This window comes from Amblyomma americanum, chromosome 11, assembly GCF_052857255.1.
Source record: "Amblyomma americanum isolate KBUSLIRL-KWMA chromosome 11, ASM5285725v1, whole genome shotgun sequence".
Taxonomy (NCBI): Eukaryota; Metazoa; Arthropoda; class Arachnida; order Ixodida; family Ixodidae; genus Amblyomma; species Amblyomma americanum.
In genome coordinates, this window is record NC_135507.1 from 121,092,637 (window position 1) to 121,236,815 (window position 144,179).

The 144,179-nt window shown below is 46.6% G+C and overlaps 1 long non-coding RNA gene across 1 annotated transcript; it reads left to right on the forward strand.

Moving 5' to 3' along the window:
* Positions 1 to 15,896: 15,896 nt before the first annotated feature.
* Positions 15,897 to 115,425, forward strand: LOC144110309 (uncharacterized). The gene is made up of 3 exons (XR_013309798.1): positions 15,897 to 15,984; positions 112,090 to 112,358; positions 114,975 to 115,425. It is a non-coding gene; the product is annotated as an uncharacterized LOC144110309 (long non-coding RNA).
* The last annotated feature ends 28,754 nt before the right edge of the window (positions 115,426 to 144,179 follow it).

Here is a 144,179-nt window from a genome sequence, read left to right on the forward strand (position 1 = left end):
TTCCTGGTCCGGTGGTTGCAAGTTCTGGGCTTCGGTTCGCCGACAAATTCAGCCTTTTACCCGGCCAGGATTTTCTGCTCATAGAATCCCTCGTCCACACCCGTCCAGCGTCATCGACGATGGCATCGCCACCCACACCGGATTTAAAGCGACAACACGCTGGCTTTCCCTTCCGTGGGCACGGGAACAGCAATATCGAGATGCCTCCAATGCTTCGTTTCTTCACTGTGCAGGCTGTGCTGGCGCTCGGCATATCAACTTCGCCGGCTGCAGGCACTGACTCGACGTCTTTCCTTGGTCCAGTGGTTGCAAGTTCTGGGCTTTGGTTCGCCGACATATTTAGCCTTTTACCCGGCCAGGATTTTCTACTCATCGAATCCCTCGTCCAAACCCGTTCAGCGTCATCGACGATGACATCGCCACCCACATCGGATTTAAAGCAACACGCTGGCTTTCCCTTCAGTGGGCACGGGAACAGTAACATCGGGATGCCTCCAATGCTTCGTTTCTTCACTGTGCAGGTTTGTGCGCACAATTCTTTGCACGCTAGGAAATGCGACGATCGCTGTTTACATCTGTTCCCGTGGCCACGGGTGTGCTTTGATGTTGCTTGTGAATGTTTTTCAATGATTTTCCTGCTTTTGCGCTCTGCCGACATTGAATCTAACCCGGGGCCTACAACTCGCTCTCTTGACATAGACAATCTGCCAGACAATCCGTCTGAACAAATGGAAGTTCTGTTTAAGCTGCTCAAGGATGTACATTCTCGTACGTTGCAAAGCTGAAAAGATCAGGTCGAATTAGCAGCTGATATAAAAGACATTAGGAGTAGTGAGAAGAACATTGATCAAAATTAGCTGGCATGTGCAAGAGGCTTGATGAAGTCAAGGAAAAGGTAAACAAATTCAACGACATGGGTCAAGAGTTTACATCTTTAGGAAAATCTGTAGAAGACCAACGTATTCAAAATGATTTGCTGCAGTCTCGCCTTGATGAAGCAGCAGATAGATCGCGACGTGGAAATTTAATATTTAGGGGTATACCCGATGCGGAAGAGACCTGGGCAGATACTGAATCTAAACTCCTGGGAGCCTTGACTAAGGTTGTCGATGTATGCTCCTCGAGTTCAATTCAACGTGCACATCGCCTCGGCGTCTTTTTAGAAAAGAAGTGTTGACCAATCATAGGTAAATTTTCGGACACTAAAATGAGAGACAAGATATTAACCCTTCGTAACCAATTTAAAACATATAACATCACTATCAGTGAAGATTTCTCACTGCTACGCGCCAGGATCAAAAACCTTTTTGAATTCGGATGTAATCATGCTGGCCCTCACTCTTATAAGATACGATACAACAAGCTGCACATCAATAAAAAATGCTTCATGTATAACCCTAGTACAGACACTGCTGAAGAAATCGTGGCACGTGGCGAATCCTCTGCATTAGAATCGCCTGCATTGTATTCCGTAGCTGGATCTTCCGCTGCACCGTAGGGAATCGCGAGGGGAAGTGAACAGTTGTCATCGTCGATATCAGTTCTTAATACTAACGTCCGGAGCCTACTTAACAAGCATACTTCTTTATCATCTGCCATAGACACATGCTCAGCTGACATTTTAGCGCTAACGGAAACCCTGCTCCTAACGCGTGTGTCAGATTCTGAAATATTCCATAACGCTCATTGCTATTCGGTATATCGTTGCGATAGAACAGCTAAGCGTGGCGGCGGTGCTTTACTTGCCATTTCCAAAGACATTCCATCTTCATGTATCCAAGTCTTCAGCGAACTAGAACTGATTTTTGCGTCAATAGTGATGGGTCATCTCAAATTGGTTATTGGCGTCTGTTACCGTTCTCCTTCTTATTCGTCTACATTCACTAACGAACTTCACGACGCTATAAATCTTGTTCGCGCACGATTTCCTTCATCACCGCTTCTTCTGCTTGGGGACTTTAATTTCCCAACTATTTTATGGACAGCTCAGCCGCCTTCTTCATCTCCCCCTTCGCATCAAGCTAAAGAATTCTTAAAACTATGCGCCATGTTTTCGCTAACTCAATTAGTTACAAAAGCCACTATGACGGTAAATAACGCTTCGAACACTCTCGATCTAATTCTAGCAACTAGTCCAGAGTTAGCTACTGACATTACATATCTTCCAGGCATAACCGATCACGTTCTGCTCAATTTTTGCATTAGTATACCACGTCCAAAAGTGAATAAAATAAAAAAAAATCATTCTAGATTACAAACGCGCCAACTTTACCGCTATCAACAATGAACTGGGCGCATTTGTGGATTACTTTATTGCAAACTCAGACTACTAGTCTGTCGAGGATACCTGGATATCATTCAAAATGACGGTTCACGAACTGATAAGTATATCTGAAAGCGCATCGTCACCTCTAATCCACAAGCACCATGGCACAACTCTCACATCAGACGATTATCTAACAAAAAGAAACGTCTATACCGCCGCGCAAAGCTTTCACCATCTAATGCGCGATGGGCGAAGTACAAGTCTGCTTACGACGCTTACGTCAACGCGATTAAACTTACAAAGAATAACTTTTTCTGCCACATTACCAACTATTGTGAAAACGAGCGTTAAAAACTTTTGGCGCGTTATACACCCTGCGAACGGCCCATTAATTAGACTACAAGACGCCTCCGGTAAACTTATCCCCAATGATCTTTGTGCTTCCGTGCTGAATCACACATTCGTTGAAAGCTTTTTCTCCATTTCAAGCGTTAATCTTCCATTCATACCGCAGCACAGGTTCCCAACAATGCCACCCATAACTGTCGATCCACCTGGTGTAGCCAAATTAATTGAATCTTTTAAATATAATTCTTCACCTGGTTCCGATGCGATTAGCGCTAAATTCCTAAAAATACTTGTGCTTATAGTTCAGTTATAATAACCAAACTTTTTCAACGGTCACTCGACACAGTAAGCCTTCCTAACGACTGGAAAATTGGGAAGAGGGTTCCACTTCACAAGTCCGGTGGTAAGCACTACCCTCAAAACTTTCGTCCCATTTTGCTCACCAGCACAGGCTGCAAATTAATAGAACATATCATTTTCAAGGATGTTATTTTCTCGATGAGAATTCATTTTTCACGCCTTCGCAACATGGTTTTCGTCAAACATCCTCCTGTGAAACTCAATTACTTTCCTTTACTGATAAGCTATACCACATACCTGACAACTCATCTTGTGCTGACTGCATTTTATTGGACTTTACCAAAGACTGTGATAAAGTATGCCATAAATTGCTACTAAATAAACTGAACCATCGTAATCTCAATCCTGACGTCTTCCAATGGATTAAACCTTTCCTTCTAAACCGTTGCCAGTTTGTGCATCCTAATAACACTAATTCACCGATTGCTAACGTGCTATCTGGTGTTCCACAGGGATCGGCCCTTGGACCACTCCTATTCTTAATCTATATTAATGACCTTCCTTCTGCCATATCTTCTAACATTCACCTTTTTGCTGACGATTGTGTAATATTTCTGAAAATATATAACGTCAACGATACTGATACTCTCCAGTCAGACCTTAATTTGGCGTCATACTGGTGCACTACATGGAATATGAAATTAAACACTAATAAATGTAAAGCTTTGAGTGTTTCCCGGACATCTTACGCTCTTCCTTCATATTATCTTGATGGAATTCCTCTTGATTGGGTAAAAACATATAAGTACTTAGGAATTCATATCACTCAAAACTTAACATGGTCTTTTCATATTGACTACGTGATTAATAACGCTAACCGCATGTTAGGATACTTACGTCGCAATTTCTCTGCCGCTCCCTCATCCCTTAAACTTCTACTCTATAAAACATTCACACGTCCTAAACTAGAATACGCAGCATCAATATAGAACCCTACGCATAAAAACCTAACATATTCCTTGGAATTAGTCCAAAATAATTCCGTTCGCTTCATTCTTTCAAATTACAACCGTACGGCAAGCATCACAGCCATGAAATCTAACGTCTCACTCCCACCGTTACAATCTCGCCGCAAAATTGGTCGCCTAACTCTATTTCACAAGTTATATCATCACTTTGCGCTTCATAACTATTTCATGTCACCCCCCGAATACATTTCACGCCGCATCGATCACCACTACAAGGTTGGCATCCCAACATGCCACACCAAATCTTCTTTTCAGTCATATCTTCCCCGCACATCTGTGGAACGGAACCGCCTTCCCCCTATATTGCAGCCATTGCTGATAATAAAATATTTCATGACGCTGTAGCTAATATTGTTTATTCTGAAGAAAGTTGAATGTGCTTTATATCTGCTTCCACTGTATTGTATACATTTTTACTATACTATTTGCGTTTTCTGGATGTTGTTATTTGTTTCATTCTGGAGGAAATTTATTTTGTAATATCTATTTTCACTGTATTCTATTTCATTGTTGTTTATCCTAATTAACCCACTCCTCTCTCTAATGCCTTTGGCCCTAAGGGTACAATAAATAAACAAATAAATAAATAAATTACATGTTTTAGGTGTTTTCCCCTTGCCCCTCCTCTCCAGACAGCACTGGACAGACGGTCTGACAGGAAACCAAGAAAAATATTCCAAGCGAACGCACCTCGCTTCGTAACAAAGAGAGCCCCGCGGGGTTTGGATGGTTCCTGTTTTTGCAGCTCGACAAGCTCTCCGCAAATGATCAGGCTAAACGCATGCTGTTACATTAGGCGGGGCCCCGTCTGCTCGTTCTGGTTTTATCGCTTCATACATGTCACTCGATGTTCCGTTGACCATTGCTCCATATGCTAAGCAGGTTAGAATAAATGGGCCCCCTTCTCCTTCTGTCCGAGGTGAGGCCCTGCGCTGCAGCCCCTTAGCCCCTCCCACCTACTCCCCCTTCCCAGTTAATCCAGCGCTGACGCGTACTCATGGTGCTTTCAAGCATTAGTTGCTAACATGGTGTTGTGCTTAACGTCCATCAGTGACCTCCTTTTGTCGCATGATCTTTACAGTTTGACTGCCTACATATGTTACAAGTTTACACGTTTTCACAAGCTCCTGTGCAACTTTTTCAGGACCCAACTCGCCTTACTTCACTAGAACAAGAGCAGTGGACGTGGTCAGGCACGCACAAAGGGTGGCACAATTCGATGGTGTGTGCGTTACCCAAAGCAGGTGGTGACTCAATAGCTTGTCCAGTAAAGGAGCCGCCCACTAATGGTATGCTTGCACCACCTAGATTATTTCATCACGAAGAAAGTGCATATTGCACAAGCTACAAGATGAAATGCTCACACACACTACGTCAAACGCCTCCTCGACAAGGTTGTGGCCATAGTTGAGAGCGTGCATCGTCAGGAGAGGAAAGCTGCTCCAGAATCTCGTCGACTACTCAGCAGCAGTTTTCCAAAGGTGCCAAAGGAGAAGCTTGTCGAGAAAAGAAAGTCAAGGTTCAATAGACAGTAGTCAGCTTCTAACCATCTGCAGAGAAAATATTGGTAAGTAGCATGGTGTTTACCGCATGTCCCAAATCGGAGTGTGGGCTGAGCAGCCAAACCCCATGATAGCCATTGTGACAGGTAAAAATGTACAGCATAGGATCTGATGACATGCAGCGTATACTTTAGTTAGGGAGAGTTAGTTACTAATATGTTTGGTTCGTCAAAAAGTGAAAAACAGATATCACTTAACATAAGAAGGCAGAGTAGGCAATATCATGCAGCCACTAGAAAGTATGTAGACCACTGTGCAGTACATGCTGGGGATTGCGTAGGTTATAAGGGAAAAGAATGCAACCTTGATAACCACTTTACCGCCTCTATTCTTTCCTCCATAGCATTTTTTGTTCATTTACTTTTTTTACGTTTACTGCTTTATTGAAATTGTTCATTTTGACTATGTTGCATTTTTTTGGAAAAAGGAGGGGCCTCTTTTTGCATTCCTTTCAGGTCAGTATGGCTATTAACCTGCTTCTCTCCTATCTGTAGGCAACAGCCTCCATGGCCTGACAAAAGCAGTTTGAACACCAAGCGCGCCACCTTCCCACATTCCCAGCCCCCACACCCCTCCATAACCCCGCTCCATCCTCCTTAGAGTGAAGAGCCTATATGACCCCTGCCACTGATTACCGCACCTGACCTGACAAAGACAAGTCCTCTTGTTGGAACGTTGGTCGCTGGACTGACGCTGTACCTTTATTTTATTTTTTTAAGATTTAAATCTCCCGTACTTTTTATCTGCCATTACGAAAGAAGAACCAATGCACTGCTGCCAGATATTTAGGAGCCATTTTTGTCTACCAGAAAATATTACTAGCGACAGACTGTGGCGAACACACTATAAATTATTCGACAGTATCAGCATGACCTTAAAAGCTTTACGCTTCAGCATTTCTCGACAATTTCCAGGTTGGTACAAACGAAGGCAATCATTTTGCATATTGTGCTTCATGGAATAGTCATTTGGTAAGCAGAAAAAAAATCTTTCTTGGCACCTTTTTGCTCTGCATTTCTGCGGTAAACATGTAGTCAATTTTTTTGGACTTATTAATTTGAAGGGCAATGATGGTGAAGCAATTAGCGCAATGCACATTCCTAGGTTGGAGTTCAGTGTGTTGGCCCTCGACTACGGCACTTTCCACCAGACTGTAGACGTAGCTCAATTTTTCAAAACTTTTCTTTGAACGATATTGTATTCTTCATTGTACCCAGTGTTGGATATTCATGTCCAACCATTTAACTACGCATGAACTGCAAACAGACTGACTACCTCAAACCAAAGCCGTACAAGGGAGACAGCTAGATGCCAGGGCCGACTACAAAAGGAAGGTTTCACCCCAAATACAGATCTCCAGAAGGTGCATTTTTGTCCTTGGCACAAGTAGGTTTTGCATTGCCAACATGCTTGCAACATGCTTTTTATTTTTCCTCTGACAGTGTTTATTTTATGATTCGCAGCAGCAATTCTGACATGATTAGAGTTTTGTTGTTTTAGCTTGCCCTTCTAAGCATTTGAAAATCCAACAGACCTTCTCTCTTTTTTTAGCTCCCTGAACAAGTGCCTACTGTGCATGCATCCATGTGCTGCTAGCATATAATTACTGCATGGAGCCTTCATGTTTGTATTTATGCCCAAGGTTTAAACAAAAAAGAATTTAGCTGATGGAAATTCTTATTTGAAGTGGATTTGCGAACTTACTCAGCTGTAGAAGCAACAACTTGTTTAATCCCTGCAGCTGCATCTTGCAAGTTGGTTTTTGTTCAGCCTAACTGCCTTATTTTTTCTGTCATACCGGAGAGCTACATGTGGTCCAGAATTTCAGGGCAGCGTCATCAACTCCCCGTAAAGGAATGAAGTTTTGCTAACTCGGACGTATTTTCTTGACACCGGAGGCAATAAATGCTACAATACAACTATTCAGTGTAGTAAAACGCAACTTGATATTGGTTCAACATGTGCCCAACTGCTTTGTTGCTGCTGGCTTAGGGGATCATTACAAGCAGTCACTGAAATGCTGAATGCCGGGAGGCTGTCACCGACTACCTATAGCAGAACAAACCTCGGCCAGCCTCGACATGACTGGTCAATGGCAATGGCCACTGACAGAAGTTACAACCCGTGTAATCCCTACTGTGTTATCTTGCAGGTTGGTATCAAGACACAATTATCTTGTACGAGCTCGCTAATTGGTAAGAGATGTTCTGCCAATCTTCAAAAATTAATGCACCTCATTAACATTTTCAGAAGACGAAAAATACTTATTCCTGACTTCAATGTGGAATAAAATTCTGCTTTTTTTCCATGTGGTTACTTCATATCAATCACATTAGTGCCAGAATCCTGCACAGTGATTGCAAGAAATCCTGCCAGAACTCAGCAGACCCAGCTAATTTAAATTAGCCTTCTCTGCAAACAGCCCTTTTTCTTGCTCTCACTTTGAAAAAACCTCAGGCACTGATAACAACACACACCTCTCTAGAAGCATCTCTCTGTACTAACACTTCAATAAGGTGCATTTCTCAGACTGTATCCAGGATGCAACTGGATAGAAAACGTCGACTGTTTCTCATTTCTTTTCACATAAGCCAAACAGCAACTACGCTGCATTTCGCTATAGCCTGTAAATTAAAAGTGCTAAAATTTACTTCAAAGTTGGTTCAAATTTCTCACTCATTAGGGGAGCATTTGCTGTTTTTTTCAGGAATTGTTGTGTTAAACCACAGACTATTATTAATTTCGCAGTAGCCGCACAGAGCAGGTCTCTCCTAGCGATTTCTGGCACTTGATAATAAGTGCAGCAGAAGTACTCATCTTCCATTCTGTGCATGCATACAAAAACCTGCTACGAACGAGTAATATCAGAGCCACAGCGAAAATACGGTTATGCACAACAGGGTGCCACTCCACATGCGAAATAAATCGCGTACCGTCATCGGGCACGTACCAAAAAGTTTTTCAGGATTGGTGCCGGCCGGCGCATGCTCAACGAGAGCACTGTGGACGGCTCCTTTCAAAAGGGAGGTCTCTACCGATGGCAGCGAGTCTTGGCGCAGTACATGTGAGCAAGCGAACTCGCCTTTCCGTTGCATCAAGCTTCGGGTACAACTGCTGCTCTCCAGCGTAACCAAAGCAATATTGCGAATCACATCGCAGCAGACGGACGCGCTTGAATCACGCACAGGCAATTAATTGTGCAGCAACATAATACTTTGTACTTCATGCAACGCTTTGTACGGGGTGCTATTGCAAGGCGAGAAAAATGTGGCCGCGTGTCTTTTCACACACCATGCCACGACACGATCGAGAACACATCGTAGGGCAAGCGAAAGCAAACATTCGGGTTTATTCGTTTATGCGCACTATAGGCACGCCGTCACGATCTTCAGAATCTTCCTCGAACTCCGCAAGGCATTGTGAGAAGTGGCTGATAGCGGGAAAGTTATCGGACAGTCGTCAAGTTTCTGAAAACAACGACATGCAACTTCGAAAAATGATGTATACTACGTATCAGAGCAAGTTTCCAACGCCGGTAGACGTTCCCGTCTGGTCTTCGCTCTCCGCAACGGAGATACTGCGTCGTTTGTGTGCGCAACTGATAGGAACACATACAGTGAAACACCGATGTTCACGTGAGTGTCAAAAGTGTCCTATAATCGCTTTTACAACGCCGCGATAAGCTTCAATCAGCACGCAACGCCGCCTACGCAGCACCGGAGCCATATCGGCAGCTTCGCCGGTCCTCGGAATGTTGTCACGTCTTCTTGGCCAATCAGAGGCGGCGGCGTGACTCATGATGGGCCCCGAGGCGCCGGCTGCGTATTTCTGCTAAAAACAGCAATTAGCGCTTGTTTTTACACACCTTCAGTTCGATATTTTAGTTTGCAGCATCAAAAACTTTAAGGTCCGATTTTTGCAACAAGTGCTTCAGTCTCCTTTTAAATCTAGTGGGAAGTGATGCATTACGGTATACTCTCTGTCCCGCGGTGCCGGTTCGAATGGACCTTTAAAATGAATTAAAAAAATTTCCTCCCGCATAAAAAGTACGTATATCACAATTGCAATTCAAGATTACCATACAATAGAGCTACTGGCTTCTTGAATGAAAGGAACGTGAGATTGAGAGTTGGATTGAGTAGACAACATTTCAGGGTGAGGAAGGGCATCTGTGTGATGCCCTGATGGCTGTGTAAAAGCAGGAAAGAATCAGTGAGGCACTTACACTGTGGATTTAGCAGAGAACGGAGGGGATTCCAGTGGCGTGTTACGACATGCATATCGAGAAATCTAGCAGCCCTGCTCAAACGGAGGAAAACCTATGGGAATATTTCTTTTTATTCTATAGTCTCAAGTTTGTGAAAGGTTAATTTCAGATGTTGCCATTGTTTACAAGTTAGAATATTGACTGAAAAATAGAAGAAAAGGCAACCACAAGCAGCCATGGGATCTCAACCAACAAACCCAACACTGCATGCAGCGCTCTACTAGCCGTCGTACTTAAGTTGCGGACATCGCTCAGACATACGGTGGTCGTGGATTCGGAGTACAGCTGTGGCATGAGGTTGTTTTTGTTCTAATTCCAACGATATACCTTTCAGGTAAAAAATATTGCAGTACAAATATCTCATTCATCGACGTTAAGTATTATTGCAAAGCATTAATCTGCTATGCTTTTTTCTGAGTCATTTCGTCCTGGATTTCTTCGTGACCGCGGAAGTGTGGACAGTGTCCAGCTATTGGTAAGCACTTAGTAATTCTTTATTTCCTTGAGCAAAACCGGGCCCTCGAAGAAGGCACGCCATGAAAATAAGCACCAGAGGAATTATTTATTGGTAAACATCATTTTTGTCGCCGCACAAAGATTGGTAGTAATGTAATTATGTATTAGCTTTTAGAATACACCACTTTTTGGCGAGTGAGTATTCCATAGAATTTAATTTGGGCGGGTCAAAATTTTTTAGTGTGCTAATCATTTCGAAGTAATTTGGACTAGTTATTATTTATTGACTTCAATATACTTCTAACTGAGTGCGAAATACATAACAGCTCATCGAGCAACAGTGAGAAATCTCCTTAACGGCATGATGCTATAGGCTGCTTTGAAAAACGAATTCAAACTGTCCTCAACACTTGCATAGACTCAACCGCTCGAGGATCCAAATGTTTATGCGCATGCTAATTATAGCGCCTGTAGTCAACTCTCAAGATCAAACCTATTTCTCGATGAAATCTGTTTTGTTTTTTTAAGGCACACATAGCGCCAGTTGTACAACTATCGCAAGTGCCGAAATTACTCATCATAACTATTCTTACGCCTTTGTTGGTCGCTAGAATGATTCAAAGAATACGGCTTTTTCGATTTTCATCAGAAATGATTTCTTTAGGCTGATGTGGAAGAAAGGACGGTGTTGTGCATAACCTGTGTGCATAACCCCAACGGTGGCCCAGTTATTTCAGCATCCGCCTCGCATGCGGGAAGCGCGGGGTTCGATTCCCAGTGCCACCGGGGACCCACCGGTGATACAATAGGTACAAGCTTTCCCCTGGCCTGTTGCCCTGTTTCTTTAGGATAAAATGCTTGGAAATTGGGTATTTGATCTTGCTTTTAGAACACAAAAACACAACCGCTGCTACCAATTTGGAAAACATATTTATTACACAGAAAAATTTTGATCCGTTCCCTAGATGCTTTACCCTACAGCGAAAGCGCGCATGCTTTTCGATGCAATTATGGAGTACTGAGGGTTGATCAGCTTTATAAAAACAAACATGCGACTTATATGTACAACGAAATGAGGAAAAACCCGGACAATTTTGGACATATACGAGCCCAAATCAAAATTTTGGCGTCATGAAAAAGCAATACAGGCTACCAAAGGTGAGAAAAAATTACGGTGGGAAAAGCCTATAAAATCTCAAATACCTCTGCTTTTGAACAAAAATAAAGATCTTGTTACCGCAATTGAACGGCACATATCACTTGGTGTATTAAAATGTTCGGACCGAAATGTAGCACTGACTGAAATGCAGAATTAAGTGCTTTTAATTAAAACTGTCGTGAATGTCAGAAATTATTTTCAGCATTTTTGAGTGCCTGTTACTTTCGTTACTGATTTTTTCTTCCATTTTTAATTTGTTTGGCTTTTTGAGTGCTTACTACTGTTGTATTTTCTAATCCTTATTTGTATCTTTGGGTGGCGAAAGCAATTTCATCTGTCCCGCGCTCTTTCCCCTGTGTACAGGTAATATGGGGCCGTGAACCTAGTCAGGTGCAAGGAAGCACCTTTCGTTCGAGGTGCTTTAGTTTCAGCACGAGGAATCTCAGGTTCAAATTCAAATTCAACTTTGTGCCATGGAGCTTTTTGGCCTCAGATGCATTGCACCATAAAAAATCACGATCATCCTCATCACCTTGTTTAGGCAGTCAAAAACCCGGTAAGAGTGCATTATAAAGCTCGCAAAAACCGTGTGAGAAAGCCCTAAGAGACGAGAGATCGAAACTCAGCGCAGTTTCATTCACCAGAAAGGGTAAAGCTCTGCTGGTCATCTGAAGACGTTTTCATTGAAAATTCTTCAACTAGTGCACAACAGCGCACAGGAAGGCATAGAGACCTGCATGACAAAGTCTGGCATATACAGCTCGTTTCAACCCGCCCGTCATCAAGACACTTATTCCCAGCACTGATACAGACGGCAGAAGATTTACGGCCGTGTAACCAGGCGGTTGAAAGCGATCAGCGCCCCGAACAATTTGTTAGGGAGGATTAGAGGGACCATGTTTGCCATGAGATTCTTCCGCACTACGAAGAACGAGCAGCTGGCTTCCAATGATAAAGGACCTTGGCATAGATTCGGGCGCAGCGGCTTAGAGTCAGGTTCCGCACGTAGCGAACCTATCGTAAAGTGCGGATAGCAAACACCGGACACATGGGCAAGAATACGCAGATGATAACCAAAAGATAAATCAACACACAGGTTTACACGAAAACGAACCAAACCAGTAAAGCAGCTCGCTCTTGGCAAAGGCTCGATCCATCGGTAAAATAGCAGGCGAAATTCATAACGTACCAGCAATTCATTCTGGTAAGCCACGTTCTTTGCGGGGGCTGCATGAAATATGAGTTTAAGGAAACAAGATTTATAGCAACTAGACCTCGTGAAAAATGAACTTTTTCTTTGTGGACTAGATTTATTTCTTAGCAGAACAACTCTGCGATGATATCACAAAGAAAGGAAAAAGGTCACAAGAAAGAAAATTTTAATCGTGTTTTCCCGGCAACATTTCCAGCATTTACGTCATCGCTTTATCCCCAAAAAGAACTGTTTAACACAATCTAATCCAACCAATAATCTTCTGCTTGGCATGATCTTGAGGACTTTTTGAAACCTGCTGATATAAAGTAAAGATTCTCTGGACTGAGTTTAGAATCCGCGGCAGGTCGAACACATCAGCTTGGCTGGCCACTGCGCGTGAGCACTATGCACGCGAGCACAATGCCCTATGCTGTATCATGCCTCTTGTTAAAATGTGGCACACTGTTGCGCTGTGCATTGCACGTCGTCGTCTGCATCAACTTTCATCTGTGCACTCTCGCACTTCCTGTTAGGTTTAACTAAGACAAAACTTTGCAATTCCTTAGTGTCATCACTGTTTCCTCTAGCTGATCTCTGCTGTCAAGCTGAGTCGGCGAACAATTTGAGAAACAGGAACAATGCGCAGTGCGTTATGGAACAAAGCCTGTTAATGACATCCTAGTCGAAATCGAGAGGAAGTAATCGGCCTGGGAGGGGTTGCAATGCAAAGGCACGATAATTAACCGCTGCTCCGTAAGGGTAACGGAGTAGATTTCAAGAGAAGCAAAAATGTACCTGGGCGGATGAGATTAAGAAGTTCGCGAGGATAAGGTCGCGTACAGGTCAATGAACAGATTTAACTGCAGAGATATGGGAGCAGCCTTTGTCATGCAGTGTGCGTAGTCAAAGTGATAATGATGATGACTATGATTATGGATGCCTTGATGCGCTGAGACGCAAAAAACAACAAAAGCAAGTTAATGAAGTCCAAGTAGAAATCATGGCATGCAAATGGGCGTGGCAAGTAATGCAGTGGCAAGATAACCGATCCTCCTTAAGGGTAAAGGAGTGGATTCTAAGAGAAGGTAAGTGTACCAGGGGACGGGAGAGAGTAAGGTGGAGGATGAGAAGTTTGCTGGGATGCGGTGGCCACAACTGGCAAGGACAGGGTTATTTGGACAGATATGAGAAAGGCCTTTGCCCTACAGGGAGGAGGGGAGAGGGTGCAGTCGGGTTGATGATGGCGATAATGATAGCATAACAGTACCAGTATGAGAACACTGCATGTCATAACATGAATACACCAACAAAGAGACAAAGAAGAACCATCTAAATGAAACTACGGACAGCCAAACACAGCTAATTTTAAGCAAAGCAATGAACAACAGATGTAACACAAATTAGCAGAAAACGTAGAAGAAGCAGCTGATAACCGGCAATCCAATTTTATATATTCTTCGACAACGCCGGAAGCGCACATAAAGCTCCAATGGACCCTGCAAGAAAACCACTATTGAAACCGAGACAAAGCCCTATGTTAAGACTAGCAATATCAGACAAATTCTTTTCGTCTTTTTTTACTCTTGTTTCAGGTTTTATTTCAGATCTCGCGGTCACGCTGCCACGAATTACCTTGGCGGATACCTTCAATCTTAATAGCAGCTTTTCGGAGTATTGCTTTTTTGTTCACCTTTGGAAAGAGTAATGTATTTACATTTTACGGTTTTGGAATATATTTCTGGAGGGGTGCTTAATAATGGTTGTAGCTATAAATCAGTTGACTGCTCTACGTACGTTCTTCAAGCCGCTTAATTAATGCATTTTTCTTCTCTTAACTCATGACCACAATCTGGTCGTTTGCATGTAGTAAATAAGCTTGTGCTATGGGTTTTTATACTCCGGAGGCGGTAATTCGCCAAGCACTGCTGAATTATGCTCTAAATGAGCAAGATTTTATTAGTTAAAAAGAGCCGTAATGAAAGTGCATATCGCGAATTCTTTCCCATGATTCGAATACATTTCTTTTTTCAGGACATTTTTTCTAGATTACCTTTACTTGTGCTGCCCGAGACTAGAAATCAGAAATATAAGATGGAGAAAATAATCGAGTATTAAGTCTTCGATGCAGCTTTGAGAACCACCTGCAGAGACAACGTCGGCAGCCGCAGTATGTCATGCACTTCACGTGATCTTTAAAATGACTTACCGCTACCCATAACCTTTTCCCCGTGGTAGTAACGCCAAAGTCGTGTCCGAGCTGTAGCTGTTACCGCACCATTTTTTTCGTTCTCAGTCTTAAAATAGCCCTCGATCGCTTTTTTCTGAGAATTGGTCTAGCAGCTACTGATCTAATATTTAAGGGGACGATATCAAAGCCAAGCGGGATGAACTGACCTCGGCAGTAGGCACGAAAAAAAAGGAAAATACACAGCCGCACACGCACACGAAATCTAAGTGCCTTGCGTGCGCTTGAGTTTGTCTGCGAGATCGCTTAATAAGAATGGTTTCTGGCTTCTTTGTATTTCACGTCCCAAAGCAACTCATGCTATGAGGGGCACCGTAGTGAAGGGTTCTGGAAATTTCGACCACCTGTGGTAATTAAACGTGCACTGACATCGCACAGTACACGGGCCTCTACAGAATTGCCTCCATTAAAAATCGCCCGCGTCTTAAGGGTCAGCAGCTGAGCGCCATAACCACTGGGCCACTCCAGCGGCTAATATGTGCACTGTTCTATCTCGCTTATACATTCCGCGTGTAGCGTCGCGAGAGCAAGCAGAAAAATATTTCGTTCCAGGCAGTCTGTCTGTGCTAAAGGAATTGAACTGGGCCGATGGCGAAAAGATCTATAGGGCTACCTTTAGTGCTGCTGAAAGAGTTTTGTTTCGTACCCTGAACGATGTAGCAAAAAAATAAGAAGCACTCAGGCAAGACAAGCTCAGCAAGCGGGGGTGGTGGAGGAGCACCTTTTCTTCCCAGTGTGAGGCAATTTTTCCAGGGCATGTTTGTCGGGAGTGACGAGATAAGACACGCGTACGAAGAATATCAATGCCGCGAACTGGAAAAGCTACGCTCGAGAGGGGCAGGCCTGGGCGAAGCTCTCCTCCGGGTGGATACTTGATAAGGGATGTCCACATCCTGCCTTCCTCTTCACCTGGACGCCACGCAACAAGGAACGACTCACTCTCAGTCACGCTGCCGGCATCCTTGAAAAATAGATGCCGCTACACATGGTGCTAGCAAGAGGCTCTTGGTCCAATCCAATCTTGGGGACCGATAACGCCACGCCGATTCGTGGAAGCAGAGAGCCGCGTTCTCTTTCCTGCGTGCTGTCATCACATGTGAACGTGCACCCTGCAAGTTGATTTAGGGTTACATTGTGGCCTGGGTCTTAGGCTGTGCAGTGAGTGAAAATTTTGTATTTCATATAAAACACTGAACAAAAAAGTTATCTTAAATTTTTGCATAATTTCAAACTATTACTGATGCAAACGATCTATTTGCTATTTCTGAGTAGATTATGTGCAATAATGTCCTCTTGAGCAAAACAAGTTTTTGGGCTAGTTGGTAACTTTTTTGATTCATAACAGCAGCGAAAGAGCACAAACACAAGAGAAGAAAGCGTTCGTCCATGTGTTAGCGTGTTTCTTCTGTTGTGTTTGTGCTCCTTCGCTGCCGTTATGAATAAAAAAATGTCCTCTTCTTCCGTAAGGATTTATTGGAGGCCTGTTTGCCTTCAGTTCGTTTTAATTTTGTTCTTTTCGTAGATGCTCTCCACTGCGGTCATTTTTCATCTGCTCTAAATGATTATTTAGTTGCTGCCACTTTCAGGCGACGCATTCTGCAGTTGCATGTATTACTGCATATTTTTATAGGCATTGGGTGGAGTGCCAGGTTAACATATCGCCATCAAGTTGATCACATGACAGTTATCCGCGCCCTCAGCTTTGGGATGAAACATCACCTGCTTTGAATAGATTTGAGAGTATCTTGTCCAGGCCTTCACATGTTTTAAAGGTGTATATTTTCTGAGGAGGTATTATTTTCCATACTCGCAGGATACACGCCGTAATGGCCCAGTTGTCGACGATGACAATGATCGTGCGAGCTTAAAGCACTGCATAGACTGACTGTTATCAACATCTGCGAATGTTTTGCGCTCCTATCAGGTTTTTCGGTTACTGCATGGACTGTAGACGTCAGATGCAATGTTCTGAGCTAAACGAGAGTAGCCTAGCTCAAATCCACCATATCAGTGGAAACAATTGTGCTTTCGGGTTAATTTTGGTAAAAGAACACTTGGTGTGGGTTGGTCACGAATGGAAAATGGTAATTTTAATTGATAAATCGAGATTGTAGTGCGAGAATGATGGCATTGATCATATACTCCCCCTCAGACGCAAGGTATATGCATCTAGTTATTAGCTCCAGTTCCAAGGCGACCCAGATTGGAACATTTTGTGTCGATAGATGTCAGCTCTTAAGTACCACAAAATGGAAGTAGCCTCTATTTGCCTTCAGTTGTGTAAATTGCACTACGACACGAAAGTAATAGTTCTTCCGCGTACAAAAAGTAGAGCCGTGAACTTTCTGCGGATATTCAGGCAAAGTCGAGAGAGCGAAGCAAAAATGAAGTAACCGCTCTCAAGCCATTAAGCAAAGAAAGGTGGTGGAGCTTTTTCCAAAAGTGCTTCGTTAAAGCTGCTCCCAGGGAAGGTACGTTTTCCGGTTTGAGTTGCCTAAGCTCCCTCTCACATTTTATGCTTAAATACGTTTACAGTGGTAGGCTGGGGTTACTTTGCAGGCAGCAGCCAGGAGCACTATTGCTTTCGACTAGCGAGGGCAGATAGCTGTGGGTCGACTGTTGATAACTTGGGCACACATCCCCTATGGCACTTCGTATGTTCAGTCCGTGACGAACCGAACGGCATTTTTCGCTTGAGGCCAGTGGGTGTTCCGCCGGCGATTCAACGCCGGGGACTAGGGAAAAGCTTTAGCGCTGCTGCTTATACCCATACAAGATTTTTCGTCTAACTCAAGACCCTGACTATGAACTTCGTAGTGATAGAACGACAGAAACCCAGTGGCCCCGTTTCCGCCCAGAGCATGTACACGTAGTGCGCCTGAATTCTTATCAAGCGCTAGTCGACGTTGTGTGTTTTAAGTCTCAGTGTTTATTTGCATTGTCCTGTTTTTTGTTTACTTTTTGGTAAATCGTACGGCCGATGCTTCTTTGAGCAGGAAGCAATGCAGCGTAACTCTTGCAATGCTTGTTTGTTTGTTTTTGATGAAAACTGTTGGCATGCGGGCATATAACTTCGTTACGAGAGTTGGCACCAGCGTTATCTTGAATGATTGCAACCACGCGCACATACTTCGATGTTGTTCCCTATTGTTGGAGTAACTTTTAGCGCCTTATCTCGAATGTTCCTCTTTTTCGATGACCGCCGAGCGCGTTTGTTTTGTCACCGCAGCCGAGTTGTTTAATTTAGTTTCATTATGGACCAAGTAATACCAATGAAGGCTTTGTTTCAGAGCCGCGTTATTCATCCATCTTTCATTTCACGGCATTGTCACCACCTTTTAGAGTTTTTAAATAAATTGCAGCACAAATACTTCCTTTCATGTCTCCTTCGATGCTTACAATTTCTCGATAAAACAAAACAAAGGTACTTAAATAGAGAGATGCCGTTTGCTAAAGCAATGAGAGAGTCCTGTTGCTACGCATGGTGACTATGAATGAAATTTCACGTTTGCATTATAAGCGAGTTATTTCTCTTTCGGAACAAAGCTGCCATTACTGGTAATTTTTTTGTTTATAATGATAACTATAATAAAACGAGAAGAAAAGATAGGTGCGGACCGTGCGACCCGCGTGTGCTCTTTGTACAGCAGGCAAAAATCACATGTCTAGAACGACCGAACTGCGTGCTCCACAGGTCCCAAAGCCGCTGGATCAGGAAGGCAAAAAATGAACAGCACTAATGAGTTAAACTGCACATGCTCACATGCAGACCGTTCTTAACCATATCGCCACAGTCCCAATCAATCCAGTGGCGCGATGCGCGGCGGAACTGTTTTAGATGGGACTTGCCATGCCTTCCGCTCTCGAGAGGCTAGAGGTTTTTCGTCTTCCTCGCACGAGCGCCCTGCTGTATTGGACGCATAGCACGTCTAATTAAACCTGGCTTTGAGTGCTTTGGCCGTTTGTCGGTGACATTTGGTGGAGGGGTGGTGTAACGATCCATGTACGCTGACCTCGAGGACACTCTTGACGTTAGTTCTCAACGCGTGGCTACAACACTTGTCCACAAGGCGAGCCGCCGCCTGCGAGGCCTACAACCAGAGTTCGGCCAACTCGCAAGACCAGCAAAGGCCATGACGTCCGCTACGGCTAGCCAGACAAGTCAGCATTCCGGAAATGCCCCGCCGTTTGTCCTTCACACACCTCGGTCGCCCCCATAATTCCACGGTGAGAGGTTTGAGGACGTCGAAGACTGGTTGGCCAGCTTTGGCCATGTGGCGGGCTTCAACGAGTGGGACGGCGAGCGCAAATTGCGGAACGTGTACTTCGCACTACAGGACTCGGCCAAGACGTGGTATGAGAACCACGAAGCTTCCTTCACTAACTGGGAGATCTTTCGCCGAGGGCTCTTAGCCACGTTCAACACCAGCGAACGAAAGGAGAAGGCTGAAATCGCCTTGCAATCGAGGTCGCAGCAGCCGAACGAGAGCGTCGCCATGTTCATCGAGGATATGACGCGACTCTTCAATCGCGCCGACCCTGCTATGCCCGAGGACAAGAAGGCACGCCACCTAACGCGCGGCGTCAAAGAGCAATTGTTTGCCGGACTGGTACGTGACCTGCCAAGAACGCTGGCCGACTTTGCCAAGGAGGCAACAAGCATGGAGCGTTCTCTGCATGAACGGGGCGCGCACTACGGCCGTCAGGCTAGTGTAGCAGCCGCTCACCACTGCACGCGCACGTCGTTACCCACTGAGGAGCTTCGAGAGCTTGTGAGGAGCCTGGTGCGCGAAGAACTCGAGAAACTTCGCTTCGAAGCTCCACAGGCAAGCGTCGTTGCCATACCGGACGTGGTCCGAGATGAAGTCCGGCGAGCTGTTCAGTCGCCACCAGCTCCGCAGCCAGCGCCCTATGTGATGACGTACAGTCAAGCACTACAAAGTCGTCCTGGGCCAGTGAGTCAAGCATTTTCTCCCGTCACTCCTGTGCCTTCACTACGGTACCCAACTGCAGCTGTACCCGTCGTACCACAGGAGCCCCTGTCCACCATGAGCAAAGCGCACGTTTGGCGTACGCCAAACAATAGGCCGCTCTGCTACCACTGTGGGGAGCCCGGCCACATCCTCCGCCACTGCCCCTATCGCAGAATGGGCTTAAGGGGGTTTTCACCTGACGCACCTCGACCACGCTACGGAGAACGGCCGCGGGACATCGAGCAGTATCTGTCCGATAACGTGCAGCCAACGACCTCGCGGCGACACCAGTCCCGTTCGCCATCCCCAAGGCGGTTTTCTTCGCCAAGCCGCCCGTCTTTTTCTAGCCAGTTCAGAGGCGCGTCCCCACATCGGGAAAACTGAAGACGGCGTCCCCCGGGGGTAGGGCCGCCGCTATTGTATCAAGTCAAGAGCCTCCACCCGACGATTTGCGGCTACGATCCGACCGACGACGACCTGACCCGACGACCTCAACGACAACGACGTGCTGCGACCGACTGGTGTCTGCCGAAATCCCAGTAATCGCTGATAATCGTGATGTGACCGCACTTGTGTACACCGGCGCTGACTTTTCTGTAATGAGCAGTCGGCTAGCTACGGCCCTCAGAAAGGTGCTGACCCCTTGGTATGGACCCCAGATCCGCACCGCCGGCGGTCATGTGGTTACGCCAATATGCGTCTGCACGTCACGAATCCAGATCCGCGGTGCTATTTTCCCTGGTTGCTTTGCCGTGCTACCGGAGTGCTCCAAAGACCTGATACTTGGTTTGGATTTCCTTCGGGAGTACGGTGCTGTCATCAACCTTCCGGAGCTGGTCGTGTCATTTTCCAATCAACCCCCTGTTGACGGCGATCCTGAGCCACGCGGGAGTAAGTTACGCATCTTTGACGACCACGTATTAATCCCGTCAAGAGCTAGCATGTTTGTTACCGTAGATTGCGACAACATCACTGGTACTCGTGGCATCGCTGAAACCAACATGTTGCTGCTCCTTGTTCGGCAAGTCTGTGTTGCTCGCGGAATTGTCGAGCTGAACAACAGCCGAACTGAGCTCTTGGTAACCAATTTTGGCTGTGAACCTCAGTGTTTGCCTGGCAGAACAGGTATTGCGTATTTCGAAGAACTCGGCGAATTCGCGGGACAGCACGCTTTGTGCGAAGCCTCGGCATCCGTGGAGGCACCGACCACTCCCATAAAAACTGACGTGAACCCGAACCTCCCGTCTAATCAGAAACGCTGCCTCGAAAGCATTATCCAGTCTTTCTGTGACTGCTTCGCCTCGACCTCTAAGGTTAGGCATGCACCGCTCACTAAGCACCGAATTACAGTCGACGCCAGCCAGCGGCCGTTATGTCAGCCGCCTTACCGGATCTCTTCAAAGGAGCGTGATGCCATTCGCCGCCAAGTTCAAGAAATGCTCCAGGACGACGTGATACAGCCGTCGACGAGCCCGTGAGCGTCGCCTGTTGTTCTAGTAGCAAAGAAAGATGGAACCCTGCGGTTCTGCGTTGATTACCGACGTTTAAACAAAGTCACAAAAAATATCTTTATCCTCTGCAGCGCATTGATGACTCCCTGGATCGGCTGCGCCAAGCCAAGTACTTCTCATCGCTAGATTTACGCAGTGGCTATTGGCAAATCGAGGTGGACGAACGCGACCGGGAGAAGACCGCCTTTATTACACCGGACGATCTGTACGAATTCCGGGTGCTCCCTTTCGACCTGTGCTCGGCTCCTGCAACCTTCCAGCGGATGATGGATACCGTTCTTGCCGATCTGAAATGGCAGTCCTGTCTCGTGTACTTGGATGACGTTGTCATCTTCTCTGATACGTTTGATGAGCACCTGAGACGCCTGCGCGCTGTGTTCGAAGCAATTCGGTCGGCCGGGCTTTCCCTGAAGCCCGACAAGTGCCACTTCGCTTTCGAAGAGTTAAAGTTTTTCGGCCACATCGTGAGTGCTAAAGGGGTTAGCCCTGACTCCGATAAGACAACCGCCGTGGCTGCTTTTCCTGTGACCACCGATAAGCAAAGCGTGCGCCGCTTTCTGGGTCTCTGCGCCTATTATCGGCGTTTTGTGCAGAACTTCTCCCAGATCGCTGAGCCCCTCACCCGCCTCACGAAAGATTCCGAACCGTTCTTCTGGGGCCTGAAACAACAGAAGGCTTTTGAAGACCTCCGAACTCGTCTCCAAAGTACGCCCATCCTTAGACACTTCGACGAGTCAGCCGCCACTGAACTGCACACAGACGCCAGCAACATCGGCCTCGGTGCGGTCCTTGTGCAGTGGCAGGATGGTCTCGAACGCGTAATCACATACGCGAGCCGCACCTTGTCACGATCTGAGGCAAACTATTCCACCACCGAAAAAGAATGCCTGGCCGTTTTGTGGGCGGTGACCAAATTTCGTCCGTACTTATATGGCCGTCCTTTCAGGGTCGTCAGTGACCACCACTCACTGTGTTGGCTGGCGAACCTCAAAGATTCCTCCGGACGGCTTGCACGCTGGAGCCTTCGCCTACAAGAGTTCGATGTCACCATCGTTTATAAGTCCGGTAGGAAGCACAGTGATGCCGACTGTCGGTCTCGTGCTCCTATCGAGGACAACCGAGCTGATCCCGACGACGATTCTCTTTTTCTCGGCGCCATCTCCACGTCCGTCCTCACTCAACACCAATGGGACGACAGTGAACTACGGCCTCTCATTGTGTATCTTGAAGGAAGCGCTGCGTCACCCCCGCGAATCTTCTCACGTGGACTGTCGTCATTTTGTTTGCGAGATGGCGTTCTGTATAAGAAACACTACAACCCGAAGGAAGCTGCCTATCTGCTCGTCGTACCTGCTCGTCGTCCCGCCGAGGCCGCCCGCCAACTCGCCCGCCAGCGCATCCGGAACCAGCAAGCCCTCGACACTCGCCGCTATAACCTCCGCCACCGAGCTGTTAGTTACCAGCCCGGCGAACAAGTCTGGGTTTCGAGCCCAATACGCATGCTTGGGCGCTCCGAAAAGCTTCTGCGCCAATATTTTGGCCCCTACGAGGTACTCCGCCAAGTCAGTGAGGTTAACTATGAAGTTCTTCCCCAGGGTACAGTTCGCTCCTCTCGACGGCCGACCCCCGAAGTCGTCCATGTCGCACGGATGAAGCCGTACCACGCCCGCTAGCCCTTCAGGCCTGTCCACATCAGCCGTCGGACACATGCGCCGTCCTTTGTCTTCGTGCTCCTTATTACTGCGGCACCGAGTCGTTGCCCTTCAGAGAGGGGGAGTAATGCCACAGTCCCAATCAATCCAGTGGCGCCATGCCGCGGCCGAACTGTTTTAGATGGGACTTGCCATGCCTTGCACTCTCGAGGGGCTAGAGGTTTTTCGTCTTCCTCGCACGAGCGCCCTGCTGTCTTGGACGCATAGCACGTCTAATTAAACCTGGCTTTGAGTGCTTTGACCGTTTATCGGTGACATTATGTTATCTCTAGACATGGCTTGCTCAGCCCCAAACTAGCGAAGAACGCGTTAAAGATAAGTATTTTGCCCTCTGTGCCCAAAAACACGGCGGTGGCACTGAAAGGAGACACTCCAACGGGACCAATCGTCGCGGGTTGGCAAGCGAAAATTATGTACCCTCTCTGTTTCCGAGAAAGTGCAAGTATACGTCCTTCTTCGCCGTGTGCATCTGTGTGTATTTTTTGTACCGCTCTGCTTTTATAGCGCCATTTTGAGCGCTTTTGGCAATCGAAATATGCAGCTCTTTTCATCGTGGTATAGGGGGTACTACTAGAGGTGCGATGCACACCGAGGCGGCTCTAAGTCGGAGAATAAAGGCGGTGGGGGACCGCTTGACGCACGTGAAACCGGTTCAGAAGCTAAACTGAATAATTTTGCCAGCCAGTGCATGCCCCTTTAAAAACGGATTGTTTACAGCACAGATAGCAGTATTCCAGACTATGAGGGCTCAGAAACCCGCGAGCTGCTTTCTGCGGAGATGGTGCACCCACGCCTTGCCCGCGTACAGTCGACAGCACCTGCACTGTCTACAAAGTGAACATTCGGCAAAGATCTGCCATTATACACTCGACCAAAAATTAATCACAGAAGCGACGTCTCGATGCTGATCTGATACCTTCGGATTGACTGGTTAGGGGCCAGAGGCACAGTTATTAACTTCTTTGCGGGCCATTTTTTTGGGGATCGTCGCCATCTACAGTGTGACGTTCCTTGTGTATGCTACGAGGGTCCGCGTTCGACGGCGCGGCGTAGACGGAGCCCCAGTGGCGGCAAAAGCACTCAAGGGAAAACAATTCAGCACGGAAGAGAGAACGCTCAGGACGACATCGTTCGCCAAGGGGGCCTTTAGCGCCGAAGCCCGACGGCGTGCAGCTTCTGCCAGCAACCGTTCGAGCTCAACTCGGGAGCCCCTCCGTCGTCCCCATGAATTCGTCGGCACGTAAGCTCGTACATTCCAGCCTCTGATGTATAATCAATAATCATGTATAATTATTGAATATATCTGTTTGTTTAAACTGAGCCATACGGTGTCTCTTTGCCTCTCCGTCCCGTGTGGACCTGCGCATTAGGGGGGGTCGTCACACTGGTGTCAGAAGTGGGGTCTCAAAAGCAAATGTCCTCCAAATGCTGCGCCATTCATGACTTCAAAATTGTAATCAAAAGGGAATCACGGGACTGATTGTGGGACTTTTACCACCATTTGAGAGGCTTGAGGCACCAGAGGGCTTGAGCGAAAAAAAAAAATGTCTGTATTTGAGGGAGCTCCCACTCCCCAGCCGTCGCTCGGAGCAAGCATGCTGGCATTAGGAAGCGTCATTCCGACGTTTACGGGAGATAAGACAGGGGTTCCAATCTGCGATTTCTTTTCCATGCTAGAAGAGATTGGGAAAATGGGGGGATGGTCCGATGCTCAAATGCTGGGAATGGCGAGGTGTAAGATGGCAGGAGCTGCTCATGATTTTGCATGGCGAGACGAAAAAGTAAAATCCACAAAATTATTTGCGGAATTTAAGAAGCTCGCGTTTGAGCATTTCGACACTGAACCACGTCACGTGCGGTACAGAGGTTCCGTGACGCCGTACAGATGGTAGGGGAGGACGTGCGAACGTTTGCGTCGCGGCTTCAGCGCCTAGCACGCGATACGTTAAGCAGGGAGGAGGAAGGAGACCAGCTAAAGAAGAAATACGCGGAGGATCTACTTAAAGAGGAAATGACCGCTTTGTTCGTGGCTGGTCTGCAAGACCCCGTGCGCCGGTTTGTGCTCTCGCGCAAGCCGAGCAATTTCGACCAAGCCGTGGCGGCCGCATTGGATGAGGAACGAAATGAGGCGTTAACGACAGCCGCAGCGAGAGTACGCGTCATAGAGAGAGCGGTGCTCAACCCTGAGGTTGCTCTCTTGACAGAGCAGTTAGATCGCTTAGAACAGCTGCTATCTCAGTAGGTGGAACACCAGGTTGAAGCGCGCGCTCAACAGCGCCCATTCGTTGGAAACCGGAGACCGCCACAAAGCTACAGGCGCGGTATGCGAGATTTTGAAGAAATCGTATGCTTCGCTTGCCAGGGTCGCGGACACATCGCCAGGTTCTGCCAAAACGTGCGCCGTGGGGCGCCACAAAGAGAAGCAGGCGAGACACGCCCTAAGCAAGCCTACAGCGGGGCTCCACATACCGAGACAAAAAACGAGATAGTCCTCCCCATCCTGAGGAGCGTGGGGAGGGAGCAGTGGATGGTGAGGTGGTGGTGGTTTGTGTGGCCGACGAGGTATGCCCTGTTGTGCGTTGCATGTTAAATGGTTGTTGCATGGAATTGTTGATAGATACGGGGTCAAAGGTGACATTGCTTAAGGAGAGCAGTTTTCACACGCTTCGAAGGAAGGGGGACCGCGAGGTGTTGGAAGCGTCTGGTGGTATGGAAACCAAATTTGTAGGCATAACGGGGGATCCTCTTGGCATAAGTGGACTCTACCGGTTACACTTCTCTCTCGGCGGAACTGCATTGGAGCACCCCTGCTACGTATGCCCGGACACGGTGTCTCTGCCAAACGGAGTGTCAGGTATATTAGGGTAGGAGTGTTTGAGAAAAGGGAAGGTAGTAGTCTCATTCTCCGAGGAAGAGGTTAATGCGGGCGGCTCAAAAGTTCCGTTTTTGAACAGGAGAGGGGCTGAGATTTGCATTACCGATACTGACACCCGTCAAACAGTGGGATCATTGGAGAAGGTATATTCGCGGGTTGCCGTCAGGCTTTTCGATGAGGCGGTCGTCCTTCCTTGGTCGGAGCACATTTTGTACGCGTGTGTGCCTTAAGATGTAGAGAGCGGCGCCGCGGGAGTGCTTGAGTCGGTCGACTCTCTCAGCAATGGCCTGAAGGCAGCCGCGTGCCTCATGACAGTTAATGACACCCACAGAGTGCCCTTACGGGTGGTTAACTGTAGCCAGCAGCCACTGAGCCTTCCTAAGAACAAAACATTGGCTTTCCTCACCTCTGCGATAGAGAAACGTGAGCCCACCGATACGGTACTCGCAACTGTAGAGCATGCTAGTCCTTCGGCTGCTCCAAAGGGGTCGTTCGATCTTTCTCACGTAAAATCCAGGGAGAGGGAGGCTCTGGCTGGTTTGCTGAACGACTACTCGGAGGGATTCGCCGCGTCCAACCTGGATTTGTGCTGCTGTGGCGTTATAAAGCACAGAATAGAAACCGGCACTTCATCGCCCGTTTACCAGCGTGCGTACAGGATTTCTTACTCCCAACGTGAGGAGATGGGGCGACAGGTGCAGGACCTGATTGATCGCGGCATTGTCGAACACTCAAAGTCACCCTGGGGAGCACCAGCACTATTGATGGAAAAGCCAGATGGCTCGTATTGATCGGTAGTGGACTACCGCAAACTAAATGCCGTAACTCGATCGCATCGATCCATACCCCACCCCCAAAATACAGGAGATGCTTTATCAGCTGGGCTCCGCCAGGTATTTCACGGTAGTGGACATGGCGGCGGGACTCTGGCAGATAGCAATGGATCCGGCAGATGCCGAGAAAACGGCATTCAACACGCCCTCAGGGCACTATGAATGGAAAAGAATGCCGATGGGTCTGGCCAACAGCCCTGCTGTCTGGCAGAGAACCGCTGATGTTATCCTGGCAGGTCTTCTGGGGAGGCTGTGCTTTGTGTATATGGATGACATAATCACATACAGTGACAGTATTGAGACCCATTTGCGCGATATTGAGCAGGTTTTGGTGCGACTAAGAGGAGCGGGTCTCAAGCTGAAGCCCTCTAAGTGCCAATTCCTCAAAAACGAGGTGAAATACCTCGGGCACGTTGTTTCAGCTGACGGCGTGCGACCGGATCCTGAGGAACTAAGGTGTGTCTCGGATTTTCCATCCCCGACTAGCGTCCGCCAGGTTCGGCAGATTCTCGGCCTGATCGGTTACTACCGAAGGCACATAGAGGAGTTCGCCAAGCTCGCTAAGCCGCTCACCGCCTTAACAGCCAACAATGTCGCCTTTCGCTGGGACGAAAACGCGGAGGATGCTTTTGGGGCCCTGAAAAGGAAACTAATGAGTGCACCACTGTTGCGCCACCCGGATTTTAATTTGCCCTTCGTTATGGCCACAGATGCGCCAAAGTTCGCAGTTGGTGCCGTGCTATTTCAGGTTATCGAGGGCAAAGAACATCCCGTTGCTTTTGCTAGCCGACAGCTGAGCCCCACAGAGCAAAAGTACGGAGCTACGGAAAGGGAGTGCTTCGCCGTTGTCTGGGCAGTAAAGCACTTCAGATGCTACCTTTACGGCCGCAAATTCAAGCTAGTCACAGACTGCCATCCTCTGAAATGGGTGATGAGTGTCAGGGACCCTAGCTCGCGACTCGCTAGATGGAATCTACACCTGCAGGAATACTGCTTTGAAGTGGAGCACAAGTCAGGAATGACACATCTGAATGCTGATGCACTCAGCCGCACAGCTGCCGTGGCAGCTATAGATGGGTTTGTCCCCGTAGTCGACCCCGCCGAATTACGCACAGAGCAGTGCAAAGATCCTGACCTGAAGCGAATAATCGAAAGCTTAGAGGGCGCACCGTCTCACCCCGAATAGCTAGGTTATTTCATTGGCAAAGACGGCACCCTGTGTCGGCGCACGAGGCCAACCAGGAAAGGGAGACCAGAGAAAACCGCTTGGGAGGGAGTCGTCGTACCTCGGTCGTGGACAGAAAGGGTTCTTCGCGCGTTTCACGATGCGCCATGCGCCGGTCATTTTTGCGTAGCGAAGACACGCAGGCGTGTGGAGCGTTTGTACTTTTGGAGTGGCATGCGACAGGATGTTAGAGACTACTGTGCGAAGTGTCATTCCTGTCTCGAAAGAAAAACACCCAAGGGACGAAGACCAGCTCCAATCAGCCGTTCCCTGAGGTTTCGGCTCCGTTCGAGCGGACAGGTATGGACATAATGGGCCCATTGCCCACGACCACTTCCGAAAACAGGTACATTTTAGTATTTGTCGATCACCTTTCAAAATACGCGGAAGCGGTAGCACTCCCAGATCAGAAGGCAGCCACGGTTGCAAGAGCATATGTCGAACAGATCGTGCTACGACATGGACCCAGAGGCAACTCTTGACAGATCGGGGAACGAACTTCGTGTCGCAGCTAATGAGGAGAGTTTGTGAGCTGCTTAAGATCGCAAAGAAGCAGACCACACCGTACCATCCGGCTTGCAACGGCGCGGTAGAGCGACTGAACCAAACCGTGGCCGGGTTCCTGTCGCATTTTGTTTCGCGCGACCAGCGGGACTGGGACTTGTGGCTCCCGTATGCAATGTTTGCCTACAATTCCGCAGCACACGAGAGCACGGGCGAATCGCCATTCTTTCTTCTCTACGGCCGAGACCCGGACCAGCCTAGTGAAGTGCCAGAGGGCCCCGTCGTGTCCCATACGCTTCACTGGACGACTATAAGGTTGAGCTAGAATCGCGCTTGCAAGTGGCGAGGGACATCGCAAAGGAGGCCTTAAAGAAAGCGGCGAAGCGCAGGAAGGAGGTGCACGATCGCAGTGCTAGAGGCGCGCCGTTTGATGTGGGGGACAGCGTGTACATTGAAAACTGCCAAAGGCAGATTGGGCTAGCTCGTAAGTTCCAGACGAAGTGGAGAGGACCGTGCGAGGTTGTCGAGAAGCTTTCTCCGGTAAACTTCAGAGTCCGAGACGTGAACCGGCGCTTGATAAGGATACACGCAAATCGCCTCAAGTCGGCACCGGTTCAGTGTTCACGAAATGAGGAAAGGGAAAGCGCGGATTTTGATGGGGACAGAAGTGAAGTGGAGCGCGCAGATAGTTCGCAAGAAACGCCCTCTCCTGCATTTGTTCGGCAGGCGCCAGAGGTGACGGCCGGAATGCCACCGAATTTACTTCATGCATTGCTAGAAGAAGAAGCGCGCGAGGTTGCCGCGCAGATAACGCCAGGAGAGGCTCCTGCCACGAGCCCTCGCGAGTCTCAAAGCAGACAAAGGGTCACAGACTTACTTGGTATGACTCATGAAGGCCGATATCCGCTGCGAAATCGGAAAGCTAATTCGCACTAATGGCGTAAACAGAGCGGAGTTGTGAACTGGTTAGAATTGTGTAATGCCGCAGCTCATAACATTGCTATGTGCTTATGTGTTACGATATAGGAGTTGGTAGTTAAACCTTTCTGTCTTTAAGTAACACCTTCACAGGAGAGCATGCGGAGCGCAAGCAGAACCTGCCCTACTTCCTTTCGTTATCTATATGTTTGTCTGTGCGAGTGATCGTGCTAGAAGTAGGAGCTCCTTTGTAACTGTGGTAAATTTATTTCGTCCAGTTTGGACCAGAAAGGAGAGGCTTGGGTGTTGAGTTTCATGTTTATCTGTAAAAGAGGATCAGTGCTGCCCCTGGAGACGCCAGTTATGACAGCTGAGGCATATGGTGTTGTGCAGTGGTGTTGAGTGAAGCGAAAAGTGTTTTGTCGGACGCACTGTGCGAGGCGATTCAGAAAGCGAAGGGGAGCTGCATGGACTCTAATGTTCGGAGAACATTCTTCTGGAGGGTGAGCGAGTGTGACGTTCCTTGTGTGTGCTACGAGGGTCCGCGTTCGACGGCGCGGCGTAGACGGAGCCCCAGTGGCGGCAAAAGCACTCAAGGGAAAACAATTCAGCACGGAAGAGAGAACGCTCAGGACGACATCGTTCGCCAAGGGAGCCTTCAGCGCCGAAGCCCGACGGCGTGCAGCTTCTGCCAGCAACCGTTCGAGCTCAACACCGGAGCCCCTCCATCGTCCCCATGAAGTTGTCGGCACGTAAGCTCGGACACCCCAGCCTCTGATGTATAATCAATAATCATTTATAATTATTGAATATATCTGTTTGTTTGAACTGAGCCATACGGTGTCTCTTTGCCTCTCCGTCCCGTGTGGACCTGCGCATTATGGGGGGTCGTCACAACAGTCGAATACATATCACGAAAGCAGTGGCGAATGCCACAGTTGACTTCGACCGGTTCTCATGACGTCGCACTTCAAGTGCAGCTGAGGCTAGGCAGCAAAAGGAAAGAGACGGTCATTGTGGGAGACGTCACTGCCTTAGGTAGTCGTCTTCTAGTATAGCGTGCAATCGCAGGTGACTGGCAAACGCGTCTGCGAAATGGGGTTAACCGCGACGTCATGACAGTCGGTCTACGACGTGGCTGCAGGCCCTCCTGTGAAGTCTATTTGACGCCATCCCCTTGACTGGTATCATAACCTCAGTCATTGCACACTTGCCTTGCGGTGGGAAAACTGCAGTTCACCCACATCGTGCTGAATGGGGCCACCGTTCGGTTAGTCAGGTGCACTGTGTTTTGGATCGAATATATGCCTTATCGTGAGGGACGCAAGGGGAGGGCCTCGAACCCAGCTTTCTTTTGTGCGCTTAGGAGACGCTTCACAACCATTTGAAATTGCACCCGGTCGAGCATAAAAAAAGCAGAAATACTTTAGAAATAAAGCAAACCTCGTCGAAGTTATCTGAAAAACCTGCGCGAGCGACACACACAAGCAAGAAATCGTAAGGAGCAAAACCGTAAAACAGGACGGGACTGAAGCAGGCGACTACACAGGGCGGTACTGACAACTGAACATTTATTGAAAAAACAGAGCTTATATGGATCAGTCACGGGTGTAATGTAGCAAGCAATCGTAAAATGGAGATGAAGCATGAGAAAACAGTTCAATGGCAGCCATGACGAGAACAATCGGTACGACGAAGGGAAGGAAACCGAGCAAGCATGACACAACTAACCTGTGAAAAATAAACAAAAACAACCTAGTTAAACGCTGGCAGAAAAGCTAATTCTTTCTGAAAAATAGACACAGAACGCTTGCTGACCCAGTTGTCTGATTCAGATCCCACGTTGGCAACAACCTCGACAATTTTCCTGTCCAGCTGCCCCTTTCTTCTTCCTATGAGATCTGTGCAATTCAGCTTAGGATGGCAGCCTTTACAACTGCGGCAGTGAATTGGCAGGGCATGTCCTTTGGGCCGACTCAAGGAACGCGCATGCTCTTGCAAACGAATGTTTGAACATCTACCAGTATGTCCGATATAAAATCGACCACAGCTGTGTGAAATCTTATAAACCACCCCTGTTGCGCATGAGACATACTTCTTCGAATGCCTCATGCCGCAAACTACATGCGTTGAAGTCTGCTTCCTCACCAAATTGAAGAATTTTGAAATCTTGCAGGGCCCACACATGACCGCGTAAACGCCATATCTGCCTGAAATCTTAAGATTGTGGGAAATCTCATGAAGATATGGTATGACTACATACCTATTTCGACTAGGCGGCTCATAGGAACAGGCGTCTCTTTTCACCGTCTGGCGAAGCTTTTTGAGCAGCGGTACGGCCACAGAGTTTAACAAAGAGCTCGGAAAGCCCGCCTTTTTGAGTCGCTCAAGTTGGATATGAAAAGTGAGCTGCACTTTGTGATAGCATATTTTCAAATTGAAAAATTGGACGAAAAAGATGGCGGTGCATTTAATGGAGTTGTCAAGCGAGCCTATCGAGAATATTTCAATTAAGCATATCTAGATGACCATCGCGCATCCTCCGATAGACAAAAACGCCAGCAACGTCGAACAGAAAGCAGAGAAGCTGCGGCAAAATTGTGGAAGCAAGGACTAGACGTTCAGTCACAGCTTGTTGGACACAGCGCTTCGGCGGAGTCAAGCAATGATCGCTGGAAAAAGGTTCCGTCTGAAGTACTGACGCTTTAAGTTGGTGTAAAATGCATTCATGACATTGCTGCACCATTTTAAAATAAAATACGCCTATAATCGTCGATACTTTCAAAAAGCGAAAAAATTACTTTTTAGAAATATGCTTGCTGTTGGAACAGGGTAAGCGAAAAAGTAATAAAAGATCAATTTCTACTTTTGTTTAATATCTGATAGGACATTCTTTTCTGCATGTTTTCCAGTATCGGGCTTTTTCCTGCGATACATATTTATCTTTAAAGAATCTCTTTCAAGAGGAGGCAGCGAACGACTAGGCTACCTTTCTTGCAGAGGGAAACTCTTGCCAGCCATTTCAAATACGATTCCTGAGTGGAACTGCGTGTTTTTTAGTTAAGTTGGAGTAAAAAGGTCATTATGAGCGCCTTTACAGATCTTAGGCTTTCTGACACTATTTTAGTGACTCATTTGCTTCATACCGGAGCTAAGTCCAAAAAATGCGTTTCTAGTTAATTTTTATTTATTTATTTTACCGTCAGGGCAAAGCATTACAGAAAAGAGTGGGTAATACATAATAACACTGAAAATACAAACAAGAGCAGAGAACGATAAATTATCACAACATAGATACGTTAGAATAAGTGATCAATACAATATATCATTAAATAGAAGCGGTAACAGCAGACCTAAACAATACAGGCTCAGGAATTGTGGCAACTGAGGAAGGAAGGTGGTTCCAGTCATATGACGTGCGAGGAATAAAAGAATCCGAGAATGTTTTAGTTATGCGTATAGAAATGCCTACCTTATGTATGTGATCTGTGCGGCGTGAAATATATGAAGGGGGAAGAAGTAACGCGTATCGAATAGACTCATGATGATATATTTTGTGAAAAAGGCACAGGCATGCAATTTTGCGTCGTGATGCAAGTGAAGATAGACCTAGGGTAGTTTTCATAGCAGTTACGCTTGATGTACGCCGAAAGTCAGAGAGAATAAACCGCGCTGATTTGGGTTGTACCATCTCCAGTACGTCGCTCAAACTCTTAACACCAGGGTCCCAGATTGATGAAGCATATTCTAGTTGTGAACGTACGAGTGTCGTATAGAGTAGAAGTTTGATGTTAGTTGGGGCTGCGTGAAAGTTACTTCTCAGATATCCGAGCATGCGATTAGCTTTGTTTGTGATGTGCTCAATGTGCGCATGCCAGCTAAGGTCAGACGTAATATGAATCCGAGGTACTTATATTTTGTAACTGGATCAAGCAACACATTAAGAGTATATACGGGCAATTCACTATTAATGCGAGAAATGCGCATTAGTTTGCACTTTTCAGCATTTAAAGTCATATTCCAAGTTTTACACCATGTTCAGATAGCGTTAAGGTCAGACTGAATCATGTGCTTGTCACTATCATTTGTTATTTCCTGAAAAAGGACGCAGTCATCGGCAAAAAGATGTACAGAAGAAGAAAGGTTAGTGGGTAAGTCGTTGATAAATATAAGAAAAAGCAGGGGCCCCAAGACGGTGCCTTGGGGCACACCGGAAAGGACAGGGTGAACGGTGGAATTAACGTTGTTAACGGCAATGTATTGCTGATGTGGGGTAAGAAAAACTTCGAGCCATTTTAGAATGTTGGTGTCTAATCCCACCATGCGCCGTTTTAGTAACAAAAGATGATGGGAAACCTTATCAAATGCCTTCGTGAAATCTAGGAATTTCGTTTGAAACAGGTCAGCGCTAAAAAAGACAAACACGGCGAGAGAACGACGACACAAGGGATGAGCGCTACTAACAACTGGTTTTATTTTTCGCTTCAGGGAAAGTATTTAAAGCCTTGTCACATCATATCATGCACACAGCCAGGGGAGTCAACAATTTTTTTTTATCAAAAAATTTAAGATACATATCTTAACATAGCAAGCCACAAAGAGCCAGTAATCGACAGCGTGAATAACCGAAAAGGAAAAAGGAAGAAACAAACAGGACTAATAAAAAAAAAATCAGTTATTTTTTAAACGCGTCTCAAGAAATGCCCGCTCCGCAGAGAACAACGTTATTGAGGCATCGCTCACACACTGGTCTCGTTTTTTGTTTATGTGGAAAGCTTCCAACAAGACTCTGGAAGTTCTGCTTGCGCTTCTGCCTAGAACCTTAGCCTCGTTAAATCGTTGCACGCATTTGCACTCCAGAACATGCGAAACTAAGTTCGCCAGCTTGTCTTTTACCCTCAAGTTTTTAGCATGTTCCCTTAAACGATCGTTAAGGCAACGCCCCGTCTGCCCGACATAGCACCTTCCGCAGGAAAGGGGGATCATATACACCACTCCTAGACCACATCCGACATAGGCTACTTCATGTTTAGTTTTGCATCCACGCTCACGTTCGCCGCAAATGCGCGGGCACAGCTTCGCCAGCTTATTTGGCGCCGAGAACACAAGTGGCACGTGGTGCCTGCTGGCCACTTTTTTGAGGTTATGCGACACCTTATGTACATAAGGTATCACCTCAGGCATTGTCTTCGCGCGTTCCGCGACATCCATTTTTTGTCGGGCACCAGACTTCTTTAGGAGGGTTTCAGCCATGGCCACTATGATCGAGCAAGGGAAGCCTGCAGCCAACAGGCGGTTGACCTGATTATTAAAGCTAGCATGCATTTGGTGTGGACACGACCTGCGAAGCGCAGATTCCAGACAAAGCGAAGCAATAGCTCTTTTCACAGTCTTAGAATGATTTGAGTCGTAGGGCAATAGCTCTTTGTTAGCACGCGGGAAATAGGCCCAGCAGGTATGTCCTTTGCACAACCTCAGCCTCAGATCCAAGAAACGTAATTCGTTGTTGTCAGGAATTTCATGAGTAAAATTCAGGCCTTTACCATGCTTCTTAAAAGTTCTTAGGACCTGTTGGATGGAGTCTGCGAATGTGGAGTCATTAGTGGCTTTTAAGAGAATTAAAAAATCGTCTACATATCTGAAGACGTTAAAAACTGGGCCACCAATAAAATCTTGATCCAAAAGGCGATCAATGCATGCTAAAAAAATGTGACACAAAATTGGCGCCACACATGAACCTATACAAACACCATTACGCTGAAGAAAAGGTTGCTTGTTAAAAGAGATAAAAGAGACGCTGAGATAAAATTCTAAAAGCTTTAAAAAATTGTCAAGGGACATACCAGCTGAAGACTGAAAGGAAATTTCGCCAGTAACTTCAACAGATTCTTTCACAGCAACTAAAAGTTCGGCTTGAGGAACTGAATAAAACAAATCTTCGACATCAACAGAAAATGCGTAACCGACCTGGCTATTGTCCTCAATGTAATCTGACACATTTTGGGACTTCTTTGTCTCGAAGGGATCATCCACCTTGATCACCGAGAGCTTCTTTAAAAGGAACCGGCTAGCACATTGCTGCCATGAGCCATTTTCGCTGATGATAGTTCTGAAGGGTATTTCAGGCTTGTGAGTCTTAGCCGTGAAGAAGGCGTTCAAGCAGTTGCCTCTGCATGTACTAATATCATTAGCTAAAGAAAACAGATTGAGGTCCTTGCAAAAATCCATGAACTTAGTTTTAACGCGTACATCGCTTTTCCTCACAGGTGCAAAGTTCTTTTTCACAGCTTGCAGTGCTTTTTCTTTGTAGGCTTGTTGTTTCATGACGACGAATCCCCCATCTTTGTCAGCTTGTAGCAAGACGACTTGTTTATCTTTGAAATATTTAACAATTTCATCTAAAACACGGCACGAACGACGGTTAGCACACCCTGAGGCACACCTCGCGAGGCAGTCAACACCCTCAAGCAGACACCTCTCGCTGTCTTCACGGTTCACTTTTTGGGCAATGTTCCTATTAGTGGTGAGCAGGGCGTGCGGCGGCACATGAGCCTCAAGGGCATATTTTGGCCCTTTTCTAAGAACTTCTTCAAAATAATGAGGGATGAAGACTTCCCCAATCGTTAGCACTGGTTTCCTGGAAATGCTCTGGCGCTTTTCACCATTTCTGAGAAGGTGTTTAAGAATAACGGACCAGTTCACCTCGATCATTTGGCCGGATTGAGACTTGAGGGAGCGGCACATCCGTGTAGCAAGATACTCCGGGAATTGGCTACAGCATGTCACACGCAGCCAGTCCTGGAAAACTCTGACTTGACGCCAGACCTCAGAATCTTGCACAGCCTTTTAACGTGGCCCCAGGAAGGCTTAACTGCTCCGAAGAGCGCGACGATCTCTTCTGGAACCCAGTTTTTCCGCAAGCAAAAGGCAAGGCGCCTGGCCCGGCATGTAGCACTCACGATGTGACACAGAAGAACGTTGATGAAAGATGGTGAATTGACGTAAGACGCCGAAGGAGAGAACACACACAACAAAGACGACGGGCCCACTGAACTAGAAATATAGTTTAGCAAAACTTGGTGCTGGGCTAGTTGGTTAAGCATTTCGTTTGAAACAGGTCAGCGCTAAAAAAGACAAACACGGCGAGAGAACGACGACACAAGGGATGAGCGCTACTAACAACTGGTTTTATTTTTCGCTTCAGGGAAAGTATTTAAAGCCTTGTCACATCATATCATGCACACAGCCAGGGGAGTCAACAATTTTTTTTTATCAAAAAAGTTAAGTTATATATCTTAACACAGCAAGCCACAAAGAGCCAGTAATCGACAGCGTGAATAACAGAAAAGGAAAAAGGAAGAAACAAACAGGAATAATAAAAAAAATAATCAGTTATTTTTTAAACGCGTCTCAAGAAATGCCCGCTCCGCAGAGAACAACGTTATTGAGGAATCGTTCACACACTGATCTCGTTTTTTGTCTATGTGGAAAGCTTCCAGCAAGACTCTGGAAGTTCTTCCAGCAGAACTTATATCTTAACTTTATATCTTAACTTTTTATATATCTTAACTTTTTTGATAAAAAAAAATTGTTGACACCCCTGGCTGTGTGCATGATATGATGTGACAAGGCTTTAAATACTTTCCCTGAAGCGAAAAATAAAACCAGTTGTTAGTAGCGCTCATCCCTTGTGTCGTCGTTCTCTCGCCGTGTTTGTCTTCTTTAGCGCTGACCTGTTTCAAACGAAATGCTTAACCAACTAGCCCAGCACCAAGTTTTGCTAAATCTAGGAAGATGCAGTCGGCGATGGAGCGGCAATCTAAAATTGCGTGGAGTTTGTGCGTGAATAATAGTAACTGTGTTTCGCATGAATTGGATTTCCTAGAACCGTGCTGAGAAGGATGGAAAAACGAGTTTGATTCAAGGAAAGTGACAATATGTGAAAAGAGTATGTGCTCTAAGATTTTGCATGGTATGCTGGTAATAAATATAGGCCGGTAGTTAAAAGGCGAATGTTTATTACCAGATTTATGCACAGGAACCACCTTACCTATCTTCCAATCGGCCGGTAGTTCACCGTTTTCCAAAGATTTCTGTAATATTTTAGTTAAGGCAAGCGATGAATACATTTTAGTACTTTTCAGGAATTCTGTAGTAATGCAATCAACACCAGCACTGGAGGATATCTTTAAGATTATCAATTATTTTAACTATACCATCCGGATGGATGACGACAGGGTACATTGGGAGGAAGTTAATATGAGACAGTTGAGGGAAATCCGTAGTTTCACCACGTGAAAAAAAGCTCGAAAATACATCATTCAGTACAGTTGCACAGGCAGTATAAGATATAGGTTCGTCACTTGAATTCGTTAGTATTATTCTAGACGTTTCAGAGGGGTTAATGACGCTCCAAAATTTTCTTGGGTTGTTGAGCAACATACCCGGTAGAGTGCTATTTTGGTAATTGGCTTTAGCGTTCTTGACCGAAAAAAGGCCCGACTGACCAATGAGGATATTGGGATCAGTAATCCCACCCCAGTATATATAAATGAGCACCTCTGCCCGGCCCTAAAGAGACTCCTGGGTATGACTGTAAAGCGGAAGTATGAGCACAAATGGAAGTCGGTGTGGACTCTGAATGGCAAAATTTTTGCTAAGCAAACAGAATCTTCTGATGTTGTTCAGATCACTTGTGAGGCTGACCTTGTGAAAATCGAGTGAGTCCTAGACAGCTTTAGCGCTTTAGTGCGTTATTGTTGCTTGTTAAATCGGTCAAGATGGATTGTCACAGCTTCGTCTTACCTGGGTGCATTCGTCCTCAACCACCCTCTCTTCAAACAGTCTTGCACATCAATGCTCGTTCTGTACATGGGAAACAAGATGACATCACACATTTGTTAAGTCAGTTTCCTTTTAAATATACCACAATAATGATCTCTGAGACCTGGTACTATGGTGGCTGTGACATGCTCCATCTTGATGGGTATGAAAGATTCTTTAGCAATCGCAAAGATAGACGAGGTGGTGGTGTAGCGCTCCATGTCCAAAGATGTAAAGATTGTGAATTACTGCCTGAATTTTGTGAAATTACCAATGATTATGAATGTTTGACTGTGAAGGCTGGGCTGGAGGTTATCACGGTCATATATCGTCCACCGAAGGGAAACATGAAATCCTTTATGAAATATTTTGACCTCCTCCTTGAATATGTTCGAAGCAATAATTTTCAGCTAACATGCATAGGTGACTTCGATATAAATACCCTCGATAATACTTCAACTGTCATTGATTTCACTATTCAACTTCAGTCTTTGGGATTCATAAGTGTCATCAATACACCGACTCGTGTTACTGTGTCTACTTCGTCTGCTTTAGATTTGTTTATAACAAACTCAGAGACTTCTGTTTTTAGTGCTGGCACTATAGCATCAGATGTTAGGGATCACTGTCCCATATTTATGTTCTATGACTCATTACCAAAACCTAAAAAACGTTCTGAACAAATAACCGTCCAATATATGCCTCAGTGTGCTTTAGAGGCTTTCGAAATAGACATTAGCTTCCAAGACTGGTCTTCTGTGTATGACAAGTTAAATGTAAATAATGCATATGTACAATTTCTTGAGATATTTTCCACAATCTATTCCAAACACTTTCCTATCAAGACTTTTACTCCATCAAAGAAGATAAGAAAGCCGTGGGTAACAACCGACCACTTAAAGACTATAAAGAGAAAAAATACACTTTTTCACACTTTTCTAACAACGCGAAATCCTGATGATTTGAAAAATTTCAACGTGGTCAGAAACAAGCTGAATTCTGAGCTTCGGCGGGCAAAGGTTGCTTACTTTGAAAATCTCTTTGCAAGTATAGGTAAACAACAGCCGGCCGCAGCCTGGAATGTAATCAATAATGTTCTGGGTAGGGACAGGAAGGATTTATTACCTGATCAAATAACTCACGAAGACCAGATAATTACTTGTCGAGGTCTTGCAGACTTCTTCAATAAGTACTTCATTGGAACTGCACTACAACACAAAAATTCCCAAGTAAACGAAGATTTAAGTTGTTCATGCGCCGAAAGTATATTTCTTTCACCAACAGATGAAGCAGAAGTTTATAGAACATTTATGTCACTAAAAAACAGCAAAGCCCTTGATATTGATAACCTCCAAATTAAGCCTATCAAGTATGTTATGGAATACCTAACACCAGTACTCACGTATATAGTCAACCTTTCTCTTGAATCCGGGGAATTTCCAAATGCGATGAAAAAGTCCCGTGTGTCTGTTTATACAAAGGAGGGGATAAAAACGTGCCAAAAAATTACCGCCCAATATCTATAATACCTACATTTGGAAAAGGATTTGAAACGATATTATATGACCGCTTTAACAAATTCTTTGAAAAGTTCCACCTAAATCTAATGCACAGTTTGGCTTCAGGAAAGGACGCTCTACTGAATTAGCATTATTAGAACTTAAGGAATACATAGTGAAAAATTTTGAAAAGAAACTAATAACTGTCAGCCTTTTCATCGATTTCAGTAAAGCTTTCGATTCTCTGGACCATGATATTCTAACCCATAAGCTTTCAGTTTACGGCATCAGGGGTAAGCCTCTATCCTTATTACAGTCCTACTTAGCAAACAGGCAGCAATGCGTATATCTTGCCAACCATCAATCGTCCTTTTTACCAGTCATCAGAGATGTACCGCAGGGTAGCGTGCTGGGCCCTTTATTATTCAATGTGTATATCAACAGTATTGTAAACATTGATAAGACCTTAAAATTCATTATATATGCTGATGATTGCAGAGTACTATTCTCTGGTGTAGATGTACCTAAACTAATGATCAAATGTAACCAATTGCTTGATACCCTTCAGAAGTGGTGTGGTGCTAATATACTCAAAATCAATCCTACAAAATCAAAAGTGATGATATTTCGACCAAAAAACAAGGCTATCAGGTTTGAAGGTGTTATTACCTGTGCTGGTGAGAAAATTGAAATCGTTCATGAACACACCATACTTTGGGTAACATTTTCTTCTAACCTTACTTGGGATTCACACGTTCAAAAGTTGACTAATAGTCTCTCGTCAGTGACAGGCGCAATCTGTCGCTGCCGCACTTTTCTTCCTTGTAAAATAAAACTTCAGATATATAATGCGCTATTTGCCTCACGCATCAATTACTGTTCCTTAGTTTGGCTCACAACTACTAAAACAAACATAGAGAAAATTTCACTGCTCCAAAAGAAAGCCATTCGTCATATTGTGAATCTTGATTACTTAGGTCATACTCGACAAGCTCTTCAGGCGCATAATGTTGTAAGGATTCAAAATATGTACGAATTGCGAATTTTGTTGTCATACTATTTCGCTTCCAGCTTCAGATCAATGGTAGAAGGTAACACACTGCTAAAAGAAAATAGCCATCCAGTAAACACACGCAACACCAAAAAATGGCTAGTACCGTTTTTTCGAATAGACTGCAGGCTGCAGACACTTGAATACAATCTTCCCACAATTCTCAACAAATACAAAGACACGAATAAATCTACCAAAGCTACACTACGTCATTATTTTGTAATGATGTAACCTGATGTTCTTTCTCTTAGCTGAAAATTTCTCTCCAGTTATCCTTAGTTTTTTTTTTAACAGACTTCTCGTTTAAAGTGTTAATAAAGTGTGTAAGATTTGCTGTCATTTATTGAGCTGATTGTATGCATATTTCCTTGCAGTTAGTGTTACTTGCCGAACTGATATTTTTGGTGTCCTCTTAATATAACTATATGTTCACTGCATTTACTTGAATCCATGATACCCTTTTGTTTCATTGTTGTATCAACTATTTTCTTCTCGATGTATATGAATATTCTTTTAATGTGTGCTGTTATGCCTTGTAACGGCTGGCTGGGGCCTCGTCAAGCTGTTTACGCACAGCTTTTAGCCCAGTCAGCCGACCAGAACCTTCTGGGAAATAAATTGAAATTGAAATTGAAATTGAATTGTAAATGTAAGCTGCAGAGCGATAACGGGACCAATGATGTTCAGTGCGTGATTCTTTACCTGAACGGAAGAGGCCTTTCTTACGGTTAGACAACCGCTTAAGACACGCGTTATACTATGGCGCATGCTGCTGATAAGATATTACGCGAGTGGATATGAAACGGCTGGTGAGATCCAAGATTTTGTTCTTGAATAAGAGCCAGTTTGCGTTCTCCGACCGCGAGTCAAATTCGTCGAAAAAGTGGCCAGGAAAGAACGTAGTTCATTATTAACTTTGTTGAAATCAGCGCGATGATGCATGCGTATTATTTTAGTGTGACTAGCCGACTTTTGTATGGGAATGTTGACAGAAAAATTGAGCAAAGAATGGTCGCTTAACTTGGGCATGTTGGTTATTTCTGAGCGCAGTTCTGGGCATGTTGTTAGTACGAGGTCTAATGTACTTGTTGTAAATTCAGTAATTCTTGTAGGCTGAGCAAAAATTTGGGTAAGATTAAACAGTGAGCATAAATTAGTGAATTCCTTGCATAGTGTCGAAGAGGAGGATGGTTGCACCGAGGACCAATCGATGCCCGGAAAGTTAAAATGACCCAATAGAAAGATCTATGATGAAGGGTAACGCGTTACTATAACATTAATGGTATCATGAAGCTCTGCAACAAATTTAGGAGATGCATTAGGCGGTCGATAGCATGCGCCTAGGATTATTCTCTGGTATCCTAGTTGAAGAGATACCCGTAAAATTTCGCTGCTTGATGTTATGTGAAGAGAATCTTACCAGTTTTTTACTGACTGCTATTAGTACGCCACCACCTTGCCGATCTTTCCTGCCACAACGATAGAAGTAGAAATGATTTGGTGAATTGAATATTTCAGAATCACGTATGTATTCATGCAGCCAAGTTTCAGTTAGGACGACGATGTCAGCGGAGCAAGCACTTATGGCAGAGGAGAGTTCTGTACGTCTTTTGATGACACTTCGGGTATTAGTAGATAAAACTGATGTTTGAACTGCGCTTAGACAATGATCACTGCCCCTCGGTAACCGTTAGGAAGATTCACAAGTGCTAGATGCAGCGGAGAGAGACGAAGGCGCGTGCTGGGTTGTCGGCTTGGCACGTTCTGCGGTTATCTGAAATGATTTTTCGTTTACAGGGTCATACATGTAGGATCTGTCATTCACGACCAAGTTATTGTATTTTAGCTTAAAAGATGGGGAGCCGGGCAGTGATTTGAAAAAGCCAATCAGTTTTTTGCGTGCTTGGCGTGTAGCATTCGAGTAATCTTCTGTCACTTGAACGTTTTCTTCTTTTAAGTCTTTTTTTACACTTCAGAATATTTTCTCTGTTTTTGAAGTTGTTGAACTTCACAATCACCGGACGGCATCCAGAATCAGAGTACCGCCCTAATCGATGGGCCCTATCTATGTTATTTGGCGAGAGTTTGGGGTCAACATATTTTGATAGGACATTTAGAGGTTTTTTGTCCGTTTCATTCTATATTTATGGTCATTCTCATCAGTGGTACCATGAAAAACTAAATTATTTCTAAGACTCTGGTCTTCTAATTCATGAATTCGTGCCTGCAGCAGTTGATTTTGTTTGCGAATATCAAGAGCAGTGCATTCGAAATTCTGTTTTACTTCGTCAATTGCTTTAAGTGAGTGTTCAACTGTCGTAAGCCTGGAATTCAAACTGGCGATGGTTGAATTAATAATTTGCTCTCCGCTCCGTAGTTCTTACATGGTTTTCTTTATATCTTCGTTACTGGCTGAAAGCGCGATTGACTTTCCCTGCAATTCCTTCAAGGTACGAAGTATTTCCATGTTTTGCTCCGATTGTGTTAATACAACATTAGTGGCAGGGTTACTCACATCGATCGATGTGGCTGCGCTCGAATCACCGCTGATTATTTTAGTGCGCATGTGAAAAGGTCCTGGATTTACTTCCACATCTCCCGACAATAGCAAAAGAAGACAGCTGTTGAAGCACTCAGTAAACACGCTCAAAAACACCCGTGGGCACGGGAGCAGCAGTAAGCATCGACTGTCACTTTTCTAAGCATACAAAGGAATGTAGTTACGCACCTGCATGGCAAGCAAAGGCGGCCGTTTAACCAATGTCGCTACAACGCTGCTCTCGTGCCCACTGAAGCGGTCCCACGGACACCAGCGCTTAAATACTGGCGTTGAACTTGCTGTCGATGACCATGCCGCAGCCTTGGAGTGATAAGGACTGTTCACAAATCTTGATGGCGCCGCCTGATGAACGAACGAAGGCACATGACAGGAAGCAAACTGCGTCACTTGGTGAAGAGAAGCACTATCACGGGCAGGATGCCAGATGTAGATGCTGTGCGCCACAAGTGGAAGCAGCACCTGCATGGCAAGCAAAGGCGGCCTTTTAGCCATTGTCGCTCCAACGCTGCTCTCATGCCCACTAAAGCGGTCCACGGACACCACCGCCTAAATACTGGCGTTGAACTTGCTGTCGATGACCATGCCGCAGCCTTGGAGTGATAAGGACTGTTCACAAATCTTGAGGGCGCTGCCTGATGAATGAACTGAGGCACATGACAGGAAGCAAACTGCGTCACTTGGTGCAGAGAAGCACTGTCACGGGCAGGATGGCAGATGTAGATGCAGTGCGCCACAAGTGGAAGCAGCACGTGCATGGCAAACAAAGGCGGCCTTTTAGCCATTGTCGCTGCAACGCTGCTCTCGTGCCCACTGAAGCGGTCCCACGGACACCAGCGAGCGCTTAAATACTGGCGATGAACTTGCTGTCGATTACCATGCCGCCGGCTTGGAGTGATAAGGACTGTTCATAATTCTTGAGGGCGCTGCCTGATGAACGAATGGAGGCACATGACAGGAAGCAAACTGCGTCACTTGGTGCAGAGAAGCACTGTCACGGGCAGGATGGCAGATGTCGATGCTGTGCGCCACAAGGGGAAGCAGCACCTGCATGGCAAGCAAAGGCGGCCTTTTAGCCATTGTCGCTGCAACGCTGCTCTCGTGCCCACTGAAGCGGTCCCACGGACACCAGCGCTTAAATACTGGCGTTGAACTTGCTGTCGATGACCATGCCGCATGCTTGGAGTGATAAGTACTGTTCGCAAATCTTGAGGGCGCTGCCTGATGAACGAACTGAGGCACATGACAGGAAGCAAACTGCGTCACTTGGTGCAGAGAAGCACTGTCACGGGCAGGATGGCAGATGAAGGTGCTGTGCGCCACAAGTGGAAGCAGCACTTGCATGGCAAGCAAAGGCGGCCTTTTAGCCATTGTCGCTGCAACGCTGCTCTCGTGCCCACTGAAGCGGTCCCACTGACATCAGCGCTTAAATACTGGCGTTGAACTTGCTGTAGATGACCATGCCGCAGGCTTGGAGTGATAAGGACTGTTCGCAAATCTTGAGGGCGCTGCCTGATGAACGAACTGAGGCACATGACAGGAAGCAAACTGCGTCACTTGGTGCACAGAAGCACTGTCACGGGCAGGATGGCAGATGTAGATGCTGTGCGCCACAAGTGGAAGCAGCACCTGCATGGCAAACAAAGGCGGCCTTTTAGCCATAGTCGCTGCAACGCTGCTCTCGTGCCCACTCTACCAGAGGGTATAAGGATACAAACAGTAGATGCTGTCATAGCATTCAATGGCGATTACATACAAAGAGCAAAGGTTCCAGAGCACTTTGGGTAAACTTAAATGAGTAACTTTTCCTGCCGGCTTAGTGAAGGTAACCGGCGACAAGTTTCCACTGTTGGCCGAGCAGCATACCGGTTAAAAAGAAAAGCCGAGGAAACTAAACGTTCCGCAAAGAACACAAAGATGAGTTTGATAATGGCTGTGGAGGTCGTGCCTATGTAATTAATTGGTCATGAAATAATGGCGCATCCAGAACTTCGTGTTCAAATTTCTTTCTACTTTTTCTCATTTATCTCAAAATTATTTCTTACGACGTTATTGTCGCAGTAATCACTATGAGGCCGGCGCGTTGAAGGTAATAGTTGATTTATTGGCTGAAGTGCTAAAGCATATGATGACTTAACCCAGAAATAATCGAGCGGTGCGTGACACCGGCACGAGGAGGGAGCTCAAAGCGGCTGCACTTCGGCGGCTGGCGCCGCTCGTGCTGCGTAAAGCCGCTGCTGCTGCTACAGCAGCCCCCCTCCCCCCTCTCCCCACTAGCGAAAGAGGCCGGCGAAGCTGGGAGCCGGATCGACACTTTATGCTTCTGAGGAGTGGAGAAACATGGCGGAGATGGGCAGGCGGCCGGTTGTGGCAGAGAAAGCACGCAAGAAGGTCAAGTGGGCGGGGCGTCCTCCGTGAAAGCTGCCTTCAAGAGATCGATTGAACTGGTGTCAGTGCGCCCATGAATGTCAACGATGAAGGCCTTCGATGTTCTTTCCAGTACACGGAACGGGCCGTCGAAGGGGTGCTGATGTTGTTTGCGGACAGTCTCGGCGAACAAGGAAGTGCGTGCGAGCCGCTAGTCTGGATGGAAAGCGTGAAGATGGCCGATACTGGCATAGATGTGGCGCTCGGAGACGGCTACAAAAATGGCCGAGGTGGGTCATGTAATCGGTAGGGTGAGGACTTGTAGACGAATTGGTGAGTCTGAAAAATTCACCAGGGAGACGCAGGGGCGAGCAGAAAACAAGTCCAGCCAAAGTGCAACTAAGATCTTCTTTGAGACTAGCCCGGAGGCTGAGCAGAACCAATGGTGGGAGGCAGTCCCGTAGGTACCGTCGAGTTGGGCTTTAAGGGATGTCTTAAGTGAACAATGAAAGAGTTCAATCATGCCGTTGGCGACGGAATGGTGGGCAGTAGTTCTAATTCGAGAAGTTCCAAGTAAAGTCATAAGGTTATTAAAAAGCCAAGGTTCAAACTGGACGCTATGGTCAGTGGTGATGGTTGAGGGAACCCCGTACCATGAGACCCAGAACCGTGATGCGTACCAAGAGACGAAGGTTCTGGCGATGCTTTCACTGGTGGCGTCCGAGGAGGGAACGCTTCGGACCAGCGAGTAAATCGATCGATGCAGGTAATGAGATATGAATGTCCAGCCGAAGGTGGCCAGGGATGCAAGGTATCAATGTGGACTTTGTCAAAACGTGCTGATGGCGAAGGGAACAGGGAACGAGCAGAAGGAAGATCTCGTGTCTCACTGAGTTTAACTGCTGGCAAGCCAGGCGGGCACAGTCTCAAGCGCGCACGTCTTTGTTGATGCTGGGCCAGACGTATCGTTCGGTGAGGAGGTGCTGCGTATCGCGAATTCCGGGATGGGCCAGGCCGTGCAGGGCGTTAAAGACAAGATCATGATAGGCAGAGGGGACTAAAGAGTGTGGAGTGCCTGCCGATGTGTCGCAGAGGATGGGGACGGGGCACTATGGCAGGAGAATTTCATGGAGAACCAGCAAACCAGTGTCCCTGCGAAAGTTCAGAACTTCCGCGTCATGTCGGTGCGCTTTCGCGGAGGCAGCAAGGTCGAGGTTCGCTGACAGAGCAGCAGAGGCGAGGGAAGCAGTAACACGTGACAGTGCATCAGCCGGAGTGTTGTAGAGGCCTTGCACATACCTGATGCCAGTCGTGAATTCCCTCACGTGCGAAAGGTAACGAACTTCACGGCGACAATGTGGATCTGCCGACCTTGCTAGAGATGCTTGAAATGCCGCACGGACACGTACATAGCGAGATGTTCACGACAGAAGGTACTGTAGCGGCTTTCAGCAGCGGAAAACTTGCGCAAGAAAAAAGATATAGGGCTCCAAGCACCATCCACAAGCTGGTGTAGCACAGTTCCAACGCCGGATTAAAAGGCATCGGTCAGGAGGCGTAGGGGTGCATCAGACGCCGATGGGCAAAGAGATCGAGGTCGAATACTTTTGCTCTGGCGGCCTGGAAATAATCTAGAGCAGCTGAAGACCATGTCAGTTGTGCGGAGTTTGTTTGCTTGCCCTGAAGAATGTCTGTCAGTGGTTTGAAGAGTGCCGCACAGTGGGGGTGAAACGGCAACAAAAATTTATAATGCTGAGAAATTCATAGAGTTTGCGCGTTGAGAGAGGCAGCGGAAAGTCTTGAATGGCCTTGAATTTTGATGGGAGAGGCCGAACGCCAGAGCGGATAACATCGTGAATCAGGAAGTGGAGCTCCTACTTCCCGAATTCACTTTTTGCTCTGTTGCTTATCAGGCCGTAATCAGAGAGACGTTGGAAAAGCTGCCGGAGGTGTTGAAAGTGCTGCTCCGTGTCGCGGCTGAAGACGAGGAGGTCATCGCATCCTGCAGAAGGGTGGACCGTATGTCACTGTGTCCGCGAAGCGTTGAAATGTGTGGCCAGTGTTACGGAGGCCAAATGGCATGCAGGTGCATTCGAAGAGGCCGAACGGTGTAATGATTACAGTTTTCGTTATATCAGATGTATCCAAGGGAATGCGGTGGCAGGCTTTAACGACATCTATGTTAGAGAAAATTTTGGTGCCAAGCAGTGCTGCGGTAAAATCCACGATGTAAGTTACGAGGTAACGGTCCGGGACGGTGGCGTTGTTGAGGACGTGGTAGTCACCAGAGGGCCGCTTGATATTTTCGGTACCATGTGTAGATGGGACGCCCATGGGCTAGATGAAGCTCGGATAATGCCCAGATGCAGCATGCGTTCGAACTAGTTGTGTGCGATCTATAAACGACGTGGAGCCAGGCGACGGATTCGAGCGTGTGTGGCCGTGTGTGACGCGTGACCTGGTGCTTTGACAGGCAGTGAGAAGTTGAAGGGACGAAGCAGAGAAGGTTATTCATCCAGGAGGACCTCGAAGGCTGACTGGTGTGGGCTGGATACACTGGCAAGCGGTTCTCGAAGACAGAGGGCCTGAACAGACAAGTTAATCGCGGCGTCCACCTGACATTTGCTGTGCATGTTGGCCAGCAGGTTGAAGTGGCGCAGGAAATCAGATCCGAGGTTTGTATAGCCTACGTCTGCGACGAGAAAAACCCATCTAAACACACAACGGAGAACCAAGTTTAGTGTGAGAGCATGTTCTTCGCACGTAGCGATGAGGGCAAAGTTTGCGGCTTGTATAAATGCGACGAGAAATTGATGATGTGGTGATGGTGATGCAGGGGAGGACACTCACCTCTTCTGCGGTGTCGACGAGAAAACGGACGCCCGAGATGTGGTCGCGAATTAAGAATAAGCGGCTGGTCTCAGAGGTGAGACCACTCGCCGTTTCTAGTGGTGTCGCGTTTGTAGTGGTGTCCCTCCGTGGAAGCGAGAGGGAGGGGTGCACCGACGTGCTACGTCGACGAAGGTGCGGTGATACCAGCACTCGGTGGCCTAAAAAGGTTGTGTACCACTACGTCGGGGAGGCGATGGTTGACGATGCGAAGGCGAGCTAGCGCGGGATATCGACAGTGCGGCGACCTGGTCTGAGACGTGTGATCTGGGCGCGGAATTCTTGGCCGAGGCTCTGAAGGTCCATGCGAGAGGGTAGAGATGATAGCGTGGTGAGAGGCTGCGATGACTGCGCCAAGAGAAATTGTGGGGTAGGAAAGGCTCATGACAGAGACCACCAGCTCAGCGACCTTCTCCAAAGACAACCGCTTTCCGCGAGTCCAACGGTCTAAGTAGCGTTGCGTAAATAATATATAGTTCGGCCCCTTGAGTCATGGTTCTAGTCACTCGTGTGCCAAGAAATATACTGTGTGGAAGACGCGAGGCAAGGCCCAGGATGGCGGAGGCGAAAATGAACCATTAATGGTTTATTAACGCATTGTGAGTGTGCACGGCAGGTATGGCAGCACTCAAAAGACTGCAGTAGGGTGACTCCTGGTGGCCTTCCTTGGGGAAAGAATGAGCAACTTGTCCAGTGCGTAATCTATTTAAACAGTACATTACGGTGGGCTCGGTGGCTGTGCTCCCGCACAAGTCACTAATCCTCTGGTATTAGTCATGCAGGTGTTTGCCATCGCTGCCAACGCGTTCTTCGCTGCTCTTCTCGCCCTTCCCACCGCCACTGTGTCGACTGCAGCACCCAGCTGCTGTGATAACGGCATCCTATTCCCGCTTCCGCCCGATATCAACACTTCATCTTTTCCGACAGCGCCACAAACCGGTATTCTATTCCTGGACGATTAATGGAAAGCCGCATCACCACAGTCATTACCCACCGTTTTAAAAGTGCTGCAACCACCTTCGCCGCTATGTGGGCTCGGTGGCTTTGCTCCCGCACAAGTCACTAATCCTCCGGTATTCGTCATTCAGGTTGGTAACAAGTATGCTCTGTTTTTCCCCCTAAAAAATCTCACAACTATGTATTAGTGCAGCAGCTGAGCCTGCAAACCTGCGTTTTTTTTTTGTAGCTGATTGCGTCAATGTTTGGCGTGCCTTGTTGCTCTTCGCAGGTGATGCCGAGTCTAGCCCAGGCCCTAACACTATCGAGAATGTGCTCGCTGAACAAGAAATATATCCGCCGGTCAAACCAAGCTCATTTTCGGAATACAAGACCTCAAAACTCAGGCCAATTCCACTGAAGTTGCCATAGACTAAGAGAATGACCCGTCTATAGGCCCATTTTCAAGCTTCTCAGATCTTCAGACCGATTTCGAACCAATGAAATCTGAGAGTGCTGAGATTGCTGGACATTTAGACATCCTAGATGCGCGAATTGAATATGTAGAAAGCCGCTCGCGTCGCACTACTCTTATATTCTATGGCATTCCCGATACTAACCCATCCGAAAATTTTGCAGGCTTTGAGGAAACAGTCATCAGCGCTAGCTGTCAGAACTTGAGTATAACAATTAACACTTAAAATATTGAACGCGCACGTCGCCTTGGGCGTCACAAATTTAATCACACTAGTCCAATTATCGTCGCGTTTACTTCATCTAAAATTAAAGTGCCCTTATTATCGAATGGTCATAAGTTTCAGGAAGCTAACTTCAGCGTCGACGAAGACTCTTCTCTCAAAGTACGAAATGCGCGGAACATCTTGTCGCGTTCGCTAAAGAAAATACAACCAAATTTCCTCTGAATTTTAACAGATTACATATCGGTCCCAAGCGCTACGTGTTCGATGAAACCACTAAAACAGTCAAGGAAATAGTCACTCGTCCCTCACAATCAGATTAGCAATCACCTCATCGTGTACCAACTGGAAACAATACCAACAATGCTTCTTTATCTATCCTCTCGCTCTACGCTATGTACACTAACATTTGTTGTTTTATTCCCAAGCGTGAACTTATTTCCTGCCTTGTTTCGTCATCAAGCACCAACCTACTTAAACTAACTGAGACTTGGCTGAGCAGTGACGTAAGAGACAACGAAGTGGTGACTGATCTACAAAACTTTCAAGTTTTTCGGAAAGACCGTAAGGATTCACGAGGAGGGGTGTACTCATTGCTGTCAGCCAAGATTTATCATGTTCCCTAATACAAGATTCATCCAACCTCGAAATGTTGTGTCTAACCTTTCTCGCAGCACCTAACACAGTTTTACTATGCGTTTGTTATAGGCCCCCACATAGTATCCAGGATTTTTGCCGTCAGCTTTATAACGTACTAAGTCCACTGTCCACAAAGCATCCTAATTCACACATCTTCTTCTTCGCGGACTTTAATTTTCCGAAGATTGACTGGCATAACAATCCCTCACCAATAGCTAACAATGGAGAAACAAGGAAATTCCTAGATTTTTGCAACAACTTCAACCTTACTCAGATAATACTTGAACCTACCCGGGTAATAGAAAACTGAGCAAATATTTTAGATCCCGTATTAACCAATCAACCAGACAGCGTTCAGGCCATTACATATTTACCTGAAATAAGCGACCGCAAAATAATTCACGCTAACCTTCTCCTTACGCCAAACCGGCGCCGCAAATACAATACCATAGAACCATCCGTCTTTATTATAAAGATAATTATAACGCCATAGATAATGAACAAAATGCGTTTTTTCAAGTATTCTCGTCACGGTTTCGTTCCCGCACTGTTCAAAAAAATTTGGTACTGTTCCAAGAAAAAACTACAAAGTCTACATAATAGATTCATCCCCCAAATTAGTTTTCGCATAATTCACAGAAGGCATGGTTTAATAACGCACTGAAACTTTTGAAAAGAAAAAGAAGCGCCTTTACCGTTCAGCCAAGTCTGAAGCGACGCATAGCGCATCGGTAAAATATCGCGAAGCCGAAAGACCCTATCTCGCCGCTATTTGTAACGCCAAGCATACCTTTTTATTTTCAATCGGACCTGCCGACTACGCTAACTAGTAACCCCAGAATGTTCTGGAAAGTTATCAATCCACATCACGCTCCAGAAATAACCCTCACGGATGAGTCAGCACAGTTTTCACTGCTGCTGAGTGCGCTGCTATGCTTAACTCTGCCTTCTCATTCGTATTTACGAGAGAAACTGATATACCGCCATCATTTTCAGCACCACTGTCAATGACAAATCATACTATGCCACCAGTTGCCTTTACGTCATCTGGCATTTCGTGCCTAATTGAAACCATAAAAATTTCTTCTTCATCCGGTATTGACAATATTAACTCAAACCGTTTGAAAAATAACAATGATATTTGTGCGCAATTTTGACGCTTACTTTTTTCGCAGTCACTGTTATCAGGTCAACTATCACGCGACGGGAAGAGCGGTAAGGTCGTTCCAGTCTTGAAATTGGGTAAAACAAATTCGCCGCTTAACTACCGTCCCATTTCCCGTACCACCGTACCCTGCAAACTCATGAAACACGTCATCTACTCCAATGTCATGAGTTTCCTCGACTGTCAAAACTTTTTTCACCCTGCGTAACACGGTTTTCGAAAACATTTCTAATGCGAAACACAGCTTGCCATTTTTATTCATGACTTGCATGCTAATCTTGACTCTGCCCTACAGACCGATGCCATTTTCTGAACTATGCAAAAGCGTTTGACAAGGTTCCTCATAAACGCTTACTATTATAACTTTCATGTTTTAACCTCCCCTCTAATATTTTTAAATAGATAGAAGAATTCTTGACTAGCCGCTCACCGCGCACCAGCGTTAACAACCACAAATCCAATCCTATTCCAGTAACATCCGGTGTCCCTGAAGGGTCTGTCCTGGGTCCGCTTCTGTTTTCAGCTTATATTAAGGATTTACCAATGCATGTATGTAGTAATATTTGCATGTTCGTTGATGATTGTAATTGTTCGTTGATGAGTGTAATTTATTTCAAGGTTAATATTGCTTCTGACCAAACATCTCTTCAAGACGACCTTAACCGCATTCAGGAATGGTGTGCTAATCGATTAATGGAACTTAACCCTCAAAAATTTTAAATCTTGTCCTTGACGCGTCGCCGCAACCCACTTCGTTTCCCATACGTCATAGATAACGTCCCTGTACACCCGGTTCTATCGCACAAGTTCTCAGGCACTACCTTGTGTAGCGACTTGTCGTAGAGCTCACACGTTTCGAACATCATTTCATCCGCTAATAAAACACTTGGATTCTAAGACGTCACCTCTGCCAAGCCCCTAAATATTTAATTTTATTACATTTTGTTACCTTAAAGAGACCCACGAAGAGTATTACATAAGGGGTGGGTACAAATATTTTGGTAAGCAAGTGTTAACGCAACGAAACATGATTGGTAACATTATTGGTAAAGTTGGATGAGCACGTGATGACTGCGATATCGTTGGGTAGTTGGTTCCAGTCTGCTGCAGTACGGGAAAAAATGTTGCGGCAAAGGTGGTAGTTTGGGCACGAGCTCGGGAAAGTTGAAAAGGATGACGATTGAACTATGGAAAAATTTATGAAGCAAGCAAAGGCTGGCAATGCGGCGACGAGATGATAAGCGCACTAGGTGGTTTCCAGCTTTCAACGCTGGCACATTGATGTAAGAATATGATCATTGAATGATTCTGGCGGCTCTGTTTTCAACTGATTCGAGTGTATTTATAAGTTGAGTTTGGTGCGGGTTCCAAATGGGTGAGGAATATTCTAATTTTGGTCTGACAAGAGATTTGCAGGCTAATAACTTCACATGTTTAGGGGCTTGGCGGGGATTATGTCTTAAAAATCTAATTATTTTATTAGACGATGAAATGATGTTCGTAGCGTGTGTGCTCCAGGACAAGTCGCTACACAAGGTAATGCCTAAGTACTTGTATGATAGAACCGGGTGTACAGGGGCGTTAGCTATGACGTGTGGGAAATGAAGTGGGTTGCGGCGACCCGTGAAGGACAAGATTTTATATTTTTGAAGGTTAAGTTCCATTAACCAATTGGCACACCATTCCTGGATGCGAATAAGGTCGTGTTGAAGAGATGTTTAGTCAGAAGCGTTAATAACATTGCGGTAAGTTACACAATCATCAGCGAACGTTCGAATATTACTACATACATGCATTGGTAAATACTAAATATAAACTAAAAACAGAAGCGGACCCAGGACAGACCATTCAGGGACACCGGATGTTATTGGAATAGGATTGGAGTTTTGGTTGTTAACGGTGGTGCACTGTGAGCGGCTAGTCAAGAATTGTTCTATGTATTTACAGATATTAGAGGGGAGGTTCAAACATGAAAGTTATAGTAGTAAGCGTTTGTGAGGAACCTTGTCGAACGCTTTTGCATAGTTCAGAAAATGGCATCGGTCTGTAGGGTAGAGTCAAGATTAGCATGCAAGTCATGAATAAAAATGGCAAGCTGTGTTTCGCATCAGAAATGTTTTCGAAAACCGTGTTACGCAGGGTGAAAAATGTTTTGACAGTCGAGGAAACTCATGAAATTGGAGTAGATGACGCGTTTAATGAGTTTGCAGGGCACAGTGGTACGGGAAATGGGACGGTAGTTAAGCGGCGAATTTTTGTTACCCAATTTGAAGACTGGAACGACCTTACCGCTCTTCCCGTCGCGTGGTAGTTGACCTGATAACAATGACTGGGAAAAAAGTAAGCGTCAAAATTGCGCACAAATATCATTGTTATTTTTCAAACGCTTTGAGGTAATTTTGTCAATACCGGATGAAGAAGAAATTTTCATGGTTTCAATTAGGGACGAAATGCCAGATGACGTGGAGGCAACTGGTGGCATAGTATGATTTATTATTGCGGGTGGTGCTGAAAATGATGACGGTATATCAGTTTCTTCCGTAAATACAGATGAGAAGGCACAGTTAAACATAGCGGCGCACTCGGCAGCAGGGAAAACTGTGGTGACTCATCCGTGAGGGTTATTTCTGGAGCGTGATGTGGATTGACAACTGGCCAGAACTTTCTGGGGTTACTAGTTAGCGTAGTCGGCAGGTCCGATTGAAAAAAAAGGTATGCTTGGCGTTATAAATCGCGGCGAGATATTATCTTTCAGCTTCGCGATATCTTACCCATGCGTTATGCGTCCCCTGAGACTTGGCTGAACGGTAAAGGCGCTTTTCAGTGTTTTAATAAACCATGGCTTCTGTGAATTAGAGCGAAAACTAATTTTGGAGATGAATCTATTAGTTAGATTTTGTAGTTTGTCTTTGAACGGCAACCAATCTTTTTGAACACTGCGGAAATGAAAACGTGACGAGACGACATGAAAAACGCATTAAGTTCATTATTTATGGCGTTATGATTACCTTCGTCAAAACGACGGATGGTTTTACGGTATTTGCGGCGCCGGTTTGGCGTAAGAGGAAGGTTAGGGTTAATTACTTGGCGGTCGTTTATTTCAGGCAGGTATGTAATGGGCTGTACGCTGACTGGGTAATTGATTAATAAGAGATTTAAGATATTTGCACAGTGCTGTGTTATGTGGGTAGGTTCAAGAATTTCCTCAGTGAGGTTGAGGTTGTTGCAAAAATCTAGGAATTCCCTTGTTCCTCCATTGTTAGCTATAGGTGCGGGCTGGTTATGCCAGTCAATCTGCGGAAAATTAGGATCGCCGAAGAGCAAGATATGCGAATTAGGATGCTTTGTGGACAGTTGACGTAGTACGTTATTAAGCTAACGGTAAAAACCCTTTATACTGGGAACATGTGAAGGAATTAGCGTACAAATTGTTTGTCAGACAAAAATTAGAATATGCCTAACCCAATTGGAACCCGCACCAAGCTTACCTTATAAATGCAGCTTGCAAGATTGGCAGATCGGGCTAGTTGGTAATTAATTATGCGATACAGCGCAAACAGAGACAAGGACGAAAAAAGACAAGACACCACAGCGGTGACTTCAACTGATTTTTTTTTTTGCAGAAAGGGGCGCTATTTATACGTAAAGTGGCCGGGAAAGCATGCTGACACCACTGCTGAAATTGCTACGCGGGATAAGATAACAATGACGAGAAGAAAAGTCTGCACCGGCGCACAAAGGAAACTGCTGGGAACCGAACAAGGCAGTACATGGCGTAGGATGAAACATGGGAACGATAAGACAATGCACAAGCATTTTGCAACAAGAATAACAACGCCAAAATGGGCATTAAAACTCAATACATAGCGATGAGAATTATAAGACAAAGCATAGGCATTTTGCAGAAAGAATAACACGACAAAAAGGAGAAATAAAAGATCTAAAACAGCGCGAGGGAGAATTAAAAATGTAGGGCCAAAAGGGCGAATAAGAGGCTGCTCATAACACTGCGGCAAACAAGTCTGAAAACCACTAGTTCTCGTTTCGTCAGGGCGATCGAGGGAGAGCTGACACAATCTTCTAGGTTCAAGATGTGCACTGCCTCCATAATTTCGCGGGTGGTTTGATAGGTATTTTGATCTAGAACAGTGCATTCGTGAAACAACGGCTTACAAGGGGCCAGACGGACACTTCAAGGAGTGCACCCCCAGGTTCCTTTTTGCGGTGTTGCTGACATCATTAGAGTGCTCCATGAGTCTCTCATTGAGGCACTGACCGGTTTGACCTATGTAGGCCTTGCCACAGCTCAAGGGAATTTTGTAAACGACACCAACTTTGCAGGAGACAAACGGTGAACGATGTTTAACTGGGCAAACTGGCTTACGCTCTGCAGGGGCAATTACTTTTTATCAAAGCTTAGAGAGCTTGTTAGGAGCCGAAAACACTACTCGGATGCCAGCCCGCTTACCTATTCTCTTCAAGCGGTGAGAAACAGTGTGCAAATAATGTACCACAATAACCATGTTGTTTTTTCGGAGCAGCACCGTCGCGTTTTCCTCCCTTGAGCTTCTTCAAGAGTCCCTTGGCTACCGAAATGAGAAGTGTCTTAGGAAAGCCTGCTCGAGCCAACCGAGAGGATTGTTCATTAATGCTGTCACCCATAGAGTGCAGACAAGATTTCTTTAAAGCATTAGTGAAACACAGGCTCGCGATGCCGCGCTTAAGAATCTTAGAATGGGCGCAACAATAAGGAAGCAGGGACTTGCCCCCTCTCGGCTCATACCGCCAACTTGTGGCTATCTGCTAGAGATAGCCTTAAATCAAGGAAGCGTAGTGACCCGCACTCAGGTATCTCATGTGTCAACATGAGATGTGAGAGGCACTGCTCAAAGGAGGGAAGAACATGAGAAACTGTACTTGGAAAGGAGCATACATTATCAGCAAGTAGGACTAAGTAATCATCTACAAATCTGAAAACCTTTGTGACAGCTGTAGGGAGTCGTTCAGCGAGCAGTCGGCCATGATGGGCAAGGTAGATGTCACTGAGGTTGGGAGCAATGCACGGGCCGATGCACACACAAGGTTTCTGAATGAAAGTGCTCTCGCCCCACTTAACATAAGTGGAATTAAAATAAACAGTCCACAAATCTACGAAGCCACCCACCGACATACCGGACGAATTCTTAAACGCGGTGGACCCGAACGCATCAATGCAGCTTTCAACACAAAACAGAACCTTGTCGTGTGGCAAAGAGGAGTAGAGATTTTTAATGTCAACCGAGAATGGCATGAGAGCACTACAGTTAGATTTCAGGAGGTCAATAACCTGATTCGAATCCTTCAAAAGGAAGGGATCATCTATTGTCAGAACCTTGAGTCTAGTTTGAAGAAATAGCCCCAAAGCTTTCTGCCAAGTGCCCTTCTCAGTGACAATCACCCTCCGTGGGCAGTCGACTTTATGCGTCTTCGCCGTGAAGAATATGTCCAGACTGATCTTATCAGCTGCATTTATGCTTGTAACAAGTTTGTCTAGATTTAAGTGAGTGCAGATTTGCTTAGCTTTTGATTTTATCCTGGACAGAGGAACCCTGTCACGCCGTACGAAGACTGATCCCAAGGCACCAGCAGCTTTTTTGCCAAACAGGTCTTTGGGCAAGACAAGAAAGCCATCCTCTTTGTCTGCTGCTAATAACGAAAGATCATGACTTCTTAAATACGAAACGACAGATTTGAAGGGCCCAGTTTTGTCCTTCAACTTGTACCGTGATAACACCTCAACTCCTTCAGACAAGCAGCTAGCAAAATTAGAGTCCTGAGCCCGATGAGCCACTTGCCTTGCCAAGCCTATTAGATCCAGTGGCGATTTCTTGGGTTCCACGGCGAATTTCGGGCCCAGACTGAGAAGGCGAACCACTTCGTCCGGCAGCAGCACATCTCCGAGCGTGTGCACTCGGTTACTTTGGCTGGAGCGCTGTTTCAGTACGATGGCACGTAGGCAGCAGAGGTCATGTTGCCATAAGGCTTCCGCAGTTCTGTCAGCAAGCGCGGAAAGCTCACGCCACTTCATCCTGGCCCTTGGGAAACTGTCGAGGCGGTGAAGCTGCAAGTAAAGCTCTTTACGGAAGAAGCGTGCTTGGCGCTGCCACTCTGACCGTAGGATCTTCCTGATTCTGGTGCCATGGTGGAGCGAGGGCTGAAAACCTCCCAAGAGGATCTTTATCCCGTCAGGAAGCAATTTGACACGGATGCAAAAGCCGAGAGAGCGGGCGCGGCAAACAGCAGTAGCGAGGAGGGCAATGAGGCAAGGTTCAGCAGAGAAACACATGAAAGCGCCCGAGGAACGAGAAATGTAGCTTGCAAGAGTGGAAGATCGGGCTAGTTGGTAATTCATTATGCGATACAGCGCAGACATCGACAAGGATGAAGCAAGACGGACACGACAGCGCTGACTTCAACTGGTTTATTTTTTATTGCAGAAAGGGGCGCTATTTATACGTAAAGTGGGCGGGAAAGCATGGTGACGCCACTGCTGAAATTGCTAGGCGGGATAAAATAACAATGACGAGAAGAAAAGTCTGCACCGGCGCACAAAGGAAACTGCTAGGAACAGAACAACAAGGCAGTAGAGGGCGAAGGATGAAACATGGGAACGATAAGACAAAGCACCAGCATTTTGCAACAAGAATAACAACGCCAAAAGGGGCATTAAAACTCAGTACATGGTGATGGAAGAAACATGAGAATGATAAGACACAGCACCAGCATTTTGCAACATTTTGCATATTGCAACAATGGAGGCAGTGCACATCTTGAAGCTAGATGTGTCAGCTCTCCCTCGATCGCCCTGACGAAATGAGAACTAGATTATTTGAGCCAGATGACATCTGAGTAATTAGTACGTCCTGTTTTGACTTTTAGCGATTTTAGAACCTTTTGGGTCGTAGTAGTTTTCAGGCTTGCTTGCCGCCATGTTATGAGCAGGCTCTTATTCGCCCTTTTGGCCCAACATTTTTAATTCTCCCTCGCACTGTTTTACATCTTTTAATTCCCCTTTTTGCCGTGTTATTCTTTCTGCAAAATGTCCATGCTTTGTCTTATCGTTCCCATGTTTCTTCCATCACCATGTACTGAGTTTTTAATGCCCCTTTTGGCGTTGTTTTTCTTGTTGCAAAATGCTGGTGCTTTGTCTAATCGTTCCCATGTTTCATCCTTCGCCCTGTACTGCCTTGTTGTTCTGTTCCCAGAAGTTTCCTTTCTGCGCCGGTGCAGAGTTTTCTTCTCGTCATTGTTATCTTATCCCGCGTAGCAATTTCAGCAGTGGCGTCGCCATGCATTCCCGCCCACTTTACGTATAAATAGCGCCCCTTTCTGCAATAAAAAAAAACAGTTGAAATCAGCGCTGTGGTGTCTTGTCTTTCTTCATCCTTGTCTCTGTTTGCGCTGTATCGCATAATTTATAAATGCTCTGGAATGAGTCGAGAAAAGAGCAGCCAGATTCATCCATTCATCATATTCTAACGAAATTAGTGTGTCAGCGTCGAAAGCTGAATTCGACTTATTGCCCTTATAACATCGTCCCCGCAATGCCAGCGTTTGCTTGTTTCATAAATGTTTCCATAGTTCACTAGGCCGCGCGCCCTACATCGTCCCTCCAGTCCACATATCTCATTGCACTCGTCATCTTTTTCAAGTATCCCGACCTCGTGCCCGAACTACCACCTTTGCCGCATCATTTTTTTCCGTACTGCAGCAGACTGGAACGACCTACCTAACGACATAGCAGCCATCACGTGCTCATCCGAATTTGCCAATAATTTTACCAGTCATGTTTCGTTGTGTTAAGACTTGCTCACCAATATATATGTACCCACCCCTTATGTAATACCCCTCGTGGGTATTTAAGATAATAAAATGAAATAAAGTGAAATTAAATAAATGCGATGCGGAGATTCGGCAGCGCCGGCTTTCTTAACGTACTGCATGTCAGTCTCCGGGGGCTCGCGGACGCAGGCGTTCACACGACATGCACTCGTACAGCAAATGGCATGGGCCAAGTTAAGCAGTTTACAGTAAACCACACAAAATATACAAAACAGTGACCAAACACAACGCGGAAGTTCATTAACATCATCATTCCCATCTCTGTGACGCAGTATAAGGCAGTTATAGTGCACTTTACATAGTATACCGCGTCAGGGGGTCTCCACGTGACTATGGCGGCGTCGCCTGCAGCTGTCCACTTTCTGAAGTTTTTAATCTCAGCGCCGGCAGAAACGGGTGTTCTCACTACGTCGTTCAAGTGCTTGCGAGTAACCACTTTTTTTCGGCTAAACCACTGCCGGTCGATTGACTTCGTAACATTTCCGTGAGTTCATGGGACGCTAGATGACCAGGACAAAGTGTGCCTGTGGCCGAATCATCAAACCCGTAAGAGTGCCAGTGCGGCTGTGCCAAGTCTTATTGCACTTTCTGGTGGAGGGCTGATGGGTAAATTCTAATTCCTACACCTCCTCCCCCCCCCCTCCCCACGACGGCTGTGTATGAACGGGGATTTGACTCTGCTCCACCGACTCAAAGGTCAGTCACAAGGGTTCGGGCGCTCGTCCCCTACGGCTAGACCTATGACCGGTATGCACAGGGCGGACGCGGCTACTATGGCTAGCAGCGGAATCTCACCCGATCACTTCCTGGTCCTCCAGCCACGAACACCACCCACATTCCATGCAGAGGTTTTAGAAGACGCGAAGAACTGGCTAGACCAATTAAAACGCGTAAACAGGCACAACAGCTAGGATTCTCCGTTTACTTCGCTCTCGACGACTCGGCGCGACATGGTATGAAAATCACGAGGCGAAGCTACATTCTGGGGACGGGTTTCGTAGCCAGCAGCTGGTGACATACGCAAACAATGACCGTCGCGAACGTGCAGAGTCTGCGCTGCAGTGCAGGAAGCAGCGACCGAATGAGAGCGTTGCAATGTACTATGAAGACGTGAACCGCCTGTTTAAAGGTTGGATAGGGACATGTCCAAGGGCAAAAAAGTGCGCCACCTGATGCGTGACATCAAGCAGGAACTATTGCCTGGGCTTTTGCGCAACTCACCTGACACCACTACGGAATTTCTAGCGGAGGTCACCACCATCGAAAACACCCTGCAACACTCCTGCTGACCAGTGTACGGCGATGGTTGCAATCCCCGGGTTCTTCTACGGTTGTCACTTAGTGGTCCTCTCTCATTTTTCGCGCAACGTCACGCTCGGCCTGGACTGCTTGCAATAAAACGGCGCCATTATCAATTTACAAGAGCTGCTCATGGCGTTTTCGCCGACACAAGCCATTGAAAAAACCAACCGAGGCGACTCCGCGATGCCCGCCTTGCGGGTCGCTACTGACGACGTGACGGTGCAGCCGCGGTCCAGCATGATGGTAACAGTGCGAAGCGACTCACCCGTTGACCGCGATGTTATAGCGGAAACAAACGTGAGCCTTCGACTCGAGAAGGGGATCTCCGCTGCAAGAAGGCTTGTTCGCTTACGGGATCGCTGTGCGACACTCTTGCTTACCAACTGGGAACCGAGTTTCGGCCGATTGTGAAGGCAACGACCGTGGCATATGTTACCGACTTGTTGACCCCGCTGAAATACGTGCTCTGGAACCGCCGTGCCATGCAGGATGAGAGGCAGCCAGCGCTCTGTCCACCGTGAACGTCTATCCTGGCTTATCGGCTGGTCAGAGGCAGTGCCTGCTAGAGTTCCTTCAGGATTTTGCAGGGTGCTTTGCTTCAAATGCAAAAGCGAGAAGGAACTTTCGCCTTTCTATTCAGCTCACTCTAAGCTTGTCAAGCGCAGCATCGCGACGTCTTACTTCACTCGACAGTGAAAAACCCTTCTTGAATATATTTCTCCTAACATGGGCTCCATTCTATGTTCTTCATCCAAGCATCAAGCGGCATCCTTTTGTACATCGCTCATAGCAGTCATAAGAAAAGTTCTCGCCATCACAAATTCAGTGAAAGCATCAACCTGCAAGCTGAACGGCTGAAAACAGCGTGCTACCCAACGCAAGTGCTAGTTTCAGTGGCTGACGGCGTCCTCAAGACAGTCGTAAAAGGAAAAGATGGGCTAAAAAAGAGAGAAAAGTGTATGCGGCTAGTGATTTTGCCTTACATGTACGTCATCTCCCACCGGTTAAAGAAAGTTGCTGAACGGCAGGATGTCGCAGTACTGTTTTCTGCAGCAAATAAACTCAAATATTTGTGAGCAAAGGTAAACAACCCGAAACCAAGGAGCCGCGAGAGCACCTGTGGTATAGAGTACGTGGCAAAGTTCGTGCCCTGCTCTTCCGGAGTGGTGCATAATCTTCCGCTGTCATGTGGCCGGGCATCGCTCTGCCAGGCTAAAGGACGCTCGAATGAACGGCTCCGGAAGCATCACAGGTTAAGCTGCTTTTTAACGGTGCCAGGCAGCCTTGAGACTCACTTCTCTAGATGCGACAAATGCAAGCCATTTTTTTTACAACAATACTGTCATCCCTCGGTCACAGCTTAAGACGAAAAGGGAGCTGTTTGAATCCTTTCGCATGATGCTGGAAAATGAAGACACGTGCGTAAGCTACCCGTCAGCCCCGCTGACGAAGCGAGAAGTCGAATTCTTCGGGACATGAAGAAACAATCAGGAACCGCCGCGCATACCCATCAACCACAGGCGAGAAGCTCACTCAACATCCTAATGCCACCATGTTTGGTTGTTCTTTCATTCTTTTTTCCTTTTAACCGTTCGTGTAACATGTGTTTCTCCTGCAATAAAATCGTTTGATAGTTTGGGCCCTGCCTCTGTGTGTAGGTTTTGCGTCCATTTTTGTTTGTTCCCATGAGTAGCGCACTAATGAAGTTAAATATCAACCAGCTAGGCCCATTCGCAGCGTAAATTACGTCCTCATAGATAGGGCGCACCCCAATAGCCTAACACCGCATTATCGTCAACGAGGATATGCCCGATATCCCAACACCCATACCGAGTGTCACCGATGGAACAAGAGGCTATACGGAGCCAAGTGCGTGAAATGCTTACCAACGTCGCAGTCCAACCATCCACCAGCCCCTGATCTTCGTATGTGGTGCTGCTGAAGGAAAAAAAAACACTTTAAAATTCTACATCGATTATCGGAAGGCACATCGCGTCACGAAACGCGACGCATACCCATTTCCACGTACCGATGACGCCTTCAATCGACTGCGTAATGCTAATACTTCTCTTCACTCCCACTTGAGAACGGCTACTGGCAGATCGAAGTGGACGAAAAGGGTAGAGAGAAGGCAACGTTCGCCCCCCATGACGACCTTTATGAATTCAAAGCGCTGCCCTTCGACCTCTGTTGCGCGCCGCCAACCTTCAAACGCTTGATCGACGCCGCTCTCTCTGGATTGAAACGGCAGCATTCATACTTCAAGCTTTCAGGAACGCCTCAACAAACTCAGAATGGTGCTACAGGCCTTGCGTTCAGCGCAGCTGATGATAAAAGCACAGAAACGCCACTTCGGTTTCCAGAAGCTCCGTCTTCTTGGTTGCGTGATCAGTGCTGAGAGAGTTCGCCAAGACCCCAAGAAGACAGCAACTGTGACGTTGATTCCGCGTGCCACTGCCAAGAAATAGGAAGGTTTTTGGGCCATTGTATCTACTAAACGCATTTCATCGAAAACCTTTTAACAGTTGTCGAACCCCTTGCACGACTTTCCAGAGATAATGCCCCTTTTTCAACGCACGAGGATCAAGAGGCCGCCTTCAACGAACTGCGTAGGCGGCTACAGATTGTCCCGATACTCGCCCTATTTGATGATGAAGCTGGCGCCGAAATTCATACCCACGCCAATAGCCTTGACATCGATACTATTTTTTATTTATTTATGCATTATCCTACAGCGCCGTTAGGCATTACAAAAGGAAGGGTATATACTACAAAGCAAGATACAATCATAAGTGTAGCAAATGTCACAATGCCTCTTGTCAATACACGACTCCACGACGACAGTGTGCAGTTTTTCAATTGAAAACTTGGCAAACCCAAGACAGCATATGATCTTACTACAAACAGCTTTAAAAGAAATATTAAAAGAAAGGATTGGTTTATGGGGTTTTAACCTCCCAAAGCGACTCAGCCTACGAGGGACGCCGTAGTGAAGGGCTCCGTAAATTTCGACCACCTGGGGTTCTTTAACGTGCACTGACATCGCGCAGCACACGGGCCTCTAGAATTTCGCCTCCATCGAAATTAGACAGCCGCGGCCTTAATCAAACCCGCCCGTTTTGGTCCAGCAGCCGAGCGCCATAACCATTCAGCCACCGCGGCGGCTAATAAAAGAAAGGTAACTGCAAAATAAATAAAGCCTTGAGGGTTCGGAGCTAAAAAGAAAGCGTCATTGGATAAAATAGAAGCCACGGAAACTGGCAAATTATTCCAGTCGTCCACCGTTTTCGGAAAGAATGCTTAAAACAATTAAATTTGCATTGAAATGGTTTACCGTTACTTGGTTGGTCAGTTCCCTGCGTCTTTATGCTTTGGACGAGTTGGTTTTCATGACGGATGGAAATTTTGCAGACATAACTGTCACAGATCTCCCCGGAGAACACTCGGACCGAAACAATGGACTAGGCGATAGGTATACGCACACAGGCGCACATTTAATACACACTACGTGACACACACGCTAGCGCACAAAACAGAACATAACACAAAACAAAAAGGCTATAATTACACACGACCCAGGAACACTGCTACCAGCCTCTACTACTAGCGTTCTACTGTTAGCGGCCGGCGTTCGTGCTCACGGTTGGTGCGGTGCAGCTGCGGAGTTGTATGAGTCCACTAGCCGGCGTCGAGATGGCGTTCGACGTGCGGCGGCTGGCGTCGCTGGCCGCGTCACTGGCTGCGTCGTACAAGCCCCCGGTCCAAGCACCCGTAGAGGGGATGCCGGTGTTGATGGCGTTGGTGGCACCAACCGGATGTGTGGCAAAAGCGCTGGAGACACTCCTCGCCGTAGCAGGTGGTAGCGTCCTCAGTTATCTCCCCTGAACGGGCTCAGGCACGACAGATTGTCCACGATGCGATGCCGTAGAATGCGAGCTCACCGGAGCAGTAGCCGGCGTCGCTCTCTTCCAGCCGATGTGTCCCTGACACGCCGGAGCCTCCGCTTCTCTGTTCTTCGTCCCCGAGCCTCGCTCTCCCTCGCCCTTTTATAGCCTTTGCGTTAGTCAACGTAAGCCTTATTGTCGTCTTCTCCCTCTTTACTTCTCCACCAATCATCACTCTCCTCCTCACTGAATGCTTCTTCATCTTCTTCAGCCTTCGGTTAATCCACGTCATCCTTATCGCCAACCTCTTTGTCTTCTTCACAACTCTTTCCTTCATAATTTTATTTTATACTCCCTATTGTATGTGACAATAGCAAAATGGACAAGAATGGGGACACACACTCATAGCTTGGGGATAGAAGGTGGTTTAAGTTTGCGATGTAAGTATAATGATGAAATATATTGTGCAGTATCTTAGAGAAGTTTTCTTCTTTGCCTCAACTCTCGCCATCACAAGATTTGCTTAGCACGAGTGATTCTTAGATTCTTCAAACAATTACTGAAAATAAAACTTGCAGCTCGGTTTTTCACAAGTTAAAATTTCATTCCTAATGTTTTGCTGTCAGGATCCTACACAGTGCACTCGTACTACAAATAGAGCGAGCGTTTGAGAAGTGAACTCTTTATTTCAGAGAACGGGGAACGGTTTTGAAATAAAAATAAAGAAACCCAGCCATTTTTGCACTTCTGAATTTTATGTAATCATCATGTTCGTTCCGAGATAAATTGTATGTATTACACCCAGGTATTTAAACTCATGTGCAGTTTTCATTCAGAAGGGTTGAAATGCGGGCCAGTTGGTTCATAGTAACTTGAAAAAACCAGTCACAAAAAACGAGGAACAAGAGGAGTGTTCACGCCACAACGACTGGACTTTCAACTGAGATTTATTAGACAAAACATAGTCCCAGCAAGGCCAGCAGAATAACTCTCAGTTGACATTTCAGTCGTTTTGGTGTGAACATTCCTTCTCTTGTCCTTTGACTTTTCTGACAGTTTATTTTCAAGTTACTATGAACCAACTAGCCCGCATTTCAACCCTTCTGCATGATATTTCTTTTTTCGTGGGCGTCTTTCTAAATGTTCATACTCCCGGCAGTCAGGCTACGCTCTCCGTTAGCGCAATTGCTTCCATCACGTGCCGGGCACGCACCCTTTCCCACTACCTCAAGGTCAACGTTGCTCCGCCAGAGCTGGTGGGTTTCTTCGGGCTGCTGGAGTCTTCGACCAGCAATTGGAAGAGGATGGTTAAGTTCTGGAAATCGGAGTGCTGGAGGCAAGTGCGGCTTCAGCACGATTGGTTGCGAGTGTTGTGCCTCGTGGGACGTGACGAGATGTCAGGAGCTCGCTGCCTCCACGAGCACCGACGTTTGGCAGGCCAGGCAACAGAAGTATTCCGGAATCAGCTGAGGGCCCATCTGCCAAAAAAAGGAAGGGTAAGGGTGAACAAAGGTACAGTTGCATACTTGGAAGGTGCGACAGTGCCCAAGGTTCTTCATGCCATCAGTCAACGAAGGCCGCTACCACCTGCAACTGCCAGGGGTGTCTCAAGCGCTGTTGCCACCCATCCGGGTGGTGCCCCCAACACCAACACTGGCATCACCTCCACGGGCGCTTGGACCGTGAGTTTACACGACGCAGGCAGCTACGCCGCCAGCAACGCCAGCCCAAGCACGCCGAACGCCACCTCGACGCCGGCAATGGGATCCATACAACGCCGAAGCCGCACCGGAACAATCGTGAGCACGAACGCCGACCACCAATAGTAGAACGCTAGTAGTAGACGCTGGTAGCAGTGTGCCCGGATCGTGTGTATTTATAGCCTCTGTGATTTGTGTTAGTTTTGTTAGTTTTGTGTGCTAGTGTGTGTCACGTAGGGGGCATTAAATTTGCGTCTGTATGTGTACAAATGTCGCCTAGTCCATTCTTTCGGTCAGAGTGTTCTCCGGAGAGATCCGTCACAGCTTCGTGGGACATGGCGAGATGTCAGGAGCTCGCTGCCTCCAGGAGCACCGATGTTTGGCAGGCCATGCAACAGAAGTATTCTGGAATCAGCTGAGGGCCCATATGCCAAAAAAAAAAAGAAATTGTAAAGGTGAACAAAGGTAGAGTTGCATATTTGGAAGGTGCGACAGTGTCCAAGGTTTTTCATGACCTGCTAAACAATGGCCCCAAGTACATCCTTACACCAAGCTTAAGGGGCCATGAGCTGCTCGCCACCGTACACCGGCTGGCTGATAAAGCGCACAACGATGAAAAACAGCACTGTTTGTCTGAAGGAGTTGACGTTCTTTTGAAGGTTGATAGCAAGCAGTCAGTATGCAGCCATGGCGCACTTAACCGTGTCGTCGACCACTTTATAGAAAATGACCTGACCCTTCTCCAAGCGGACAAAGAAGGTGGCTTCGTGGTCCTTCTGACAAGTTCTTTTGGAGAGAAGGCAATGGCTGCCGTAGCGAAGAACTTTGTGCCTGCCATTCGGAAGCCCTCAAGGTTAAAGACTGAAGGCATGAAGCTCCTGAACAAAAGCAATTTGGAGAAGCTTTCGAATAGTGTCAAGAAATGCAAGGGAGACCGCCTGCGAGTGTATTTTTTTCAGCAAAAACTCATAAGGTGGGTTGCCCCCTTAGAGCCATCATCACGGAGACTGGTTCATGGCAGAAGGTAGTGAGCCAATTTTTTCAGCAACAGTTGACGGCCCTCAATGTGCAGGACCCTTTCAGCGTGGCCAGCTCGGCAGCGGTTGTTGATGCTCTTAATAGTGGTATTCCTGATGCCAACATTGCTTTTAGAGTTGACATTTTGAAAATTTTCTACAGCATTCACCACGATGAACTCTTTGTTGCAGTGCCTGAACTTACTGATCATTGCAGTACTGTGAACGTTCAGAACGCATGTGGCATGTCGGTTGATACCTTTTTGGAGTTATCGTTTTACCTGTCATCAACCGTTTTTGAATTGGAAGGCTCCTTGTTCATTCAGAAAAGTGAACTATGTATTGGCTCTAACGTTGCTCCAGTGCTTTCTCAGATATTTTAGCAAAATTAGACGGAATACTTCAGCAACTACTTCAGGACAAGTGTGTATGCAAAGTTTTTCCGCACGTGGACGATTTTTTAGTAGTTTCAGGGCGTTTACATAATGACACTCTGCTTGCAGCGGTAGACGATGTTTTGAGTGCTTCTAAAGCTTTTTCACGCACCCTTAATTTCTTGCGGACAAGCATACATTGGCCCTACGGGTCGTTGTGTTAACACGCGCCTAACTGAGCATGCTAATACATTGGAGGCTAACAAAACTACGAATCTAGTTGATCATGTCAATGACTGCAAATCTTGCATCCCTTCTTTTCATCACTGCAATTTTTTGTACAATCACCCAACACAGTTAACTAGAGAGACTATGGATATGTTCTAGATGAAGAAAAAAACTAGATTGCGCGTTAGCAGCCCGTCGATTTCCCTGCATGACAGTCAAGCTCGGTTCCTCGATCCCACATAGCTACACGTTTGTTTGCTTTGTTATCTTGTTTGATTGCTCTGTTTATATATTCCTTGTTTCCTGTCAATAAACCTTCAGTTTTGAGTTAGCGCTGGACCTGTTGTTTTCTTCAGTTGTCCCCGTCTTTTGCGCTTTTTTCCCTTAAGTATGTATCACCAACTCGGCCGTCTTGACATCGTGTTGAACCACTACCTCGCCAAAGACGTCGACCCTGATCATACTGCAACAGCCGCGGGAGCCGCGAACTTTAAATGGATCCCTAAGCGAAGACCCCGAAGAATGGTTAGGCCAATGTGAACGAGTGGCATCATTTAACAATTGGGATGATGCGGCGAAACTCCGGCACGTCTTTATCGCACTGAATGGCTCAGCACGCACGTGGTATGAAAACCACGAGTCTTCCCTAACGACGTGGCAGCTATTCAAGAAGTAACTCTTGAAAGCCTTCACCAGTGCCTGGAGGAAAGAAAGAGCCGAACGCCTCCTCGAGTCCAGGATCTAGCTTCCGAATGAGCCCGCCGGCGGTTACGTGGAAGAGATGAAGTGCTTCTTTCGCCGCGCCGACCCCCAGATGACATAGGATAAGAAAGTTCAGTTTTTAATGCACGGCGTAAAGGAACAACTCTTTGGCAGCCTTGTCCGCCAGCCGCAAAAACAGTCGGCGAATTCATGCAGGAAACCTGCACGATCGAAAAGACCCTTGACGTCCGGGCGCGGCAGTACAACCGCCCTTCCTCTATCTGTGCAATATGTCCGGACAAGACGACCACCACCAGCGACAGCTTGCGGGAAGTTATCCGCGAAATCGTCCGAGAGGACATACGCCGATTACTGCCATCCTCCCTACAGCCGCAAGCAGCGACTCTCATGGACGTGTACTGGAAGAAGTGCCACAGGCGCTTGGCACCCCGACGGCCACAGAACCCCAGGCCATGACCTACGCGGCTGCAGTACGCCCTCCTCAGCCCCAACAACAACCCCTGCGTCCTCTCCGACAACCCCTGCGTCCTCTCTCCCGCGGGATGGATGAATGGATGGATGGATGGATGGATGGACGGACGGACGGACGGACGGACGGACGGACGGACGGACGGACGGACGGACGGACGGACGGACGGACGGACGGACGGACGGGTGGAAGGATGGGAGGATGGATAAATGGATAAATGTAAGGATGGATGGATGGATGGATGAATAAGGCTGAGCCCTTTAAATCGGGCGGTGGTTCAAGCCACCTAGCCATGAATAATTTTTACTCTTGTTTTTTAGCCACCAGTCAGACAACCTTCGCTTGGTTACTTCTACCCGCTTAAAATCTACTTTCCCTTCACCGTCCCTAAACCCCAATGCCTTGGATAAATCAGCCCTGTTGCTTTCCACTGTAGGGTGAAGCCCCTTACAAAAAAGTATCAAGTGTTCTGCCGTTTCCTCCTCCTCTGTGCACGCAACGCACAACGTGTCTCTCTCGTGGTACCTGACTTTATATGTCTTAGTCCGCAAAAATTCCATCCTGGCCTCAAACAACAAAGAGCTTCCTCTACAATTATCATAGATATTTTGTTTGGCAATCTCTTGGTTAGAGATCCTGTATGTTCCCAGTCCCAATTTCGTCTGCATCCCTCTTTTCCACAGAACTTTCTCTGTTTATTTAACCTTTTTCTTATCTGATAATTGCTGATTTGTCCCCCCCCCCCCTATATCTGTCCAGATATTTGCTTGTAAATTTTATAGTTCGAATTCTTTTTTTCGTGTCAAAATTTCTTATGTACAGGTTTATGAAAACTTTACTAGCCCACTGCTAATCTCCCATTTTTCTCAATCACTCCTGAAATGCTGTATTACTGCTAGCTTTTCTGCTCTCGGACGACGCGCATCTCATATCACCCTGTACCCCCTGAATTGGTGCATTGCCATGTGTCCCAAAGCTAGCCAACCTACGGCGCGGTGTCTGATTTCTAACCTTGCTTGAACATCTGGTTCCATGCACAGGACGGCATTACCGAAAGTCAGGCTTGGAACCATCATCCCTTTCCAGATCCCTCTTACGACTTCATACCTATTGTAATTCCACAGTGCCCTATTATACCACAGCTGCATACCTACTAGCTTTATTCATTACATATTTTTTCATGCTGTGTCAGATACTCAGCACTGTTATTTATTCACACCCTAAGATACTTGTACTCATTTACTACTTCTAGCGTGAACTCCTGTATTCTATGCTCATCGCCCTCATCAGTAAATATGATGACTGCTGCATTTTCCTTACTAAGCTTGAAACCTAATATATCTCCCCCTGTACCACATATGTCTATCAACTTCTGCAAATCTTCCTTCACGTCAGCCATTATCACTATATCATCCGCGTATATTAGTCCCGGTAATGATTGTTTAATCCATTCTCATTGCTTGAAAAAGAAAGGTTGAAGCCTAGTCCACTCTTCTCTATGATAAAAGAACGACTTGCTGGGCAAGATGGTAATTGTACCCCTTCTCTAGCTTGGTCTCCAAACCTTGCACTTACAACATAAACAACCAAGGAGAGAGAGGACATCCTTGCCTAAGCCTCCACTGTATCTCTACAGGCCCTGATACATTTTTTTCCCATTTTATAGGCACTCTGTTAAATTTATATATATGCTATAAAAGATTAATTACTCCATCTTCCACATCCAATGTGCCGAGTTTGTCCCACAAATACTCTTGAATAACGTCGTCGTAGGATCCCTTAATATCCAGAAATGCCAGCCATAGGGGCCTGTGTTCCTTTTCAGCAATCTCTATGCACTCCGTCAATGAAAACAGATTGTCCTCTAACCGCCTTTGTTTCTGGAACCCATTTTCTAGCTCCCCTAGCACCCCCTCGTTCTCCACCCAAGCCTGCAGTCTGTCCGTTATAATCTGCATCACCACCCTGTAAACCACAGATGTCACTGTTACGGGATGCCAGTTACTTGCGCCAGCTTTGTCCTTTCTCTTATATATCATGTTCATTCTACTTATCGCCATTCATCTGGGACTTTGCCATTCACTACCATTTTATTCACTACTCGTATTAATGTTTGCTTGGATTTTGGTCCTAGCTTCTTTATTAATATAATCGGAATACCATCTGGTCCTGTTGACGTGGCACTAGGAACCTTCTCTGCCCTTTTCTCTCTCTTTGCTCAAGTGAAGCAATTTAAGTAACCGGTCTATCCTAAATCGATAAATTATGTGCAACAATTCTTTCTTTAAATTTTTCTGACAGCCTTATTCCTATGTGTTTCATTGCTTCATCCCCTTCTAGTCGAATACTATGATCAGTAAGAATAAACCGCTGCTCTAGACTAGTCGTATTACTTATTGCATTTAGATGTTTCCAGAATTTTTTATCTGCTTTTCTATCCTTTTTATATACTTTTGACATTCATTGGGCACCCTTTCTTCTAATTTTCTCATTAATCAAATAGAATGCGCTTCCTGACGTTTCTTTATCGCCCCCTTGACCTCCTCAATCCACCAACTCTTGGGTTTGCGTCTTTTCCCTCTTAGCTTTACTCGCACCTTAGCTATCTTTAGCTCAACTCTACCCCGAGTTAATTTAGTATAAGTCCATTCTGTTTCACTATCCTCAAAAATTATTTGCTCAATATGCTTGGCTGCTGCTTCCAATTGCTTTTCTGATTAAAAATTCTTCTCTGACTGTTCATCTCGCTTCAGTCCTACATTGGTTTCTCTTCAGAAACTGAACTTGATACACCTGTGGCCTCTACCTAACCATCCGGAACCATGCTCATCTTTGCTTATTACCGCTAATCTATTTTACATCGTCTGTAACGTTAGTGCATAATTTAGCATCGAGCGCAGACTTCCTACTTACCATGTTATGAGCCCTCCGCACTTCTCGGTACTGTTGCATACATTTAAATCATGCCTCTCACACATATCTTGCAGCATGGTTCCTACCGCATCTTTGTACCCATCCAGGTCTTCAATATGTGCGTTCATGTCGCCTAACATAATTATCTCGCCCTGTCCTCCTAGCTCATCAATGTCGCTTTCAATACATTCTAACATTTTCCTGTTTTCATCTTTGGCATTAGCTCCTGTTCACAGGTATACCAATCCGAGGAGAGCTTGCTCCCCTGCCACTTTTTCTTTTAGCAATAAATGTTCGTTGCATCCCAGTTTAACTGTTCCAAAATTCATACTTTTATGAATGAATGCCCCAATTCCGCCTCCACCCCCTTCTGCTGCCATCTGTTCTGTTGCAATACTCCCATGAGTAGTCTGGGTTACAGGGTGGATGCTCCATGTCTCTAAGGGGAAACTAAAGACAGCAACCTCTGGAGGTCAGGTTGCTCACGAGCGAAACGCCGGAGACCCTCCACCGACCACGCCCCATGAAGACGCTGCACCCGCTACGCTGCATGAAGACGCTATACTCGCTGCACCGACGCCGCACAAAACAACAACCCCGACGACGACGCGAACTACATTCAAAACGACGACGCCACACAGGAAAGCTTAGACGACACGCCCCACCCACGATTCGCATACGCGACGAAGCCGTGACCCGACATCGACGCCGAAGTGCAGTGCAAGAGCCAAGACATCCGACTTAAAAGTAACTATCGACGTCCAGAAAGTTACCGCTCTTGTCGACACAGGACCCGATTACTCGGTGGTCAATGGAACATTCGTTGCGCAGCTGAGGAAAGTCACGACCGCTTGAGAAGGCCCAAAAGTTCGCACCGGAGGGGGCCACCTCGTTGCGCCATTAGGGCCATGCACAGCGATTGTGACTGTCAAAGGACATACCTATCCTGCGTCCTTTGTTGGCTCTCGCAATGGTTTGCGAAGTTACCTTGGGCATGGATTCCCTTATTGAGCATGAGGCGATCATCGACCTTCGATCCAGGCTGATCGCGCTTTGGACGGACGAGGCCATCCATTCGATGAAAATCTCTGGAAACTCACGTTGCCCTGAGTGTCCTGGAGGAAGAAGTGAGCGTCCCACCCCGCTCAAGCGTAATCATGACCGTAGGCGCCACGAAAGCCATTAACGCTGAAACAATCATCCAGGAGAACATGCAGTTGCTTCTGGACCGATGAATTAGCATCGCAAGAGGCATCGTATATTTCCGCAATGGCCACGTCGAAGTACTGCTGACTCACTTTAGCGAAGAATAGCGGCACATTAACAGAGGAACGACGATTCCTTTCTTCAATGAAATATCCGACGTACGACACTCCTTCGCCCTTTTCGACCCCTCCGCAAAGATTCGTCTGACCAAGAGAACTCGCCCACTTTCGACATCAACCCAGTGCTACCCCGAAACAAACAAGACAATATCCGCAATCTGCTTCGAAGCTACAGCGAATGTTTTTCGTCATCGCCGAAAGTCCGACAAACGCCGATTGCCAGGCATCGCATTACAACCGACCAGCACGCCCGACCTCTTCCGCAAAGCCCCTACCGTGTGTCGCCGCGAGAACGACAAGCCACCCGAAATCAAGTGGAAGAAATGCTTCGCGACGACGTCATCCAGCCATGAAACAGCCCATGAGAGGCAGCGCTTGTTCCAGTGAGAAAGAAAGACGCCGCACTTCGATTCTGCGTTGATTACCGTCGCCTGAAAAACATAAAAAGGACGTCTACCCTTCCCCCACATCGACGCTACATTGAGCCGGCTCTGCAACGCCAAGTATTTCTCGTCGATGGACCTCAAGAACGGCTACTGGCAAATTGAGGTTGATGAAAGAGATCGCGAGAAGACGACATTCATCACTCCGCATGGGCTCTTCGAGTTCAAGGTGATGCCATTTGGTCTCTGTTCTGCACCAGCGACGTTTCAGCGAGTAATGAATACAGTATTGGCAGGCCGGAAGTGGTAAATTTGTCTGCTATATTCAGCTGACGTTGTTTTCCTCGCCTCGAACTGCGAAGAGCGCCTCAAAAGACTTCGAACAGGACTACACGGCATCAAGTCGGCTGGCCTAATATTGAGAACATAAAAGTGCCACTTTGCCGATGAAGAGCTGCTGTTTCTAGACCGCATCATTAGCAAGGAAGGTGTACGCCCAGACCAACAGAAAACAGCTGCTATTGAACACTTTCCACCGCCGACCGATAAGAAAGCAGTATGCAGATTTCTCGGACTGTGCGCATATTACCGGGGATTTGTTAAAACATTTTCGCGCATCGGCGAGCCCCTGACAACACTGACGAAGGCAGACGTGCCATTTAGATGGGAAGCCCCGCAAGCAGAAGCCTTCAAAAAAGTTCGGCGCCGTTTACGACTGAGAAGGAGTGCCTTGCCATCATCTCGGCTACGTCGAAATTCCGCCCCTACCTCTATGTACGACCGTTCAAGCTACTCAGCGATCACCACGCGTTCTGTTGGCTTGCCAATTTGAAGGACCCCTCTGGCCACCTCGCTCGACAAAATCTGCGCCTCCAGGAGTTTGACGTCACCGTCGTTGACAAGTCTGGACGAAAACACTGTGACGCCGATTGGCTCTCACAAGCCCCTATAGATGCGCCGCCGCCAGAAGACGATGAAGGCGCCTTCCTGGGACATATCAGCTCCAGCGCTTTTGCCCAGCAGCAACGCTCGGACCCCGACCTGAAACGCCTCATCGAGTACTTGGAAGGCAAAGTTTCTACACCCCGGCCTCATTCAAGCGAGGACATTCTTCCTTCTGTGTACAGAAAGATGTCCTCATGAAGAACTTCGCAGCGAACAAAACGGCCTACCTCCTTGTCGTACTCGCTTGTCTCCGCGACCAAGTTCTACAGGCTTCACACGACGAGCCGAAAGCTGGACATCTCGGTTTTACTCGCAACCTCCGCCGCATTCAAAACAAGTATTACTGGCCCCGACTGTCTGCCGATGTCACACATTATTTGAAAACCTGCCGGGATTGGCAGCGACGAAAGACCCCAACCACCCGACCAGCAGGATTTCTGAACCCCATTGAAACCCCTCAAGGCCCTTTCAACAGATCGCCATGAACTTGCTTGGTTTTTTTCCAAAGCCAACCTCCGAAATTAAGTGGATAGTCATAGCAGGCGCCTTCCTGACCCGCTATGCCGAGGCAAAAGCCCTACCGAACGGAACAGCAGCAGAAGTCGCCAAATTTTTCGTGGAGTGCATTCTTCATCGACACAGCACCCACGATGTGCTCATTACGGACAAAAAGTATGGTGGGGCAACCTAAAAGAATGTAAACAATTAAGCCGCTGCCTGTGCCACAGAGAAACTGCACAAACTGCGGAACTAACGCAAGCGATCCTGCGTTACAGCCAAACCAGCCACCGGAGGACAACTGCATACCATCTGCCGACCAACGGACTGACCGAGCGCATGAACAAAACCATCGCCGATGTGTTCGCCATGTATGTTGATGCGGAACACAAGACCTGGGACAACATCCTGCCTTACGTCGTCTTCGCCTAAAACATCCCAGTGCAGGAGACCACCCAAAATCACACCTTTTAGGCTCGTCTATGGCAGGGAGGAAATGACCACTCTAGGCGCCATGCTGCCCAACGTTACCGAAGAAAAGAACGTCGACGTCGCCGCCTAGCTTCAACGCGCAAAAGTAGTTTAAAGGCTTGCCCGATTACGGATCACAGACCAGCAGTGGACCTACGCCAGACGCTACAACCTACGAAGACGCAACGCGGATTACAAGCCAGGAGACTAAGTCTGGGTTTGGACGCCCATTCGTAGCCGTGGATTGAGTGAAAAGCGTTTGGGCTGCTCTTTCGGCCTTTACAAGGTTCGTCGAATAGGTGAACTGGATGATGAAGACATCCCTGACGCAATGTGTGCATCCCAGCTACGCCGCGTGCGACCAGAAGTTGTCCACGTCGTCCGTCTGAAGCCCTATTATGCGCGCTAAAGGACGCTACATTTTTGCACTCTGTGTTTATTTCCGCACGATACGTTTTATTTGTTGCTAGTCGCAATATTTGTTTTAATGCATGGGGTCGATGCTTCTTTGAGAGGGGAGTAATGCTGCGAATCTTCGCACTGTTTGTACTTTAATAAAATCTGCCACCACGCCACTTTATCGCACTGTTTGCGACGCAAGACGCGACTAGATTTATCTCGGTTGATCGCAGCCAGGCAGAGCTGATTCTGCCTTGTTCCAGAATGTTCTATTAACTTTGAACGCTTTATCTCGAAAGTTCGTTATCAGCTTTAAATTGAGCACGGCCGATAGTGGCGGGAATTCTGTTGGACGACCGCCGAGCACGCTTGTTGCTTCGCCGCCACCGAGTTATTCAGTTAATTGTGGGCGCAAATCAGCCCAATAAAGTTTTCTTTTCAAGTCCTTTATTAATCTCATAACTCCTTCGACTAGCGTCACGACTACGTGACAATACACGCACATGCACATGAACATCGGCCAGCTCTACTAAACCGCAATAAACATAGAAAGGAACAGCAAGTTACCTTCTAAAGAAGTCACTCGACTCTGACTGAAACTGCATATGTCTGACATAAAACATAACTATAGGTGCATCTGCCGGCACTAAAAAATGGAAATATGTATAGTAGCCTCAAAAATGGTATTCATTTCTCAACAGTTGAGCATAATAGCGTTGGAATGTACTAAATGAAGGCACAGCGCACGAAAGACGGGACTGGGAAAGAGACAAACGCGGCGCTGACTTACGACTGAATGGCTTTATTGCTCGCATGCAATAAATAGGCGAAAAGGCGCACCATCAACAGACGAACAGCATCAGTGATGTTCGTCAAAAAAAAAACGCAATAAAAAAGCACACAATCACAACCTACACAAGCGAACCTAACTGTTAAGATAGCTAATTTCTTTTTGTGTTAGCGCGACGGAAGGTTTGCTGACGCATTTGTCAAGTCCCCGGTGATTTAAAAGAGCTTCCACAATTTCCCACGGACGTTGGTCCTTATATTTATACAGTGTTCTAGAACGGCTGAAAAAGAGTGAATTTACAGGATAGCAAATGTATAATCAAATTACATTTGTGGGGTGGTTTTAGGGAGCGTTCATGCTCACTTAGGCGATAATTGAGGCAGCGCCCTGTTTGGCCAATATATTTTCATTTAGTACCATGTACCGACTAGCCCAGACAAACACCTTATTGCAGTACATTCCTAGTACATCGGGCATCCTTTCTCAGTGTGTCTCTCAGCATCCAACTCTGTGTGCAAGCCTCTTAGCCCATGCAACCTGCAAAGCCCGCCTGTTTTCATTCGCGGTGAAGAACGCTTATTTCCCACCTGTTGTCTCCCACCTACTTGGATCGTTCCCACCTTCATTAGGTCATGGCTTACGTGTGTGCCACATTGCGCATAATGAAGCGTGGAGGATTGTTCGACTGTTGAAAGACTGCCTGCGCATCGCCTGCTCGCAGTATGCCCCCCCCCCCCCCCCCCCAGGTGGTGCCCCCGACGTCTCAGCCAGGAACTGCGCGCAGCTTCACTCGGCACTGAATGGCTGTGGCGACAAGTCTGGGCTGCGCTCCCAAAGAAAGAGCGACAGGCACATGCGGAACAGATCGTTCACCTCGTGGTAAACCCGAACATCCACGCAGACGATCTGAAAATACTGCAAAAAGGGCCAAAGTTCTTCCCAGCACCCTCACTAAGTAAACCGGAGCTACTTGCCATGACAAGAAAGACAGCGGGAAGAGCAAAGGACGTGACAGACGCCGCCCGGTGCATCCTAGACTCAGTGGAATCCTTTCCCTCCACAAAGGTAAACAGAAACCACTTGGATCTACACAAGCTGACCAGTTCTCTCAAAAAATGCCGATCTCAAGCTAGTCCTGGCCGACAAAGAAGGTGGTTTTGCCGTCCTCCCGTCGGCTCTTTACCACAAAAAAGCTCACGATGCCATTAACGAAAATTTTCATCTTGTGAAGAAATTCCGCCCGAATAAGGCAAATAAGGAAGCACTGCTCAGATGTGAAAGGCTTGGCTTGGACAAACTGGCAACCAATGTAAACAAAAGCACTGGCTCGAGCGTGCAATGCTTCTTCTCAGCCAAAACTCACAAGAAGGATTGTCCTTTCCGGGTTATTGTAACCGAAAAGGGCACCTGGCTACTTGCCCTCGGGTCATACCTTAAAAACTGTTTTTCAGAACTAACTATCAATGACTCTTTCCTTGTGCGCCGCCCGGCAACTGTGTCGGAATTTTTCCAGGAGAAACCTTTGAAAAATGTCAGCGCCTTTTCTGTTGACATCAAGGACATTTTCTATCCCTCCCTCAAGATGCCGTGCACATTGCCGTGAGTCAGGCGATTGACCTGTACGGTGCCACCAAATTCCAAAACCACTGCGGGATTGACGTTGCCAGCCTCCATGATCTACTAGATATATATCTGCGCTCGACGGTCGTGTCTCTCAACGGCAGCCACTTTATCCAGAAGGAGGGCGTCTGTATAGGCTCGTGTCTTGCTCCGTTTCTCAGTGACTGTCTACTAGCTTCCTTGGACCAAAATTTTCAAAAAGCCTTACTTGGATCTTCAGTGGTACGTGTGTTCCGTTACGTTAATGACTTTCGGGTGATTTTTAGATTAAGGAGTGGCCACAGTGTTGCAGATCAAGCCAGTGACATCCTCACATTGTTCAGATCTAATCTAAAACCATTTCAACTAACGATGGAAGTTCTGGATCATGACAGCATTCGCTTTCTTGACCTACAGATAAGGATGTGCGACAAAAGGGTATACTGGCGCTACTCACCCCGAGAACAAAAAGGGCTTACTTATCTTACTCATCCTCTCATTAAAAAATAGTAAAACGAGGCGTCGCGACAGCCGCCCTCAAAAATGCCATTTCCAAGTCATGTTCCCATCAAATGCAATCTAGCTTCAGAAGCCAGATCATGAGGCTGAAAAAGGCCGGCTTTCCAAACCACATGCTGCGTGCTGTAGCGGAGAAAATTCTTGCCGAATTCAGAACAAAAACAACGAGTTCGCTTGCGGCAGAAAACCAAAACTTCACGATGATACCTTATGTGCACAAAGTATAACATAACCTGAAAAGAATTGCAGGAAAAGCCGGTGTCAGAGTCATCTATTCTGCCCCGAACAAACTGCAGCGCTTGTGTAAAACCGTAAACCGTGAAGGACCTCCCCCTGCCGAATGCGGAAAAAATCACAAATCACCCTGAGTGCAGTGCCGTAAAAATGTCTATAAGGTAGAGCTACCCTGTGGGCGATTTTATATTGGCCAAACAGGGCGCTGCCTCAATGATCGCCTAAGTGAGTATAAGCGCTCCCTAAAATCACCCCCAAAAGCAATTTGGTTACACATTGGCTATCCTGTAAAATGCACTCCTTTCTCGGCCGTACCAGAATACTGTATATAAATAAGGACCAACGTACGCGGGAAATCGTGGAATCTCTTTTAATTCACCGGGGACTTGACAACTGTGTCAGCAAACCTTCCGTCGCGCTAACACAAAAAGAAATTGACTATCTTAACAGTTAGGTTCGCTTGTGTAGGTTGTGATTGTGTGCTTTATGTTGTGTTTTTTTTGACAAACATCACTGAAGCTGTTCTTCTGTTGATTGTGCTCCTTTTCGCCTATTTATTGCATGCGAGCAATAAAGCCGTTCAGTCGTAAGTCAGCGTTTTTTTTGTCTCTTTCTCAGTCCCCTCTTTCGTGCGCTGTGCCTTCATTTAGTACCATGTACCCACTAGCCCAAACACCTTATTGCAGGTGGAATGTAGCTTACAGGAAGGTTCTTATTAAGAATGCAAGGTGATAATATTATACTGAATAATCCTGAAAATACAATGAAAGAAATATCACAAATATCAATACATGTCACATCATAATATCAGTATAATATTATGCACTGAAATATATCACTTTCATTTTCCTTACAATAGTTACTGGGAAGGAAAAACTGCGAATGACAAAAATGATATTGAAAAGCATGTGAAACACCCGGTTGCATTTCATGAACTATGTTACGCAAAGAGTTCAAAAAATGCATTGCCCGTTCTTAAGCAAGGGAAAAGAATGCGAGTCAAGTTTTTGTGACACATAATCCTTCAACCAGTATGGCTTGCGAGTGCTCCTTCTCGGTCACTCCGGTGCCAAACTGGATTCTTGTGGAGACATCCTCAGCCTAGGTACCGAAGGTTGCCGTCAGAGTCGGTTCCGAGGCGGAACAGCAGGGGCTGGTCCACTTTCATCAGGCAGCACTGAACACTGGGCACGCAAGGCAGGAGGCTCATCTTGCCTGCCCACTGATAAATCACTTGAACACTGAGCACTTGTGCCAGAAGGCATATCACACCCTTTCACAGGTAAATTACTTACATCACTGTGGAGGTGAGACGACATGGATTGTCAAGCTGGTGGCCGTGAAGAAATGGTGAAGCGAGTTCTTGCTTCTGAAGACTGAGGTAACGATGATGCATCAGGAGGCTGCGGAGGCAACAATGGGCCCGCCGAGCCTTGATCTTATGCGTAACGTATTGAACCGTAGGGAAACGGTGACTTAAATAAATCAAAACGTTCATCCTCTTCCCGATTCAGTTGTCTCGGCCCCTTTGCCAGCTTGGAAGCATTCCATAGGTTGTCATCATCTGGGCGGTATAATGCTGTACCATGTTGTTTAATGACCTCTTGTGGTGCGGAGAAACGTTGGTCTCCTTTGAACTCAAGCCCCGCCGCGGTGGCTCAGTGGTTAGGGTGCTCGACTACTGATCCGGAGTTCCCGGGTTCGAACCCGACCGCGGCGGCTGCGTTTTTATGGAGGAAAAACGCTAAGGCGCCCGTGTGCTGTGCGATGTCAGTGCACGTTTAAGATCCCCAGGTGGTCGAAATTATTCCGGAGCCCTCCACTACGGCACCTCTTCTTCCTTTCTTCTTTCACTACCTCCCTTCTCTCTTCCCTTACGGCGCGGTTCAGGTGTCCAACGATATATGAGACAGATACTGCGCCATTTCCTTTCTCCCAAAACCAATTATTATTATTATTATTTGAACTCAATGAGGGGTTTAAGAACTTTGACACCATGCCCTGGCTGAATTCTGGGTGGTCGTGCTCCACGTTTGTTATCTGTGTATTCTTTCATCATTATCTGTTTCTTCTCCATCCTTTTCCTCAAATCTTGAATAGCTAGATATAGATTCTCAGCAAACAATGACAGAAATCAAGGATATCCCACAATATCTAGCTTTGTGCGACGGCATCTGCCATGAAGAATTACTGCTGGTGCTACCGCTGTAGTGGCATGAGGTGTATATATATGTATGCCCAAATAGTGTGCCATTGTGGTTTTCAAAGGACGAGGTTCCAACGACGACAGTTGAACAACAAACTTGAAAGTTCAGTTAAATAATTCGGTTTTTCCCTTGGCCTGTGGGTGATATATCTAAGAAGAGTGAACTTAATTGACCTGTTACTGAGAACTTGCTGAAATTCTTTTGACATGAACTGGGGGCCTTGATCGGGTACTATCTCTTCTATAATGTCTTCATGGGCAAAAAATCAAGCTGTAATATCTGTAGTTGTTACATTATCTCTCATCTTTCATTTTTTTTCATTTTATTGCCTTAAAGGCCACAAAAGTGGGGTGTTACATAAGGGGTGGCAACAATTAAAAGCACATATTCACAATAACAGGAAAGTTTTTACATTTTCAACGAAAAGACTTGGGCAAGTGATGATGGCAACGTTGTTTGGAAGGCCGTTCCAGTCTGTGGCTGCACGAGGAAAGAAGGAATTAGAAAAAGTGACAGTGCGTGAGCGTGAACGGGCAACTTGTAGGTCATGGCTGGTGCAATGAGATATGCGTGCTGGGAGAAGAATATAAGGTGCGATGTGCATAGGGCTGTGGAAGGATTTGTGAAATAAAGACAGGCTGGCAATGCGACGGTGGAGAGATAAGGGAGATAATCCAGATGCTGTTTTTAAGGAGGAAACGCTGATCTCATAAGAGCACGATGAATGAATGAAGCGAGCAGCGCGATTTTCAGCAGATTCGAGGGCATTGGTGAGGTAAGCTTGATGAGGATTTCAAATTGGAGATGCAAATTCTAGTTTCGACCTGACGAATGATTTGTAACTTTTTACGTGTTGGGGAGCGTGGTGAAGATGGCGCTTGAGGAAACCTAGCGTCTTGTTTGCTGAGGATATTATGTTAGTAGCATGCAAGCTTCAAGAAAGATCGCTAGAAATTGTTATGCCTAGGTACTTGTATGACTGAACTAATTGTCTTGGAACTTCTGATATTTCGAAAGAGAAAATTAGAGGATTACGGCGGCGGCTGATGGACAAAAGATTACATTTACGTGGGTTAAGTTCCATTAGCCACTTATTACACCACTCCTGAACAGCATTGAGATCATTTTGAAGAGAAGATTGGTCAGCGGTGGTGAGAATAGCACGATAAGGTACACAGTCGTCAGCGAACATGCGTATGTTAGATGTTACGTTTGAAGGCAGATCATTAATGTATATGAGAAACAGCAGTGGACCAAGCACAGATGCCTGTGTAACGCCCGGCGTTACTAAGAGTGAGTTAGAGTTCTTATTATTAACTGAGACAAACTACGAACGATTATTTAAGACCTCTTCAATCCAGTTCAATATTTGGGGGTGCAAATTTAATTGGGAAAGTTTTATCAGCAAGCGTTTATGGGGTACTTTCTCAAAGGTTTTCGCAAAATCTAAAAATACGATGTAAGTCTGTCGATTACAATCAAGGTTAGCATGCAGATCATGAATTAACGTAGCAAGTTGGGTCTCGCAGTTATAACCCCGGCGAAACCCGTGCTGAGCAGGTTGAAAAAGTTCGAATCAAGGGATGCCATGTTATGGGTATAGACGACGTGTTCTATGATTTTGCAGGGAATACTAGTTAAAGAGATGGGACGGTAACTAGCGGCGAGCTCTTGTTACCTGATTTCTAGACTGGAACGACCTTCCCAATTTTCCTCTATGGGCAGTTGACCTGTGAAGAATGACTGAGCGAATAACAAGCACAAGAGAGATGAACGTATATCTTTGGTATTAATCAGTATTTTAGCGTTGATATTGTCAGTTCCTGCAGAGGGTGAAAGTTTAATGTTTTCAATTAGTGACGAAATTCCTGCTGAAGAAAATGTAAGAGAAGGCGTGGTATCTTGAATAACTGGGGCGTTTGGAGGAAATGTCGGATGTTTCATTAGTAAACACGGAAGAAAAGGCCGCGTTGAACATGTTGGCGCATTGTGTTTCGCATACAGTTTCACCCGAACCATTGGTGAGGGAAATAGTGCGTGTTTCCGAGGGGTTAATGACTTGCCAGAACCTACGGGGGTTAGTTGACAACATTTTAGGCAGATCGGAGTTGAAAAAGGTGTGCTTGGCTTCTCGAATACTTGATAAGTACGTTTATTCGGCTGCGCAATATCTGTTCCAAGCGTTCTGATAGGAAGCAACTTGGCCGATCGAAAAAGATGCTTCTTTTTATTTTGAAGGCGTTTGAGTGTATTTGTGTACCATGGGTTTTGATGGTTAGTTCGTATATTTATGTTCGGAGTAAACCTGTCGACCAACTCGTCGATTTTCCTCTTAATCAAGGACCAGTTATCATGGATGGATCTTTGATGAAAGATAGATTGAAATCCTGGCAAAAATGCGCGAAGTTCATTATTTATTGCTGTATAGTTTCCTTTATCGTATAATCGGATAGTTGTTTTAGTTGTTGCGCGTAAGGATGGTTTAATCGTGAAGCCGGCATGTATGACGTGATGATCGCTGACGCCTGGTAGATACGTGATGGAATGAACGCAATCAGGGTTAACCGTTAATAATAGATCTAGAATATTTGCGCAGTCTTCGGTTACACGCGTTGGCTCTGATATAGTTTGAGTGAGGTAAAAATTAAAGCCGTTCGAAAAATAATCAGCTAAAGTGATGTCGAGGCGCGACAATGTCGAGGCGCTCGCTCCGACGGGCCAACTATGTCGATTGCAAACCTTTGCCAAGGCTTCTCTGGAAAAGAAACAGGGTGCGAAGGTGGCATAGAAGGTTTCGGTATTTTTACGTCATGAAAGGTAGCAGTTGGAATGATCTCTTTCTCCGACGCGTATGCCTTAGCCGGAATGTAATCTTCCTCTGACGCGTAGTCTTGCACTTCTCGCACAGAAGCTCGACGACGATTGCAGACTGACTGAAAATGCCCAGCTCGTCCACAATAGAATTCTCCTTTTTGCAGGAGATGTAAGTGCCGACGCTGTGTGTCTATCTGATCCACGTCTGTCGGAGTAGCACCGTGGCATGTTGCGCGTTGCGCGTCTGTTCGCGTTCATTGAAGGAACTTTGTCGAAAAATTTGCGTTCATTCGGAACGCTCGTAGCAAAGCTGCTGAAATTGCGTCTACTCGTAGACGGTGTTACGATGCGTTTTTTCGCCAGACGTCTTGAAACGGAGGCATGGTTTCTTGACGCCGGGGACGAGCATGATGAAAAGATGAAACTTCTCCTTGAATTTGCGGAGGAACTCGTGGTAACGATGGCGTTGCTTGGCGCTGTGAACGAACTTCTTGTATTGGCGCTGTTACTTCTTGGGCATCACGAGCCGTTTGCTCATACCGCAAAGCAATATTAGAAGCTGTGGCGAAGCAGATTTTGGATCCTTCTAACAAAAGGCATTCGCGAACACGTAGCGATGAGACGCCAGTCACGAATCTGTCTCTCATTGCTTCATCTGGGGACGCAAAATTGGACGCGTTTGCCAGGTCTTGGAGTGCAGCTATGTATTCTGTGACCAACTCATCTGGCCGCTGCACGCCGTTTTAGAATTTACGTCGTTCTACAACCAAATTTGTCAACACAGAAAACTTGGGAAATAATGTCACTGCAGCCTAATACACATCTGGCGCAGTCTCTCCCGTCTCTGTGGACGCTGATGCTGCTCGATGCGACGGAATATCGGGCTGCATCGTAGTTCGTGCAAAATAAATTCTGCGGCCTTCGTCCGCTAAAATTGTATAACAACGGCGATTTCTTGCGTTCGGGTGATGCTGAAGAACCAACAGATAATTTCGAATAAAGTTCAAATGTCTGTATACATTGTTCCCAAGGCACCGCCGGGCGTCCCGGTCTCTGAAGGAAAGGCTCGGGCGCCTGAACGCCGGAGAACCCTTGCGTCGCGTTCGACATTTTTTTTTCGCTGATTATCTGTTCATAGCTTGTATTTCTCCAGTACAATTGACTCTCAATTTAACTTTCAAACGTCAGCGCCAGAAATGACGCATTGGTCTTCCGAAGTCATACTCAATATGGAGGTTGGATTCCTCAATAGTCGGTTACGAAAACAGCAGCGGCCTCCCGGTCTCTCATAAAAGGTGATGAAAACGGCAGCAGCTTCCCGGCCCCTCCAATGACCGGCTACAAAAGAAAAGTGGCCTCCTGAATCACTGCTAATAAAAATGCTAACCCAGTACAACGTGCTTGCTGTTCTTCATTCCTTCCGCATTGAGTGCTGAACATGAAACTTGACGGCCTCCCGGTCTTCACGATTGCCGGTTACATAAATTGGCAGCCAACGGTCTTTCTCCCTCCTCGTCTGCGCAGCAACAGGTTGCGCGCAATGGCGGTAAAAACGTACATCCGTTAGGCTTAGCCACTTTCTCAACCGTCTGAACTCGAGGCGTCTCAAAACGTAACATCTCTCATTTGCACAAGAACACTCGTCGCGCGTCTCAGAAACGCCGGTGGTTGAACGCACTCATTCGCTTTACGAAACTTCAGTACTCCAGGCAAACGCAGCTCCTTGGCAGCGGCTCGGTCCTCAATGAGGACGCAGGAGGAGGCAAGCAGACGCCGGTCCAAAGATGAAGAAATTATTGAATTTTCCAATAAAAATAGAACGTGAAGGAAAGAATCGAAGACGACGGAGCTTCGTTACATTTAAACTAATTTATAAAAAGCGAATTCACGCTAGGCCAATAGACCTAATACATCACGTAATCGTCGCCAATGTGGTGTCGGCCGGCAAGAAGTGAGTCGAGACTCAGCGAAACATGATGAACGACCTTTCAATAATGGCGGGATGGGTTTTTATATAGAGCAAGTACATGACAATCTAGAGTACAGATGCACATAGACAAGGCCAAATCCAATCTAAGTAGAACCAAACTGAAACTGAAACCTAGGAAACAACAGTGAGGATGTTGATCACGTCATGAAAATGCCATATGTACGGTTTTCTTCAAATTAATATTTATTAAATAATATTATCTCAGAAATACTGCCAGCCTTCCCAGAAGGCCTTAGGCAGGAGTGGGATACACATGCATTGTTTAAGGAAAAATAGAGAGTAAAAGATAAAAACCAGCTTAACAAGCAGAAACCTAAGAAATCAAACATGATCATCCTGAGTGGGACATGCGACGAAAAAAGCGGGTCGGAAGATCTACACATTAGCACGCTGCTCGTGCACTAAAAGGGACAACCAAAAAGAGAAAATGAAAAGGAAAAATATATTTAATAGCAGACATACGAAACCACAGGCAGAAAAACGGTAAGAGCATTATAGGAGAACAATACACAAATAGATAAGATCAAGAACGGCAAACCACATGCATGGTAAGCGTCAAGAGTAATAATATCAACAACAATTTTTTTAATTTTGATAGCAGACACTCTGCAGTCGGGCAATCCGCAGTATCAAGATGACGTGCGTTCTACTCGCAGACTGTTCTAGGGAGGAAAGTAATTGTAAACGCTTTGGTTTTAAGGGCACAGACCTTTGGGCGAGTTTGCGCATAGCAATCATGTCTAAGCGCAAAAAACAAGGACAAAGGATGTGTTGTCCATACCTTCTTTGTCCTTGTTTTCTGCCCTTGTACATGAGTGCGCTGGTTTTGCAGGTGCATCCTTTCAACCTTTCGGAATAATTTGTTGCGCGAGTTGTCCGCCGAATAACAGGGTCGATATATAGGTTCTGGTTTATTGCTAGCTTTATAAGGTACAGAGTATGCATGTACTTGAGCCGTTCTTAAAAGCGACGTAAGTGTAAAGGGTATAATTTAGCTTTTTATACTAGAGCAACAGCTGAAGTGTGCCATCTGTATGCCCTAGAAACGAATCTAGCTGATTTTTTTTTGTTTTCGGAGTTTGCTAATATTCATCTTAATATAAGGATCGTATACTGCCGAAGCTTATTCAAGAAGTGGCCTGATGAATGTTTTGCAAGCTTGGAGTTTTACTACTTGAGTGGACTGTCGTAGGGGTCTTCTCAAGTAACCACGATTTTGCATGGCTTTTTAAAACAGAACAGCGCCCACATTGACAGACACTACGAGGAAGACACGACACAGACGAGCGCTGTGTTAATTGGCTTTTCTCGTTATGAAAAAACATGTTCTAACGTACGTTCGGCAGCTGTTTGGTGGATTCCAGCCTTCGCAGGGCCACTGCTCAATAATATGCCACATCTTGAAGGCTGAATGAAGCAGACAAACTCGGTTTTACAGGCAGCCTTTTCCTTCTGCTGCAAAGAACCGAAGCCCCATCGCATAGAAAGAAGAAATGGAAAGAATTTTCTGATTTAGTGAACTCCACGGCCGACTTCTTGTGGCAACAAACTCTTTTCCAGCTCCGCGCATCACTTCCCAGAAAAAGCAGCGCTCGTCTGTGTCGTGTCTTCCTCGTAGTCCCTGTTAAAGTGCGCGCTGTTCTGTTTTAAAATGTCTTACCAGCATAAGTTTTAACGAATTTGCATGTTTTTTTTTATTTTCAATGTAACGCACATGTTCATTCCATCTGAGATCAGAGGTTAGATTTACACCTACATATTTACAACGTTTACCGGATTTAGGAGGTGACCATTAATGCAGTAGGGAAAGTTAGGGGCTCTCTTTTACGTGTTATTGTCATTTCCATTTTTTATTCTTATTTATATATTTATTCTTATTTATGTTGTGCACTAATTTCCTATTTTAGCTATTGATCAATTTAACTCAGACTGGTCATTTGAATATTTAATTTACTTAATGCAGTCATCTGCAAAAAGTTTTCTTTTCATGGACGCATCGGCGACAATGTCATAAATGAATGCTAAAAAGAAAAGAGACACAAAACACACCCCTGCGGAACGCCCGACCGGACCGGCCCACTACTGCAAAAAACACCTTCGATAGACACCCACACGTGCCGCGAGGAGATACGCCGCTATCCGGGAAAACAAAGTATCATTTCTAAGTATTGGTTGCAATTTGATTAACTTTTTGTAAGAAACATTGTCAAACGCTTTTTCAAAATCTAAAAAGATTACATCTCCTTGGCTTTTTCTATCTACAGCTGCAGCTAAGTCATGTACTCCCTCAAGTAGTACTGCCACATCCGGCACAAATCGACAATTGAATAAACATCCATTTGCAGAATCCTGGAATTATCATTGTTTCGTAATGTTCTGTACTTCGCACATTCGTCCGCAAAAAGACGCATGTGCAGGTCACGCTGCCTGTAATGGAATTCAAGTAAAGTAAAAACAACAGGGAATCAAGCACGGAGCCTTGAGCGACCCCGGACGTGACATCTGTGCATGCGGACGGGTAGCCACTGGGGACAACGTACTGTTTGCTTAAGGACCGGTATTCGCGTATCCATGATATAACCTAGCTATCCCGTTTGTACCCACAGAGCTTATATATTGTAGCGACACACGCGGCCGGCTCTGTTGAAATGCTGAAGAGGCCAAAGTTAATCCAGCACGCGCTTGGTCCCGCGTGCTTTTCATTTTAATTACCTGAGTACAGGTGAATAAGCCACTTGATTCTTAGCCGATCCCCCTGTGTGGGTATGTGCCACCTTTTGATAAGCTAACAACAACAAGAACGCTCGGGACCTTGGTCAGGGCCAGCTCAGCGTCTCCGACCCCGCCGTCCATCTTCACGACACACGAGGTAGGCTCAACAAAAGCTTTTCTGCAATTCCTGCTCCCACAACTGGCTTATCCCAGTCTTTGAGCGCGCCTCTTCGCAACAGTCCCCACCCAGAGACACATTCAGCCCAGTCCTCACCACCTCGCCCACCACTGCCGCTATCGCCACAGCCTCATGACGAAAAGAAATGCTCTGTGACAGTATGCGTGTCGCGTTTTACGGCATATGCGCCTGCCTCGCCGCCCCAGCCAAAAGCTCAACAGGCCTCTGCATCGCTGTCCAAGCTGCGGCCAGCTGCTCCTAACGCTCTCTCGGCAAAGTCACAACCTACCAGCCACACCCTCAGCCCCTCCAATGGCGCGAAATGCTGTGAGAGTCACACGCAGCAGGATGAGAAGGCTAAACCGGTGACAGCACTGCCAAGCATGGCGATTGTCACCCGCACTACTTTGCCTGACAAGGATCCTGACCCGGTGCCAGCGCCCATTCTCCAGCCGAACCAAGCATCTGACGTGGGTTTTACTTGCCCCCCAGCGGTGTTGGAATCTTCAAAGACGCCTGACACCACTGGCTCGGCCGCCAGAAAACGCACGTTCGACGGCAGACCACCGCACGCCACCTCTCGCTCCCAGCAGGTTCAGAATCCAACCCCGCTGCAGCTTCATCAACCGCCGTCCAGCAAGCTGACTATAGTCACCGCGCAAGCGGACGTGCCCCCCGTTGCTGTCGCGATGCCGAAGCCGCCTTCGATTGCCGCTACCTCTTAAGCGTTCCCCTTCGTGAAGGGCTTGGAGCCTGTGGCAGGGTGCGACTCGTGCTGCCGGCCGCCACGTTCAGGCCATTCAGTCGACGGCTGCCTGTGCGTGGGTCACAGCAGCCTTATGCAGTCCACCACACCCATTTACCTGCCTCGCACCTCACTGCGCCTCTCGCAGTCGCCAGTCCGGTCACCGGGCAGATTGAAGCGGGAACCGTTGCACGACTCTCAGGGCCCCCGACACACTGGCGATCCCTGCTGCGTCGCACCTGGTGCGCCGGCCGACAGCTGCTGCACCTGAACCTCTGACCCTGGGTCTACTTAGCAGGTTTTCCCACCTTCTTCACCTGCCTCTAAGCGTCCCTCGACGCCCCCCGAAAGCTTGGCCGCAACGCCACAGCCAGGGTCGCCCGCCTGAACCTGGTTTTCGGACCCCGGACGCACTGCACGGACCTTTTAACACATACCGACTACTTGTATAGGGGGGAGGAGCCCTGTAGCGACCCACGCGGCCGGCTCTGGCGAAATGCCGAAGAGGCCGAAGTTTCTTCAGCACGCGCTGGGAAGAACACTCTGGACCTTGGCCATGGCCGGACGCTACCGCCGCCACTTCTGACTATCCCATCTTCGGCAGCCCTCAATAAATGTGGCCGCGGTCGCCTTCCTGTGCGACCTCCACAATATTAACAAATTACCAATATTAACAATATTAGCATAAAAGGCCTTTGTAAAATCAAGAAACAAACCATCAATGCTGTTTCAGGCATCAAGAGCAGCCTCTATCTCATGAACAATCTCGGTTAATTGACACACATATAAAACCCTGACAAAACCTATGTTGGGAGTTATCCAGAAGGTTGTCTATTTACGTGAGCAGTTATGTTCATGTATAAAACATATTCAAGTGTTTTACATGCATTACTTTTCATTGAGATCGGCCGATAATTAAACAACACTCCTGGGGCCACTTTTATGTATTGGAACGACACGGGCAGTTTTCAAGTCTAGAGGCAAGGAAGAGGTAATTATTTTTCAAACAGCACGTGGATGTACTGGTAAATTATACTGGCATATCACTTCAATATGAAGACAGGGATACCATTGGGACCGACTGACATAATAACATTAAATTCACATGATAATTTTAAGATATCTCGAACTTCAAAACAATTTGCAGACATTACCTCACTCAAAAGAGTTGTTACAGAGAGAATCGAATGGAAAACAGAATAAAAGAAAAAATTAAACAAATCGGCTTTCTCTGCTTTGTCATGTGTAACTGTATTGTGTTGTAAAGGCAGTACAAATGGATAACTGATTGCACTACTGCGCGCGTGCTTCAAAGTTCCTTAGGATTATATTTTACCCTTTCGTGAAGAGGTTCAAGAAAGGAATCATCCGCCTGTGTAATTTTGGCTTTGACACAAGCAGTTAAGTTGGAAAGTTTGGTCTCATGCGCTGGTAATCTTGTAGCCCGATATTTTCGCTTTTTTGGTTAAGAGCGCGCAACATGCGAATCATCCATGGCTTATCACGAGCACGCTTAGGGCTAGGAAACACTCGAGGGAACAACCATTTGATTAATTCGGCGACTTGCTGCTTAAAAGTGAACGAAAGGTCCACAAAGCTTGAATCTCCTGCTATGGTTTCAAAAGTAGGAAAGTATAATTCAAGGGCGCTAGATATACTGCGGTAATCTGCTTTGCTACAGAAAAATGCTTTGCGTCGCTTATGATGACTGGTGTTATTATTTGCTAAGTTAAAAACAGCAAATACTACATCATGACCGATGATGTCAGGGACGACATCGGATGAACTCGGATTCATATCGGATAAATTCGGCAGAACTTAATCTAATGTGTGCTTACAATGCATTCTCTAAGACGTGATGGTCAAGTGTGTACAAGTCGACGAGGTTTATAAAAGATTCGGTATATAATTGACCACCCATTCATGGCCTGAAGTTACTGGTCCTCCAACGAATTTCTTACAGGATAAAATCAGCAGCTATAATAAATTTGCCATACCTTAAAGTAGGAACAATATCTATAAACGATGTAAGTACATCTGCGGGTGGTTGTGGGGGTCCGTAGAAAGCACAAACTGCGCGTAATTCACTATTTCCAACGCAAAATTCGCAGCAGACGTTTGCAACACTGCCTGTTTCAAGATGAATATTTCAGAGAATTATGCTGCAATGAACATTTGGTGGAAGTTGCTCCGTCCGTCTTTCAACCATTACCGTGGACCTTCGCATCCGCACCATCCCGATGTCAACGACGAAGGCCAGTCAACAGCCCGACGCCCCGCCGCAGCCAGTCACCTGGTCCGGTGCTGTCCGGGAGCGGGGCCCCGCTTTTTTCAGCGCCCGCAACCACCAAGGTGTGTAAGGTTGGCTGGAATCGTACGAACGGGTGTGCCGCCACAACAAGTAGGACGACCGCGTCACGCTCACTAATAATATCTTCTACCTGAGCGATATCGCGAATCTGTGATTCCGAAACCACGAGGCCGACATTCCCGCCTGGGCCGCTCTAATTAAAGAGCACACTTGCGGAGGTTTTATTGCGAAGCAATACTACTTTAGGTCGCACTTCAGCCCGTTCCGTGGCGAGGCGGTGGTAGGCACCATTGACCTTTAGCGTGACCTCGCTGCGTGACGTCACACCACGTGACCTAGAGTGACGTCACACCAGCTGTGTAAAAACGTGGCCCCATCACACGCCGTCGCGAGGCCAGGCGGTAGCCACCAACGGCAGCTTAACTCCCGCTCCTCTCACCAGGGGCGCTACGGTCGGTGTGACGTCAAACCAGCTGTGTAAAAACGGGGCCCCATCTCACGCCGTCGCGAGGCGAGGCGGTAGCCAGCAGCGGTGGCCTAACTCCCGCTCCTCTCATCAGGGGCGCTACGGTAAGAGTGACGTCACACAAGCTGTATAAAACAGCTCCGCTCCTCTCGCCAAGGCAGTCATACAGTCAGATGTTACGATGGTGCCTACGAACAAGGCAGCTCGGCAGAATGCAAAGAGGAAGCATCAGCGAGCTACGGAGAAGGAATAAAAACGAGAAGAACGACTATCTAAGCGGCGTGCCCAGTATGCAGCTCGGCGACAACATGCAACCTCCTCTGTGGAAACAGCAGAAGCAAAGGAAGAAATTATGAGTTTGCCCGACAGTGAGTCTCCTTCTACTAGTTCAGAACGCTGGAACGCGACTAAACGGCAGAGGCGTGTCCAAGACACCCCGGAACAGCAGCAGCAGCGGCTCGAGAAGGAACGTGTGCTTCGAGAGAAGGAAAACGAAAAGCGAAGAAAACAGCGTGAAGAAAAAACCCCAGCAGATACAAGAGCGTTCGAAGAAAAGACAGGAGAAATCTCTCACCAAGGCTGGCCCGACTCAACCCGAAGGACACATTGCAGGAGAACGACGTGAAGAACATGCGAGAAGCGTAAAAGAGTTTGAGACGGCAACGCGTGAATTCAACAGACGCTTTACTAACAAACCGTTCGGCTATGCGCGCTACCCGTGCCCGGACGGTTTGACGTGTAGCAACGGTCGATTCGTGTTCACGAAAAGTGGGTGTGAAGCCACGTCGTGCATGCCGTTCAAGCCATACCGTCGTCTCGCCGGTCCGTCAAAGACGCCGCCCAACTCCATAAAGCGATCTATTCGAACCGTGTTCAACAAAAACAATAAAAACGCGTTCTGCTACCTGGACGAGGTCTCTATAGACGACGCGTACGAGTGCGTACCGCGCGTCAAGAACGACATTGTAAGACGCAAGATGGGTCTACCGCCGGACCCCGGGGCAACCAGCGACACGCCGGACACGCAGATGCACAAGTGGGGCAAATTTAAGATGACCGAAGAACGATGGGGGTGTTATGCAGACAACTTGGCCATCTACAACGTGGCCAAAACATACAAGCTACCGCTAATGCATCGTGAAGACGACGAGGAGACGTACAACAAACTGTATCGCATTTTGGACGGGGACAATAACCCCAACATTTATTACGGCGTAACGCTACCGTACTTTTACGAACGCTACTGCAAGCACCGAGTGGGCATATCTTACGACGCGGAGAAAATGGAGTGTTACCGCACCGTCGGCCAATCGATACTGGAAGATTTTGTAATGGGCACGCTGGTGAGGGAAATGTTTGTCGGCATACACGGATTCGACGGATGACTTCCTCTTAGATGATTCACTGTAAGCAGTAACACTAGCATAACCCAAGACTACCACCAGCTATACTACCAGCTGATCCGAGAATAACACACTATTGATTCGCAATCACCAGGCTTAACCAAGCTAAACCACGGCCGTTTTTTTAGGTATTCCCGCCATGCGGAAACTGCGCACTCAGCAAAGCCTGCGCGTCTGAGCTCAGCACACGGACGCGACTTTCACCACCTACATTGAAGATGTAGTTGACCTCTGCAAGCATGTTGATCCGGCTATATCTGAGGCTGACAAGATCAAACTCATCGAGAAATGTATTGACGACGACGCTTTTCAAATGTTGGCAAAGCGACCTACAACCGTTCCCTCGGTGTATACCCTGTGCCAAAGTTTCGTCGAGCTGCGCAAGCAACGTGTTTGCGCTCGTCGGCCTCCCCCGCCTGCCGACTCTATCTCCGGCCACAGCCATCAACCGTGACTTACTCGCTACCCTCAAAGAATTCGTGCGGGACGAGGTTGCCTGGCAGCTCTCGCTCCTATCTCGCCAACACCCGTCACTGCGCGTCCTCAGTCCTGAGGTCGACTTCACGCCTTCACGCAAGAGGTCGCCGATGCACTGTCGTCGGCAACTAGCTCCCTTGGCTCCCCAGGTCTTTCTTCTCCCGATCCATCCCACCCATGTTGCTGCCCCATTGAGCTACGGTCCTCCAGTTACCGTGCCGCCTGCCGCCGCACTCGTGCCTCTCACGTATGCCGAAGCTTAAGTCTTCACTTTTCTCCGCCGAATATTCTTGACGTGTTTGTGGACGGCGTCAAGGCACTTGTGCTTGTAGACACTGGGGCCACCGCTACTGTAATTAACGAAACTTCTGCCGTTCGGTTCAAAAAGTTACACCCTATCATCTGGACTCCCCCTCCGTGCAGCTAGCACTGAGCCCGTTCGTCCTTCTGCCGCTTGCACAGCACCACGAGTCGTCGTCGCCAATTTTTTATATATTGTCGAATTTTTAGTCCTCCGTGCAAGCTCTCATGATGTCATCCTTGACTAAGATTTTATATCCCGCCACAGTGCCGTCATTGCCTGCGCCCGTGCGTACGTCGTCTTCTCTACGCTCTGCGATGCGCCCTTCGATGAGCCTCCGATTCGTCGTGATGCTAAGCTTGTCGTCGAGAGCACTGATCGACATTCTCCTTGACAGTGCCGTGCTTGTCCCTGTTTGCGCCGCCTCTGCTTCTGACGCCACCGTTCTCTTCACGCCTTGCCCCGTCCTTTCCTCTCGGAGACACCTCTCTCTTCCCTTCGCAGCACGGTGCGGCTGCAATCCTCGTCTCTACACCTAATTCTCTGCGTTCCCCCTGCTTCGTGGCGAGTGCGTCGGCCATTTTGAAACCACTGACTTGTTCTCTTCGTTGGGCACTGATCTGACTTCCTCCGGTAAAAGAAAAAAACAGTCAAAAGACAGAACACAGCGAAGAGACGAGGCACACACACGGCGACTGTTTTGTTTTCCTAAACATGTACCAACGGACCCAGATTTCATCTCTACTCCAGTAAAGACGTCGCTGCCCTCATCCCACGTGGCGCTACTCCCGATCACCCGCTGGGTTCGGACATTTTCGATCACTCCAGTGACTGCGCCCAGGACACGGCTCACCATGCGCAGCTCCTCGCCCTGCTCAACCAGTTACGCTCATCGCTTGACCAGTCCCCCCCCCCTTTTTTTTTGCGCCGTGCGACTCGAGAACCACAATGACATCGGTACCCATGCTTCTCTTCAACAGCGCCCCTACCATGTGTCGCCTCCTGAGCGCCGCGTCATCACTGAGCAGGTTGACGACATGCTAAAATGTGGCATTATTCCACTATCCGCCAGAACTCGGTCATCCCCACTCATCCAGGAGGAAAAGAGGAATGGCACGATACAATTTTCTGTGGACTATCGACGGCTTAACAAAACTACGCGCAAAGGCGTCTATCAGCTACCCCGCATTGACGACGCCCTTGACCGCCTGCAGAGCACCAATTTCTTCTGCAAGGCGCCGATTTCTTTCCTCCCTGGATCTCGGTTCCGGCTATGGACAAGTCCCTATGGCTGAGTCCGACCGTCATAAAACGGCGTCCGTCACCCCTGATAGCCTTTATGAATTCACCGTGATGCCATTCGGTCTCACCCGCCACGTTTGAACGAATGATGGACAACATCTTGCGCGGCCTCAAGTAGAATGTTTGTCTCGGCTATTTAGATGGTGTTGTTCAATTTTCGCTTGATTTTCCGACGCATCTTAAGCGCTTGCGTAAGATATTGAGCTGCAGAACCAGTGATGGCCTTCGACATAATCTCAAGAAATGTCACTTTGGCGCCCGGCAGCTGACAGTACGCGGCCACCTCGTCTCCAAAGACGGTGTCCTGACATATCCTGACGAACTCCTGCTGTAACGTAGATCACTAAACCGACTTCTACAAAACAGGTGCGCCGGTTTGTGGGTTTCTGCTGCAATTTTCGGCACTTTGGCCCTAATTTTGCCTGTGTCGTCACCCGCTTACGAAACTCCTGAATAGTCCCGCCGACTTGTCTACATTAGACTCGGCCTGCGATGAAGCTAGCTTGCTTCGCTCCGTTGTCAAATCACCACCTATCCTTCCACACTACGACCCCAGTGCTCCTACTGAGGTCCACACCGCCGCAAGCGGAATCGGCCTCGGTGCTGTCCTTGCCGAGGGCAAGCCCGAATTTTCTTAATACATCGTTGGGTACGCCAGCCGGGACCTCACACCGCGACGGAAAAGGACTGTCTCGCCGTAGTGTGGGCTCTGAAGATTCCACCCATACTTATATGACCGCCCATTCACCATCGCTACTGATAACTATGCCTTGTGCGAGGCCCCCTCAGGGCGCCTTGGCCGCTGGGCCCTCCGTCTTCAGGATTTAGATATTACCGTAGTTTAAGGACCGGGCTGCAAGCACTTCGACACCGCCGCCTTGTCACGTTCGCCACTGCCCTCTCCTGCGCCCTCTTCCCCAATAACTGATTCCCCACTCAGAGCGCGCACTATAATGAACATGCCCTTTGAACAACGCCAAGATCCATGCATTTCATTCATTCTCGAAGTCCTTCGTGTACACTCTACAGCCTCGTTTCCTCGAACCCTTCGTCGCCAAGCTTCTTATTTTGCCCTGCGCAACGATCTTCTGTACCGCCGCAAATATCAACCGGCCGGCCGAAAGTGGCCTCTCATGATTCCCCGACATCTTCGGTCTGATATTTCTGCACACCACCATTACGACCCTCAGAGAGCTCACGCTGGCTCGCTGGAAACCTACGAGCGACAACGCCAGAGGGACTATTGGCGGAGCGTGTAGAACTTCGTTGGTCGCTACTTTCGCTCCTGTACTGCCTGTCAGCAGCAAAAGTCGCCAGCTCGCCCCTCGACTGCCCCGTTACAGCCCCTACCGTGCCCGGCTCGCCCTTTCGCTCGTGTGGGCATCGGCCTATATGGGCCGCTTCCCTTCACGACCGCCGAGAATCGATGGATTATAGTCGCCGTGGGCCACCTGACTCTGTATGCTGAGAACACTGCCTTACCTGCGGCTACTGCTCGCGACGTCGCCTTCTTCCTTCTTCATCACTTCGACGAGCATCACGGCGCTCCTCGAGAACTTCTCAGTGACCGAGGCCGTGTTTTCTTGCCTGAAGTTGTTCACGAGATTCTCGATGCGAGCCACACAGTCCACTTTACCACTACTGCTTACCACCCCCAAACCGACTGCCTCACCGAACGATTCAACCGGGCGCGGGGGGACATGATCGCCATGTACTTTCCATCAAACAGCTCTAATTGGGATCAGGTTCTTCCGTTTGTAACCTATGCATTTAACATTGCATCTCAAGTAAGCACCGGCATTTCCTCATTCTTTCATTCGGGCTTGAGCCTTCCTGTCTGCTGGATACAATCCTTACCTTCAATCCCGACAGGTTGGAAGAAACTTCCCTTTCTGGCATTACCCGCCATGCTGAACAATGCCGCCAGTTGGCTCGCTCCTTCACCGCCGAACGTCAAGGCATCCGCGAAGATGTGTCCGATCAAGACAAGCCCGCTGTTCATTTCTCACTGGCTCATTGATCTGGCTCTCTGTTCCTGCTACGTCCAAATTTTCGGCCAAGCACATCAGCCCTCACCGCATCTTAGAGCGTACGTCACCTGTGAACTACATCATTGAGCCGGCGACACCTTCTTTGGACCATCGCCGCATGGCCGCGATGTCGTTGACGTCAGCCGCTTGCACCCCTCTCGTCGTATCCTCGCCTTGGGTCGCCAGTATGGCTCCCTCTTTCCGCCTGGGGAGTTGGAATGAAGAAGGTGATCCGGCACCGACACCAGCGATGATGAAGCGCTAGAGCCACCCGTCGGATGCTCGAGCTGGAGAACTGCCGCTTGTGTCCCAGTATCTCGCCTCGCTGGCTGTTAAACTGCTTTCTCTAGGGTGTTAGTCGCCGGCTCTGTCAACTTGCCAGTGAACCGCCCTACAAAGGATAAAAATGCAGCACCCATGGGAGTTTCTATCTTTCTTGTAGCAGGAGAAGTCGGTAGGAAATATCTCGTGATCTGAAATGTCTGCGCAAAGCCACGATCCAGTTCCGACTACGGCATGCTGCTTAATCATGCTTGCCATGAGGTGAAAATCATCAACCTCGTATTTGATACTCCACCAGTTTATAACCGTTAACGTTAATGGACATACTTTGGGTGTATTATGTATTCGATGGTTAATCACTTGCACTCTACTTTCATCCCAAGCGAATTTTTCTCCGTCTGTATATAAGGAGTTATATTTATTTTCACCTTGCTCGCGGAATGACTGTTGTCTTTCGCGTGCTCCCACCCATATTTTTTATTTTATTGCAAACCAACAATCTGTCATCGGAGTTGCTCACATGTGACCTTTAATTTTTCTAGCACTAGAAAAGACCGCCGTCGTATATTGTACGCTGTGACAATTTACGATTACTAGCCTATTACGATCAGTGGAAGGATTTTGGCGGCAGCAGGGGACGTGGGAACATTGCTTGATCACGTCTACTATATCATTAAAGCCACGTGTACCACTGAAGGAATCTACTCTACGCGATAGCCCAGCGTCAATGGACTGCCAGAACGCCTCCACAACGAAAGGCTGCCAACGCATGCTTCGTTTTGGATGCAAGTCGCCTATCGCCACCGCAAGAGGACCCAGCGCCGTTTTTGACGAATGCTGCTGTCCCTTCGCTGGATATAAACCCCGGCGCAAGGCCAAATACGTCATTTTGGCGGCAGCAGGGGCCGTGGGAACAATGCTTGATCACGTCTACTATATCGTTACAGGTTGGTGATACATTTCTTCTCGTTGACCAGCTGTAAATTCTACGCTGGTACTTTTGCCTCTGCTGCTTTCAAGTGCATTACCATGTGTGAATGTGAATGTGAGCAGCTCATAGCCGATTCCAATGAAAGTGTCTCTTGTAGTATGTGTGAATCTGAGTTCCATCAAGGTAAATGTGCTGGCGTATCCAAATCAACCCTGAAATCGAAAGGCGAATCATATATATGTTAAACATTTTAAGTGTTCAAAGTGCAAGCGGGTGAAATTTCGTTCCCAACAACTTGATAAGCCTGAAATTGAGCCGAACCTTCAAAATGTGTGGGTGATGCTTCTAACAATGAACAAGACAATCGATGTTCTGATGCCACTAAAAACATTGGATGGAATTGAGCATTCTGTTCAATGCGTGTCGGATCAAATGACAGAGTTGCTGAACCGAACCGAGAAAAATGACATTATGGAAAATATGAATAACTGCGCAAACGTAGGGCAAACTGGCCGATGCATCAACATTAGATTATTAGATCATGCCAATTCCTTAGCTGATTCTAGAGGGCAGCATCTGCCTAGCCATTGCAAGATCTGCAAACATGACAATAAAGATTGCACTCCACTTTTCGGCAGCACTAAGATTATCGGACGCGCGAGGAATAAGAAAGAACATGAAGTTATTGAAGCCTTGGACATCGCGAGATTAGGGCCTGACAAATGTGTTAGCAAGGCTTCAATACACCTGCACCGCAAGGAGTTGGAGTTTCTTGGTTTGGCGTGATGATTATGGCTTTGGTCTTTGCTGTTGGTGCGCATGCGCTTTGTTGTCGAAGGAAGAAGGCGTTGGTGCAATAAACCAGTTGTTAGTCTGCGCTTGTCTCGTGTGTTTCTCTGCTTCTTCTCTTGTCCCGTCCTTTTTGCGCAGTTATTCATATTCTACATAATGTCGTACCAACTAGCCCCTCAACGCACTCCTCTAAAGAAAAATGAACTGGACATTAAGGAACTCAGGGCCAAAGCAGAAAAACTTGATTCCGCTGAGAGTAAAGCTGAGTCATTCGTGCATAAACTTGACAACCTTGAGAGGCGCAGCCGCCGAGCAAATATGAAGATTCATGGAGTATCACAGGAAGATAACGAAAATCTTTTGTAGAAGCTGAACGCTATTGCTGACAAAAGTAGCCTGCCACTGCTTACCGATGCTGACGTGACAGGAATCCACCGCTCGCCAGCAAGCCGAGATAGAATTCCTGGCATTATTCCTGGCATTATCTGTCGCTTCACGAAGCACACCGTCGGAGATCAGTGGTGGTCAAAGAGACGGAATATTTCTGATGGAATATTTTGGAATGTTTCGAAAATCTGACTAAACGTAGCCGCTCGCTAGTTGCAGTAGTGAAAGAATGGGCAAAAACTAAGGGCTACAAGTATGTCTGGCACTCTAATGGAAAAATCCTTACTCAAAAAATCGACTGCGCGCCGGCAATTGTCTCAGGACAGCAAGCTTGACGGGCTGTCTTAGGTTTGCAAACGTCAGCTTTGCTTCTCTTGATTTTCGTGCTTCCTAATGGCTAAAAACGTTACCAATCCGTCGTTCATAAGTCGAAGCCAGTTTGTAAGCTACCTAGGTGCAGAGTACCGAAAAGCTTTTAGGTGTATGCATCTTAATGTCCATTCCGTTAGGAATGAAGATGCAAATTTAAATGCCTTCTTCGATGATTTTGGTACGTCATTTGGCATTATCATGATCACAAAAACATGGTGCACGAACGAATTTGATGTTTTCCGCCTTAAAAAGTATCAGATATTCTATCTAAACTGAGACGCGGGACGTGGTGGTGGTGCTTGCATTTTGGTCGGGAAAGAATGGCAGCCTGACCTAATACCGCTGTTTACAGAGTGTGCTGTTGACCACGAAGTGTTGTCCGTGTTACTGAACTCTTCTCTTTTCGTGGTTTGCTACCGGCCTCCACAGTTAAAATTTGTAACGTGTTTTAATTTCTTGGAATCTTTGTTTTTCTTTACTTGTAATGAACGTCTGACACTTGGAGAACATCTAAATATTAATAAGTATTGACGCGACTAAGACAAATCCTAGAATTTTTAATGAATTCAAATGGTTTTTATAATGTAATCTAGCTACCAAGGCGTATTACGCTAGATCATCGTCGTTGCTTGGCCTGTTTTTAACAAACATTGACCGTAATGTGGCTAAATATGGTGTCATTGTACATGGCATAAAACACCACATGCCTGTATTTTTGTGCTTTAAAAAACAAGTGAAGCATGACAACCAAAGATACTTTTTCCAAGCTAAAACTGACAATCACTTATATATGCTGAGGCTTAACTTTGTAAACCACAAGTATTGAATAAATCTTTTCACTTAGCGACCCAAACAACGCCTATGACGAGTTCCTGCACGTTTTAAAGCCATTATACAAAGAACGTTTCCCTATAGAAACTGCGAAGCGAAATCGGCTCTTTCGCAAGCCATGGCTAACCCCCAAACTTAATACAAAAAGTTGCTTCAAAGATAGGCTCTATCATCATTTTAATAAAACAAAAGAACCCAGTGACTTCAATACATTTAAGACACACCGAAACCGCCTTAACAAAGAACTCAAATGCGATCACTGAATGTTATGCTACTGAACTTGCTTCAACTAATGCCAGTTCAGATCTTATGTGGAAAAAAATGGATAATTTATTAGGGCGGAACATTAATAAAAATGCTATTTCTTCAATTAAATAAATCTATTAAAATTTCCGGGCAGGATTTAGCAAAAACATTTAATGAACACTTTGTTAGTGTCTCTAGCGCTCTTCTTGATGAAAACGACCTAAGGAATTTGAATAGAGTTTCAGAATACATATATCTCAAACCTGTTGATGAAGCTGAAGTACTTACACTTTATCATGAAATAAGCTGATCTACGGCTTGCGACGTCCACAGAATGCAAAAGATGCCGATCCGGTTCATTTTTGACCTTATTTTCCTTGTGTTACACATATTTTGAATGTATTTATTTCAAATGCTGTCGTTCTTACTGATATTCAGTGTGCATGTGTTTTTGTCCCCTACAAAAAAGGTCCTAGAAACGAAGTAAACAACTACAGGCCTATATCAATACTTCCTGTATTGTCTAAATTACTTGAAAAATTTATATATCAGCATTTTATTTCTTTTGAATGTGATAACAGTGTCACGTAGTGGTGACGGCAGTCGAAGCAGCGATGAAGACGGACGAAAGGGTCTTCTAAAAGAAAACATTATTGGGCTGACTTGCACCCAAGATGGACTGCATCACTAGGCGGCGGCGAAGCGACAAGCGTGCTCGGCGCTCGTCGAACAGAATGCCCGCCGCTGTCGGCCGTGCTCAATTTAAAGCTCATAGCGAACTTTCGAGATAAAGCGTGCAAAGTTACTAGAACATTCCGGAACAAAGTAGAATGAGCTCTGCCTGGCTGCTGTCAATCGAGATAAATTAGTCTCGTCTTGCGTCGCAAATAATGCGATAAAGTGGTGTGGCGGCAGATTTGAAAAAAATAAACACTGAAAATATTCGCGGCATTACTCCTCTCAAAGAAGCATCAACCCGATGCAGTAAAGCAAATAATGCGACTAGTAAGAGAAAAAAAAAACTGATCTTGCGAAAACAGAGCATGGGAATGCAGCGACTTTTAGTGCGCATAATACTGCTTCAGACGTACTACATAGACAACTTCTGGTCGTACGCGGCGTCGCTGGAATGCAGTCATTTCGTCAGGGATGACTTCATAATCCAGTTGACCTAGCCGACGAAGATCCTTGTACGGGCCGAAATAGCGGCGGAAAAGCTTTTCACTCAAACTACGGCGGCGAATGGGCGTCCACACCCAGACTTGGTCTCCTGACTTGTATTCCGCGTTGCGTCTTCGTAGGTTATAGCGTCTGGCGTCGGACCGCTGCTGACCTTAGATCCGTAATCGGGCAAGCCTTCAAGCTTCTTCTGCGCGTAGATGGTTGGCGGCAACGTCGACATTCTCTTCTTCTGTAACGTTGGGCAGCATGGCGTCAAGCGTGGTCGTGGCCTCCCTGCCATGGATGAGCCTAAAAGGCGTCATCTGGGTTGTCTCCTGCACTGCGGTGTTGTAGACGAAGACGACGTAAGGGAGGATGACAACCCGCGTATTTTGTTCGGCATCGACATACATGGCGAGCATATCCGCGATGGTTTTGTTCAGGCGCACGGCCAGTCTGTTGGTCTGTGGATGGTATGCAGTTTCCTCCGGTGGCTGGTTTGGCTGTAACGCAGGATGGCTTGCGTTAGTTCCGCCGTGAATGCTGTTCCTCTGTCCGTGATGAGCACATCAGGGGCGCCGTGTCGAAGAAGAATGCACTCCACGAAAAATTTGGCGACTTCTGCTGCTGTTCCTTTCGGTAGGGCTTTAGCCTCGGCCTAGCGTGTCAGGTAGTCGGTCGCTATGATGATCCACTTATTTACAGATGTTGACGTTGGAAAAGGGCCAAGCAGGTCCATGCCGACCTGCTGAAATGGCCTTGAGGATGGTTCAATGGGGTTCAGAAATCCTGCTGGTCGTGTGGGAGGGGTCTTTCGTCGCTGACAATCTCGGCACGTTTTCACATAGTGTGCGACATCGGCAGACAGTCGGGGCCAGTAATACGTCTCTTGAATGCGGCGGAGGGTACGAGTAAACCCGAGATGTGCAGCTGTCGGCTCGTCATGTGCAGCCTGTAGAACTTCTTCGCGGAGACAAGCAGGTACAACAAGGAGGTGGGCTGTTTTTCTCGCTGTAAAGTTCTTCACAAGGACCTGGGGGGTGAAGAAACCTTGCTTGCCAGGTACTCGATGAGTCCTTTTAGGTCGGGGTCCGAGCGTAGCTGCTGAGCAAAAGAGCTGGGGCATATGGGTCCCAGGAAGCCGTCCTTATCGTCGTCCGGCAGCGGCGTATCAACAGGGGCTCGTGAGAGGCAATCGGCGTCAGAGTGCTTGCGTCCGGACTTGTAAACGACTGTGACGTCAAACTCCTGGAGACGCAGACCCCATCGAGCGAGTCGGCCAGAGGGGTCCTTCAAATTGGCAAGCCAGCAGAGCGCGTGTTGGTCGCTGACCACCATGAACGGTCGTCCGTAGAGGTAGGAGCGGAATTTCGACGTATCCCAGGTGATGGCACGGCACACCTTCTCAGTTGTCGAATAGTTAGCCTCGGCTTTGGAAAGGGAACGGCTAGCGTATGCGATGACTTTCTCCACTTTGTCACATTTTTTTTAACGAGGACAGCGCCTAGTCCCACACTGCTTGCGTTGGTATGAACTTAAGTATCGGATTTTTCATCAAAATGCGCAGATATCGGTGGGGACCGTAAGTGACGCTCAAGTTCCTTGAAGGCTTCTGCTTGCGGCGCTTCCGATTTATTCGGCACGTCTGCATTCGTCAGTTCGGTCAGCGGCTCGGCATTGCGCGAAACGTTTTTCACAAATCGTCGGTAATATGCGCACAGTCCGAGAAATCTGCGCACTGCTTTCTTATCCACCGGCGGTGAAAACTGTTCAATAGCAGCTGTTTTCTGCGGGTCTCGGCGTACTCCCTCCTTGATAAAGATGTGGCCTAGAAACAGCGGCTCTTCGTAGGCAAAGTGGCATTTCTCTACTTATAAGGTTAGGCCAGACGACTTGATTGCTCCCAGTACTGTTCGAAGTCTTTTGAGGTGCTCTTCAAAGTTCGAGGCAAAGACAACGACGTCATCTAAATATACCAGACAAATTTTCCCCTTCAGGCCTGCCAGAACTGTATCCATTACTCGCTGAAACGCCGCTGGTGCGGAGGAGAGACGAAATGGCATCACCTTGAACTCAAACAGCCCATCCGGAGTGATGAATGCTGTGTTCTAGCGATCTCTTTCGTCGACCTCAATTTGCCAGTAGCCCCTCTTGAGGTCCATCGATGAGAAATATTTGGCGCTGCAGAGGCCGTCCATTGTGTCGTCGATGCGGGGGAAGGGGTAGACGTCCTTCTTTGTTATGTTGTTCAAGCGGCTGCAATTCATGCAGAATCGGAGTGCGCCGTCTTTCTCGCTAGAACAACCGGTGCCACCCATGGGTTCTTTGAAGGCTGAATGACGTCGTCGCGAAGCATTTCTTCGACTTGGTCTCGGATGACTTGTCGTTCTCGCGGTGACACACGGTGGGGGCTTTGACAGAGAGGTTGGACGTGTTGGTCCGTTTTAATGCTGCTTGGCAATTGGCGTCTGTCGCACCTTCGGCGATGTCGAAAAACACCGTGGCTTTGAAGCAGATTGCGGATCTGGTCTTGTCTGTTCCGGTGCAGGGCTGGGTTGATGTCGAAAGTGGGCAAGTTCTCTTGGTCAGGCGAATCTTCTGCGGAGGGGTCGGAGATGGCGAAGGAGTCTCGTACGTCGGATATTTCGTCGAAGAAAGCAATCGTCGTTCCTCTGTTAATGTGTCGGTATTCTTCGCTGAAGTTAGAAGTTCTTCGGCCTGGCCATTGCGCAAACGTGCGATGCCTCTTGCGATGCTGATTCCTCGGTCTAGGAGCAACTGCATGTTGCCCTCGATGATGGCTTCAGCATTAATGTCTTTCGTGGCGCCTACGGTCAAGATAACGCTTCATCGGGGTGAAACGCTCACTTCTTCCTCCAGGAGACTCAGGGCAACGTGATTTTCCCTAGTTTTCATCAAAGCGATGGCTTCGTCCGTCGAAAGCGTGATCAGCTTGGATCGCAGGTCGATGATCGCCTGATGCTCATTAAGGAAATACATACCCAAGATCACTTCGCGGGAGCATTGCGGTAGCACAACAAAGGTCGCAGGATAGGTATGTCCTTTGACAGTCACTCGCGCTGTGCATCGTCCTGATGGCGTAATGAGGTGGCCCCCTGCGGTGCGAATTTGTGGGCCGTCCCTAGCCGTTGTGAATTTTCTCTGATGCGCAGCGAATGTTTCATTCATCACTGAGTAATCGGGTCCTGTGTCGAAAAGAGCGGTAGCTTTCCGGCCGTCGATAGTCACTTCTAAGTCGGAGGTCCTGGCTCTTGCATTGCATGTCGCTCTCTGCGTCGGGTCACGGCTTCTTCGCGTATGCTAGTCGCGGGTGTGGCGTGCGGTCGGAACATTTCTGTGTGGCGTCGTTGTTTTGAAGGCAGTTTGCGTCGTGGTCGGGGTTGTCATTTTGTGCGGCGTCGGTGCAGCGAGGGTAGATACTTCATGCGGTGTTTCGGGTGAAGCGTCTTCATGGGGCGTGGTCGGTGGAGGATCTTCGGCGTTTCGCTCGTGAGCAACCACACCTCCAGAGGTTGCTGCCTTTAGTTTCCCCTACGGGGGCTGGGAGACCTTCCTCGTACCGCGTCTGCGTAGCTGCGGCGTGGCGACGCAAAGCGCGAGGTTGACGGCGATGGTGAGCGCGAAAAGCGGTTCGGCGTGTACTCCTCTCGACGCAGGTACTCGTCGATTTCCTGCGGACGTTGTCCGAAGCGTGGTCGTGGGGCGTTAACGGCAGATCCTCGAAGACCGATACGTCAGTACGGGCTGAGACGAAGAATATGGCCGGCCTCACCGCAATCGAAGCACAACGGCCGGTTGTTGGAAGTCCTCCAGGCGTCGCATTTTCTGGGGCTTGAGCGTCGGTCATAGGCTGGGCAGGCGGGGGCTGAAAGGCGGCGTTGTGGAACAATTGGCTCATCTCGGGGAGGACGTGGGGGTTGTCGCTGGGGCTGACCGGTCCTTACTGCAGGGCCGTAGATCATGGCCTGGGGTTCTGTGGCCATCGGGGTGCCAAGTGCCTGTTGCACTTCTTCCAGTACCACATCCATCAGAGTCGCTGCTTGTGGCTGTGGGGAGGATGCCAGTAATCGGCGTAGCTCCTCTCAGACGATTTCGGGAATAACTTCCCGCAAGCTGTCGCTGGTGGTGGCCGGCGTGTCCGAACAGATTGCACAGGCAGAGGAAGGGCGATTGTACTGCCGAGCTCGTACGTCGAGTGTCCTCTCTATCGTGCAGGCTTCTTGCATGAATTCCTCGACTGTTTTTGGCGGCTGGCGGACGAGACTTGCAAAGAGTTGTTCTTTATGCCGCGCATTAAAAATTGAACATTCTTTTCCTCGGTCATCTCGGGATCGGCGCGGCGAAATAGGCGCTTAATCTCCTCGACGTAACCGCGGACAGGTTTATTCGGAAACTAGATCCTGGACTCGAGGAGTCGTTCGGCTCTTTCTTTCCTCACGACACTGGTGAATACCTTCAATAGTTCTCTCTTGAATAGATCCCATGTCGTAAGAGACGACTCCTAGTTTTCGTACCACGCACGTGCGCAGCCATCCAATGAGAAAAACACGTGTCCAATCTTTGCCGCATCATCCCACTTGTTGAATGACGCCACGCGCTCTAATTGGTCCAACCGTTCTTCAGGGTCTTCGCCTAGGGATGCATTGAAAGTTGGCGGCACCCGCGGCTGCTGCAGTATGATCGGTGTCGACATCTTCGGCGAGGTTTCGGTGCTCGTGGCAGCGTCTTTTCGCTGTCTAGTGCTGTCCGGCAGTTTCCCGAACTCAGGCTCCTCTCCTAGGAGACGTCGGCTGGATCGCTTAGCTGCTGGTTCGTCCTCGGGTGCGAAGCGCTTAGGGCTGGCTTCACGACTTGAAGGGGGTGTCAGGAACAAGGAAGGCTACCCAGCACCTCCACCAGATGTCACGTAGTGGTGACGGCAGTCGAAGCAGCGATGAAGACGGACGAAAGGGTCTTCTAAAAGAAAACTGTTTATTGGGCTGACTTGCACCCAAAATGGACTGAATCAATCGGCGACGGCGAAGCGACAAGCGTGCTCGGCGGACGTCGAACAGAATGCCGACCGCTGTCGGCCGTGCTCAATTTAAAGCTGATAGCGAGCGTTCGAGATAAAGCGTGCAAAGTTTTTAGAACATTCCGGAACAACGTAGAATCAGCTCTACCTGGCTGTGATCAATCGGGATAAATATAGTCGCGTCTTGCGTCGCAAACAAAGCGAAAAAGTGGTGTGGCGGCAGATTTGAAAAAAGAACAAACGCTGAAAATATTCGTGGCAATATATTAACGAGCTCTCAATATGGTTTTAGAAGATACTTATCCACAGAATCTGTTTTACTAGACCAGAAAGGACACATTTTGAAGGAGCTTGCACAAAACAGATTAGTAATTGTAATTTTTATGGATTTCATGAAAGCTTTTGTTCTTGTTAATCACAATTTTCTGCTCCTTAGGTTAGAATCATGCGGCTTTCGCGGGCTCGCAGTCTCACTAATAACATCATATTGAGAATTTCGCAAACAGGTAATTACATTACAAGGTTTCACATCTTAATAGCAGCCCGTCTGCTCTCGCGTTCCCCAAGGAAGTATACTTGTTCCTTTTCTTTTCAGTACCTATATTGATGACATTTTTAGTGCTGTACCGCTCGCAAAATTCGTTATTTGCACAATTGACACTAGGGTAATCGCATCTGGGGACAACATAGATTAGTTGGCAGCTAGAGCAAACCGCGTGGTAAAACAACTAGATCAATAGGCGCTGAGAAACGCGTTAAAATTTAATATCACAAAGACAAAAGTTGTAATCTTTCGCTCTAAAAACGAACTAATTCATTTGAGCAAAACTATAACTTTAAGGTCATGTCCTTTAGAAACAGTAGCAATGCACAAAGCATTAGGTGCTATATTTATAGAAACGTCTTGAAACGCCCACATATTACACTTAGACACAAAACTATCTCAAATTCTTGGTCTTCTCCACCGTAATCGTCATGTACTTCCGAAATCTGCGATGCTCCTATTTATCACAACTTTTTAATTATCACCTTAATTATTGTGGCTTGATCTGGGGTGCTATAACTCAGAAAAATCTTCAAAACATACAGATACTGCAAAAACGTTTTCTGCGCCTTCTTGAAACCGTGCCGCCATCTTATCAAACCGCCAAACTATTCCTGAAGCACAAAATAATTCCTATACCAAATATATTTCCTTATCGTCTGTGTCGAGCTTTCAAACAAGAATTATCTCTTCGCACACACTTCATTCAAACGCTAGCAGAATTAGACTATTACACTCCGACGTATTGAACAAGAAGCAGGAACCAATAGAAAAAAAGGTATCGAAATAGCTACGGTCTTCATACGCTACAAAATAGGCTGCCACAAATATTGAACGAATTTCTAGAACAGAACATAAATTTGCGGGATACTCACACAAACGTTTATCGCAACTATTCCTTTCTCGCACGACTTTTCTTGCTTTTTCATGTCTTTTTCTTGAACACATATTTTGTGATAGTGCTATTGGTTTTGGTTGGCTTGTGGTTTTGGTTGTGATAGTGCTATTGTCCATGGTTGGCTGGAATAATGTTTGTTGGTGTTTTTATTCCTTGTGATCGTGTAGTTTTTCACCTTGAAGTGATATTACGTGACTGCTTGTCTTGCCTTTTCTTCCACTGTAATAAGTTTTCATTTCGACCTTCATTGCTGTTGCCAAAATGTAGGTGGTCCAGGGCTTCGTCAAGCTGTCAATGGGCAGCTTTTACTCCGGGCTCCCTGTCATCATGTACCGCATTATGGTCGAATAATGTATCAAAGTATTAAAGTTTACCCAGCCTCTTGGTCCTCAACACATTAATGTTCTCAGTTTCAAGCTTAGTACGACACAGGTCAGTGACAAGTTTTTCCCAATCAGTGGCAGTTTTCTCTCCCTTCTTCACTGAATCCACCAAAAAAGGTGAATTTCTGCGGCGATCACGATTGTCAAGAATTTTTAAGCGAGAAGACAGGGCTTCTGTCTGGGATTGTTGCTGGTCGCACTTTTCTTTGTACTCGTGCAGCATCTGATGCAGATTATGAAACTGCTCAATCCTGTCTTTTATGGTCCGTACTTGGTTGAACAAGTCTCCAAGCTGGGTTTCTACAAGGGCGTGATTAGCCTTATTTAAGGTAATTTCGCCATTTTGCTTTCCTGGCCGGAAGCCATTTCATGTAGCTTGTCTGCATCCGTTCGGCCGAGATTTAAGTCTACGTCCCCGCAAAGAAGCAAAATTAAAAATAAAAATGAAATGGGTCGCGGAACAATAAGAAACGTCCTTTGATGTGATAGCTAAGTACGCAAGTCATGCATGCACTGAAATAACACATGTGGGGGAGCCGGCAGAGTATACAAACTGAATCGTACAGAAGGAAACCAACTTTTCTCAGCAGAAGTTGCGTAAATTGCAGCAGCGACACTTCGCCGGTTCCACGACCCGATGTCGCTGTGACGCTGGCTGGCCTTTGTAGCTGGTTGTCAACCCCGCCCGCTGTAACGACAGTCCAGTGTTTGTGGCAAGAGCAAAATTCGTCGGAATAAACCACTGGGAAAACACTGCAGTCACAATCTTGATTGTCGAAGCCGTCTTCCAGAAACGAAATGCAGGCGTCATCTGTGGTCAGTCGGAAAGCCTTCATCAAAGCGGCGGGCCAAGACCAGAATGGAACAGAAGATCAAGGTAGTAAAGCAATGCGTACCGTGGGGACCGGATGGCATAGCCTAGAGCTAAGCTGGGAACACAGCGGGTTGCAGCATTTCGTGGTAAGGTTTCATGCGCACCACGTAGACAGTCTTAGTCGGGTGGCGCTGCCGTGGTAAAGATCTCCTGTTCCGTGGTAAAACTTCATAGCGGACGTCACTAAGACGCCGAACTACCTGGCATGGACTGAAGTAGTCGCAAAGAATCGTCGAGGTCATACACAACATCTCGGCGTCGCAGGTTGTAGCGACCAGCGTTGAGGTGTTGCTGGCACTGAATTTGATATCTTGCGAGCTGGAGGGCTCCTTCAGCCCGCTAGGGGAGTGTGTTGACGTCAGCCAAGGCCTCGTCATCATCTTCGCCGTGTCCAGGGGGTAGCATGGCGTCCAGCACAGTAGTGACACGACGACCGTAGACCAGCTGGAAAGGGGTAAGACGCGTCGTCTCCTGCTCTGCCGTATTGTGTGGGAGAGAGATAGAGCGGGTTGATTGACGAGAAAGGCGTATTTCAGGCGAAGGTTGCATACGGGGTAGGTCGTCCCATGTGCGATGTATAACGTCGACAAACATAGAGAACATGTCTTCGAGCGTTCGATTGAGGCGTTCAGTCAGTCTGTTTTTGTTCGTGGATGATATGCCGCGGTATTCCTGTGAGTGGTGTAAGCTCGAAGAGAGACCAATTTTGGCAGCAGTGTCAGCCCTGTACGCAGAGGCATAACAGTCTTCCTACAAATTCCAGGTACACGGGCGCAGTTTTCACCGGATGGCCGTGCATTGTTATCGAGCGCTTGGAATCCCCATCGTGGCCGCAGCCTGGTGCCATCGCGTACGTGGCTTGATCGCCGACTCAAGCGCTCTCAGCCGCTGCACCACATGACAGCCTGCATGACAGATACGAAACTCAGACGACGATCGTCAGGTGCGCTGCCGAACCACGTGATGTCCTCGACAACGCCTACAAAACCCGGACGACGACAGCGATCGCTGAGCGGCAGCAGTGATAGCACTGTAAGCAGAGGCATAACAGTCTTCCTACAACTTCCAGGTTAATGACAATCGACCTATTTGTCGTAAATACTTCAACTCACTCTGTATTGGTGTCACTGCTGCGCAGTGCCTTGAAGAGACTTTACTAGCCTGCTATAGCCACATTGTTTGTGCATTAACATAACTAAAGGAGGTGCTAAACTTTTAAAAGATTTCAAAGATGAAATGAAGACAGAAATGAAAAAAAATGTGAGGGAAGCGCTTGAGCAAAAAAAAAAGCGCTTGAACACAGCTCTCGGTCTGAACTGAGAAGCGTAAGAAGTGAAATTGTTTAATTGAAAGAATAAGTAAAACCGGAGATCGATGAACTGGACTAAAGCATAGATTTTGATGAGCAAGTCTCTTGATAATGTTACCCAGCGTCTCAAAGCAAGCATGAGCGAGAATAAAGAGCTTAAAAGCCAAAATGAAAAGCCTTAGCAGAATTTTTTTAAGCCTGAGGAATACCTGACAGAAACCAAAACGGCGCTCCTAAATTACGAGCAGTATTCGCGCAACAGAAACGTGTAAATAAAAGAAGTTGAGGAGCAGGCACGTGAAAATCTTGAACAGATGCTTGATAAGATTGGTGAAAAAAATTGTGGAACCCATACCACGAAATGACATCGACGTGTGCCATAGAGTGCCCACAAAAGACTGCTGTATCTAAATGCTAGATAAGTTTAATCGAAAAGAGATGATATATCTGCGTTACTGAAGACTTGAAATTTCAATTTTGAGGTTTTTTTTCCTTACTGAGACCTGGCACAATCACAGCTCGGGCCATTTTGTACTTCCGGATTATCACCACTTCTATTTAAATAGTAAAAAAAGAAGAGGAGGAGCCGTGTCCATATGAACCTTTTTACAACAGTGTGAATTTTTAAATGAACATAGCCTTATTACCGAGAACTATGATATACTTTGCATTATAAATTGAGACAATTGTTGGCCGTAGGGTATCGCCCTCTGAATGAAAGCAACCCTTTATTTTTGAATTCTTCGACCGTTTTCTCGCATTTTCAAAAGACTTTATTTGCAAATTAACTCTTGGCGGTGATTTATATATAGATCTTACGAAAGTTTCCTACCAAGATACAGAGTTACAATCAGTACTTCAACACAGTGGTTATTACAGAGCTATTTCCGAATCATCCCGCACCACTGCGTAACCGTCTTCAATACTTGTTTTGTTCGTCACTAAATCATTGAGCGAAATTATGCGATCCGAGAGATTTAGCTGCGATATAAGTGAAGAATTCCCCATATTTTTTTCCTACCTCCCAAAGCCCCACAGCATAAAAATATACAACAGAACTGCATCGCATTAGAAAATTTCAGAGAAAGACTTGGCCGAATTGACTGGCCTGATCTCTTGATATTTCAGACGTTAACACTGCATATCATAAATTTAAAACCAGGTTTCAAACATTGTATTTTGATTGCTTTCCTGTTAGAAGTCACCATAAACCTGAAAAAGCTCGAATGCCATGGAGTACCAGTGGCTTAATTAGAAAAATAGGCCAGAAGAATAAGATATACCAAGAGTTTCTCAAAAGATGTGATTCGAATAAGCGGCTGGAGTTCAAAGAATTTCACAATAAACTGAACAACGAAAAAGAGAAAACCAAGGAAGACTATTACCACTGTGTTTCTCATGCTGATTGCCTCCAAAGGAGTGATAAAGCATCTGTAAGATAAATAGATTGAATATTTCTTGACTTACCGCACCCAGTTTGTATCTGCTAACGACTTCCCACCATCCCAATGTGCCGTAACATCTGGTGTTCCCCAAAGCTGTGTTCTGGGTTTTTTCCTCTTTTTGATGTATATTACTGACCTCCCGATTAGCATTAACTCTTCCCTTAAGCTTTGTTTGGTGTAAGCTATGGTCTATTGGTCTCAATCCATTAAAGTCCAGAATTATGTCCATCTCACGCCAATCTAGCCGGTAAAAAACGTTTCATTACAAGATGAATAAAGTTTCATTAGAGAACGTATTCTGTTATAAATTTTTGGGCCTTCACATCACTTGCAGCTATCCTGGCGCATCCACATAGAATATGTCATTTGATTTGATTGGATTTGATTTTAGTTATTTGTTTCTTTCTGATGCAGAAAGAGGAGCAAGAGCAAAAGGCGAAAGGCCTGACGATGGCTCTTGCCATCGCAATGCAAACCGTGCCCTTGGTTAGATACGCAGAAACTTCTCTCAGGCTGCATTTAGGTCACTTTTATATAAAACACTAATACAAGTAAGGTTAGAATATGCATAATCACAATTGGACCGCGCACAACTCACTTTATTTAATGCCATAGAATATGTTCACAATTGGCCAACTCGCTTCATTCTTTCCAATTATTCTCGCACGGCTAGTATTTCTGAATGAAATCTAAAATTGGACTGACTAATCTCGCGGTTCGTAGAAATATTTTGTGCCTCAGTGTTGTTTTACACGGCATTTTTTTCCATAATGAGACACTAAAACAGGAATTTCTTCTATACAATGATACGTATCATCACGTGTTGATCATCCGCATAAAGCTGCAATCGCTGCTTATAATACAAATGCGCTTTTTAATTCTTTCTTACCGAAGACCAGCACTGAGTGGAACCACCCTCCACCCAATATCGCCTGCACTGAAGACGCGAGTTCCTTCAAGCCACTTATCACCAAATACGTCATCCAACAAGCATCTGCATCGGAATTTTTTCCTTTTCCTTGTACGTTTTCTATATATACTATTTTTCACCCACCCCTTCTTTGACGCCCTGCGAGTCCTGAGGGTATTGTAGTAAATAAATAAGAAATAAATAAATAAATGCGTAATGTGCACTTTAATACAAATGTGAGATATGCGTAACATGTATATTATGCATTTTTGTGTATGTAAGTGTAGTCGTTCGTTTATGAAAAAAAAATTCTTAACAAACACTGTGTCACTGTTGCCTCGTTAGTTGGAGCGTTGTGGCACTGGGGCTGCGCAGCTTTTTCTTCTGTTCCGTTTTTTCACTATGTATCCATTCTCTGGTGAAAATAAAAAGTGTTGATTGAGTAAGTACGCCGTAAAGGCGGTTTCATGGTTCGATGATGAAGTGCGATGATGCACCGCGACACAAGACTATGGATGTCACAAAAACTGTGCGACTTCGGTCGCAGGAGCGCGGAGCAGCGGCTATGTCTCTGCGTACCGCGCCAAGTATGTGGCGCCACTACGACCAATTTTTTCCCCAAGGACGACACAAGGCATGGGCCCAACAGATCTATGCCCACTTGTTGGAAAGGTGCTGTGGGCGGTGGTGTTGGTTGCAGTAGCCCTGTATGTTTCATGATTGGTGTCGTTCGCGGCTGGCAGTCGCGGCCCTTCCCAAAGAACCCCATGTCGTCGAAATTTCTGGAGCCCTTCACTACGGCGTCTCTGAATGCCGGAGTCGCTTTAGGACGTTAAATCCACTGAAACCAAAAACCAAACCAAGAGCACGAGGCAATAATGCCGCAGCTCATAAGAAAGCAGCCGACGAGGACAAAGTGTGTATGTGGGCGAGTCAGCCAACTTACAAGAGTGCAGTCTTCTTTGCTGTGCAAGTGCGGCTGTTGGAAGTCTTCGTTACAATATTTTCTCGTTCTCTTCACCAAACATGCGGAACAAATGTTACCAATTTTCTTTCAAAGCGTTTAATATTGGGAGACACTAGCACCGCCAATTTGTCCGCCGGTAACGCCATCGAGCGCCCCATGGCATATATCCGCCATGGCGGTCGATTTTTGATGGAGACGAAATGCTACAGGCTCGTTTACTTTGTTTTATTAATGGGCGTTAGAGAAGCCCACGAATTGGAAATTATCGGCAACCTCCAACTGAAGTGTTCCTCATGGGAGAAGTTACTTTCAGACGTTAAGCCTCATGAAACCTTCTTGTGGCATACCCATGCATACTCCTGGCCTCTCGTTGCACAGACCCTTTTAGAACCCCAAGGCCGTCTCTTTGTCTGCGCAGCTCTGTGGCTTTGGTAGTGGCTTTCTTCAGCTTGTTTTTGTAGTAAGTGCGACCTAGTTGGAGGTTTGGTTGTGCGACTGAGCTCTGAAGGCCGTGGGTGGCTTCTGCGCTGCCAAAGACGGCAGAGCAGCACGTAGCACCAGGCGGACTGAAAGCTTCGCCAAACTTCCTTTGGGGTCGCCTCCCTCTTCGTTCTGGCGCCAAGGTAACCCGTGGCGTGCCAAAAACGGCAGGTAAAGGCATTTCACCCTTAATAAATAAAATGAACGGCGAGTGCAGTTACTTTCTCCTGGCTTCTTGAAGCGGAACAAACATTGGAAAGTTGTTTTGTGATGCTTTTGTGCGGCTGCTTTTGAGAGTGAAAGCTCTGCACGATATTGTTGCAGATCTCTCAACAAACAAAACAAATAGTTTTTACATTTGTGGTGTATAGATTATCTCCACATTACAATAAATGACGAAATATGTTTTTGTAGTAGCCTAATAATGCATAATGTAAATTCTTGTTGTTTCGAATCAGGTGAAACGTGAAAGGCGCCCGTGTGCTTTTCGATGTCAGTGCACATTAAAGATTCCCAGGTGGTCGAAATTATTTCTAGACCTCCGCTACGGCACGTCTTTCTTCCTTTCTTCTTTCACTTTCTCCTTTATTCCTTCCCTTACCGCGCGGGTCAGGTGTCCGCCGTGACGTAAGACAGATACTGCGCTATTTCCTTTCCTCAAAAACCAATTTTCATTTTCTCATATTCAGCCTTCCGCATGGAGGCAGAACTGAGTGCAGCTACAACATCGTAGAGATTTTTCTTCTGCAAGGAACCACTGCATTCCGAATCCTGTGACTTTGCTTCTTATATTCTTACTCAGCAACCTTGTTAAATTCGTCCAGAGTGCTGCATTTTAGTGTACATTTATTTATTTGTACAATTCCTGCAAGCCGTAGAGGCTCAAGCAGGAGTGCGATATCATACAGTGGGCCATCATTGCGTACGAAAGAATGTACCATCTAGCCCGGCTTACTCCTCTGTTGGATGATTACAAAAAGCAAAATATAGTGTTCTGTACACGGGATGAAAAAAACCTTAAAGGAGGAAAGACTGAAAGCAAATTGCGACAAATAAGCAACAAAGCTATCAGTAAAAACCTTGCTCAATCGCAAAAGAACACTATTGCGGTGCAATAAATACTTTCATCGTTATTTTATTTCCTAACTTGCTTTGTACATATTCTATCTACAATTGTATAATTTCACTGTGTGAATTGTCTTGTCGAGCTTGTTCTGTGTAATTAATACTTCTTTTGCCTTGTTCCCCCATATTATTTTTATATGTACTTATTTCTATGAACCCTGCACTTAGAATTGCATATTGGCATTGTGTAAATTATTTTGTAAGATTTTCTGTGCATAACTAACATTTTTTTTGTTCTATTCTGCAATCTGTAAATGTATCTGTTGTTTTACTAAAATTTTGTCCTCACCAAATGCCATGTAAAGGGGGCTCGAACGTAGTCAAGTGGACTTGATTCACTTTTTGTTCGAGCCCCCTCCGTTGTTTCGAACGGAAATAAACTCAATTCAATTCAATTCAATTATTTCACTCAGCTATGGTCCGAAAAAAAGGAATATTTAAAAATGTGTTGTGCGGGTGAAAACGGAGACAGTTAATGAGCATTCGAATGCCTATTGAATACAGATGATGAACGCTGCAAGAATGATTAGGGGTTATGAGGGACCTCACAATGATAGAGTTTAAAGACGAATTTTAATCGGGCTATCTTTCTCAAGGACTGCAAGGACATGACGCTGCTGATTCTCATTAATTGAGATGGGGTAGTATGCCGTCGCTAGTGATTATGAAGCGAATGTCTGCTCTGTGTACCGGTTGAAGCTTGTAAATGGCTTTCCTAGTGAAATGATCCCTAATTTACAGGTGCATTGTAACCGACATCAGATTAACAAGTTGTGGGACACAAGCTGTACGTCAGAGGGACGGTATTTGAGCACGTTTCGGATTTCACAAAGCTTGAGGCGTGGGGTGGACAAGCTCAAGTGGTTTGTAATGCTACCGCCTACATATGTGAAATAGTGAATTTGAGATACCGGGATTTCTAGGCAGTGCGTCAGTAGGTAAAAAAAAGGCTTTTCGTTCGTGATGCGCATAACAACCGCTTTATCCGCAATAAGTGTCATATCGTAGAGATCGCACGAATTGAAAACAGCCTCAGGAGTCATTAAAGACAAATTGATCATTAATGTTATTAACTACCTCGAAGACGAAGGAGTCATCTGCAAATAATCGAATACTAACACTTTCATGAATTCAGGTGGTCAAGTCGTTCACGTAAATTAAGGAAAGTAGAGAACTTGGGACAGTGACCTGTTGAACACCAGAGTTTGCAGACAGAACGTCTTAATGATGGCTTCGAATTCAAAGCATTGTCGGCGCATATCTAGATATGACAATTTCCACTCGACTACAGTACCAGGTAAATCCAGCTCTTCAAAGCTTGAATAATAGACAGGAACGTGCCATCCTGTGAAAAGCTTTGTTATAATCCAGGAATATAACGTCTATTTTACCGGAGCTATCGAGAAAAAACCAAGAGGATGGATGGTTAAAACTAGTTGTGTGGTCTTCGACAAGCCTTTCCGAAACCCATGATGAAAGTAATAGAGAATGTTTTTTTTACCTAGGAAATAATTGATGTAGTTTGGCATAATGTGTTCCAGGGATTTGCATGATGTACTGATGAGTGATAGGGGTGGTAGTTGGTCAACTGAGCACAGTTTTTTTTTCCTAAATGAAGGTACAACACGTTGGATCCTCCAGTCAGTCGGCACGACGCCACTAAAATACGATGAGCGAGCGGTGAAAACAAGACACCGCGCAAGGGATTCGGAGTAACGACGTAGAAAGGCATTAGGAAAACTATCAGGGGCACACGAAGATTTCGATTTCAGCTTAAAAGGACGTATTGCTGGGGAAGTTGGTAACGGTACATCTTTGGTTACAGGCGCGAAAACAGACACAACACCAGGCCTTCTGCCTTGTGTTGTGTCTGTTTTCTTGCCTGTAGCCAAAGATTTTGACTTCAGATAGTGGAGCATTTAAAAAATACACTAATACGTTATGAAACCCAGGCTGATACTGCTCGTGCTACTATAACAGATGAGTCGCGGACGGGAATTTGAAAAACACATAGAAAAATGCGTAGAAAAGATATTGATTATGTGTTGTTCCGCCGCTTGTCGCGAATATTTGTTTTGTTGGTTTTGACACGATCAATGGTATTCCGAGCTTCTGAGCTAAGGTAGCCCCAATATTTGGCAGCATCATTCATGATGAACTGCGGTTATACCCTTGAATATTAAAACGGCTTACTAGGAAGAAGTTTTTCCGCAAGCATAAGCCTTAAATTTTGCAGTACAGAATGAATTGTCAAGAGCTTTTTGATTTTGCGTAATAAATAGTGTCAAGGCTAATAAATGGGTTCGCTGGACATTCTTAGTTTTACTTGCAATAAAGTTCGGTATGCAAAAATGCCAAATAGGTGCCGGTTTTCCGCCGTAACTAGTTGCTTCCGTGAATGTTTTTTTTTGCTTTCTTTCCTTTTTGGTAGCCAGTAATATAAAAGCTTGCTAGCCATCAAATAAAATTCAGTGGTCAGTCAGCGCTGTGTTGTGTGACTTGTGTGTGTTCATTTTATATCGTCTTTAGCGCTGTAGATATGGAAGTTAAAAACCAGCTCGTTCAACATATTGTATGGCGTCCTTTAGTTCCCTTGCTTTCGTGAGCGCTGTCTGCATTTCATAGCAATGCTGAAGATTCAAAATTATAGGCCGCTTATCTCCCTTCAGACCTACTCCGCGAATGCGTCCAACAGTTATCTCTGTTTGATTGTGAAAGAAGTTACTAGCTGTAATTATATATACCCTGAATAGTTTTCTTGGCACCATATACAGTTTTCCGGCTGCTTTATTCCGCCATAACAGGGAGGCGGCTACCTGTTCCTGCTGCTGATGCAGACAAGTAATGGCAAAGCCGGTACGTGATATTCCGAACAGTTACAGGATGGCGCACGGAATAGTGCATCTACCAAGTCACTTCACTGCACCCTAAACGAGTTCACTGCTGGGTTATTTGGTTCTCAGCACATGTCTTGTCTTCTTTCTTTTGTGTAGTGGTGGGGCAAAAATCTTTCCATGATAATATTATTTATTTTTCAACTGCGTATGTCGGAAGGCAGCGTCATAATCTGAAAATAACTCCTCTTCGTACAAATAACACCTTTCAGTGCTCATTTTTTCCAAGAACTCTCACTGAATGAAATTTACTTACCTGCAATGAAGTTCTTCAGCAGTCCCTGATATTGTTTGTACGGTATCTGAAGTTTTCAATAAGTTTTGTCATGACATATTTTATTTTGCTTTTTGTCAATTGTACTGATGTTACATGCCGTTGTTTTCATTTGTCCCCCCTTCCTTGAATTGTATTACATTTTTTTTACGTATTCCCACCCTTCTAAAATCTCTCCATGGGATTTCGGTATGTACAAATAAATAATTAATTCTGCTAACACGTTTATTAAGATCAGCTGAAAGCTTGATACCTATCTCTTTTTGGACATTTAACATACATTTAGCACCCTGCTTGCCTCTAAATTCACTAGCCTTCGCGCTTTTCACGTGGATCTTAAGAGAGTGTGTGGAAACGGTTTTATTATCAGGAATTGTTTTATCGTATTAGAAAGCCAAAAAATGAGAATATTTTAAACATTGAGTCTAAACGCTCATATACTGGAGTTCAGTCGGGCTGATGATGATGATGAGTCAACTGTTAAGCATGGAGCTATGATGCCTGTCAAAGAAAAAAGCCCGCATCCAACTACACTAACAAAATCACATTATGTCTACGGTTCTATGCCAATTCAAGCCTGCAATATAGCGAGGTCTTTTACATCCTTCATTTCCTCACGGGGTTATTTCACAACCGATGTAGATTGCCTGTATAGTCAGGAAGATAAAAAGGAACCAGGCTTGCTTTCTTACTGATTAAGCGACAGTTCTGTACAGTGTGTGTAAGTGTCCTTGAGTGGACACAGTTTTTTTCAAAGGTATTCGACTCATCGGGGCTTCATGTTACTGCAGAAATTATTTCAGTAGAGTGCTGTGCAGTTATGTGTGCTGCATATATTATGTTACACGTGTTTTATATTTATTTTATTGGTATTACATACTTAATATGGAGAGACATTATTCATGCGAAAAATGCAAGCACATCTGTAACACCCACGGAAATATTCTTTGCTCTTTAAAGTGTGTAACGGCTTTGCGTAAAACCATATAAACCCGGTGGACAATTTCGGTGAGTAACAATATTCTTTTCTTCTATGGTGCACTCTCAAAAATTTTGAAGTGGATGCCTTGCACTTCCCTTGGGTGCCTTGGTCTGTCATTATTGTTAGCAAGATGGCGATGAGGTGCCGACGGCTTCTGTATCGAGGCCTTGTGTGCAATATAAATGAATGTACTTCTGCTCAAGAGCGAAAATTCGAAAGCCTTTTCATCCCTTTTAATTTCCCACGATCTTCACGCGGCTCCACTCTAAGACCTTTACGGGACTCAAGCCCATGACCTGTGCGGGACTCAAACCCACGACCTTCACCGGACTCCAACCTGTGAAGTTTACTCCCTCTCGTTATCATCATGAACACTCTCGTCATTATCGCTATCACAATCACTATCGCTATCATTATCGCTGTGATCATCACTATCAATATCTATCTCTAGCACTGTCACTATCAGTAGCTATCATCACTATCACTCTCCATCTCTAGCACTACCACTATAAGCAGCTATCATTTCACTACCAAAACCATCACTATCAATATTCCTAGCAATAGCTGTCAGTATCAGTAGCCATCATAAATATCACTATTCTTTGCTATCTATTAACTATCGCTACTATAATTACATATACGTTGCTTAATCAACTTTTGCAATCTATTTTAATTACATACAACTTATGATTGACTGTTAGGGCAGACGACTGACGTCTACAACTTCCGCTCACACCACTCATGAGCATTTTTATATTTTACATTCCCTGATTTTATGTTTTTATTTCATTATATCATAATCATCATCATCATCAGCCTTACTACATCTCCCCAATTAAACCTGTTCTTTGCCAGCTGCATGCACACTTTGCCTGCGAACTTCTTAATCTCATCTGCCGACCTAACTTTCTGCCGCCATCTGCTATGCTTACTTTCCCTTGGAATCTATTGCGTTACCTTTAAGGACCAGCGGTTATATTGCCTTCGCATCACATGCCCTGTCCAAGCCCCTTTCTTCCTCTTGATTTTGACTAGGATGTCATTAACCCGCGTTTGTTCCCTCACCCACTCTGCCCGCTTCCGGTCTCTCAACGTTACACCTATCATCTTTCTTTCCATGGCTCGCTGAGTTGTCCTTAACTTAAGCTGAACCCTTTTCGTTAGCCTCCACGTTTCTACCCGATAGGTAAGTACCGGCAAGATACAGTTGTACTCTTTTCTCTGGAGGGATATTGGTAACCTGCTATTCATGATCTGAAAGAACCTGCCATATACGCTGCACTCCATTCTTATCCTTTTAGTTATTTCCCTCTCATGATATGGATCAGCGGTCACTTCCTGCTCTAAGTAGACGCATTCCATTATTACTTCCAGCCCCTCGCCGCCAATTGTGAACTGCTGTTCTCTTGCTAGACTGGTGAACGTTAATTTGGTTTTCTGCATGTGAATTTTCAGACCGAGTGTTCTGCTCTGTCTGTCTAACTAATTGATCATGATTTGCAGTTAACCTCAAGAGTGACTCAGCAAGGCAATATCATCAGCGAATGGCAGATTATTTAGCTATTCTTCATTTTCTTTTATTGTCAACTGTTCCTAATTCAGGCCACGGAATAGCCCCTGTAAACAAGCGCTGAATAGCATTGGAGAGATCATGACTCCTTGCATCACGCCCTTCCTTATTAGAATTTTATTGCTCACTTTATGGAGGACTATGGTAGCTGTACATTTCCTATATATATCTTCCAGTATTTTGACATAAGGGTCATCTTCATCCTGATTCCGCAATGCCTGTGTGTCTGCTGAGGTTTCCAGAGAGTCAAATGCTTTCTTGTAATCAATGAAGGCTATATATAGAGGTCGGTTATATTCTGCGCATTTCTCTGTCACCTGATTGATAGAGTGAATACGATCTTTTTTGGAATATCCTTTACGAAAGCCTGCCTAATCATTTGGTTGATTAAAGTATAAGCTTGCCTTGACTGTATCAGCGATTACCTTAGTAAAACCTTGTAGGCAACGGATAAAAGCTGAGTGATCTGTAATTTTTTACGTCCTTTGCGTCTCCTTTCTTATGAATTAAGGTAATGTTCGCAATCTTCCATGCTTCTGGTACGGCCGGGGTCATAAGGCATTGCGTATACAGGGTGGGTAATTTTTCAAGCGCGATGTCCCCTCTGCCCTTTATAGATCTTCTGTTACCTGATCCTCCCCAGCTGCCTTTCTTTTTTCCATTGCTGCTAAGGCTTTCTTTACTTCCTTTTTTTTACCGGCGGGATGATGCATTGCTGTGTGCTACTCTCTCTCATTAACGTTTGGATTACATTGGCTACTGTACAGATTTGTGTAGATCTCTTCTGCTACGCTATATTATCTATATTCCTAATGGCATTGCCCTCCTTGTCTCTTAATGCATACATCTGGTTTTTACCTATGCCTAGTTTCCTTTTCACCGCTTTTAGCCTTCCTCCGTTCTTTAGAGCATGCTCTATTTTCTTTATATTTAACTTCCTTATGTCGGCTACCTTGCGCTTATTTATTAACTTCGATAGCTCTGCCAGTCTTATTCTCTCGGTAGGGTTAGGCGCCCTCATGCTTTGGCGTTTCGTAATCAGATCTTTCTTCACTTGAGATAGCTTGCCGGTATCCCGTCTAACTGTCCTACCGCCTACTTCAACTGCATACTCAGTAATGTTAGCTGCCAGATTATCGTTCATTGCGTGAACATCAATATCGTTTTCCCCAGTTAAAGCCTGATATCTATCCTGCAGGGACGTTCTTAATTCTTGTACTTTCCCTCCTACCGCTGGCTCGTCAATAGACTCCCTATTCACTAGCTTCTTCCGTTCCCTCTTCAAGTCTAATCTAATTTGAGATCTTACCATTCTGTGGTCGCTACAGCACACCTTTCCGAGGACAGCCACATCCTGATTGATGCCAGGTTGAGCGCATAGTATGACGTCGATGTTATTATTGTCTCACCAATCGCACTCTTCCAGGTTCTCTTCCTGTTCTCTCGTTTGCGGCAGAAGGTATTCATAATCCGTAAACTATTAATATCTTCGAGTTTGACTAATAACTCTCCCCTGCTATTTCTACAACGTATCCCATAGTCACCTACCGCGCCAGCATGGTTCTTGCCCAACTTCGCATTGAAGTCGCACATCAGTACAATGTAGTGTAATTTTACTTTATTCATTGCCGATTCCACGTCTTCATAGAAGCTTTCAACGGTCTGGTCTGCTTAGCTGGATGTAGGCGCGTAGGCCTGCAGCACCTTCAGATTGTACCTCCTATTGAGCTTAATTAAGATAGCTGCCACCCTTTCGTTAATACTATAGAGCACCTTTATGTTGGTACATTGCTAGCTATATCCTAATTATTGAGGAATCCCACACCTGGTTCTCGCCTATCCGCTAATCCGCGATAACACAGCATCGGTCCGTCTTTTAGTACTATATACGCCTCACCTGTCCTCCTAACTTCACTAAGCCCTTTGACACCCTATTTAAATCCAGCTAGTTCTGCGAACAACACTGTAAGGCTAACCTCAGTAGGTAAAGTTCTGGCGTTAAACGTTGCCAGGGTCAGATTCCAATGGCGGCCTGTCCGGAGCCAGAAATTCTTAGCACCCTCCGCTGCGTCACAGGTCTGACCACTGCCATGGTCAGTTGTTCCGCAGCCACTGGGGAACGAGGGCTGATGGTTAATTGGTTTGTTCATAGGAGGTTGTGGCCAAGTACTACACCAGGCTGGCCAAATCTTGTTCTGGTGAGGGAGTTCGTTGTCGATTGTGGTCACCGAGATCAGGCCCCACCGCAGGCCTGCCTATGCAATTCGATCGACGCGGAGATGTTTTTTTTAACCCGGTGCAGAATTGCGCGGCACCGGTATTCGATCCCTGGTCCTCTTGCACGCGAGGCGGACACTCTAACCCTACGTCATCGCTGCAATATTATGTATTTGTTGCTTATTAAGTATTGCTATATTAACTTTTGCATTTCATTTTATTTACCATGGAACTCATGATTGACAGTGTGAGTGGACAAGTTCCGTCCACAAACTTCCGGCTACAATTTCCGTCCTCGAACATCCGTCTACATTTTCCAGCCACGTCACTCATGAACCAAGAAAGGAATACGCCTTAATATCTTTCGAGAACAATACAAATCTCGGAATAGGACGAAGTCATGAGGAAAGGGTAAATTCAAAATTAAGCGATATACATTCAAGGTAGAGATACCGGTGGGAAGAGCAAAATAAATGAAAGCCATCTTAAGTAGGCGTTCAAAAGAGGGTAACGTGTAGGATAAACGTTATTGTCCAGTATTAAGGAGAGTGAAGAGGAGATAAAAGTCTTATGCATAACATTCTGGATAGCGAGCTCAATTTTGTGCCGAGAGGTACACTACGCTACCCAGTCGAGCATTCTGCCATTTACCCTTTATTGGTCCTCTCAGAAAATGGAAATAAACATAACTGAAAGAAAGAGGAAGCCCGGACCAGCAACTCATTACCGGTCTTAAAGCCGATACAAAAAAAGAAAAGGTGCTAAACGCAAAAAAAACTTATTTTAAAGAGAAAAGCCAGAAAATAAAAGCAACAAACAAACAAACGTGAAAACCCAAAGTCACAGAATAGTCAGAGGCACAGATAATTTCACTGATAATGCCAGCACAGATAATGTCGCAAGCACAGTTTGTCCAAACACACTGTCAGGCTACAGCCAGATGCATCCATGTCCAGCAAAGAAACACAGAGCGCTCCTCAGTGCAAGGCTTGCGCAGGAGAAATGAGATTGACGAAGGAACTCATCAGGATTGCGTTGTAATTTTCCTGCTTTTGGAGAGGAACCATTCGATTCAGAGCAGCACAAGTAGCAGGCTTATTCAAAAGAGAGGTGTAAATAGAGAGGGGTAATGCCAGATAGCATAGAGACTTTAGACAAGACTCGAAAGGAGCAGTAATAGAATAATTCCGGGAGTAATTACTCACACCTTCGCACAACATACCACATGAACAAGTTGACGATGGAGATAGGCCAATTTTTTTAAAACAGAAAGGGAATCTACCATGCCGAGTAGGTAAATTAATATGAGGACTCCGAAGCAGACGGATTGAAGGAATATTGAGCGTATTAGGTATCCTGTTAAATGATTCTGTGCCACCATTATTCTCTCGCCAATAATTTCGTAGTAAAATAAGTGAAGAATGGTGCAAACGGGAACGCATGCAACGGCTTGAAAAGGTAGAAGTGTGGTGTGTAAAATGGCATACCTTATACAACGAGTTGCGGTAATGTAAAAAGCATAAACTCTGCACATAAATAGTCAAGATAAATACGCAATGGAAGAACATTGCCAAGGACATGAAGAGCAACAGTTCTTGTAGTACTGTAGGCACCAGTAAGAGCAAGAAGCGGAATGCGTTGCAACGATAAGACACGATCTCTGAGTGTGGAAAGTGGACAATGAAACCACCAAGCTGGGGGGGCATATGTGATTGTAGGAAGAATAACCTGATGATTCATGAAGAATAAAGCTTTGTTGCGAGTCAAAAACAACTCCTAATAATATAATACTGGGTTCGCACTTGACACTGTAATTGTCTAGGCGTATACTTGGTCTACGTTTGCGCAATGCCAGGACTCAGTTAAAAAATGAAACATAAGAACACTTTTGAGGGATTAAGGGAACACGATACTTGCCACACGATTTTTGGATTAATGTTAAAACATTTGAAACCAATATATACAACTCGCAGCTAGTCTTTCGAGGGACAACGATAAAAGTGTCGTCCGCATTTGCCTGAATGCGGATAGGTGAGGGGGCAGGAGATTTAAGAGGTCATAAATTGAAATGTTCCAAAGTAAAAGTGAAAGAGGTGAACCTTTCGGACTCCCGACAGAAGAAGGCACAAAAAGAGTACAAGAAAGAGATTGATAGGCCAAATATCGGTTATCTAAGAAAGAAGCCAAGAGTGAATATAATTTTTCTGGACAACGATGTTGTCTAAAGACATCTAAAACCAAAGGGTGCCAAACACTATCAAATGCACCTCTGAAGTCCAGAGAACTGAGAACCACCGGAAGCTTTTGTTGTTGATATGTACTTAATAACTCCCGAAAACGATAGAGAGCCTGAACAGAACTACGGCCATGCGTGAAACTATACTGATTTCTGTGCAGTAGATTATTCTGGAACAAGAAGTAGTGCAGCCTACCATACAGCAAAAGTTCCAGCTCTTCACCGAAAGACGAATTAATGCAGATATGCTGGTAAGAATTGGGAAGGTGCGCTGGTCTATTCAGTTTGATAATAAAAATAATCCTCCCAACTCTCCAACTCTGAGGAAAGTAACCAAAATCCAAAGCAGAAATAAAAATAGAGAAGAAAAACAAGGAATGAGCATTAAATAAGGCGAGAACAACACGAGGAGAGATTAGATCAGAGCCTGGAGAAGGCATCACAGCAATCGAATTGATTACAGCTTCAGTCTCCGCAGCAGTGAAGGGTAAAACTTGAACTGAGCTATTGTGAGGCTACGCTATAACGTCACGAACGTGAGTATGGAAAGTAAGGTGGTGGGAAAAACAATCTGTAGTGATGTGAGTACGAGGCAGCAACTTGATAGTGTCAGGAAGCGTTCCAGCATATGCGCTATCAGAGTACTGAAGAGGACGAATTACAGAAGGGCACCTGAGCTTGCAAAAATCATGTTTGTATGGCTTGCCGAAAGAGAATTTGCGCGAAGCTGTGGAGAAAATCTCCTTTAAATAATTATCGTGAGTGTCTCGAGTATTAGATCGATACGTTGCAAGAGCCCTATAACAAACTGAGGAGTGGGAAATTCCTAGCGGAGGGTCTGAAATGCGCTAGAAAGGGCGACGCAGAGCGCGCATACGGGACCCATCTATGCTGGAAACAGCCGTTCACCAAATGGAAACCCGCCGCGGTGGCTCAGTGGTTAGGGCGCTCGACTACTGATCCGGAGTTCCCAGGTTCGAGCCCGACCGCGGCGGCTGCGTTTTTATGGAGGAAAAACGCTAAGGCGCCCGTGTGCTGTGAGATGTCAGTGCACGTTAAAGATCCCCAGGTGGTCGAAATTATTCCGGAGCCCTCCACTACGGCACCTCCTTCTTTCCTTCTTCTTTCACTCCCTCCTTTATCCCTTCCCTTACGGCGCGGTTCAGGTGTCCAACGATATATGAGACAGATACTGCGCCATTTCCTTTCCCCAAAAACCAATTATTATTATTATTATTATAAATGGAACACTCGGGAAATTTGGGTTTTACCAAATGCAAGTTGTTCTTATATAGTATCCCAAAAGTTTCGTTAAATTTAGCTAGTACATGATCAAGGGTGGACGCTGAATGCAACGAACGATTATAAAAATATTGAAATCAAGACAAAGAAGATAACTGGTAAATTAAACTACTAGAGCTGGCACTGGTGAGCCGCTTGAACGGGAACGAAATTTGGGAGGTGAACGAATATGTAATAAATCTGCGCTCGGAAAGTGATGCATCGGCTCTGACTTGCCAAGAATATCACTGTGTATGTAAATTTGGAGACTCGAAGCTAAGGTTAATCTAACTTGAAGCATACGGAGTGTCGTAGGTTTGTAAAGAGTACGGATTATTAAGAACCACCAGGGCATTGGAGGCCGCAAAAGCTTGAACATGAGTTCTTCTAGCGTCAGTGACCTCTCCACCCCATGAAATGTTTTTCGCATTCAAATCTCCGCAAACGATTACTTTATCAATGGGCGAAGTTTGTATACAAGTGGTAAGCAAGGCAAGAGTTGCTTCAAAATCAGCACGAGGCGGTATGTAAATTGCTATAGAAACAAAACGATCTGTCGGTGTAGAACATAAGATAGGAAGAACTTCGGGAGAGATAAAAGTTTAAATTATATCAAAAGTAGGCATATGAAGCAATATGACACACTGGGGACCTTGAGGAGCGCAGATTTTGTGATAGGTAGAGGGAAGTCCTGAAATTTCATTATTGGTGGAAACGTATGGGGCGCCCACAGCCGTTATTGTGATATTATTGTCCTGAATAAATTTAACCATAAGGAAGTCGCGCAATGGGTGTGACCTAAATTGACTTGGAGAAGCAAAATGTGCAAGTGTGAAGGGCAAGGAATGCGGGAGAGCACGAGGGCTAATGCCCATAATGAGTGCGGGCGCGGATCCTATCTGCACGTTCACGCCAAACTTGAAGACAAAAGCCCCGAAGGACGCCCTAACGGGTGACCAGCAGCCGCGCAAGGTGCACATGTGCTTCTGAGGTCCTGGACACTGGTCGGACAAGCCGCAAAAGCTGCGAACCCGCAAAGCGGGCGCAGAAAGCCTTCGAAGGCTCATTTTGCAGCTTACGTGGCTGCAAAGCGTGGCCGCATTGAGCACCGTAAATGCAGAGTAGCACATGCAAATCTTCGCGGACCTCGACAGAATTACAGCAAGAGAATATAGCGCACAGTAGGACAGGACACAAGAAGAAACGAACAACACGAGCGCTAGCGCGAGCACCAACAAGCCCAAAGACCCAAGCATTTGCTCGACAGAAGTCCATCCAATAGTCACACTACGTGCCGCACATAGATGGGCGAAGGCAGGGGTAAACTTTGAGTATATGCACAAATTTTCCAGATTTTAGGGCAAAATATAACCTAACCTTGCAGTAGGATGGGCCCAGATGGAAATAGCGGTTCTGGGGGTTAAGTGTCATGACCAGGTCCTGCGGCCTCACTTCGGGGTCGACCCCGGTCAGGCAAATGTGCGGGTTCCTCTACTGGGGGACACAGATATTGATCGGAGCACGAGTGGCCTTGATCCTGGTTGTAGCGACCTTGAGGTGGTCCAGGTCCGCAGGGTCCTTCGAGGCAACCGTGAGGGCACGACGAGAAGGTTGGAGGGTAACAGCTCCGATTCGCTCGATTTCGGGGCTGTTGTTTGCCTTAATCAAAGCCGCCACCTCGCGGCCGACGGCCACCGAGGCCACGACAGACATTAGTAACAACTTATGCGGCAGTTGGCCCCGTCGAGAGCCCCCCTCCCCCCCCCCCCCTCCTAAGGAGGAGACCATGGAGGATCAGGGGACACATGCAGGGCTGCATTTGCGGCACCACCCTGTAGAAGAGCAGCCGGAGCACCACGCAGAGCGTCAGCAAAAGTCCGGGGGACCAGTGCATCCTGCTTCATGTCGTGAAGTTCCGCCTCGTAGACGGCGACTTTGGAGGCATCTCTGTGAGCTGTTTTTTGAGGATTTCCTGTTCACGCTCTCGCACGTCCAAAGAGGTCCGGAGCGTCCATGAAAAGTTTGTCTCGACAACCGCACACGCAACGAAATGTGCTGTTTGCCGGTATAAGTCACAGACGAGAGGCAGAAGTACACCCCGGGCTGCAGTACCTATCTTGTTCTCTTTGTCCAAAATCACAGTAACAATCTCCTTATGAACTTTCGTGGCATCGGTGTCCATGCCCAACTGTATGCGGGTGGCCTTCGGCGACTCCAGAACCACCGGCGGCTTCAGCGGAAGGCTTGGCTGCCTCGCAAGCTAAGAGATGTCAGGTACCAGAAAAGAACCAGAGGCGCCCCCGGTGTGGTAGGCAGGGTTGAGACCCAGAAGCGAACCAGAAGGTAGAAGGTTGTTTGTGCGGTCCAAGGACTATTCCGAGACGATGGATGCTTCACCCCGCACGAGGAGGAGCCGCCCGGCTGTCGCTGGCGATCTGAAGGAGCCCGGTCGGTCATGGTCAGACTGGCAGCTGGTAGGCTTAACCAGCCAGCCTCCAGAGACCAAAAACCAGCAAAACTTTGAAAAAGAGGCACAGACTTCAAGGAGGGGGGCTCACTCGGAGGGTCCCTGAGGTCTTACCGGGCCTCTCCGAGTAACAGGATATGTCAAAACGTCCTGACCCTGCAGAAGAATTTAATTAGCAGAAGCAGCGAGATGTACCTCCGCCTCTTCTTTCTTCCCTCTGATGTGGGTATTTTGACCGATAGTGCGCATGTACGAAACCAGAGAACGGCAGCAGTTGCGCGGCGCATGACGTCAGAATTCTGGCCACCACCGTGGCCGCGTGGGGGGATAAACGACGTATGTGCGGCTGTGTGCATAAAAGCTGAGGTGATACGTCTCGGCGTATCACAATCACTTCGTATGGGGGACGAAAATGACACTCCAGCCGGCGCTATGCGGCGGAATCCTCAGGAGACGATATATTCGTCGGACCTGGCACTTGGTCGCTCTGCAGAGAAAGAATGGACATCAGAAGGTTAAACGAGCGTTCTGATGTCCAAGGCTAAATGAGCCTTCTGATGGGAAGAACTGATGAAGGATGGTAATTTGGGCCTGTTGGGTCATCACAAAAAACGAAAATATGTCGTCCATGCGTTTTTTGCGCAGCATATTTTCTTTTTTTGCAAAAAAGACGAAAGACTTGACAAGCGGAGACGCCAAGAGGTGGAGCGTAACAAGCAGCGCATAGCAGCTTGCATGGTTCCTTCGCAAAAAAAAACTAGATGAAGAAACGGCAACAGCATCATCAACAACAACTGAAGAGTTGGATGTAAAGGCTTGTCGTATAACTGACCGCATGAATAGGCCAGGGTTGGACCTGCAGCTCTCGCTACGAATATCCTGGCATAGCTGAGCTAAGCCACTGCGATTTTTTTCTACCAAATTTCGAGTAACATGTAAGCTACTGAGCTTATGTTTCATTCAACAGTAGTACCCAAATAGATGCTGTCTTCTTTGATTTTTGATAGGCTTTCGTTTAATGTCCACATAATTTACTTTTGTACAAACTATCATTTTATTGCTGTACCTTCAACGATTGCATAGAGATAGAGCATCCATCTCGCGTGCAAGAGGACAGGGGTTCGAATCCTCGTACCGCCCAGTTCTCCGACGGGTATAAAAAGAAATAAAAGTTAAACTCCGCGTGTTACTAGAATTGCATAACCAGGCCTGGAGTGCTGCCTGATCTCGGTAACCAGAACCGACAACGCACTCCCTCACCAGAACAGGATTTGGCCACCCTGGTGTAGTACTTGGCCACAACCTTCTGTGAACAAACCAATTAACTATCGGCCCTCAGTACCCTATGGCTGCGAGCACTGACCAAGGCGGCGGTCAGACCTGTGACGCAGCGGAGGGCGCTGAAATTAAGTTTATGGTTATGAGGGCTTAACGTCCAAAGCGACTCAGGCTATACGGGACGCCGTAGAGGAAGGCTCCGGAAATTTCAACCACCTGGGGTACTTTAACGTGGACTGACATCGTACAGTACACAGATCTCTAAAAATTCGCCTGCATCAAAATTGAGCCACCATGGCCGGCATGGAACCCGCGCCTTTCGGGTCAGCAGCCGATTGCCATAACCACTGAGACACAGCACAGCTGGAGGGTGCTAAGAATCACTGACTCCGGAAAGGCCGCCGTTGGAAAGTGAACCTTTCAACGTTTAAAGCTAAAACCTTATCCATTGAGGATAGCCTCGCAGTGCTGCTCGAGGAACTAGTGGGCATTAAATGGAATTTCATAGGGTAAGTGAAGTTAGCAGGACAGAAGCATATAAAGTAGTAAAGAATGGGCACATACTGTGCTATCGCGGATTAGCGGATAGACGAGAGCTAGGTGTGATTCCTCATTATTCAGCATATAGCTGGCAACGTAGACGAGCTCTAGAGCATTTACGAGAGGGTGGCAGCTATCGTAATTAAACTAAATAGGAGGTAAAGCTGAAGGAGGTGCAGGCCTACGCGCCTACATCCAGCCACGATGAGAAGACAGTTAAAAACTTCTATGAGGACGTGGAATCGGCATTGAATAAAGTAAAATCAAAGCACAACTGTACTGACGGGCGACTTCAAGGCGAAGTTGGGAAACAAGCAGGCTGGCAGCCGGGGGGTTGGCACCTATGGGATAGAGGAGTGTTATTTGTAGAGTTCGCCGATAGAAATAATTTACAACTTATGAATGCATTCTTCCGCAAGCAAGAGAACAGAAAGTGGGCCTGGAAAAGGCAACATCGTGAGACTAAAAATGCAACAGACTGTTGTTTCCTTTTTGACGTCGTGTGGCTAAGCCTATTATTTTTCACTATGTATCGCCTTCGCCGCACATTGTTGTGGTTCTGTGTGTGCTGGAAAGCAAGAACTCCTGAAGCTGCTTTACAGCATTTTACCTGGACTTCTTGAAACAATCTTTTCCTGTAGAATATAGTTCAGTTTCTATATGGTATTTTTTTCAATTTATTGTAGGGATCAATGAGAAATGCATTCTGTAATTTTATTGCTCAGATACAAATATTTAAAAAACAAGAAGGAACAACATCATGCCACCCATAGGATCCAAAACCACCCCCACCGAAATTCGCGTACAGTCCTCTAGCAACTGAGCTACAGTGGCGCCTCTCAACTCCTCCACTTTCGAGGTTATTTATTTTGCTTGTAACTTAAACTTGAAAGTGCCGCCAGCTCCACCCTCGCCATAGCAGCGGGTGTATTATGTCGCTGCTACATCGCTTTGCTTCTTGCCTACAACACTGCGGAAAGCATTAATTGCCGTTGTTATATATTTAGAGCATTAACTGTTCCACATGGCCAACAACCTCAATCCATTGGCAATTTTCGCTCTCCTGTCGCCCCTGCCTCCTGTAATCCTGGCGATTTCTCTATGCTTCCGCTTGTTTCGCCGAATTCTATGCGCTTTATTTGCTTCTGTCTTTTTCTCCTCAATTTCATTCGCCAATTTGTGGCAGTGACTTGTGCGCAAATGTTGGACCCGTGCTTTGGGGAAGCAGACATGGGATCAGCTTCTCAGCAAGGATGAGGGTACAAATCTCTCCCTCACATCGCAACAGTTTCTCGTCGGCTGAGTGTCAGGCGTTCGGGAGGCGCCTAATAGAAAATCGATGCGAAAAGACCCGGGGCACTTCTAGTTCGCCGTGTCTTCAGAGCCAGATCAGTGCTGTTATGAGTGCGCTCACGCTTTCACCCCCGTCGCTCGCTCTCCAGCCCAGCGCTAAAAGAAAAATGGGTGGATGGGTACTTCTCCGGCAATGAGTGACTTCTGAGCGCCTTATTTCTTCCTTATTTATCGTTCTATGAGCTTCTCTCGGAGAAAACGCTTTGTTTTGAACAGTGGGAACTCTTTGAAAGCGACAAGCGTAGAATTCTCAGCCGATTGCAGATAACCTTCTCCTGGCAGTGTTCCCGCGAGTAACCGGGCTCCAAAAATTGGAACGCAAGCCAATAAAAGACTGGACACGTGAGCTTACGGCTTAGTTCAAAGAATCGACGATAACCGTGATGTCTCCTATTTTCTCTACCTCCTTCTGTTATTTCTCTTCTCTTTTTTTCTCCTTCCTTATTCCTCGATAGATATCTCGGCTCCGCTTGGTTCGTTCTCCCTTGCTTCTGTGTTTTCTTTCACTTCTCCGTCTTTTCTCTTGTTCCTACCTATTGTTACTGTTAGTCACTCTCATTGCTTGTTTTCTGTTTATTCCGCTTCTTGTCCCTTCTGCTGCTTCTTCAGTTTATATTTACCACTTTTTGCTTATTTATTTATTTATTCAACACTGCCAGCATTAGTAGACCGAGGAAGGAGAGGCAATACTCTGAGAGAAGGCAAAATAAAAGCACTCAGATTAAAAGATAAAAACACCAAAGACAACACATGCATGATTCGAACAAAAAATAGGCAAATTTAACGCAGTTTCTCGCCAGATCTCGCCATACAACATACAAAAGTTTTTATTAAAAATTGAAAATGCTCTCAGTGCTAAATAGTCCACTCAAAGGAAACTGTTTCCACTGCGTTATTGCTCGGGGAAAATAAGAATATTTGTAAAAGTTTGTTCTGGCACAATAAGGTGTTGAAAACAGTGGGCGTGATAATGTCTCGTTAATTGCGTCACTAGTGGTATTATGTAAGGATCCGGGCTCACTGATAACTTGTTATTTTTCAACAAAAGGAGAAGCTTTAGTCGCAGAAGTTTCCTTCGAGTTTCCAGTGTCTGTATGCCATTAGCTTTCAATAAAGCTGCAGGGGAATCGATAGTGCGGAACATAGAAAAAATAAAATGAACTGCTTTCCGCTGAATTATTTCTAACGCATATTTTTTTTAGTGAAAGGATCCCACACTGTACAGGCATATTATAATCTCAGTCTAATGATTGATGTATAAGTTAAAGCTTCGTTGCAGAAAGGGCTCGTTTTAACTTATATCTAAGAAAACACAGTTTACGGAAGAATGATACACAAATGTTAGAAATGTGACCATTTAAACTTAAGGCCTTAGGTATTGCACACCAAGGTATATGTACTATGTTTCTTCTGAAAGGCACTGTGATTATAGGCGGTACTGATAAGATATACTCTGTGTTTTTGTATTTTTTGGCATGCAAACTGTTTTTTCAACATTTAGTTTCATATCGTGTCTGCAAAACCAATCGTTAATGTTGTTGAGGTTAGTGTTAAGCACTACATTGAGCTCCGGAGTTTTAATTTTTGGGAATAAAACGCATTGTCCGCGAACACTCTAATATTAACTGGTTCTGTGACAACGTTAACAATATCGCTTTTATAGATAACAAATAGTAACGGGCCAAGGACGATTCCCTGAGGGACTCTAGATGTTACCGGAAGGTAGCGCGGGTAGTGACCACCAACACAAAAAAATTGGGTTCCGTTATTGAGGTATGCGGCAATCCATTTGATTAAGAAAGAAAGCAGACTAGCGAATTTGAGTTTACAAATTAGTTTGTCAAGTGAATGAAGATCAAAAGCCTTCGTAAAATCTAAAAAAATACATTTATTCGGCCTGATCTATCAAGTATGTCTGCGAAGCTGTGCACAACTGAATTTATTTGAGTTACAGTGGATTAATCTTTCCTAAAGCCACGCTGAAGCTGAGTTAGAAAACCTTTGTTATTTAGAAATTCAGTTGCGTAATTGGCGATGATGTGTTCTCACATTTTACAAGATGACGGTAGCAATTAAATGGGGTGATAATTCTGGAGGAGGGTGGGGTTGCCTTTCTTGAGCACAGTGACTATACCAGCCGCCCGCCAGTCAGAAGGAAGGTTAGCCGACGAAATGAAGGCTCGAAAAATGACGACTCAAATTTTTTATAAAATTTCAGCTAACGATGCAGGAATATAATTGGAACGTTGTCTGGCCCTAGGAATAATCGTAGTTTTAAGTTCGAAAGCATTGCACAGACACCAGGTAAAGACACCATGTCACACTCATCAGCTTGTGGCCAGGAATTCATCACCAAAATCCGCAAATATGTTAACCTTTACTTACGTGTCGCTTCGTTCAGGGGCCACCTTAAGTTCAACCTAACATGTGAAGCCCATAACCTAGTTCACCGCTCCTTACAACTCAACAGACCTGTGTCTACGCCTCTGGGGCACAGTGCGGTCGGAAAGGCGGAACGACAGCTTCTACAAACTAGCATCCTGGACTGCAAAGAGAAAATTCGTGCTTTGGAGAACGATGCCTTCTTTGCCCGGCGCCGCCTGGAGCACAACTACCCCAGCGTATTCGCCAGCATCCAGTTGCATGCGAATCACAAGTCGGACCTTCAACACAAGAGAGGTGAGCTCGCCCACGACAATAAGCTGGCCAAGCTTCGTTGCGAGCAATCGGTCAAAACTAAGGTGGCTTCAAGAACCACAGTGCATAACTTATCGTCGTGCAGACCGAGCCAATCTAAAAAGACTGTTCTCAACCTTGGGTTGAATGTCAACATAGGACCCGCACCGGACAAGAATAAATTAGTGTCCGCGGTGGAGTATGCTGTCAGCCAGGTCGAAAACACTCGCCGCTAAGAGGACCGTACCCGAGTGGTGGGCGTACTAAACATCGTTCTTCGCGCATCTTCCCGCTCTGCGTTGTCACGTGTAGAACGTGAGGCTATCAAGAGTCTCCGCGAAAATGACCACATTGTGATACTACCAGCAGATAAAGGCAATGCGACTGCTCTCCTGGGCAAGTCCGGCAATGAAAAGAAGATGCTTTCTCTTCTGGAAGATGGTGAAACCTATGTCCGCCTCAAGAAGAATCAAACACTAAAGCTGGAAAGAGAATTCCAAAAGCTGCTGTCCGACGTTTCTTTTTGGCCTTTCCTCCGAACAATAAAGCGCTCTACTACAAACTGCTTTGCCACAACGGATCCGCACCTGCTTTCTATGGTTTGCCCAAAATTAATAAGCCGGACGTTTCTTTGCGTCCCATTTTGGATTACATTCGCTCCCCCCTGCATTACTTCTCGATGTTCTTGCACCGGGTCCTTTCTCCGCTCGTTGGTCAGAGTCCCACTCACGTCCGCAATTCGTACGACTTTGACGAGAAGAACCGCAGCAACTCAGTCGTTGAAGATAGGGTGATGGTGTCGTTTGACGCTAAGGCCCTATTCTCGAGCGTCCCGATAGACCTTGCTGTCGGCATTTGCACCACTGCGTTTGTGCACGGGCCCCGCCGCGGTGGCTCAGTGGTTAGGGCGCTCGACTACTGATCCGGAGTTCCCGGGTTCGAACCCGACCGCGGCGGCTGCGTTTTTATGGAGGAAAAACGCTAAGGCGCCCGTGTGCTGTGCGATGTCAGTGCACGTTAAAGATCCCCAGGTGGTCGAAATTATTCCGGAGCCCTCCACTACGGACCTATTTGTTTCTCTCTTCTTTCACTCCCTCCTTTATCCCTTCCCTTACGGCGCGGTTCAGGTGTCCAACGATATATGAGACAGATACTGCGCCATTTCCTTTCCACCAAAAACCAATTAATATTATTATTATTATTGTGCACGGTGTATATATGCGCCTACGCCAGGATCTACTATTCAGGTGAAATTCGAGAGACTGCGCGCAGTCCGTCGGACTGCCGAAAGGAACTGCAGAAGAACTAAACTAACGTATGATATCGCGCTCTGTCGCCGAGCTAAACGACAAATAAAGCGCCAACTCGCGAGATTAGGGAGACAACGCTGAAGGCAGTTCTGTTCATCGCTGGATCTTCGCAAAGCGCAATGGCGTATTTGGCATGTAGCCAAAGCTTGCGTTCACCCCCACAATAACGGTATCCTTTCCAAGCTTCGTCCGTCTACCGACGCCGTAATAATGTAGAGGTAGCAGAAGAATTCTGCAAAATGGTTGTGGGCGCAACTCCGGCAGCATCAAAGAGTTTGGAGGTTTTTGTGCCACCATCGCCAGACGACCACTACGACGTGCTATTCACGATACCTGACTAGATGCTGCTTTTTCCTCGTGTAGGCGTTCATCTACACGTGGTCCTAACAAGATTTTGTACGCGTCTCCCTCTCATCTTGGCATGGAAGGCCGAACTGTGCTGCTCAATTACTACAATGATACATGGGCTTACGGAATAGTTCCAGAACAATGGATGATCAGCCGCCTGGTTGCTCTTTTGAAACCTGGAAACCCCCCTAATTGAGGTTACCTCATACCAGCCAGTTGCACCAGAAGCTCCGTCGGTAAGGTTATGGTGCGAATTGTGCTGGTGCGGCTCGAATGGTTTTTAGAGCAGGATGCTTTCTGTCCTGATATGATGACTGGATTTCGGCGAGGACGTTGTTCGATTGACAGTGTAATCGACCTCGTATCCACAGTGGAACATGAAAAACTTAGCGGCGACTCGTTGCTGATGTCTTCTTAGACATAAAATGGGGCCTACGATAACATACTTCATGAAGCCATTCTCGATGCCCTTCACGACATGGGCGTTGGCGGCCGGATGCACGTGTGCATTGCGAGCTACCTCAAAGGCCGGTCCGCTTACATGTCTACGCCTAATGGAGAGACTGCTCGTCATCAGGTTTGCCGGTGAGTTACTGAGGGAGGAGTTCTCGGTGGTGTTGAGAGAACTGGTGAGTGAACATGCCACTCATGTCCATACCAGGACTTCGGTTTCGACACGTCCGCAATTGCGCGCGAGATTACAACGTGCCGTGTCATGTACTTCAAGGTACCTACGGCGTCAGGACTTGCACTTACCAGCTGCAAAATGTCCTGTGTTCGCATTCACGCACAAGTCCGTCTGCCGCTACCCGGTTACACTTCAAGGGGTTGCAATACCGTGCGTCTCCTAAAACAGATTATTGTGCATTACCATTGACCGCGATCTGTCATGGTCGATTCATATACGTATGCTAAAGAAAAGACTTGTGGGAGAGTGATGCGCGTTGGTTGATGTAGCCACATGATGCGTGCTGAAGAAAACGGCGGCCAGCTGTCTCGCGTGCGATACACAAACTAGCCCGCCTTTAGGACGTCGTTGGTGACTTCCTGTGTGTACCTCACGCCACCATCTAAAATAGAAGACCTGACTACATCCTCTCTCAGTGAGACCACTGGTGCCAGAATCTACTACTGATGTGGAATTCCATAGACTACGCGCAGTCCGTCGGCCCGCCGAAAGCAACTCCAGAAGAACTAAACCCACGTATGATATCGCCCTTTGCGGCCGAGTCCAATCACAAATAAAGCGCCACCTCGCGAGATAAGGGAGACAACGCTGGCTGGCGGACGCGTCAGCTCTGCGAGGCAGCCATGGACGCTACCTGGAAGCGGTCCTAGTTCATAGTCTTCTATGCGGTGGCACGTTAGGTGGCGCTACAGGACCCCCCCTCCCCCCTCGCTGTCCGTTGGTGAGTAAAAATAAGGCTAAAGAGGTGAAACAAACGGGAAGGGGGTGTGAATGAGGGTGATGGAGGCACTATGTACTAACTATTTACCCGTTTGTACAGTAAGTCCGCGTTCAGGTCGTAGTCTGATGGCCTATAAGGAGAAATAAAAAAAAGCAGTTAAAGAGGTCGCACTTGAGTAAAACGGAGATGTAGTCCTGTGGGGGCCGCTGTGCTGGGAAGCGGTAAAACAGAAGTCGTTGTGGCGACGGGCTTGCAGTTAGAAGATGTCAGAAGATAGAAGATACAGCGGAGATGGCAGTCGCTGGCGTGGGCTGTATGATGTCTGGAAACTCGGCATGTAAAGTATGGCGGACATAAGCTGGTGAGATGGTGCAGGTCTGGCTTCCCAGCAGCATTCACCCAGTGATGGTGAGAGCGGCGCCGCCGTGGCTTAAACGCTGGGAGCACAGAAGTGTAAGTCTTTGAAGTGCACAGATATGCACGACATGCTCGTGGCTCGGAATTATAGGTGCTCTTTGTAAGTTGTGGCCGTAAAAGGTGTAGGCTGCGGTCTGGCACCGCACGCAAATGCCGTGGCGACACAGTCGGTGGGCGTAGGCGAGGACAGCGCGTGCTGCAGAGTGCAGATGAAGGAACATTTGAGGCGGGCCTTTGGCGTTGCTGTGGAGGCGCCTGCACGGTGGAACTAGCTTCTGGAGCTGCCAGGCCGGGCGCTTTGCGATCCACTCCGTTGTACGGGAGCTACGCAGCGCTTCAGCCACAAGGTTGGGGTGAGGGGTCAGGAGATTAGGATGAATCCGGTGACGCCAAGTCCTGAGACGCATGTAGCAACGAGTCTAGGGTGGCAGAAATAGAATGCGTCAGGGCGCAGAAGGACTGCTCACGAGACATCACTGGCTACACTTGCACCATCTCGGCACGCTCAAAATGCGGCTGTAGTGCGAGCGCAAAACTGTAGTGCCTGACGACGGTCGCCTCTAGATCATTGTAAAGAGTGGGCCGGAGAAGTATCAAGGTGAGGCGCTGGAAAAGGAAACACGGAAGGCGCATCTTGGCGAGGTAGAAGCGGATGGCTTGGTGTCACATGTATTAAGGAGCCTAAAATAATTTTAAAGAAAAAAGGTCTGAAGACGACGCCAATTAACCAAAGAATAAAGAAGAGGAAGAAGAAGAAGTATTCGGTGAGGTGGAGGGAGATGATTGGTGGAGAGGCATTCGGTGAGGTGGAGAGAGATGATTGGTGGAGAAGAGAAGAAGACGACGACAAGGCATACGTGGACTAACACCGAGGCTATGAAAGGGCGAGTGAGAGCGAGGCACGGGGGGGAACAGCAGAGAAGCGGAAGCTCCGGCGGGTCAGGGACGCATCGGCTTGAAGAGAGCGACGCCGGCTACTGCTCCGGTGAACTCGCGTTCTACGGCATCGCATCGTGGACTTCCTGCCGTGCCTGAGCCCGTTTCGGGGAGTCAATGGAGGCCGCTACCACCTGCTACGGCCAGTGGTGTCTCAAGCGCTGTTGTCACTCATCCGGGTGGTGCCCCCAGAGCCAACACCGGCATCACCTCCACGGGATCTTGGACCGGGAGCTTGTACGACACAGCCAGCAAACGCCGCCAGCGACGCCAGCCCAAGCACGTCGAAAGCCGCCTCGACGCCGGATACTGGATCCATACAACGCCGAAGCCACACCGAGCTAACCGTGAGCACGAACGCCGACTGCTAATACTAGAACAATAGTAGTAGACGCTAGTAGCAGTGTGCCAGGGTCGTGTGTATTTATAGACTTAGTGTTTTGTGTTAGTTTAATAATAATAATAATTGGTTTTTGGGGGAAGGAAATGGCGCAGTATCTGTCTCATATATCGTTGGACACCTGAACCGCGCCGTAAGGGAAGGGATATGGGAGGGAGTGAAAGAAGAAAGGAAGAAAGGGGTGCCGTAGTGAAGGGCTCCGGAATAATTTCGATCGCCTGGGGATCTTTAACGTGCACTGACATCGCACAGCACACGGGCGCCTTAGCGTTTTTCCTCCATAAAAACGCAGCCGCCGCGGTCGGATTCGAACCCGGGTGTGTTAGTTTTGTTTGTGTTGTGTTCTGGTGTGTGTGCCAAGTAGGGTGTATTAAATGTGCGTTTGTGTGGGTACACCCGTCGCCTAGTCCATTCTTTCGGTCCGAGTGTTCTACGGAGAGATCTGTGACACTTGGCTTGCGACTCCGTGGATGTAAAAGTGGCACTCGAGGGTCGCGAACCAGAGTGAGAGGCAGTTGACATAAAAAGGCGCAAAGCCGGGCAGCTCAATGAAGTATATCTAATTGCAAGACAGTAGAATGGACTCGCCTTGGCGAGATGGGGCTCAGGGTGACGTGGCAATGGCGTCGCAGGTAGCGAAGGAATGGCTGTAGAGGTGAAGGCAGCCGTGGTTGCTCTCTTCGAATGTCCGGAAGTCCGCAGTCACCAGTTGCGGAAGAGTGGTCCACATTTATTCAATTCATGTAGCCCCATAACGCGTGCTGGAGAAAACGGCGGCCGTCTCACGGACGCGTCAGCTCTGCGAGGCTGCCATTGACTTTGCTGCTGTTGCGTGAAAAACTATGGCACATACCAACGGTGGGGAATTGGCTAGGGTTTGGTGCAGATCCAAACCGGAAAAAACCTCATCCAGGTTTATCTCAAGTGGCTGATAAATATAGAGGAATCTGAGAGACAAAGATAAGAAAATCAAGAATTTTGAGAGATCTTGAGGACATTGTAATGAAAATCGAAGAAACAAAGCGGCGTGGGTTCAATAACTAAATTTTTAAAGAATTATTCAGAAAGAAAATAATTTTGAGAGGAAAGTAAATGCATCGAGAAGTTAACACAAAAATCTCCCGGTTTCAGTAACATACTTGTGAAGATCACACACCTGCCTAATGGCATGCCCTTTGACGATTGCACCGAAGGAGAGGAGGAGGGGAAGAGCAAAAAGGCAGCCCTAATTGAGCTAGAGGATTATGCAACAGCTGAATTCTGTGCCGTGCAAACCGCTGGCAGAAGGGGATGAACTGATCTGTCGTTTCAACGTCCCCGCATGATGCACACAGATTAGACGGCGTGAACCCAGAACATCATAAACATAGATTAAGGCAAGGAATCCTGCAGCGCAACAGCGTCATGAAAACCGCACATTGTCTTTATGCGCAAGAACGCATGTTCCATGGGAATTTTAAATATTGGAAATCCGCTGTACCAAGGATGGGCTTATGGCTCAGGTAATAGTGCTTTTGGTAACGTTCATAACGGGACGTGGTGACCAGGATGAGGTTTCGAACGACATGAGCATTAGTCTCACTGATGGCTGAGTTCGCTAAGAAATCAGCCATCGAATTTAGGTAATGCCAGAGTGCCCTAGGATCCACAGAATACGCACCTCTTTGACATGAAGTGGCACAAAGAACGTTAGGGATAGTTACAAGAGACCAGCTGCTGAACTTTCTAGCGCTGCCAAAACTGAGAGACAGTCCGAGGCAATGTTAACTTGAGAACTACTGCGGGGAACATTTTGAAGGGCCAAACCAATAGCGCGAAATTCAGCAGCAAAAATTTGTGTATAGTCAGGGACACGGATAGAATAACACCAATCTAGTGTGTTGGAAAAAACACCTACTGCTGCTTTTTCGCCTTGTTGAGAGGCATCTGCGAAAATTGCAGCATGGCACGGATACTGGAACAGATATTCCTCCAGGAGACCGTTTAGCACATTGGCACATAAGTGCTTTGCGTATAGCGGCAGCGTATG